Below are 116,882 nucleotides of genomic sequence, written 5' to 3'. Positions count from 1 at the left end.
TACGTGTATAAAAAAAAAAAAAGAAAAGATGCTGCATGAAGACGGTGAAAGCTGAGCAGAAGTGGAAGAGAAAACGGCCATTTATGCTTTTAAGGCTTGAAGGTTCGTTGATTTTCTTTTGAGAAAACAAAAAATACGAGGCTGATTGTTGTTTACAAGCACATTTTTCCAATTATATTTGTGAGTAAAACGTACAAGGCAGGACTGGAAGATCTGAAAGTGCCCCCCCCTTCCAACTCTCGCGAGATTGAACTTGCTGAACCCCTCTGTTCGTAGTGACAAAAATGTGCCAGGTTTGCAGCATCCCGTGGACGTCATGGCAACCTGTAGGGCGGGGGGGGGGGCGAGGGGGGGGGGTCCCGGCGCTCCTGATGCTTTCTGTAGTGCGTACCGGGGGCAGCAGCGGCGGCGGGCGGGGAGGATGTAGCGTCTGCGCTGCCGATTAGGCTGATCAGAGCCGGATCATCGATGCAGTGACAGCAAGACGCACGGCGCGCACTCTCTCTCTCACTCACTCACACACGCACACACGCACACACGCACACGCAGGGAGAGTCACACTCGGTTGCGCACCAGACATGATCCGCTCCGTCCCCGAGGATGGCACCGTCGGGCTCGCGTAGGGTGAAGAAGGGCTGTCGGAGAGTCCTGTACTGGATCCCGGTGCTCTTCATCGTCCTCCTCGTGGCGTGGTCCTACTACGCCTACGTCCTGCAGCTTTGCGTGGGTAAGATCCAGCCGTCTGCCTCAGAGAGCAGGCGCGTGCGCGTGCGAGAAGGGGGGGGGAAATGCTGCATGTGATTGTTGTCCGTGCCCTTTTTTTTTTTGTGCGTGGATATGGTGTCATAGTGTCAACAATTATGTTGTTGTTTTAGTGGGACATAAGAGTTATCTGAGGAGGAAGACCAGCCGACCAAAGCATGAACATGACTCCGCCCCCATTGCTCTGGTTATACACTAGTTATAATGTTGTGAATAGAAGCCCAGCCTTCAGCTCGCCTCCTATAATCATCAGAGCAAAGCTCCAAAAGATAAGATGTGTGCAAAAGAATCAACATTTCTGGGGGGGGGGGGGGGGGCAGAACTCTCATCGTTAGTCTAGAGGTAGATCAATAGATCTATGGACAGAGGACAAGTGTCCTCCATCGCTTTGCGGTTTGAAGACAGGACAAAGAGACGCACCGTAACGTTTAACAATAAAACAGGACGCAGCTCACCTTCATCCATTCATCCAACAGCCTGCGTGTTTACGAGTGGAGTCTGTCTAAGTCCTGATGGTGAACGATGGGGGGGCTTGACCTGGATAGTGACTGATGCTTTTTTTTGGGGGGGGGGGGGAGGGGGTCTCTGGTGGAGTCTCCCACAGCTTTCACACACTAGGAAATCATCTCCGTCCAAAAGGTCGAATGAAATGTAGGCACTGTGGTCGGATCAAACAGAAGGAGGCAGAGGAGGGAGGCTTTGATCACCTGGATGCTCCTTTTCAAGTGTGCTCCTCTTCACATTTAGCCAGATGTGCTGCCTCGTCCCAGTGCATTTTGTTCTTATCTAGTTCATGTAATAATCAACAATCAATAATTGTTTCTATTATTATATATTAGAAGAGTATAATAGTACGTTTTACTTTATATTTTTGAGATGCTTTTCCCCCCCAGTCCAAAGTTTTAATAGATTCAATAGAACGTCAGAAAGCATTCTCCCTCTGCATCCGGTACTCAACAGACACTGTGTGATGCGTTTAGGTGACATGGGGGGGGGGCAGACGGAGAGCAGCAGCGGGTCCGGTATTCAACGAGACACTGTGTGATGCGTTTAGGTGACATGGGGGGGGGACAGACGGAGAGCAGCAGCGGGACAGTCTCCGACCGACGGAGGCAGTGAACGCATCGTCAGCTGAGACCTCGCCGTCAGCTGCTCACTAATCCCATTGTCTGGCTTGCATAATTCACCCTAAGCAATCTGTGGTTGGCCCACTTTCTGTTAGAGCGGCGAGGACGGTCCATCCTGCTGGTCCTTACCCCCCCCCCCCAGGACCGGGGGGGAGGGGGGGCTTCTTATTTTTGTAAATAAAAATAGTTGTAGCAAGAATTCAAAGAGAAATGGAGCGTATGTAGCGACTATAATACCTTCATAGATACATGAATATGCATATCTCTGCCCTCAATCTCACACACGCACACGCACACACACACACACACATGCACACACACACACAAACACACACACACACACACACACACACACATGCACACACACACACAAACACACACACACACACACACACACACACACACACACACACACTTGCGCTTTACTGACAGACTCTTGGGCTTTTATGCTGGCAAAGCAGCATGCACAGGATTTCTGGCTGCACGCCTCAACCTGGCTCCGTGGCTGTGCTTTCCTCACTTCCTGCTGTGTGTATGCGTGCGTTTGTGTGTGTGTGTGTTTGTGTGTGTGTGTGTGTGTGTATGCGTGTATGCGTGTGTGTGTGTGTGTTTGCTGCTTCACAGGTTCATTGCTGCAGATGAATGATCTTGTATGTTCCACTAATCGCTGTTTATAATCCAGACAAATGTGACACAGTGTCAAACCCCACATCCAGCAGGTATCAAACGCTCTTTTAACGACCGAGGGGCCGTTGGGGAGGGAGTGTGTGTGTGTGTGGGGGGGGGGGGGGGGGGGGCATCGAGTGAGTGGGTGTCTGTCTTCAAGCAGCGGCTCTGGGGGCGCCCCTCACGCAGCAGCGTGTTTCACTGGGAGTGTGCTGCATGTTGATTCTGGGATTCAGAGTCGCCGTTTTACGGCGTCGTTAATATGAATTCAATGTCAGACGTCTGGAATAGTGTAGAGGAGGTTTAACTGTCCCTTTGTTGACCTCCAGATCTAGGGCGACCTCGGCTGCTCCAGAGCATGTTTGACCTTTTATATGTATTTATATATCTGACACAGACCTGACTCTGTCATCTTGCTCTTCACTTTTCAGAATCCATCGAGGACACAGGAGAAAAGGGTGAGTGTTGCACCGAGACGCCGGATTGGACGGATGGACATGAGATCCAGAAGAGCACGAATCCTGCTCATGTTTATGATGCACTGTTTTTACTCATAGGGATTTACATTTTACAACAATTACGGCTATTTTATTTCATCTCTGGACCACACCAGGTACCGGGCCTGCACTTTGGGAGCCCCCCCCCCTCCCCCCCGCTTTAGCGGTCCTTTGAGATTTCATTTGACGCCGACCATCAGAGTAGAAATTGTTAACAATTAACAATTCTTACATTGCTATGACTGAAGTCTTCTGCCGCTGGAACAAAAATAACTTCCCAGATCTGGGATAAAGTATTTCTATTCTATTCTATTCTATTCTATTCTATTCTATTCTGTTCTGTTCTATTCTATTCTATTCTATTCTATTCTATTCTATTCTATTCTATTCTATTCTGTTCTGTTCTGTTCTGTTCTGTTCTGTTCTGTTCTGTTCTGTTCTATTCTATTCTATTCTATTCTATTCTGTTCTGTTCTGTTCTGTTCTGTTCTGTTCTGTTCTGTTCTGTTCTATTCTATTCTGTTCTGTTCTGTTCTGTTCTGTTCTGTTCTATTCTATTCTATTCTATTCTATTCTATTCTATTCTATTCTGTTCTGTTCTGTTCTGTTCTGTTCTATTCTATTCTGTTCTGTTCTGTTCTGTTCTGTTCTGTTCTGTTCTGTTCTGTTCTGTTCTGTTCTGTTCTGTTCTATTCTATTCTATTCTATTCTATTCTATTCTATTCTATTCTGTTCTGTTCTGTTCTGTTCTGTTCTGTTCTATTCTATTCTATTCTATTCTGTTATGTTCTATTCTATTCTGTTCTATTCTATTAGGTTCTGTTCTATTCTATTCTATTCTATTCTATTCTATTCTGTTATGTTCTATTCTATTCTATTCTATTCTATTCTGTTATGTTCTATTCTATTCTATTCTATTCTATTCTTTTATGTTCTGTTCTATTCTATTCTATTCTGTTCTATTCTATTCTATTCTATTCTTTTATGTTCTATTCTTGTCCATAAACTTACAGCATTATTCAAATTAGCATTAGCTGGGTTACTCACTGGTTAGCCAATATTAGCATCCTAATCTGCTAAGCATGAGAAGCATTGTCACTCTGAGCAGGTTTGTGCTTTCGTCCAGTTTCTTTTCTAGTGTCTCTTTGAACCTCTTTTTTACGTTTCCTCTCGGACCCACTGCGCCTTATTAGAGTGAATAATTAAGATGGGGGGGGGGGGGGGGAACAGTTACATTATGCACCACTGCTGATAAGCGATGGTGCGTTTTCTATTCCTCTGCTTGCAGTCGTGTACTTGCTGGTGTACCATGTCGTCTTCATCATGTTCGTGTGGGCGTACTGGCAGACCATCTTCACCAAGCCCAGGAACCCACTGAAGGAGGTGAGCGTTTGACCTCTGACCTCTGATCGCTCGAGGCTTTGAGATTGTAATGAATACGACGTTGCTGTTTGTTGCCCTCCGAGATATTTGCTTTCAGTATCAGTGAATTGTGCGGGCGTCTGGAGCTAACACCGCCGCTCTGCCCAGACAGACAGACTGCCTACCGAGCTGCGGCTTCACAGTAACAGACTTCACAACACAGCCTGTAGCTTGTCAGACAAGATCATTAGATCCGTGAGGGCGTCGGTGTGATCCATCACAGAAGTGCGTGAACACCGGAGCTGCTGGATAAATCAAGGCATTGTTCGTCTCTGTGCTCTGCCCCCCCCCCCCCCCGCACAGTTTCACCTGCCTTGCACTGACAAGGAGCTGCTGGAGCGTGAAGACCGGGGAGAATCTCAGCAGGAGATCCTGAGGAGGAGAGCCAAGGGCCTGCCCATCTACACCCGCACCAACTCCGGAGGTACAGCACGCGGCCCTCACACCAGACCGGCTCACCTCTGAGTGTTCACAGCCGCCGCCGCCGCCAGCCGTGTGACCGATCTGAACGTGTCTCCTCAGCGATCCGTTTCTGCGACCGCTGCCAGCTGCTGAAGCCGGATCGATGTCACCACTGTTCCGTCTGCGATAAGTAAGGCCCGCCTTTTGCTCCCGCATTCCACGAGGGCCGCGCGACGTGCCTCTCGCATTCGGGGGGCAGTAAGATCTCCCCTTCACTCTGACACGAGACCCCCCCCCCCCGCTGTGTTGCAGGTGCGTCCTGAAGATGGACCACCACTGCCCGTGGTACGTAACGGCAGAGACGTGCACCTACTCACACACCGGCGTCGGCATCGTCTTGTTTGGGAGATTTCCTTTTCAGAATCAACAAAGGCCTTTAAACGCACGTAGCGTGGAGGCACAAAAGGGCTATTCTTTAATCCGATCAGAGTTCGGAGTAAAATTGTGATCGGATGCACAAAACATTGATCCAATTAGGACTTGCGTGTTCATGCATCACACTTTCGAACTGAATAAATAATTTTGACATGCGCAATTTATACCAAATATACCGGAAATGGTAGAAGAAGGAGACGTAGCGACTTCCGTTGTAAACAAAACATGGCTCCGCCCCTTTCTGCTAGCATTATTTCGTGCGTTTTCCCCGTTTGCGCTGTTACTCTCCTCCTTTAATGTCTCCTTTAACATGTTTGTCTCAGATATTGACCGGTTCTGTCTTTTGCTCGCTCTGCTTTAGCTAGCTAATAACAGAAGCGCGTTTAGCTGACGTCACAGACATGCGCAGTAAAGACGGCTTGTACCGAAACATCGGAGGAAGTGTTTTCATGCGCCCTGATCGGATCATCAATCGGTGTAAACCACCCCTCTCGATCGGGATAAAATCTTGGTCGGATTGATCTTGATCGGGTCAGACTAATCCGATTTGGGTGTGTCCATGAAGCATTTTTATTCCGATCAGTCTTTTAATCCGATTAAATGTGTCCGTGTAAACGCAGCTACTGTAACAAAAACACGTTTGATTTCATTGGATGAGCTTGTGTCGTCTGATTCTTGCTGCAGGGTGAACAACTGTGTGGGATTCTCAAACTACAAGTTCTTCATGCTGTTCTTGGCGTATTCTCTCCTCTACTGCCTTTTCATAACTGCCACAGATCTTCGGTACTTCGTTACATTTTGGACGGTGAGCTCCTTCCCGCCCATCGCCATGGGAACCATTGACCGTTATGGTGGCTTTGGCTTCTGAGCAGAACATCTCTGTTGGATGTGAACGTCAACGTGTGTCCCTTTGTTAAACGCATGACGTTTTGGTCTTTTTTCACAAGGCTGGAGGTAGAGCGCATTTCCGTCTGAAAGAATATCTGGTACGAGCCAATCGACTAGCGACGCCGTCGTAGAAAGAACAGTTATCGCCTCCTGTAGAATGATATGCAAATCTGAAAGCACCGAAGGCGTCATCATGTCCTTCCTGTTTTTGGGGCGGTTAGACTGATTGCTATTTTGCCCTCAGAATGGACTCCCAGACACCCAGGCCAAGTTCCACATCCTGTTCCTCTTCTTCTCGGCCTCCATGTTTTCCGTCAGCCTGGCTTCACTCTTCATCTATCACTGCTGGCTTGTCTGTAAGAACAGGTCGACTCTGGGTAGGTGTCTGCGTGCATTTGGTTCCGTTCAGCCGCTGCTGGACAGCAAGCACATCTTCTTTGTTGTCTCTTTGCGCTCACGTCCAAAGAGAGTTGCGTTTCCCCCCCACCGTCTAGTCATCGTCCTCACCTGTGAGCCCCCCCCCCAGGTGGTTTCCCCATTTTGTCTGTGTGTTGAGGAGATTATCCGGAGGCGTGTGTTTCAGTGCAGACACAAGGCTTAGTAACAGAAACGGCATGTGCAGGAGAAGTCACGCACGCTGGCGCCGTCTGTGGTCAGCATGTCATCGTCCACAAAGACGCATTCATTCAGATTCATGCCATTGGCTCGGTGACCCCCCCCCCCCCCCATCTTCACGTCAGACGACCTTTTTGTCTCGCTCTGTGTCTTCTCAGAGGCGGTGCGCTCACCAGTGTTTCGCCACGGCACCGATAAGAACGGGTTCAGTCTGGGCTTCAGTAAGAACTTCCATCAGGTCTTTGGCGATGAGCTAAAATATTGGCCTATTCCTGTGTTCTCCAGGTAAGGTCTTTTAAACACCCAAAAAATAAATAAAAAGGCGTCCAATGAATGTGTGGAGATCATACATTCATAACAATTAATGTCAAAGAAATCTAATATTCAGAAGAAGAACAAAGATCATTATTATGATGACTATACCGTGTTATACTAGACCAGGCATGGGCAAACTACGGCCCGGGGGCCATATGCGGCCCCTTCGGCTTTTTAATCCGGCCCGCCGAACTTGTCCAAATTATATAATTACATTTTATTATCATTAAACCTCATTCATTTTGCCTTTTAAGACGAGCTTTTTATTGTCGTTATGTTTTACACTTTTTACACTGCAAACACACAACGATATGTAATCAATAAATTCCATTTATTTCCCTGTAATGCTTCCTGGAAAAGGCCAAACCCTTTCATGTAATGACTTTTACATGCCATTTATATCAGTTCATGCAAACGCTCCATCCATCCGTTCCTGGCCCCGTCCCTCTGTCAAAGTTTAGAACCCATTGTGGCCCGCGAGTCAAAAGGTTTTCCCATCCCTGTTCTAGACAGTTTAAAACCTGATCACCAGTCGACAGTTCTCTACTTATTTAGTATCTATTACTCACTTTGATATTATTAGACAGACATACAATTCTCATAATGTGCATAATATTACACCCATTTAATAGCTTTATTACATTTGATTTTCTGCTGGCTTTGAAGTTTAGGGGACGGTTGCTCCTTCCCAACCTGCCTGGTGAACCTGGACCCCGAGCAGCCCTCGTCACCCACTGGGTCCAACCCCGTGGACGGCGGGTGAGTAAAAAGAAGATCAAAAGAAAAGTAAAAGCAAGTAGAGAACAGAAAGAAAGTGAGCTCGCGGGTTTTTAACCCACGAGATCAATGATGCCTCATGCTGCTCGTGTGTGTGTGTGTGTCTGTGTGTGTCTGTGTGTGTGTGTGTGTGTGTGTCTGTGTGTGTCTGTGTGTGTGTGTGTGTGTGTTTCCAGGGCAGCAGAGGGCTGCCACTTCCCATCCAACCCGCTGAGGGAGTCTCAGAGTCGGCTGCTCACCACCGCCCTCTCCTGGACAGAGAGTGACACTGCAGCAGACAAAGACAAGGGTTAGTTCACGCCTCTTGCTCCTTGAAGCGGTTTCCCCTGCCTGCACATAAGAGCAAAAACCCATCCATATATTTAATCCTGCAGATGAAGGAGGATTATAATCCCTGGTTGTGTGTTCAGGTGCCAGCAATGCAGGGATGACCACAGAGAATGAGGCGTAGGAGAAGGAGAAGGAAAGGAAAGGAGGGAACGCCTTCGACCCATGAAATGTATGTTTGTAAAGATAAATGAAAGCATCCAACAGCCGAGGCGTGAAACACGTCACGACCTTTTTGAGTCGCCCGACAGGCTCGTGCTGCCTCATCTCTGCGTTGGTGTCAGAACGTGGCATGATGGCGACGTCGACGGTATTCATTGTTTTCCCTGCTTCTGCAAAGGCTTCCAGGAAGTGGCATCACACACAATCTGGAGGATATGAATGACTGTTATCATCACTATTATTATTATTTGTTTTATTATTTTTTTTAAACAATTTTTGCTGCAGTGTGAAAGCATTGGACTTCAGAACAAGGGGACTGAAAGTAATATTACTTTCCCACTTTGACATTTTCTTTGGTTTGCGTATGAAGAAGCTTCAGCAGCAGCCAATCAGAAGCCTGGAGCCGCTTCTGATTTTTTTCCAGGATGTGCTAAGTTTACCGAATGTTTGCACATGGTAGTGTTGTTATTGTGATCTGATTGATATCCCTCTATTTCTGTTAAAGAGTTTTTTATATATATATACAGTATATACTTTGAGGAGGGGGGGGGGGATTTTTCAACGCACCATATTGAATGTAGTCAAAGTTCAAATGATGCATGCGCCCATCTCAGGATGTCAACACACACAAAAAAACGCCCTGTTGTCATGAACTGAACCACAAGATGTTCTCCTTCTTCTCTTTGCTGGGGGGGGTGATATGGGCTCTTGTCATAGCATGAGTCAGGATGCCGCTGTCTCTGAAACCCTGGAGTCCTCCTCTGCCAAATATCTGCTGTCTGGCTGCCTTCAGTCCAAGTCAAGTGTTACTCCAACCAGACAAGCATCCTCCGTGTAAAGGAAAAGAAACAATCCTTGCTCCAGCTGCAGCTACTTTCTCCCTCCAAGGATTCTGTTCTCACAACGGGCTGGAAACTACTAAAAATAAGATGGAAGACTGTACGCTTGTTTAATAAAATAAGAAAAGAAGCTCCTTGGTGAGTCAGTGTCAATCTATATTTTTCTATTTCTGTGTTTATGGTTAAAAATGTGGTACAGCTGTAACACCCTATCCTAATAAAATATGCTAAAACAAAGTACATGTATGTAAATGAGAATGTCCCTGGGGGGGGGGGGGACATAAAGAAGGTAGAGGACTTCAGGTACCTCGGGTCAACAGTGCAGAGTGATGGAGAGAATGTGGAAAGGAAGTGAAGAATCAGCGAGGATGAATGGAAAGGACTACAAGACAGTGGCGAGGCCAGCCATGATGGACGGTTTAGAGACAGCGGTGAGGACAGCCATGATGGACGGCTTAGAGACAGTGGTGAGGACAGCCACGATGGACGGTTTAGAGACAGTGGTGAGGACAGCCATGATGGACGGCTTAGAGACAGTGGTGAGGACAGCCACGATGGACGGCTTAGAGACAGCATCTCTGAGGAAAAGACAGGAGGCGGAGCTAGAAGTGGAGGAGATGAAGATGCTGAGGTTCTCCTTGGGAGTGACCAGGTTGGACAGGATTAGAAATGAGACAATAAGAGGGACAGTGAAGGTTAGACGTTTTGGAGACAAGGTCAGAGAGACCAGACTTTGATGGTTTGGACATGTCCAGAGGAGAGACGGGGACTATATCGGTAGAAGGATGCTGAGGATGGAACTGCCAGGGAACAGGGCTAGAGGTCGACCCAGGAGAAGATGCATGGACGTAGTGAGGGAGGACATGAGAGTGGCTGGTGGTGGGGAGGACGATGCAAAGGGCAGGGTGAAGTGTTGCCGTGGCAACTCCTCACGGAACAAGCAGCAGTAGTAGCATTTATATATCGTATTCATTCATCCAGTTGCATATTTAAAGGAATATTGAGTCACTGAAGAGATTTAACGGCCCAGAGGAATTTATAGTAGAAAAGTTTCAAACTTTTATTTACAATATAATCCAACAACAACCCTCTTGTGTATTGCATATTCTTCTTTTACTCCGTCACAGCGTGAAAGATGCTCAAAGGAGGAGGCGTCTCGGTTATCAGGGCTCGGAGGTTAGTAAGAGGTGAGGCTACATTCCAACACACACACACCTTATGGACATTCTAATCCACGACACGGCATTTATTCAAACGTTTTAATACATGCAGCCGTTCTACGCAGCATGAACGCACGGGAACCCCCCCCCCCCCCAAAAAAAGAATTCATTCAAGAGGCCAGAACTATAAATTAACTCCACTAGAACAGAAAGTGCTTGTTAAAAGGCAATACTATCTTTTTGTTTTTTGCAATGACTACGTTGTCTCATCTTTATTACAACTCTTTAAAAAAAAATATATAACTTTAAATTCAATAAAAATAAAAATAAACGTTACGTTCGACGGCGTAATGCAAGATGGCCTCAGCGTGTCCTGCAGTCGGGTCTCCAGCTGAATTTGGTTGAATTCAAATTGTGTTCATTTCCTCCATTCCTCCAACGAATCTGGTTCATACTGGATCTAACCGTGCGTTCAGATATAAAACCGTTCTAGCGTCCCAGCCACTTATAAACGACACCGGTTTGCTACTTCAAGGCGTCTCGTAGTGGGACTTGGACCTTATTTGGGGCCATTATTGACACCATCCTCGTGTGAACAGAAGGGAAAACCAACTCCAATGAGATGTTTGGTGCGGATGTAAACAAGACTCACTCAGTGCTTCCGTTCTCATGATTATACTTAAGATCCACTGACGGGGCGGAACGTAAGCAACGTCATGTAACCAGCACAATAATAAAAACAGAAGCTTTTAAAGTTATGCAGCTATCATTAAGGCTGGGGTTGTGGCGCGAGCAGCGGCTTACGTGTTCACAAAGTAAAACTGGAAGGCAAAAAGGCAACGATGATGAGAGGAGACAGCAGAAATACTTTCAGCTTTCCGTATAAAATCAGATTCGAGTTTTAAAGTGCAAAAACAGTTTCTACAGAACGTCTTAGGAAAACTAAAATCCCCATCTTTTCGAGCATGTCAAATGGAAACAATCCAACCAGGCCGCTTTTACACCGCTTTTGTAGCAATAAAAGCCTAAACTCACAAACCGGCAGCCGGCAGCAGGGGCCCGTGTGAGGACAGCTGTGGGGGTTTTAATGACCATCGCATTCTGTCGTCTCTACGGTGAGCAGAGCCTATGAGTAGCAGCTTGCTAAAATGATTTCCTCCGTTAGTCGCCATCCGGCTTTGTCAAAGCTTGGCTTTAGTGTTTGCACCGATTGTGCACGTCAAGCTGCAGGACGGGACAGCTCCGGTGTGACATCACGACTGCTGCTTGTTGGCCGCCTCCTCCTCGTAAGCGTTGCCCGTTCCGTTCTGGACGTAGGCCGAACCGGAGCCCAGCCCGTACAAGTGACCGCAGTACTTTGCATCATCGATGTGATCCTCAAAGAACATCTGTGGGACACAAAAAGAGTGCGAAGACCAAGGAGACATCCTAGAACCACTCACAAATACCGTAAATTCCGGAGTATAAGCCGCAACTTTTTTCCCATGCTATGAACCTTGCGCTTTATATACCGGCGCGGCTTATATATGAATTTTTCCCGTTTTCACTAAACCAATAAAATTGCCGAACGGGTCAAGTGAAACAACGTAACGTTTTAGTTTACCGTTCAGGTTAAATCGACTTAAACAACCAAAACAGTCAGACTGTAAGAGAGGGGCGATGCTCTCCAAGTTTAGCTTTTCTCGTGTCCTTAAATTTTTTGGCTTTATTCACTATGAATCGTACCCTTAGCAAGTTTTTTTTGGCACTTGATGTGATGTTAGTCAAACATTTTTTTTTTTTACTGTTTACCATTATTTTTTATTTTTGTCACAAGCCGTGTTTCGATAAAGCCTTTGTAAAGATCATTTATTCAATATACCGGTAAACACCTGCGGCTTATGTATGTATAAAATGGGTTTTCCTCTACAAATGTACTGGGTGCGGCTTATATTCAGGTGCGCTCTATAGTCCGGAATTTGCGGTACATGCTTATAACATCATCATGTGGTTTACGGGCATTGATGCATTTCAAGCTGTCAACTTAAGAATGAAGCAGCTTAAATTACATCCGTATGAACAAATCAGCTTAATGCAACGCTCAGGGCTTTGTGAGGATCTCCTCTCTCCAGCGTCAGAAGCCTACCTCTCTCATCTTAAAGAAAGCCATTCCTGTGAGTAAAGAGTCAGAGCCAGCCTGATGCTGCGGACCAATCCTCTCCAGCTCCAGCTGCTCAGCTACTTCCTGCAGGCCACCCTGAACACAGAACAGCCGCTCAGGAGCTACGCTTCTAGCCAGGGTAGCGCCTGCAGGCCTCGGCGAAGCGAGGCGGAGAATACCTTCAGGTTTTTACAGCTCTTCATGAGGTACTTGACATCGTAAATGACCGGAAAGTACAAGCGAAGAATCTCAAAGAAGTCCACCTCCTCCTCGGGCAGATTCGCATTGGACAGAATCTTGATCAGGTAGCCGAAGTCGTAGCCGCTGCAAAAACAGCAACACTTTGTGACTGGACCTCGATTTTAAAGCGCCCGCGGCGGGAGGCTTCTGTCGCTGCTACTCTGCTAAAACAAAACGAGGATCAAGGACAGGATCACGGCCTTTTCAAATGTTCGTACGCACCAGATTATTACATTTTTACAGTGAGGCGTTAATTCGGTGAATTATGGCTTTGATCATTAGATTAGGACAGTGGTTCTCAAATGGTGGGGCGTGCCCCCCTAGGGGGGCGCGGTGCGATGTCAGGGGGGGCGCCTGTGACCGCAGAGAAAATGTTTTTTTGCCTTACGAGAGTAAAGTGTAATTGCACATCCACTCCAGTAGTTGGCAGTGGTGCCCTGATTGTCAGAGTGCGCGCAGGGATTGTTAGCAGAAGAAGAGCGGTCGTAAACAATATACGGTGGGAGAAGAAGAAAGACCTGGCATCCTCACTTTCTGTTGCAGACTAAAAAAAATGGTAATAAAGTTATTCTTTGTTGTAAGTTGATCTATATTTCTTTCTTTTTCATATTTCTTTGTATGTTAATAAGGATACAAGAGTGTTTTTTTTGGGGGGGGGGGGGGGCGCGAAATGTTTTTTTCTTCCTAGGGGGGGCGCGACAGAAAATAATTGAGAAGCACTGGATTAGGATAAGGCTCGACTGTTGGGTCGGGGCAGAGGTTTGTGCTCTACTGAAAACCACGAGTTACCTAGAAACAAAATACCCAGAGGAGCGGAATACCTGTGAAAAGACAGCCACTTGACTCCGTCACAAAGAACCACGCCTGATGTCATCAGCAGCTCCGCAAAGTCCAGCGTGTCGATGCCTTCGTCCTCGTGCTTCTTGAACTGAATCCCCGACGTGGTCAGGAGCTCAATCGAGTCCTGCGCATACATGTCCTCCCTGAGGACAACACACGTCGCACCGTTAGCATTTCAGTCCAGCAGGAATGAGAGCCGTGTCTGAGCGGCAGGTCCGTAGCGAGGTTCTGGTTCTGGTTCTGGTTCTGGCTAAATGGCGAGCGGCAGAGTTCAGAACAAGTTCAGGTCTCTCAGTTGTTATTTTAGTCGGAGCGGTTTATTCAGTTTATATGAAGGCATCAGTCTTCATCGGTCTAATTGTTTGTTTTTGTGATTGATGTATTCTACCTACATTTCAAAAGTTGAATAAAAAACCTGTCATCAAGACAGAACCTTAGATTAAATCAAGGGCGTCAAGGTGGGCATCAAAGACGCCGTCGCCCGTTCGGGTGTCTGATCAATACAGTCAGAATCTCCTCTCCTCTTCCCGAAGTTTTAGGAGAGCAATAAGGTATAAAGTCAAAAGGAACTTTGAACTATGATGCATAACTATATCCACTTCATCAACTTTTCGAGATTTATGAGACATTTTGTTACAATAAACCTCCGAATTTATGAGCTACCTGCTACAAACATTTTAGGAGAAAACAGAGACAGTTGACAATAAAATGCTGACCAGTTCATCCCCCTTTCCAAATATCCTCCAGGCGATCCTGAGATAAAATGAGAAACGGGCGAAAGGATTTACACCCTGAGAATAATCTAATCTCTAATCTAATCTAATGACCCAGAAATAGGCAACATTTCACGAGCTGCTACATTCTACCCTCCAACAACATTTAAAGAAACACATTTAGTCCAGGATGAAATGCGTGAGGTGAAAATCATCTTACGTGAGATTAAACTTAAAATTGAACTGCCACGTCGACGTCCCCGGAGGATAGTCCCCTTGTTCGTCCATAAAGGTGAGGCCCAGCTGGATTATTTTGAGCAAGTCCACATTGCAGCGAAGTAACTGGTACTGATAGTCGGCGTTGCTCCTGAACTCTCCGATCGGTCTGGCGACGACGCCTGGAAACTCCGTGTCCTGTTCCAAGGCAGACAACGGCACATTGATCACAAAGGAAAAGCCGCCTGATCCGGGCGGCCCCTCTTTGAAGTGACGCTCACCATGGCGATGTAGTTGTATTTCCGGATGACATGTCGGATCCTCCTCAGCTCCTCCTCAAGGTTGTTGGCCCAAACCTCACATATTCTTTGATTGTGATCGACAGTGGCTGCGGGCATAGTGCCACTTCACCATGGGGGGGTGGGGGGGTGGGGGGGGGAATGAACCCTAAAAGTTACAAGTTACAAGTTACTGGCATGTAGCAGAGCATAGGAGGCGAGGAGGGAGGGCCATGGGAATATATAAAGCTGTAATACTAGCTGTGGGATGTGCTCGTGCACAATGGCTCCCAGACTCAGCTGCTTCTGAAATGGGATGTCTCACGTTCACTAACATGTACACACTTTGCAGGAATACGAGCAGACATGGCGGGACGAGCCTGGGGAAGGGGGGCTGTTAACATTAGCTCGCAGCAGCAGCGGCAGCTCCGACACTATGAGCTAGCTAGGGTGTCTGTTAGCCACGACAGCTAACGCGAGCCGGACAGTGGGGGGGCTCCGAGGTGAGAGGCTGTGTCGGCTAGCTCCGGCTAGCTCCGGCTAGCCCCGGCTAGCCCCGGCTAGCTCCAGCTCGCTGGACGAATGAGCGCGTGCACAAGACACGAGAGAGATGAAAGGCGAGGAGCGCTCTGACAGATACAAACACACTCGGCTCTGCTCGGCTCTCCTCGGCTCTCCTCGGCTCGGTTCGCTGTAGCCTCGTGAACTTACCGTTCTCCAAACCCGGTGACGCGCGTGTGCCGTGAACGTGTTCTCCGTTAATACGCCGGGGGTTCCGCTAACTTACAGTACTTATACATTGAGTAATGCTCGGATGTCAACCGACGGCTGCCATCACAGCGAAGCCCATAACAAACGTCATCGCGTAAAGCAGACGCGTCACGAACGTACGTAAGCACGCCGTGTGTCCTCCTGTCCCCGGTCCGTGCGTGATATTTTTCAAGAATGGGGAAGGGAAGTCGTTCCGAAGCTTCACAAAGACGCTCAAGACGTGCAGAAAAAAAAAAACACAACATTATTATGTTTTACAAATACACAACGTGAGTAACAAACCAGTGCATTCTGATTTGGAAATACAAAATGTGTTTATAAAATAGAGACAATATGTTTTACAAATGGATTCTAATAAAATAAATCTATCCTGCATGTACAAAAAAAAACAACCTTTGATAGTATAAGTAATATAAATGGCTTAATTTATGTATATATAGTATATGAATATATATATACTGTATATATACTGTAGTATATACTCTCTATATATAGAGTATATATATATACTGTATATATATATATAGTTGTATAAAATATGCGTGCACGTGCACGAGCACACACAAAAATTAAATAAATAGGCTTAATAAACACCTCCAGGATTTGTCGAGGTGTGAAATGTATAATACTTTCTAAATGAAAGAAAACAGGACCAGGAGACGAGAGAAGGCAACAGTTACCACGGTAACTGTTTCCACGGTAACTGTACACAGAAACGAACAAACCCTGTTTGTGTATGAGCGGCATTATTACAAGGTGGGCCTACCTTCATTCACATGTACTTTCTGTGACCTGCAGCTAATTTAAACACTGAGATTACGCAGCGCTGAACACCAGAGGTAACCTCACAGACGGCAGCGCCACAGCCTGGTAAACATTTGCAGTAATTATGTTTTACACATCTAAAACTTGATGAAGCCTTTGAATCACTAACAAGTTGTTTTCAGCAGAAGTAGCAGAGATAGGTGGCACTGCCGCCAAATCACCAGGTAGGTATCTAATTAAACAGAGATTAAATCTGTAGAAAAACATGATTTATTTATTTTTGGGTCAAGAACCTTTCCTTTATTACATTTTTGTAGATAGAAGGAAGAGGACGGCGACTCAACAGAAGGGCTTCAGAGAGGTTGGTGCGTCTATTTGAGCAGATGCGTCTACACGAGTTATTTTACATGCGCTGCAGGATACATTTGAGACACGCTGCTGTTTTTATTAATGCACAGGAGAGGCATAACTCTTTGGCTTTGCCCGCTGACCAGAAGACACTTTTTGCTGAAAGAATGATGGCCAAGCTGAAGGAAGAGTTTGCAGGGCATGTGAAAGAAGACGGCGGCGGGGGTGAGGAGAAGAAGACAACGAATGTAAAACACATGAAGAGTGGGACGGTCCTTCCTGAACAAAACCCCGGCAGACACGAGCTGAAGATGGCCCTGATGAAGCGAGGTGAGGAGAGAGAGCAGCTTTTCGTAGCTCCTTTATAGCCATATGTGCCGGCGTGCTCATCAAATTCTTAACTGTTGTCTATCCTCTGTCCCCAGAAAACTTGACAATGGACCGTAAACACGATTTAATCTTTATGGAACGACAGAAGGCAGTGTTAGAGGTACATTTATTCCAGAGGTTGTAATAACTTAGTGCAGCAGCAACCTGGATCTTTCTCATTTCCTCAGATTTAAAATGCTTTGTTGTGAGTTTTAAGCCCTGTCCAGGACTTAGAATGAGAAGATGAATATTGGCAATCGGAATTGATTCCTGATTTTAAAAGAATGACTGCTTAAATTCACTTGATGAGCTCATCGAAAAGAAAGAAGCGTTAATAAATGAGACGCGGTTGATTCGAGTCACTGTATCTTTATCTTTTTTCACTGCTGATATGTTTGGCTTCATTTGTTCTCATTCCTTCATCAGCTCTCACTGATGACAAAGAGGTCTGAGATTTTGAAGATGGACAAGGCCATTGCAAAAGAGGCGAGACGGCTGGAACAGCTCAGAGAGACCATTGAGAGAGAGAACCTCACATTTGAGGAGTTCCTTAGGGAGAATGAGAAGAAGTCTGTGGAGGCCAGAACATAGTAAGACACGTAAAACTATGGCGGTTCGGCTGACACACTATTTAAAAAAATAAAATAATAATTAGTGATCCTTGACATGTTTCACTCGACAGTAATTACTTATTACAAACATGCAGTTGCATTAATGGGCCTGTGTTATTGTCTCTCATTCACATTGCTTATGATCGCATCATCGGCGCTGTCAGTTTTGAGCAGGAAGTCAAGTCCAAACGGGAAAAAAATGCTGAGATCAAAAAACTAACTGCTGAAATAGGGTCACTAAAAAGGTAATCATTTGTGCTCCCCATGCTTAAGTAAATTACACAAGTTTTAACCATAACTAATGGAGACTAATTGTGATTGTGTTATGTCTTTGTCATAGTGAACTGGTGAAGTCTGAAGAGACACTGATAGACTACAGGAGGTACAAGGAGCTTCTGTTCAAGCTGTCTCCTCCAGAGTGGCAGGAGGCCCAGAAGATCCAAACTCTGAAAGCTGAAGTCCCGTCTGACAAAGAGGCTCCGGACAAAGCGAGCAGGGAGCACGAAGGGTCAGGCATAAGGAAAGGCAAGTACGGTACACGGTTCAGTTCAAAGCCAGTCGATTGATGGATTATGAAAAGAAGAGTAGCGTGGGTTAATGATGTAACCAGGCAAATTTTACATAAAATACATACACACGCACACACACACACACATTTACACATTCATTTTATGAAGCATGGATATTCTATGAGCTTCACTTTCAAATGCTGTAACATCCAGATTCCCAATTTGGGATCAACAAGGTAAAGATGTGATCTTAAATAAAAGGCAAACAAAAAAAACAACGCTTCTGTTTTCATTAATATGTTATATATATATACCGGTATATATATTATCATTATAACTTAACACTTATTTCAAGAAGAGACTAGAACATATGGTGACCCACAAGAGTGGAGGGAGGAGCACACAGGTAGACGACATCTTGTGTAGACGGAGAAGTTTAAAGGAGGCTGGTGGCTGTAAGGTCGTGGTAGGATAGAGTGTCCCCTGTCCGGCCCCACCTACCCCAAATTTTAATGCATCACATACATTTGTATATAGCACCTGGGTGTTCACACATTCACGGTGTTGGGAAAGTTCCCCAGTCTGGGATCTGGGGAACTATATAAACAGGGTATGGGGGGGTTCAAAAATGTATTTTATTTTGGCCTTGGCGGACTGGGCTTGGGGCGGAATGGTGGGCCAGCCTCTTGCTCCCTCCTCTCCATCTCAGGGAATAATACTCTCCCCCCAAATGGCTGTATAGGGTCGGATAGAGCTGAAGCTCCTGCGCTGTCTACTCCCGTTCCCCAGACGTCCTCTCATAATTTTCAAATTATTTTGTGGACTAAAGAATTTAGATTCTTTTTTTTTTTTTTTTGGGCCATGGGAGTGAGGAGATACAGACCTGTTGGGTGAAATCTTTGTATACATTTGGTCCAAGAAGCACCAAATGTTTGACTGGAGTAATGACATGTCCACAGGTTTAGAGGGCAAGGTTGAGAGACCAGGTAGAGAGCTGTCCTCCGTCACCGTGGCCAGTCTGTCCTCTACCCACAGTGAGACATCGTAAGGAGACTCTAAAACACAAATCCATTGCTGCATTCTGCTCACACGCTGACTCAAAATGATTGGCTCCACACTCTTTCAGAATGTCGAGCTGTAAGCAGGATAGTGACGGCTCAGAATGTGAGGTTGGTTTTGAAAAACTGAAAGTTGACCGCAACGGTCATCTCTTCTCCGTCTGGTAGTCACGGTGCTCTGATCTCATCTGCCTCTGCAGGCCGAGCCAGAGCTGTACTTCACTGATCCCCAGCAGCTACTGGATCTGGTCTCAGAGCTGACAGAGCAGATCTTGTCCCTCATTCACAACTCCACGAGAGAGGAAGAGAAGCTGAAGGAGCTCCAACAATCCATAGATACAAGCAGGAGGAAGATGTAAGCTTTAGGGGGGGGGGGGGGGGGGGGGGGATTTGACATCACTGATTTGATCAATCAATCTGACCTCACTACTTGTCATTTCAACTGAGTGTTTGTGCTAAAATAATCAAAGAATATGAACCTTCATTCCTGTGCTTAGACGGGTCCATTAGGTGCGCTCGTGTACTTTAATGGGAAGGTTTTTACTGATGATTGTTCCCGTGCATTATTTAAAATCGATACCCTCCTCTTCCCTACATCCGATGGAATAATACCTGAAGTGAAAAAGACGAGGAGCCACTAAAATTACAAATAAGTGACATGAACCACAGAATCAGCAAAGAAAAGACGAGAGTCGCCGAGCTCAAACAGAAGGTTCAGCTCCACGTCTCACTGAACACGGAAGACCAGGTGAGGCATCAGTGTTCCTCACCGCATTTTAATCCATGTGTGTGTGTGTGTGTGGCATCAGCAGCCCACAGGTCCTCGAAGGTGGCGCTGGTGGTTTTCAGCAGACAGACTCATCGGCAGTTTCTGTTTCCTCCCCAGGATGTCATGCTGGACGCTCTGGGCAAGAAGGTGGCGGAGGTCTATCGCTGTTGCGTGAATGATGCATTGACCAACCTCAGCACCCTGGAGATGCTGGCCGCCATTGAGAACCGCATGTCTTTGGTGCTGCAGAGCCTGGAAAGCATCCCTGAAGAGAGTTTGGAGATGATGAGGAAGATCAAGGACAAGGAGCGGAGGAGCAGGTGAGTCACAGTGGCAGGACTTTGCAAACTGCCTGATGAGGACAAACAAATATAAAGACATATAATATATAAAAGCTTTTATATATTTTTTTTAATATTTTTTTTTAAATTTATTTATTTATTTCGACCACGTAAACAACCAAGAATAAAATGATAAAACAATGCCAAATACATGCGCACACATATACATAAACATAAATACACATATATACTGTACACACATATGCAAAGACATATTCACACACACACGCAGCACATGTAATATTAATTAACAATAACTCAAACAATAAATAATAACCATAATGCACTAACTATGCAATTTACGTGAGCGAAAGGGAGTAGGAAGACGTAAATACTTATTTAACCCTACCCCTTCTAAACTCAAACATCATATTTCCTTATCAATTTACTAGCTAATGTACATAAAATTATTTTCCTTTTTATAATATACATTATTTGCTATTAAAGATAGCAATTCACACCATGTTTGGACTCACGAGTGATATTGTCAGGTATTGTCCCTGTATGTTTGCAAAATCATTTCTTTGTGCCTTCTTTTAAATAAAGTCAAACTCAACATATTTTTCATTTCATTACTCAGTCTATTCCACAGTCTTACTCCACAGACAGTAATACAAAAACCCTTCTTTGTTGTGCGTATTCTACGGACCTTTAGATTTGACATATTTCTGAAATTGTATCCCTGGTGTCTCTCATGAAACATTTTTTGTATATTGTGTGGTAATAAATAGAAATAAATATAAAGATATAAACTACCCCTTCCCATCCCACTTTGTTTTGCAGACAGCGTGAAGAAAAGCTGAGAGAGCAGAGAGAGAGACAGAAGGAAAGGATGAGAAGATACCTGGAGAGATCCCACACCGACTCCAGGAAGATTGTAAGTTCCATGCTAAGAAATTGCAACAGCCTTTTTTTTCTCCATTTAAATATATTTAAAGAAAATGTTATTAAAAATATTCCCAATATTGTGCATTTCCACAAAACACCCAGTATCTCCAAAAGGTTGTGGATTAATTTGGGTGAATTACACAGATTCACAATTTATGTTTGAATCCTAACAGGGATTTCAGTGAAATAAATTCTTACACATGAATTGTGACAGATGCTTGCAGTTTGATCCTGTTTCAGTTGCACAACGTTATGAAAAACTCACTTTTCCCATGTTTCTACACTATTATGGAGGGTTTGGGTCATTATCAACCCAAAAACAGCAAAATAAACCATCCAGTCAACCCTGCAGAGTTTGTGTAGTTAATGTCACATTGTTAGAACGTGCACAAAATGTGTGTACATGCATGCACATTTATTGTGTGCATGTAATGAACTTAGTTTTGATTTCGTTTTCAGAGGCTTTTCTGACAGAGCTGTTTGAGACAGAAAAGAGGGACGCTGTCCGTCCTGCAGCATCTGTTTGCTACTTTGACCAAAGACTGTCACAGATATTTCATATTAGTGTCTGAGAACTGTGTTAACTTCTGGAGAAAGAGTATAATATGGGATATTTAAAATGAATCTGTTTTGCAGACTCAGCATTAATTGTAATTATAAGAAAAATAAAATCATGTATGTTCTGGACGGTAAACTCTCTTGTTTCTGAGGAAACCCAAAAGGGATTAAAAACGTAAAGTTCTTCTTTAAACTCCTGACCATTTCCTTTCAGATGGGGAGGAAGCTAATGCCCAGATCCAAGCCTGTAGCCCGGAAGGTCACAGTGACCAATGTGGACAACACCCCTGATGAAGAGGAAATCCAGGACTACCTCTTCACCACTGAGGAACTGGAGTAAACAACAGAATATAATTTAATCAATAAACAAACATCAAGTGGTCCAAAACAATGATGTGTGTTAAAAGACTGGAAGATTAATGTGAATGTACAACAATAAAACCATCTGAATGCAGCAAATAATTGTGTTCGTGGTTGTTGGTTTCATCTACCGACACAGCTTTGTCAACCACTTTACTTTATTCTAGTAAACATTTCTCTGAAATTATACATAATTTGGGGTATTTTTTGAATGGGGCAAGCGGGCTTAAAAAAAATAAAGGAAAGAAAGTTTGCAGCCATGAAAAGCAAACTCTTAACATGGAATGAGAATGATGGCCACTGGTTTTACAAAATTGTCACAGTGATTAATGGTGCTGCTCAGGCAAAAAGGCAGTCTGAGAGAAGAGAAATAGTTGTGGCTGCTTCAAGAAGGGTTTGGGATAGTGTGAGAATTACTGGATAGGAAGTGCAGGCGCTTTTGAGGAAGACTTCCAAACCACATCAGAGCCTGAAATGATTAGGAGGTTCTGTGTATTGGAGGTTTCTTTAAAGAGATTAGATGAGACTTGAGTGTATTTCCAACACTGGCAGGTGGTAATGCAACATTTTGGGTGCAAGCTGCCTTTTAACACCAATGACGTAAAAGCAGTGCCTAGTGGTGTTGCACATTTCTCTGTGCTGAACTGGTACATGGGAACAATGGTCTCACTGAATCTGTTCTGCGTGTTCTTACTGGAGTGTGGCTGATGGGAGGTTAGCGGTAGTTCATAAGATAGAGTGGGGGTCCCCCTCTTGGAAGCTTTGTGGACGGTGGTCGATCCCCTGGTCCTGCCGGCTATGCGTCAAAGCATCCTTAAGCAAGATGCTGAAGCCCAATTTCACTGCATTGGACTATGTGTACAATTTGAAGGAAGCGTCTTCTTAAAAAAAGCTTGTCATAATGAGAAAGAAAACTGGCATCAGCAGTAAAGAAAGCTTTTTTTTCCTACTATTAGAAGAACCTTCTTGGAGATGGCTTATATGGGATATATAAACAATTGGACAATTTTAAGTAAAAACAAATTGAGAGAATCCATTTTTTTCCCTGATTTACTTTTACACGCTCCAGACCGATAGGTGGCGGTAATGCATCTTTAAACAGGTTTACCATCCGCCATTAAAACTAAAAGAAGACTTCTGTGTGCTGCTGTGCTGACGTCCAACCAGGAGGACGAGGAAGTTGGAGCGCGACAGACGGGAGATGTACCCACCGACACCGGAGCACCAGCGGCTGAGAGGCGGCGAGATAAGAGGAACATTGTGACAATGCGATGGGAAACTGTTGGGCCTACTGTGCCGGCCTCTTCCGGAGAGAAGCCAGCAGGATCCAGAGAGGAGGCGGGTGAGTCGAGGGCTAGCTAGGTGAGCTAGCTAGGTGAGCTAGCTAGCATGGCCTCACCGGTGTATCCAGTTAGCTAAAAGTGGGCTAGTAGCCAGTTTGGTCACAACACTGTGAGTGTTTTCCCACAGCGCTTTGTGTTTGTTGCTAGCGATGTAGCCGGGAGATGACATTCAGGCATTAAGCTTCTTGCTTCGAAATGGGCCGGTCTCTGTTGGGGGGGGGGGGGGCTGACCCGCTGCCGGTTCGGGTTACCGCTGTACGGAAACAAGACCCCACCCCGACGGTCAACAGTCTGATGTGTGTTTTAGCTCGTCATTCTCGTGATGACCGGAGAGTGAGACGAATACTTATACTTGTTGATCCACATATTTTGTCTCGATGGGTAGTTTTATATACTATTTGGTTACCATATGTTTATATTCAAGCTCATTCGTGTGATTGTAGTTATAATGTAGTTCCGTAAGAATGGCAAAGTGGAACTTTATTTTTAATGTAAATGTAACTATTTTATGTGAGATGTCTCTCATCCAAATTCTTGATGCAATTTCTATTTTGTGCACAGCATTTATTTTAAACGCATCTTAAAGGGACATTAATGGGCAACGTAGATAATAAATTATTTGTCATAGAAGATGCCTTGACTGTGGACAGTCTTGAGGTCACCAAAAATGATGGACACTTCCAATGATGGACGGCTTAGAGACAGTGTCTCTGAGGAAGAGACAGGAGGCGGAGCTAGAAGTGGAGGAGATGAAGATGCTGAGGTTCTCCTTGGGAGTGACCAGGTTGGACAGGATTAGAAATGAGACAATAAGAGGGACAGTGAAGGTTAGACGTTTTGGAGACAAGGTCAGGGAGACCAGACTTTTATGGTTTGGACATGTCCAGAGGAGAGACAGGGACTATATCGGTAGAAGGATGCTGAGGATGGAGCTGCCAGGGAACAGGACTAGAGGTCGACCCAGGAGAAGATACATGGACGTAGTGAGGGAGGACATGAGAGTGGCTGGTGGTGGGGAGGACGATGCAAAGGACAGGGTGAAGTGGAGAACGTTGACTTGCCGTAGCGACGCCTTACGGGACAAGCAGAAAGTCCAGTAGTCGTGGTTGCATCGTGTGAGCATAGTTAAGCAGCATTTCATCACACTGGTTAACATCTTAACATCATCTCAGCCGCATGTCTAACAACCTTTAACAGGCTTTAGATGATTGTTCTTGTTCTCTTTGTTCATTCAGGTCAAAATACTTCAGAAGCACGACCACCGGAGAACATTATACAATAGAGGTGGGACTCGTGCGTTTTGTGTGTGCCTGAATAGAGACCGCTCGGTGCATTCTTATACGTCTAACTGTGACTATTCCTTTTGCAGTTTGAGAATCTGGTCGAGAGTGATGAGGTGAGTATCCTTGTCCCCTGTTATGTATATGAAACAAGGAAATGAAAGGAAAATATTGTGAATGAGTTTTACCCTGTACCAATGACATTTTAATTCAATTCCAACGACGTCTCAAGAGACGTCAATTAGGTTTGAAATTGAATTCTGCCTCTCTTCAATGGCCTCTAACTCCAGAATGAAAAATTGTAGAAACGCCACCCCCCCCCCCCCATGATCTTTCATTTGGTAGGTTTGGTCGTCATAATACATCATATTCTGTGGGTCGTAAAAAATAGGGCAAAATGAGTGAATACTGCTGCCATTGAATGAGTAAATATACACACTCAGTCATTATTCGCTGTACTTTTTACGTCCATGTTTGTGTTCTCGCCATCCAGCACTGCTAGGAGTTGTACTGCATAACGGTCGGGGGCGTAGCGTAGCTCCAGAACGGAGCCGTTGACTTTCGCGGTGCAGCTCAGCACTGTTACCATGTTCTGTCTCTTCTTTCAGGCTGAGAGTCCACAGCCCTGCTCAAAGTAAGAGACCTGATGCGAATCTGAAACGCATCCAAACGGAGAAAATGCTTTTTTTGACGCGTGTATGTTACCGTCCTTTCATTAGGCCCATCAGCCAGGAGGAGATCCAGCACCTCAAAGAGCGCCACTACGCCGCCATCACCGACAAGCAGATGCTGATCGACCAGCGGCTACGAGCGGAGGTCAGACACAAGTGAACTGTTTTCCTTCCGCATGCTAACGGGCCAGGCAGTTTCATTTTATGTTAAAAAAAAAAAAAAAAAACGATTTTTCTTATTTTTAATTTGCTGCGTTGTTTTTTTTTTTTTCTTTCTGTTTTGTAATTTTCTGTTCTGTTTGTTTCATTTTGTTACGTCTGCTTCAGTTAGAGGCACAAGAGGAGAAGTTAAAGCTAGAAGAGGAGGCTAGAAACGCAGCCCAGCGTGAGGCCGCCAGGCTGGCACGTGAACACAAATTGAAAGAGGTGAGGCGGCACCGAGCGCTGCCCTCTGCCACTCTGACTGGGACGGTTTCTCTAACCTACTGGCTGTGAGCTTCCTAATAGGTCAAGCCCACAGCTTGTGTTGTCTTGAGTGGACATAGTGACGTTTCTTTTCCGACTCATAAACCTATCTTCATTATTCGATGAGGGATTATCGTTGCCTGAAGTTTATTTACCTGACAAACAACTCGTCAGTTCTTGATCAGCCTTTTTAAAAACTCACAGCTGCGACAGGACAGAGCGCTCTCAGTGTTTTCGGCACTTTATGGAAATCAAGTAAAAACGCATTGCATTTGGGTGCAAATACCAAAACCCAGAAAATTATGCATAATAGCGTAGAGCAGGGGTCCCCAAACTTTTTCCTGTGAGGGCCACATAACTCTTCCCTTCTCTGATGGAGGGCCGGGGAAAAGTGTGACGATGGCAGGGGGGCCTAAACATTTATTGTTTTTCAAACGGCCACCAAATAACCTTTTCTTCACAGAAGAAAAAAAGTCAGGAAATAAATAATAACACTATTAATAAAATAAATAATAACTAAATAAACCTTTCCGGGTTCGTCATGGAACATTACCTTTCTGGTCGTATGTGATCATCATTAAAATTGTCCCAAACGAAAGGAAGGATGCTTTTCTTCAGAATATTAATATATTCTCCACTATCAATATTATTTTTAGGAAACAAAAAATTGAATTAATGACCCCTCTTAAATGCACCGAATACCGTTATTGATCCCCCACCAGCTACTCGTGTTGTATGGAAAGGAAAATATATATATTTCTTTTTTTGGTCTGGTATTGTTCAGGGGGCCGGGCTGTAGTTTGGGGGCCCCTGGCGTAAAGACTAAAGCGCCAGTATACGTAGAGCAGGCGATGAGCAAGCAGTGAAATGAGGCAGAGCTGCAGCCCCTGTAATAAGTATATTGAATAAGTAATCTCATTACTTATACCTGGCATTTACACTCGCACTCATCAACCTGAGAGGTTGAGTCCGAAAGGCAAAGGTCTGTTGGAGAGAAACGATTATTCATTTAAACTGTTTGACATCCGGCTGCTTTCTCCTCTGGTGTTGCTTTCGCTTTATTGATTTGTTTCCTTGGCCAATACATAAACTCAAAGTTTTCTAAGTTCTTGCTTGTACTTTTGTTGCTGTAAAATATATATATATTTTTAATGTGGCTTTATTGTTAATAGCAGCCTGCCCAGAGGAGATGGCGCAAAGCAGATGGCCCCGGCAGTGAAACGCAGCAAAACCGGTGAGTGGCTGAGGGTCATTGGACGACAGCGTTGCTGTTTAGCACGGGAGAAGCTCCAACGGGGAGCTTTAGCACAGTTAGCCATGCAGGAGTGCTGCAGCCATTTAAAGAGATATTACCTATTTTCTCTTAGTGCAAGCTTTATGTTAATGATGTGAAAACACTATGATCTAGCAGTACGCAGGCTGCAGAGCAGATTTTATAGCACTACTATAGCACCGCTGCGCTAATTGCCAATTAGCTGCATGCACACAACGCTGCACTCATCAGCAGCTGGGTTTACCTGACGGAGCTTTGTTATGGGTGTGATTCAGGCCCCGTTGAGTTTCGTGTCCACGGCATGGATGAGTTTTCTCACAGCTCTGTGCTTGCGGTGATTCTTGTGTTCCAGACAAACCTCTGGAGAAGATTCTGATCTTTGCTTCCAAAACATAAAAGCCCAGCCTGAGGCTTTCAGGAGTAGCAGTAAGTAGAACACGCATAATACAGTAACACGTCGACATGCGAGCGTGTTCCGAGACACGAGCAAACCTGCGAGCAACACTTTGCTTTGAGACACGAGTAACTTCCGGGTTCTGCCGGGGGGGGGGGCGGTACGGTACGTAACACTTTACACAGTATTTGTACCTTTACACGTACCCTTACATGAACGTAGACATAATAGTTCTCGGCCATTAAGCGTCAGCGTCTGAAAGCGTGCTCACTCACTCGTATCTCAGATTTATACTCGCTTCTCGAAGCAAACTTTTGCTTGCATGTTTGACATACAGTAGTCCCTCTAGATGCGGTTCATCTTCCACGACCTCGCTGCTTCGCAGAGTTTTTTAATGCAATTTTTGCACTTGAACGCGCATTGAAGCGGCGCAAGGACGAAGAGGCGTGGTTGGAGGAACTGTGAAATACGCGCGAGTCGCTATTGATCATTTCTCATGTGTTCAACCTGGTAGGTTGATCATTAAAATTAAATTCGTTATTTCTAGAAGCTATCATGTTTATTTGTTAAGCGTTTGTTTTATAGCGCTCTTATTCTCTGTGTAAAAAGAGGCTTTTATTTTGTAGGAGCACAAACGTCACGTCCCTTTTGGGTTTTGTTTCTTCCTGTTTATACATGTAGCCGCTGCCGTTCCGCTGTGCTAAGCTATCCAATAAAGCAGCATGAGAGGCTAAAGACAGCACGAGTAGAATATTTGTTCTTCTGCACTCCAAGCGGCTCTTTCCTCGACCTGCAGGCCTTAACATTATTAACAGGAAAACGTTTAATGTACGTACTATATATTTTTATTTCTCAAACAAATGTTTAGTTCTGAAAAGGTTTTGATCTTTGGTTTCATTCTATAATACTGAAACAATCTATTTAGATTAATGCCTGACTGATAAATGTGTATAAAGTGTGTGGTGAGGGGTTTTACAGCCTTAAAACATTTATGTACATGTATAATAATTGTAAAAAAAAATAAAGATTACTACATTGCGGATTTCACTTATTGCGGGTTGTTTTTAGAACGTAACCCCCGCGGAAAATGAGGGACTACTGTGTATATATATATATAAACACACACATACACTCTTACAGGTGTTAATCAATTCAGACTGTCCTGGTGCAGGTTGTCAGAGATGGCTCTATTTTTCCAGGACTACCCTCTGATGCAAACGTGGTGACTCCCAACACAGAGTGTAGCTGGGACTTCACAACCAAGACCCGCTCCACCAATGACGACGGGACGTCCCTGGATCTCGAGTGGGAGGACGAGGAAGGTCAGAGTTGCGTTCTTGTTCGCTCTAGCAAGCCGCCAAACCTTCTCGTAACCGACTGATGGAACTTTGATCGCTGCCGCTTCCTCTGCCTCGGAACCACGGCCTCAGTTATTAATCTGTTATACGCAGTCTGTAGGAATAACAGCTATGAAGCGTGTCGCAGCGTCAGGATCGATGACACCGAGCAGTAGAATCACATTTCTATTTTTATGCACAGTCAGAACTTCAGTGCAGATTCTCAGGAGACCTTCTTTTAGCCCGACTGACTGAGAGGCAACTCTCCTAAAATGGGAGAAGAATTAAAAACAACTATTTGTCACATCTTGCCTCCTCCCCTTTCTGTAAATTGTGTTACTCTGACGGCGTTGCGTAACATGTGAGGTACGTACTCGCTCGCAGCTCCGCTCGTCGTAGCAGCGACTCCTTGTCGCTAAACGCACTTTTATTTTTCGGTTGCTCCGAATCGTCATTAAACAAGTACGCCTTTAAGTGAGGGCCGGCTGTATATTGAAATCTGGTGATCAAAGTAACCCTTATTTGATTTGAATGAATGAATATATTTATTAGATAGAATGTTAGAGTACAAGTACAGTCACACAGTAGCATGTATTACAGTACAAATAAAGTCAAACATCCTGTCTAAGAGGAGCATTTCAAAAAAGCCCTTGCGGTCTTGTTTCCGTTGAAAGTCCTTCGTACATAAATCATCCACAATTAACAATACAAATTTAACAATACAAATACAAATAAAACCAATATTCAATAACTCAATTGATGCAACGTAACATTAGAAAAATAAAAATAAAATGATTTTACACCGCCGATGCAAACTAACAATTAATCTAAAATAAATTACACCACTGATGCACAATGACAATGAATGACAATAGATTACATAAATTACAATAAATTACTAAGGCAATTAATATGTGCAACGTATTTACATTTAAATGTAAAGAGTGCAGGGGTAAACGTTGTGTTGCGCGTTGTTCATCGTTAGCGTCGTCTCGTTTCACTGACTAGCCGTTTCTCCACTTCGGCGGCGTCTGCTCTAGGAATCAAAGCTCATCTTCTTGTGTCGCAGGAATCAATCGCGCACTTCCGGCCTGGGAGAGGTCACGGACAGAGGAAGACATCCTGTGCGCGGCCCTGAGGCCCGGAGGCAAGCAGGCGAACAGCGGGCCGACCTCGGCATCTGAGGATTCCGGCGCTCTGGAGTGGGAGAATGACTTTGTGAGTACCCATCCAGAGGACGACTCAGAGGCAGCGGAATTTGATGGTTTTGTGAATCCCGTCTTGGACACGCCCCCTGGAGACGCCTCAGACACCAGCCTCAGGTTGGACAACCAGGACAGATAGTGTCCAGCGCCAAAGGAGACAATTGTTGAGTTCTCGTCGTGTCGAAGCTTTCCGCCTAATGAAATGGAACTGTACCGACGCACTCTTCATATTCTGTAAAATGAGGCTGATGCTGCAAGAATAATGTTGATCACCTCTGCGCGAGTGTGGAGATGTTCCTGTCTGACGCTCATCCTATCGGTGCCTTCATTTGCCAAAGTAGCCAACCGGCGTGTGCACAGTTTCCACTCGTGAGTGGATTAGTGAACGCTTATTTTCCAAGCACGTCGGTCAGAAGGTGACGAACTACTCTGAAACCTTTTGCAGCTCCTAAATAATAATTACGCCGCTCCTGGCGCTATCGATCTGCTTTAGACGCCGCGTCATTATCCTGACTGATGGAGATGGAAACGCTTCCCTGGTTGCAGGGCGGGTGTGTCATGGAGTGCAACATCAGTTAGTCCGTACCTGTCATTTCAAAGCACCTTCATTCATTTAAAAGCCGCAGTGCAGGTGTGACCAGCTGCAACTCTGTGGCCAGTGCCTTCATCAGCGGCAGGGCCGAGAACGTCTCGGCATGTTTGCGTGACATCACACGGAAGAATATTTTTAAAAAATGGCCCTCCGGCTCTCCTTTATTTAGCCTCTGCCCTGCAGCTGTGCTTTTAATTTATTGCATGGTGGTAAAAAGGAATATACAACAATATAACCGCTGGCTCCATGTTTGCGACTGGGATCAGGATGTGCGGGCGATGAAAGGGTTTTTACCATCACTTCATTATATTGTAATGGACAAACAGGTAAACCTGAGACAACGGGCATCAATTTAACCCTCGTCCAGGCTCAAAGCAGCTTTAGTGTCTGATTAAATGTTAAAACCGTCAGAAAAAGAAACAAGAAAACAATAATAAGGTATCTTACACCTGAAAACACTCCAAGTTTCCAAGTGTGCACATTCCCATGCGTGAACAACGTCTAAGATTAACACATTAGAAATAGAGTGAGTCGAGTTTTGACCTGTGAGGAAGACGGGGACAAACCAGCAGTCACTTTCTCTACGCCAGGATCATCATGACGGGCCTCATTCAGAGACCGTGGTGCTGATTATTCTGCATGGAGGTGCGTGTTGTGCGCAAAACCCAACCGATGGGGAGAAGGAAAATGATGAATCTGGTATCAATAATTGCTTTTGACATTCAGGACAACAGTTGTTGAATGTAGGAAGTATTTGGAACATCAGGTGATCGTGTTCACTAAAACACACCAAAAAATAATTGTACTCTTGAGTTTTAATTTAATTTGATGTGAAATGTACTCTGGATTAAAAAATATTCATTTGATTGTTGGTACTGAAAGCAATATTTAATGAGAGTAAAAAAGAAAAAGTCTGCGAACATGAGTCTGTGGCGTGTAATTTGTCGTGTTCCTACCAAATGCTGCTGTGCACATTTTTTTAGCTCCCGCGTGCTGCATTTTTATAAGCGTCACACAGTTGAGCACGAATCGAGGCGAAGGTGTTTTGTTATTGATTGTTGACTCGAGCAGATCAACTGCAAGTTCTCTGTTTGCTCCAGTCTGTGTTTGTAATGTGAGCATTAGCAGCCCGGGCTAACGGTCAAAACCTGAAAACAAGGTGTCGGTTGATGTGATAACATGATCTCTGAATAATCACTGTAGTTTTCTGTATAAACACTGCAATTTAACATTCCTTGTCACACTGAGCCTGAGAATGGAAAAAATAAAAAAAATACAGAAAATGCATTGGGATTGATGTGTGGACGTATCTTGATTGATCAGAAGACGATCTGTTGTATTTGTTGCTCAGACCTGATTGGAAATTAAAGATGTCTTGTCATATCTGCTGAAGCGAATATGAATGTGGTATATTTAAATACGTCCGGTACTACAAATTACTACTGCACACCAGGATGGCTTTTATTTTTGATCATTTAGCACAGGGAGACAGTTATGTTAGTTGCTAACGGGTTATTATATGTGAGTGGAATGTCCTGTGTCTGCTTGCCATCACTGTTCAATGTGAATATTTAATTAGGCTGATGTAAACGGAGCTGCATTGCAGCAAACCGCTCTGTTATAATAATAGCATCTATTCGCTTCCACTGGATTATAATGGAGTCAACGTTTCTGCGTTTATCAGAGGCTATTGACATTTTTTAGTTGGTAAGACACGGAAAGATATTCAGGAGATTTAAAAGACAAGGGACGTAAAAATGTACCTCCGTTAGCACAGGCACCAAATCTTGTGCTCTACTTGTATCACCAAGGAAACGACAAAAGCAGGGCGCGTTCAATCATTTGATTTTTGACGAGTACTTAAATGGATGGATTATAAATTGCTACGCAATGTTTCCTGACGACGCGTTTGCCTGAATGTGGCATTAAGGTTGTTCAATATCTTTTTTTTTTAGGGAACTGTGTGCAAAGAAACTTTTTTTAAACATATCAAATCTGCACATTGTCTTGACTTTTCTTCATTAGTCCCGTGTGAGCACTCTAAAGTTAATCAGTTAAAGGTAATATTTGCCCTCTTTTAACACTCCTTGTTAGAATATACGCCGTGGCGCACACGCAAAAGGCATTTTTGTCTGTGTGACGTTAATTTAATCTGTCGGACAAATTAACTTCCACTCGGCGTAGATCCTGACCTGGAGTCTCGTAAAGATACTTATCAACGGGCCGCTTCCCTTGCCAGTCAGAACACAGAATAAATACCATGGTCTACAAGGTCCACATTCAGAATTGCTAAAAGAAAACTAGAAACATGTCAGATTGAGAACTTATTGGTTAATTAACTAAAAAAATAGCAGCAATTTCATTTCAAACTTAGAGCATTCTGTGAAGCGTCCAGTTGTGGGATTATTGCACTGTACTTTACAATAGCACCCAGCATACTGACCCTTATGACATCACCATAGCAACACAACAGCAGTACAAATGGATTGAAATTAGAAAATCTAATTCCGACCCGTGGAATGGTTTGGTGTATTATTTGTAACGTAGTGATATTAATATACTATGTTCATTTGATTTCATTATAACCTCATTTTGAAGTGCTGCTTAACCACATTAAAGAAAATGTCATCTCAGTGTTCTTCAAACCTGCTGTATGTCAACCATGTAGAAGCAAAGCTTTAGAAAATCCTCTGAAGAGCCAAAATTAAAAACCTTTTTTTTTTTTCAATAAACAGTCATGGTTTGATCAGCTTTCACCCCACAGAGAATACATGGGTGCATACTCTAGTCTACACAGACTGTACTATAATGTGTTTTCTTAATACTTATTTATCATTGTCATTTTTTAAAACGGGAGTAGAGTAATCAATTTTTTTTTTGTGTCTATATGATTTTTATTTTGTTGTCTCCTAAAACAATGTGTAAATCAAACCTAGTTTAAATTGACAAGATGGCATGAAAGCGATTAATTAATAGATGTATATTTCACTGCATGGGCTATATGATGATTAAAGCAAATAAATCATAATAGGTTTCACTATTTTTATTTTAGTGAGGTGTTTAATATATAGAGCGATGATAGTCCGAGTTATTGTTTTAAATCAAATTAAGAGGACCTTTAATGCACAATTCCAGAATTTTCACGATGGCTTTGTGAATCTATAAAATGCAGCTATTTAAATTAAATCGAATTAATGAACTGTGCCAGAGAAGTGGGAGGTAAATCCATTCCTAATGCGGGTTCGGGTTGCCCTCGAGCGGATCAGCATCAGCTCAGCGGAGGGGTTCCCCACCAGGGCAGCGGCTCCGCGGCTGACGGAATGGCTGCGGAATAGTAATTAGTATGTTTAATTAAGTTCGACCGAATTAACGGCGCAGCGAGCGGCTCGCAAAGGACAACAATACACAAGCGACCGCAGAGCTGCCGTCCAGACTGAGCGGAGCCACCGACTTGTGAGACGTTTCGAAGCCGCAGCACGACCCACGGTAAGAATTCCAGCCTCATCCGCCGAAGCATCAAACAAACAAAAAAAAAAACGTCCTGCAAAGTTGTGTGTTAGTGTTGTTGCACGCGCAACCGTGGAACTATTTATCTCATGTTAAGGCGGTTGTAATCCAGCTCTTTAACCGTCAAGCTTTGAAAAGAAACTCAATGTTCAAAGCGAGCACTAGTTTGTTAGGAGTGCGGAGCGATACGCACTCCGCCTCGCTACTCTACTTCTGGTGCACGATCCGGAGGACATGGTGCGGGGGGACTGCGGCAGGAATGGTCTGAAAAAGAGGTAAAAGGGCTTCGAGAGCGGTCGAATAATCGCATGAACGTCGTAAGGAGACTCGCGGCCATTGTTGGAAGGTATGCGACGATTAAAGGCGGTAATTGTTTGAATAAGAAGTGAGCTACATCATTAGCGGGGGCTGCGGGCTCGCTGGTGCGCTTTCCCTTAGAGGGCTGGGCTAGCAGCTAGCATAGCTTTAGCCTCGGCTGCGAGAAGTTCAAAAACTTTCTGGAATGGAGGCAGGGAAGGAAGGGTGAAGTAAGTCTCGGATAATTACCGGGCGTAAAATTAATTCAAGTAAAAACAGATTATCGGGTATGTTATGTACTACTGATACATTTAAGTGATGTTTCATGAGGCGCTAGACTAAAAGTTTAAACTAAATATGTTGCGTTCTCACAACCTCGGCTAAGCTAGTTAGCGTGCTATCGAGGTTTCATACACTGTACTAGCTTGCTACTTAGCAGTTAGCTAATGCCACTGAAATGCTACGTTACTCTTTTCGCGAGTACTTTATAAGTACTTTATTTATTTCTCTACCGGGTGGTTATTTGGTGTTAGGTTAGTGGCGTCTTCATGAATGTCTGGGCGGGGGTGCGTAACGTTAAACTCGGGAAGTCCTGCTCTTGGAAATGTTAAACATTTTAGAGTACATTTTGTTTCGTTTGATCGTGGGAGTCTTTTGGTTTTTAGACGTTGGGAAAGAGAGAATAAATAAACTTGGGCACTAGTTCCACCGAAGTGCTTACAGACTCACTTTGTTGGCTACTTTCGCGTTGCATTTGAATTGCTCTATTTTTGGGGCCACATTTCTTTTTGACATTTACAATGACGGGCTGTGAGAGAGGAATTCTGAGTATCGTTGTCTTGGGTCAAATAGCCTTTTTTTTTAAAACTAGAAAAACGAGCAAATGCCACAAAGCAGCTCATTCCCATCCTAATTGGATTCACACTGTCCACATTGTGATCTGGATCAGCACCAAAAGGTTCTAAGTTGTTCTTGGTGTCTTTATACACCAATCTGGAAAAGTGCATTGCAGTGGATGTGTGTTTATAACTGACTGTTGAATCCCTAAATGGGGATTTTGGTGTTAATATGTAATATTTTTTCCTCATTCTGGATCAGATCCGGGAGATATTTTGCACGGTAGATGCCTTTATGACTGATTTGATTCTGGGACATATTATGAAAAAACTCACCTTTCCCATGTTTCTACACTGTTGTGGTGATTTTGGGTCCATAACCCCAAAACGGCTAAATAAACCATCCAGTCAATCCTTTTGTAGTTTGTGTAGGTCTGTAATCGCATCCGCTGTGACATCACGCGGGCAAAGGTGCACGAGATGTGCGTGCACGTGCGTGCGTCCCTGTGTCTGCGCTCTCTTAACCGTCATGGTGATGAGGAAGTTCTCTGTTTACCGGTCGATCTCCTACCCTCACCTGGGGTCGCGAGCTTTGGGTAGTGACCAGAAGAACAAGGTTGCACGTAAAAGTGGCTGACATGAGCTTCCTCAGTAGGGAGACAGCGGGACGCTCCCTCAGAGCGTGGACATCTCCGCTCCTCTTGGGCTGCTGGCCCCCCGACGCGACCCGACCCTGGATAAGCGGTTTGAAGATGGATGGATGGAGGATTCAAAGCATTTTTATTCCATCCTGAGTTTATTTGCCGATCATTGCGCCGTGTGTGGTTGTCTCCTGCATGAGTCGAAGAGCAGAGTGGATAAAGTTAATTTTTTGTGGTGATGTTCGGGTGAAAAATTGCCATTTCTTTGTATTGTGTGCTAAAAACTTGGCCTCCACGGGTTACCATGGTAGCGTTTGTGCGCTCGCTAGGAACATACTTTTGCTTCCGGGTTTAGAGCGTTTCTGTTTTGAGGCAGAAATGAGGGACGCTGTCCTGCAGCATCTGTTTGCTATTTTGACCAAAGACTGGCACAGATATTTCACACGAGTGCCTGGAAACTACTTTCACTTGTGGAAAAAGATTATATTATATCACCTTTTAATAAAAAAAGTGTGTATGTATATATATCAAGGTGAGATGGGTCTTGGTGTAACTTGGATCCCATCTTCAGATTTAAAAAATAAATCAAGATTCATCCAGCAGCTTTTCCGTAATCCTGCTAACAGGCAGAGCTAGGCTAACGTAGTCAAAAACATAACCTCCTTGATGAATATACTAATGTGTGAACTATTAACATTTAAATATACTTCTGAGTATCCTCTTTTTATCATCGGCATGCTTGAATAGCAAGGCTGTGGTCTTGTAATGTGACAGTCTGGAGACTTTGTTTAGGCTGAAATTTACACCACACAAATTACGTAGGTCATACTTATTGTTGCAAACTCACATGCTCATAAATGATGAGGAAACACTGCACATGTCTCTGTAAGAAGGAGCCCCCTCTAGTTATCGATGACGTGAAGCCTTATCCAAACTGTCATGACTGATTTGACTCAACCAGGAGGTCTCAGTTTGAACCGTTTGAAGTGCCTTCATCTGTGGGGTTGATATTTCAAATGTGAATCAACTGTTACAGTTGTGTATTTTACGTAGATGTAGTACATGTACATCATACAGTGTGTTACGACCTTCACAGTGTTGCTCATCTTCACCACTGAGCTGATTAGTCACTGGAAAAACACTTGGCTCCATTATATTTCTGACTGATTTGGTCCTGTGGAAGCAGCTGTGTGTGTGTGTGTGTGTGTGTGTGTGTGCGCGCTGGTGAATGACGATGTTTACAGGCTGTTTTTCAGTGGGTATGTTCTACTTTGAAAGCATTTTCTTCATGTTCATCTTCCTGTAGAACAATGAACCGTGTGCTGTTGGACAGCTGTGTGCTGGACGGGAGGGACGGTGGCAGAGACGGGACGAGGGAGGAAGCTGCTCTTTGTGGTCACATCCTTTTTAACCTGAACAGCTGCTGTTCCCGCTCTGGCTGTTTGCTTGGGCTGTACTATGTGGGCAGAGCCTGTACATGTATATCAATGAGATGGGCTGAAAAACACTATCATCGGGATGAGACGTTTGTAGATGGTCATCGAAGAGTTACTGATCCTACATACGTTTGGACGTTGATGAGTCAGTATTATGTGGTTTCTGGCTTACTGTATGGTAAACATTTTATATTATATCTGTATATAGATTTTTCTATAGGTATTATCTACAATGACATTGTAATTGCATTTAAAACCGTGTTTGAGCTAACACTGAGTTTGTCACTCGCTTCACAAAATACAGGTGGTCGGCAACTAGTGACCACAATTGGTTCCGAGGGATAGGTCGTGCACAGCCCATGTTAAACTACCGTAAGTGTATTAATCTGCGTCTTGATGCTCTAAATGAGGATTAGAAAGAAGACCGTTTCCTTTTGGCAGAAATCGTGGGTGAAACCGCAGAAACGGTCACACGCTTGATTCGCTCGCTTCCCGGCATGTTGTAAACTGACCGGTGCGGTCGTAGAGCCGAACTCTCTCGGGTTGACGACAGTCATAGAATCGTCGCGCTCAAGCTTGATGATCACATTTTGGTAACCTAGTTAGGCAAGTATTCACTCATTCACTGCCATTGATGTCAGCTGGAATCCAAATGTTCACTACGTCCATGTATCTTCTCCTGGGTCGTCCTCTAGCCCTGTTCCCTGGCAGTTCCATCCTCAGCATCCTTCTACCAATATAGTCCCCGTCTCTCCTCTGGACATGTCCAAACCATCAAAGTCTGGCCTCTCTGGCCTCATCTCCAAAACGTCTAAACTCTTTTTGCAGTATTTAAACGTGTTCACTTAAATACCAAGTGCTTTAGTTGTCCGTTATGTCTAATTGTACCCATCTATGAGTCAGCGCTGTGTGGGGCACACGCAAAGCTTCTGGCATGAAGCAGCAGCAGTTCGGTTTGATCTCTGTCCTCGTCCATCACGGCTCAGCTGTGCGACGTCCAGCCTGTAGGTAGATGGCGTCCGTTCCCAACTGCGATGAAGTCCCTCAAAAAACCATCCGCAGTGGATAGGAAAGCCTCCTTGGTGTCCCACGATTCGCTACGCAGTGAGAAATGTTCATGAATGGCGACAAAGCTTCAAGTTTTGATTGAAGACGTTTCACCTCATCTAAGAGGCCTCTTCAGTTCTGAGACCAGTAGAGCGGTAAGATGCTTCTATGCCTGTTGGAGCAGAACACAAAGAAGGCAATCGGGCTCCCCGGGAGCATCAGCATTTCCTTCATGAATGCTAATGCTCCCCGGCATTCGTGAGTTTTCACCTTTCGCCGTTTACGTAAAGCCAGAGAAACGAGTGTTTCTGATCCCTGCATGAATCTCCTGTTTTACAGACGGCTGGTGGAGATGAACGCCGATTGCGCCTGGCTGTGAAACGCTAGGAGTTGTCGTTGGGCAGGAGGGGCGTCCTTATTCCGGAGCTTGTGAACTTGCATCGGTGGAAGTCCTGAAGTCTCCCTCCATCGGTGCTGATGACCCAAGTCCGGACAGCTTGCTGCAGGGCCTTTCCTGAGCAGCAGCAGCTGCGTCCTGCTTGCTGACTCCCTCCCTCCCTCCCTCCCCTGCTTCCTGTCCTTGGTCAGGCGAGCTAAAGCCTCCCCTCCCCTGCCCCACCCCTCATCTCATGCGCTCTCACTCTAAAGTGGTCTCATTCAGACTGTTTTAGGGGTTGTCAGTGAGGGGCTTTTGGGTTCTACGCGGTTCCGCTGGAGTTGACGTGGACCGCCGCCGAAGTCCTCCTCCGTATTAAGGATGACCTCCATGTCAAGTCTCTTTTCCTTTACCAGCCCTGCAGTCAAGCGTTTGCTTGGCTGGAAGCAGGGAGACGAGGAGGAGAAATGGGCAGAAAAGGCAGTGGATGCGTTGGTGAAAAAGCTGAAAAAGAAGAAAGGTGCCATGGAAGATCTGGAAAAGGCTCTGAGCTGCCCCGGGCAGCCCAGCAAGTGTGTCACCATTCCGAGATCGCTGGACGGCCGGCTGCAGGTTTCCCACAGGAAAGGTCTGCCTCATGTAATCTACTGCAGAGTGTGGCGCTGGCCAGACCTCCAGTCCCACCATGAGCTCAAGCCCCTGGAGGTGTGCGAGTACCCGTTTGGTTCCAAGCAGAAGGAGGTCTGCATCAACCCGTATCACTACAAGCGGGTGGAGAGCCCCGGTAGGTACTCAGAGATGTGCTCGCCTTCAGGCGACTTGTTTGTCTTCAATACTGTTGTAATCAAATTACAGACTCGTATCCTCAGGTGTAGCTACTTTTCCAAACTTTTTTCATTTCCCCTGAAAAGGTAGACGAGGAAAGTAATTACTGAATATAAATTCTATCGCTTTAAACACGCAAAACGGCAGCAAATAGGAGACCGGTTTGTTCAGCGTGGAGCCAGGAGTCTCATCACGTTGGCCTGTTCCACCCTCCCCTCCGTGGCACAGAGGATCGATATCGGCAGCTCCTCCGGCCGTTTATTGGATTATAATGCGGAGGGCTCTCCAGAGGGGGTGTGGCATCAGAGAGCAGCTCCCTAAATGCATAAAGCACTCAGCGTTAAACTGCAGCGCACTCGGATCGCATGCACGTGCACACTCGGAGCACGTGCACGCTCACGGATGATCTTGAGGGACTGCCTTCCTGACACTAGATTTTTATTCTGTTATTCTCTCCTTTATGTAGAGTACGGATCGCGTGTCGGTGAGGAGATGCTGCATGTCTGACGCCTATCGTCATTCAGGAGATGAAGAGCAAGGCTCTAGGAACGCTCTCCTTATGACAAAGTTAAACATTTTGATAAACCTTTATGGTCATAAATTTACCAGGCTCTGAAAACACTTTTGAGCAAAGCAGAATTGTTTGGCGTTGAGCTCTGATATGAACCCCCCCCCCCCCCCCCCCCCCTTCAGCTGTGAGCATTTGTTATATACATTTAACACAATTTTTTCTTAAACTTCAGTCTTCAGTGAAATAAGACATTTGAAGATAGAAGCTCGTGATTGAATACTTTTCATCCATGACGGTGATGTTTTATAGGTCGGATGTTGACGGAAGAAATTGTTGACTGCATCAACGTTTGCAAGTGTACGAAACCTGCTGCTAGCTAGCAGCTAGGATGCTAATAGTCCCCTATGTAGAGTGTGTGATTTACACACTGGCTGGTCATTGGAATAGAAGCGTTGTCTAAACTGTGCGCGTCCACGCTCTCCTCTCCGTCTACGACTCATCCCAAGGGGAAACGCTAGCGGGGCTTCGTTTTCCGGCATTGGCTGCATTAATGGGAAGGATACATTAACAACGAAAAGCTTTTAAGCACCAAAAAAAAGGCCATCTTTAAAATACTTCTACCTTTCTTGCCCTGACAATGTCCCTTATTAATGTCCAGCCCGTTCTGTCCTCTGTCTGTGTCCCATGATGCAGTGCTTCCTCCTGTCCTGGTACCGCGACACAGCGAGTTCAACCCACAACATAGCCTACTGGTACAGTTCCGCAACCTCACTCACAACGAGCCACACATGCCCCTGAACGCCACCTTCCCAGAGTCCTTCCAGCAGCCGCACAGTGGGGGCGGCGGCAGCGGCGGAGGGGGCGGGGGCGGGGGCGGGTCCTTTCCCATCTCGCCGAACTCGCCGTATCCTCCTTCTCCAGCCAGCAGCGGTACCTATCCAAGCTCCCCCGCCAGCTCCGGGCCCTCCAGTCCATTCCAGCTTCCAGGTATGCCAGGTTTACTCGTGGACCCGACCCGACCCGGGGCCCGGCCCCAAACGATTGTGTTTCTGTCGATTGTCGCTGTCATGTAGCCGATGACGGGCCGTTATTAATAATCAACTTCTGGAGAGTTGAGCTTCCTGCACTCAAAGACCTCAGAAAAGTGATTTTTATTTTCAAGAAAGTAATTCTTCCCCCTCCCTCCCTTTCCATCGCTGCCTAAAATGTTCTCCCTTGAGATCCCTGACGAAGAAAGGGAGGTGGAGCTGAGCTGGTTGGCTCCCTGTGCTGCTACCTCGTTCCACCTTTTAGTAATTCTGACAGACGGTTGTATTTGCGGTGTTGCTTAAGGTCAAGCAACAGCAGATGTTAAAGAGAAAGTAACGACACGGAACAACGTTCTGTTTTGTACTTACAATATGCCACCAGTCGTGATGTGCTTCATCGCTGTGCAATGGAAATGTCGTTAATAAAACGTGTCCATAAATCGACCAGATGAGAGCGGAGGAGCTTCCGAACGGTGTCTGCTGGAGGCCGTCGGGCCGGTGAGCGCCCCAGACTCGGTGTCTCACTGGCACCGGCCTGACACAGAACAGATGCAGCACAAATGAAATAAAACTTCACCGAGACGCTGCTTTCTGCGTCGTCTACGCTGTCGTCCTACATCAAACGACATCAAAGGGATTGCTGTGACTGGATGATATTTGTGTTCCAGTTTGCTGTTCTGTGCATTTTAAAGATTTTGGTGCTCCGTCCTGCTGCGGTCCGGAGACGCCAAAGGATGCAAATTAAGAGTCGACTGTTTGTGCTGAAAAGTTCTGCTCAATAAGACGAGCATCAGGATTGTGTAGACGTTGTCTGTCTCGGAGCGTCTCGGCATTGTGTTTTCCTCTGCCGGCTCGGGGAGCTCATGTTGCCGCTCTGTAGGGAATGGTGTAGCGTGTGGCTTCATGAGTGTCATGTTTGTGAAATGCGACACCATTTCTGGGGTACGCGTCCTGTGATGTGTGTGTGTGTGTGTGTGTGTGAGAGACTACTTACCAGCAGTGACAACTGGTCTCGTCCCCGCTAACTGTCCTTAATGTTTCAGCGGACACCCCCCCCCCAGCCTACATGCCTCCTGATGAGCAGCTGGGCCAGGAGAGCCAGTCCATGGAAACCAGCAGCAGCCTGGTGGCTCCCAGCATGGCCAGAGGTGGTGAGGGGCACGCGGTCCGCGCAACGCCAATACGTTGTGTATTTTAATTTGTGTGTGTGTGTGTGTGTGTGTGTGTGTGTGTGTGTGTGTCCGCACCGAGGAGAAAGGTTTTAAAATTTAGCACAAATTTCTACAATTTGAAATTCCGAGTAGCTTTGATCTCAAAGACATTATTGGCTGTTGAATTCACGCGCAAGTGACGACGGCATTTCCACCCGTGGAGCTTTACACCCCGGAGGTCAGAAACGAGTATTTTGTTCCAGAAGTATGTCCCCTCATTGTTTAATTCTTGGCGCCCGTCATCCGATCCAATGGGAAGCTGCCACAGTGGCGTTAGAAATGTTTGCTTGTTGCATTGAGACGCTTGAGCAAGGTGCTAAAAACCATGAGCTAACACCGCTCATGCTACGGGTCACATTTCCTGACTGGGTTTTACACAACAGGGTTTCTGTGAAACATCTGGACCGGTTTCTTTGTGAGGTTACTGAAATGAATGACACTTGGCTGTTCCGTGTTCCAGATGTGCAGCCGGTGGAGTATGAAGAGCCGAGTCACTGGTGCTCCATCGTCTACTACGAACTCAACAACCGCGTGGGCGAGGCCTACCACGCCTCGTCGACCAGCGTGCTCGTCGACGGATTCACCGACCCGTCGAACAACAAGAATCGCTTCTGCCTCGGACTGCTGTCCAACGTCAACCGCAACTCCACCATCGAGAACACCCGCAGACACATCGGCAAAGGTAGCGCCGGCGAGGAGGAGGAGGAGGCGGAGGCGGGTCCCTCCGGAGGTCCTGACCAGCCGCTGTCTTTTGGCTTTTACAGGGGTCCACCTGTACTACGTGGGAGGGGAGGTTTACGCCGAGTGCCTCAGCGACACCAGCATTTTCGTCCAGAGTCGGAACTGTAATTACCACCACGGCTTCCACCCCACCACCGTCTGCAAGATCCCCAGCGGCTGCAGCCTGAAGATCTTCAACAACCAGGAGTTCGCGCAGCTCCTGGCCCAATCGGTGAACCACGGCTTTGAGGCGGTTTACGAGCTCACCAAGATGTGCACCATCAGGATGAGCTTCGTCAAGGTGAGGGGGCGGGGGGGCGGCGGCGGCGGGGGGGGCTTTGTTTCTACTCGTTTTAACCACACTGATTGTTGCTTGGCTTGCATCCGCAGGGCTGGGGAGCAGAGTACCACAGACAGGATGTCACCAGCACCCCCTGCTGGATCGAGGTTCACCTGCACGGACCCCTCCAGTGGCTGGACAAGGTGTTGACACAAATGGGGTCGCCCCTCAACCCAATCTCCTCGGTGTCCTAATCGTGGGGGAGCTTCGGAGAGATCCTTTCAACTTTTTTGTTTTCTTTCGTGTTGCTTTTTTTTTTTTGTCACTCCCTTTCAGCATTTTGTAATTTAAGGTGGTCTTAATGGCTGGACTGTTTACACTTACGTTTGGAGAAAGGTTGAAATCCAACAGCGTTTGTAATCAATAATTGAAACGGTAACACTACACCCAGTAAAAGGTGCCACCGAGGGCTCTATTATCGAGCTAGAATTTGTCAATGTTGACTTTTGCATTGATTTTGTAACTTTTTTTCATGTTTTTATTCTCTGTACGTGTAGTTTTTAACGACGCGGAGCCGTTGCGTTACTCTGCCTTATGTCCAACAAATTGGAATGTTATTGAACGTTTTTGTTACCTTGCTGTCTCCGTGTCAGACATTTACAAAGACATGTTTACCATTCGGCTCAGACATAACGGAGCGTTCTTCCTACGGTCTCCTCCTGCTAGAAATGAAATGAGCTACTGCCTTTAGGAGAAGGTCGTGTCCGCCGGACCTGACGTGGGAGATCGATCACTGAAGAGTTTATAACACGCCATAAGCTAACGCTATCGTGAATGTTACATCTGTTGCAATAGAAGTAGTGATTTATGATGTAACCAGAATACGAACGTTATCACTGCTGATTCTTTGTACGCTCCGGTTCTGTTAGGAGTGACTGCGTTTTCCTGTATTAACAATATTGTGGAGTCATATTTCAATTTGGAGCTGGTAGCAATGAATTATCACGTCAATAGATCGCTCAAATAAACAGGTTATTTGGTAACGTTGATTATTCTGTTTTTGGTTGTTCTTTTGGTGTCAAATAATACTGAACTATCATTCATTCATCTTCCTGAACCGCTTTGGACCGTTACCGGGTTGTGCTGGAGCCTGTCCCGGCATTCAACGGGCGAGAGTACACACCCTGGACAAGCCGCTAGTTTATCGCACGGCCACACACACACACACACACACACACTCGCAGCTGTGGACAACTTAGCATAACCGATTCACCTAATATGCATGTTTTTGGGGGCGGGAGGAAACCGGAGAGAACCCACGCAGACACGGGGAGAACATGCGAACATGCAAGTTGGATTCAAGCCCGTGACCTCCTTGCTGTGAGGCAACAGCGCTTACCACTGCGCCACCGTGTATGCTAAACTAATCTGAGGCACCTTCCTTCGGGATTTGGGTCTGGACTCTGAAGGGATCGGAGGGGACTTTGCTCATCAATACACCGAAGATCTGCGCGTGGAAACGGCGGCGGTCCTGATGCTGAGGTGAATGTAAACGTCCTTTAAGGATTCGGGAAATATAAATGTAATCATTAAAGAAACGAGTGCTTCTGATAGACGCTGGCCCGTCAGCCAAGTTTCCCAAATACTCTTCGGTACAAGCTTGCGCCGTCAACAAAAAGCTGTTTCTACAATGTACACATTACTAGATCACCTTCAACTGTTTGAAGGTGAACAGATGTGGGATTCCCCCATTAGTATCCTCGCCGTGACGGATGTTGACAGTAGTCACGCTGTGAGGGTTCTTTCATTCTATGTAGCATTTCTTTTAATTTTTCACCTTTCCAGATCAACTCGCAGCATCCGAAGCAACACCAAGGTCTGGTACTTTTTCTGTTGTATTTTTAAGGTACCGGTAATTCATAATTTTGATGGGGGGGGGGGGCAATTTACACACAGCATAAAGCTTAATATGGAGGACAAAGTGACAGTCTTTGCTGATGCAAATATAAGATGTACCTTTTTGGACACGTCATCTCCTTTATTCAACTATTCCACTTCCTCTAAGATGGAGTTCTCTCGTCGACTGAGATTTCTCAAGTCCACGAAGCAAAGGTGTGCCGAAATAGCTCAGTTGGGAGAGCGTTAGACTGAAGATCTAAAGGTCCCTGGTTCGATCCCGGGTTTCGGCAGTGAACCATGTTTTTTGTGTTCGTACTCACAAAGAGCAAAAGGAGAATCAACTGCACTTCTTCAGATCTAATATTTATTAAACGTACTTTTGGGGAGCGGAAAGTCGCAACATTGTGTTGCATTTATCATTGGTTGAAAGTTCTGCTGCTTTCACACCGTGGTTTCTCAAGGGAACCGAACTTTCTGAGCAGCGTCACGTGGGTTGAAAGGGGCGCTCGTCGATTGGACAGAGTAGAAGCGGAAGTCCCTCCCCCCTCGACCCCGTAGAAACGCCGGTCAGCAGCATGGAGCGTCATTGGAAGCTGGCTGCTTTGGGGATGTTATTTCACTCGTTTCAAACGCGCACGGCTCTGCAAGCGGTGCAACATGGCCGCCTGCTAATGCAGCGAGGAATGACGCTTCTAATGGCGTCACGATTCAAAGAGAGGCGGCGCCGGAGGAGGAGACTGAGGAGACTGTTTACGGACTACGGGTTGTTGTTGCTGCTCCACAAACGGCGGGCGAGGTACGTAACCTCTGTAAAAGGTACGTAACCTCATTAAAAGTTACGTAACCTCATTAAAAGTTACGTAGCCGCATTAAAAGTTATGTAAACGCTTCCTGTTCCGTCATCTTTTTAGTCCACCCCCTGAAGGCGGGGCTTCGCCCCGGCCAATCTTAGACCCCTGTTTGTCCGTGTAATGTGACGTCACTAATGAGACGTTCATTAAAATCAGTCATAGCAAGACGTAAATAAATGTGGCGCTTTCCTAGTGCAGCGTCGGCGTGTAATCGCGTTGTGGAATTCCATTTAGTATGGAAATTCCCTTAATTTGTGCTATGCTAGCTAGCATCTGCTAAAGCCAGCGGTCACGTGATGCCGTCGACGGTAACTTTCACGTAAATAGAGATGCAGAAACGAGCTTTTATTACAAATACAGATTATATACATTTTATTTTGGCACAGAAAACATGATTTTAGTAAACCAACAGAAAATAATTTGTTTAATTTGTTTAAATTATCCATTTAATGTATTTTAGTCTTTGGGTTCATTTGAATGAGAGCCTACCTTCTGATGTATTAGCATTTCTCATTCTTAACACTTTATTAGATAAGCCTATTTTAATGTCGAGTGGAATTCCGAGTTGATTGATTTGCGTTTCCCTCCAGTGTCATTCTTCCTTCCTTCCTTGACGCATGGACGGCAGGAGGGTTTATTAACATTTCACTTCTACTTCTGGTACAATATGTGTTTATCTAATGTGCTTTACCTCGACAGGAGCATCTGGGCCAATCCGCGTCCCCGTAGTTGGTGGCAGCACATCACTGAAAACTGGACCGACACAGACTGGCAGCTCAACTTCAGGATGAAAAGGGCGACCTTTCGGCGCCTCTGTAACGTCCTGCAGCCGAGTCTGTCACGCCAGAGTACGAGATACAGACACCCCGTCCCGGTAGACCTGCGGGTGGCGATATGTCTGTGGCGTTTGGCAACCAATCTGGAGTACAGATCCATCTCGCATTTGTTCGGCGTTGGGATGTCCACTGCTTGTAAAATTACTCAAGAGGTGGTGACGGCCGTAAACCGAGAAATGAAACGCCACTACATCAAGACCCCATCTGGCGTGGAGCTACGGGCGATTGTCCAGGGCCACCGGGATGAATGGAGGTTCCCACAGGTGGCGGGCGCGATAGCCGGGACCCACATCGGCATCCTGGCGCCGGCAGAGCACCCTGCAGATTATTACAACGGGAAAGGATTCTACTCGATCCTGTTGCAGGCTGTCGTCGACCACAACTTGAGATTTTGGGACGTCAGTGTGGGCTGGCCAGGTAAAGTCCACGGTGCCAGAGTTTTTGCAAACTCTGCTCTGTACCGCCGGGGTCAGAGCGGCACGTTGTTTCCGGAGTGGACAGAGCGGCTCGGCGGTGTGGATGTGCCCCTGGTTATCCTCGGCGACGCAGCTTACCCGCTCCTGCCTTGGCTGCTGACGCCGTTTCCGGAGGGGAGGGGCGTAACCCCGGCCGAGGCGCGGTTCAATCATCGGCTCGGTCAGGCAGGGACGGCTGTGGAGAGGGCCTTCGGTCGGCTGAAGGGCAGGTGGAGGTGTCTCCTCAAAAGGTGCGATGCACACATTACACTGGTCGGCCACATCGTCACCGCCTGCTGCGTTCTGCACAACTATTGTGAAATACACAACGAGCAATGGGAAGACGAGGACCCTGAAGGTGGACAGGCTGAGGATGTCCATCAGGCCCAAGATGAGGGACAGGCTGGTGAGGACGATGACCATCAGGCCCAAGATGAGGGACAGGCTGGTGAGGACGATGTCCATCAGGCCCAAGATGACGGACAGGCTGGTGAGGACGATGTCCATCAGGCCCAAGATGAGGGACAGGCTGGTGGGGACGATGTCCATCAGGCCCAACATGGTCTCCATATCAGAGACGCACTTTGTGCCTATTTTTCACCCTGACGAGCTTTTGTTGTTTTCTCCGGTTTAAATTCTTCTAAACTGGATGAAAGTTTCTGATAATTGCAATTGTTTTATTTACGGGTGTGTAAATGTTTTATTAACCATGTTTTATTCACTGGAGCAATTAAAGCAAGACTGTTGAGTCGGAGTTCATACATTTTTGATTTGTGCACACGTAATTGGAGGAGGTATCATTTACGTTGTATTTTGTGGAAGTGAAAATAAATCCGCGTTTTCAATTCCTGCTGTAGCACACGGGTGTGATTGTTGTGCTCCATTTGAACCCTTGTGACACTTTGTGTGCTAATAAACAAGCTAGCACAGTAGTTTGTTGTTATGCCCATTATTTTACCGTTTTAACTGTAATAAAAACAAAAGAATAACTGTAATTAGACAGTATGACAATTATTTTCATGTTTATTGTGACAAACATGGACATCAATACATAACAGATTCACAGGAACATCAGCGTTACATTTTTAAACCAAATTTAAATGTCTGTGGTGCACAAATACTCAAGAAAAGCGTTCAAGAACAAAAACAGACTCGAAAAATTACAACCATGAGAGGACGCTGGCGCTGAATGGGTGCCGCTTCTCCCTAATTTACCTGCTGGTGATGCATCTACCCGGGAAGCCCGCCTGCATACCCGGTGCGGTTAGGCCGTCCCTGCCTGGGACCGCTGTCCCTCCAGCCAGCAGCCAGACGTCCCGGACTGATGCGTCTTATTTTCCAAACCTCGCCACTTCGGGCTGAACTCGCACGCCAGGACTTCTCTCTATTTATTCATTTACTTAGACTTTTAACTGTTGCGTTGTTTTGTCACAGATGCGATACACAGTTACAGTACGAGAGTCAGCCACGAAAAACTAGCTAAAAACAGTTTTAGAAGAACATGTTGTCTTGGAAATTGCTTTTGAACATTCACTGTGCAGCCTTTGAAGGCGAAAGCTACTCTGCAATTTGTGCATTAATGATGTCATCCAAACGGTCAACCTGCAAAATCAATCAAACGAGAGTGGCAGTTTAGCCTGTGAGCGGTTTGCTAAATGTTCACGCAGCGCTATGAAACAGATTTCTTGCAGTTTTCTCGTAATAAGAATTCCAGAAGTTGGAAGAGAATCCGAATCTGGGCTTTGCGTTTCAGGGTCTCAGTGACGATGTCGTGCTTTAGAATATTTCAACCAGATCTAAAGCATAAAACTGATTCTGGAATATCACACCCATTCACAGTAATTGTTATTAGCATCCTGTGCGCTGCCGTAAATTAGCTTGTGTGCTCGTCGGTCATCCTCAATGCAAAGGAAAAAAAATGCACAAGAAATACATTCATTAACTCTTTCAGTGCCAGCCATTCTCAGCTCCGCTATATGCTGAATGCCCCAGTTTTTGCGCTTTTCTTCCGATTTTTCAAGCCCCACAGATTATTCTTTACTGTGACTATGCAAGCGCCGAACCTCAAACAAAAGATTAAAGTCTCTTCTTTCATCACCTACCATTTTTCGTTCCGGAGTGAAGAGAGGCAGATTTCAATGTCAGGGTTGGCAAGTGAATGTTTGGGTCTCAAAAAAAACATCTTCGGACGTGAGCGGCACTCAAAGAGTTAATAAAGCATACAGAATATAGAATAATATGCTACGTTTGTGAGCCTCAGTTTACCTGTTGCTCCCCCACGTTGAGATTCTCGAGCCGGTAGACAGTCACTATCCCATCGCTGTCCCCGACTAAGACGCAGTCTGTCCCTCCAACAAAAAGCAAGGACGTCATCTTCACACCCAGTGCAGCCGGACGCACTATGGCGGGGACCTTACTGCAGGGACGTGCATAGAAGACGAAGGACTGCGTCTAGCTCTCAGGTCAGATCAGAGATAGTACTCGGGACATAAATGCTTTTTTTTTTAGCCGACTCACACGCTTGACTTCAGGTCCCAGATCTCCAACTGTCGGTCATTAATGGCTGCAAATATCGTGGAACACTTTGGGAACCACCTGATGGCGCGCACGGCCGTCTGGGTCGATGTGAAGCTCATCACGGGCGTAGAGAGGTCCTGCTTCCACAGCCGGACGGTCTGGTCGGAGGAGCAGCTCAGGAACACGTCAGAACAGAACGGAGACCACTCGATGTGGTTCACGGTGTTCTGAGAGCAGGAAGTGCACGTGATGAGGACAAGAGACAAATAAAAGCTGAGCTGCCCGATCACAGTCATTTATTGCGTCTGTATTTTGCACGTTTCCATCCGTTTTCTTTTAGAAAAGCTTACAGTGTGTTTCCGGTAAGTGTGGATGAAATGCTGAGCGTTGAGGGAGCCCCGGTGGACGAGGCCGTCCCACGTCCCCAGCAGATAGACGCTGGAATCCTGCAGGATGACACCGAGATGAGAGTCCTTTCAGGGCAGAGGAATATACAACCTAAAAAGATCATTTTGAGATCAATGCGAAAACAAAGGGATCCCGACAGACTGCACGGTGAAACATTACATTTGTTCCTCGACTTACTGCTGGATGGAGGTCGACACAACAAAGCCGAGTCACTGCAGGCGGGGCATGTTGTTCCTCATCGTCTCCTGCGGCATCCTCCGTCTCCCGTTGGCTCCCATTTAGATCCAGCAGCTCTAAACGGTGTGATATTTTTAATAGTGATAAAGATATTGTGACTGTTTGCATTGGAGCTCTGCTGCAGTGTAAATCTGTAAAAAGATTTCTACGACAGCATCCATCCACCGCTTTGTCCCGTTACCGGGTCGTGCTGGAGCCGACCCCAGCAGTCTACAGGCGAGCGGCGGGGCACACCCTGGACAAGCCGCCAGCTCATCGCAGGGCCACACACACACACACACACACACACACACTCACACTCACACCTATTAGTGTCACCAACAAAACGGCACTCTCACAGTAAAGGTTTGACAGTATGTATGTTTAAACTAGATTTAGTCTTTCGAAGTGCCTTAATGACATTAAAAAAATAATTAACCAACAACGCCGTCGTTTTGCTCAGCTGAGAGTATTTTTGCGCTAAATTACCTCAGAAAATTTGAAATGCTTTTAATTTGTAATGACGATGAAAAAATATGAGCAAAAACGTTAGCCCCGAAACCACAGCCAGATTACAGCACCTATGCAATGGAGACCGTCACCGCTGAAGTGCCACTTAGCAATCGTTCCGTCCGCTGAGGCGGAAACGAAAAGCTCCACCCATTCGCTTTCAGCCGCTGGCGAGGAACTCTTCTGTGTGGTCCATTTGACCTGCCACACCGGACGCAGGTGCGTCTTCAGACACCTACTTCAAAGAGATGAAAGAAACGTGAATGAAAGTTTCTCTCGTAGCAGCTCTTTTGTGATCTGAGCATTATAGTCCACCCCCCCCCCCCCCCCCCCACCTGCTGCTGGGGAACCGCGCCTCTTCCTGCCTCCCGATGTCCCAGACGGCCACGGAGCCATCGTACATCCCTGCGGCCAGCAGGCCGGGGACGTTGGCGCAGAAGTCCAGGGAGGTCACACAACTATGACAGTGGAATACCGTCCTCGGCCGCTGCACAGGGGACACGAGAAGAACCGCCGTCACCCCCGAAAGGTTCACTCACGTGTGCAGCAACGACACTGATCTACCATGGCCTGACGTTATAGAAGAGAAAGGGGCCAGCCGGAGGCTGAAAGGACGTGAACATCAAAGGCATAAGTGTACCATTTGGTTTTTGAGGGACCAGCAGCAGATCAGAAATGGTGGACGGTTGAAGTCACCGTATCCGACTGCCAGGATGTCCTCAGAGAACAAAGAGGACGTCGCGTTAGGACATTTGATCTGTCCATAAAAAGACGCATCCATGCAACCTTTTAAGCAATTACTGGTAACCATTAAAAATGTTCATCCATTATGGCAACTCTAGCTTTATTTTTATTATCATTAAATCTCCAATACCTCCACAATAAGTACCAGATACGCTTAATACAGAAAAGTCAAATTGTCAAATGTCAAATTGATCAAACCATTTTAGAGAACCAGGCTACAAGGACTCAAATAAAAATAAAACATTTGTTAAGAACGGAATAAATCTGCCGCATTGATGCCGGTCGACTACTTTAGTTGTGTTTGTATCCATTAAATATGTTTTACGAGGATAACAATAATCACAATGTTAATACTCAGTGATCAGGGCGTGCAGAATGTGTCCCGGTTGTTCTTTGGTACCTACTGGGTCCTGCCGGTTCAAGGCCGCGCTGGTAACGCTGGATGTTCTGGTCAGCTTGGAGCTGAAAGCCCACAGACCCTCCAGAGTGGGAGACGAGGAGCTCTCCTCAGGCGTCCTGCCGGGGTCTTACACAATCAGCATTACTACGCTGCACTCAGGACCCCCCCCCCCCCAGCCCCCCCAGTGAGGAGAGTCTACCTCCCGCTGTGGGTCGGAGGTTGTTCAGGATGATGCTCCTCTCCATTATTATTACGTTCCGGGTGAAGGACTCTGACTTCATGAACAGCTGCGGCTCAGATGTTTCCATTTCCGTCAGTGAGGCTGAATGGAGAAATACAAAAACGAGAACGTGTGACGTGCCCGAGTGAAATCTGCACCGAATAAAGAAGCTTTATCGTTGAGGCTCAGACCCGTCCAGCCCAACAACAAGCCCCCCCCCCCTCATCTCCCAGCTACTGTTACCTGTGTCGGGCGTGTTGCTGCTGCTCTCTGTCTGCTGCTCGCTCGTCTTCGCCGGACTCTCCGAACGGTCAGCTTCCCGACGAGCAAGCGTTTCCTTTTGGTCACAGAAAGAGTCGTGGATGTCCCACGGAGTAGCGAGAGTGCCTACGCCACATGGGAGAGGACACGTTCTAGTAATTACAGCCATCATTAATGGAGTTTGATGCAACTTTCTGAGGTTTTCGTTTGAAAAGGACATTATCGGGGTCTTTTATTTAGCTGCAGCTCTAGAATTAGAATCTAGATTGACGGGGACTCCTCGTCTCTACTTCAGACTCAGTGAGCACTTCGGTTCAGAAAGCGTAAACACTGTCCTTTCTAATCAGTGCTAGCAGTACGGCAGCATTTCTAGCTTTATTTCCAGTTGCTCCTTATATTTTAAGTTCCCGTTTCCTTTAGTTGACATCCAGATGAAACGCTGATTTACAATGGAGCTGCAGCAAACTTCACGTCGGCATGGCGATGAGTAGATCAGTTTTAATGAGTGGATGAACTTCACATCGTAGTGTAACGGTGTAATATTTAAAGTGTACTATTGGCTGTTTTATGATAACACCCTGCATTCACCCACACACATTCATACAGAGGGGGGGGGGGCAGAACAGGAACATTAACCCTTCACAGAGTCGTTCACAAACCGCCGTTGGGACCATCTTGGGGCTGAGCGGCATAGACCCACCGGCCTTCTGATAAATGCACATCCACCGCTGCTGCAGGACACAGGCGGAATGGAAAATGGACATTTCAGCCTAACCTTCATCCACAACGTCGATCCTGTCACTCTGGATCGCTCCGTTTTTGGGTGCTTCGCTGGATGTCTGCGTTGAATTCCACGCACATTTCTTAGGGATTCCGCTCTTGCTCGTCTCAGCATGGCGATCGGCTGTCTCTCTGCGAGAACAAGGGGGGAAATGTCACCACCTTGCTGCATCTAACGTCAATTGGAGTATTTCAGAAGGTTCTTTTCTTACAGGCAGGCAGAGGATTCTACTCACCTCGTAGCGTCTGCATCGTCTGCATCCTCCGACACGAAGGCGTTTGGTACGTCCAGCAGCGTAACGGTATCCGTCTCACAGAGGTAGATCTGGACGAGCTCATCCGGCATCTTCCCTGAAACGCGCTTCATATCGTCTCTTTGTTTTTTTTTGTCAGAACCGCTGGCAGTGGAACTAAAATAACAAATATTAAACACGTGTGAACACGCGTGAGCAACATGCCATATTCCTCATGAAGCTTTGTGGATGCATTCCCCTCCCCTCACACAGAAAACACACTGTAGCTATCGTTCCATTTAATAAAATAACAATTGTGGCTCAGATTTTTCCATTTCTATCAATGAGGTAATACTGATGAATGGAGAAATACAACAATAAAAATAAAAAACATAAAAAATCAGACACGTCAACTTAATTACCTGTTTGGCTAGCCGCCGCTAGCAAACTGTTGCTAAACTGTGATAGCAAATATCTCAACAATAAATTAACTTACGATTTATTTTATTTTATTCCCAGAGCGATTTACTCTTTTGCGTTCTCTCTACGACGAAAATCTTTGTGTATTTAATTAACAATAGCCAATTAATTACTGTTTTATAACACTACGTCACCTGTCGAACCGCGGGGAAGCCGACTGCTGCGAGTTCCTGAGGCTGGAGAGGACCCTCGCGCCTCAAGTCAGGTGACGTCAATCGGAGGTGACGTCACCTGACGTCAAACTTGTCTTCAAACATTCCGTTGCTACCAATAACCACGCCCCTTCGTCTTTATATAATTTATTTTGGTGCTAATCCAAGATTATTTCACTAAATTAAGTGGCGGTGAATTAATGTACTTCTACAGTTCTAGCAAACGCTAATAACAAACATAATTAATACATGACAAAATAAAAACTAATTTTAGTATGGCCGTTTTACTACTTACTCTGGTGATGTTTCAGTAAAGTAAATGTGAATTTATGACCACACAGGGGCGCTCTAAAGCTTTCCTGTGCAGCTTTCCATTCAAAAAGAAACTAACACATTTGCAAATATTTATTGCTAAGACTCAACAGAGGAAAATCTTTGTGAATTTTAGTCCTATTTGACAAAAACATAAAACATTAATTAATTAAACTCAGATATTGTGAGAGCAAAATATTCCATTTAATTTGACAAAAGCAGACACATTATTTTAAGAAGTAGGTTCTCTTCAATATTTATGTAAAAAATGGACTTAACGTTTTTGGGTTTTGGTACTTTAAATGGCACATTTCATATTAATTGACTGAAAAAGATTTCTCAGAAACCCACTCCACTTCTTTCTGTTTTCTCAACGCCAGCTCCCTTAGGCACTTTTCAGATGTGATATTGATATAAACTCCCACAAAAATAAATACTACATGTATACTGTACATCTTGATCAATTTACTGGTTATGTGATATAAAGGAAAGCCTGACAGAAACAAATTCAATTATTTCAGACTTATTCATAAATATCTGGTTCATACTGTCTGTCATGGATATCTTGAGTGTGCTGTGCACTTGTTTGGGCACTGCTCTGATGCGTGTGTGTGGCTGGGCGACGGTAGCGCAGGTGGTTGGGCGGGTCGGCCTATGATCGAGGGGTTGGGGGTTCGATTCTCCAGCACAGTGTACACTGTTGTTGTGTCCTTAGGCAAGACATTTCACCCACGTTGCCTGTGTGAATGAGTGAGTGAGTGAATGTCGGTGGTGGTCAGGAGGGCTGATGGTGCAAACCGGCAGCCTCGCTCCTGTACCCCTCCAAGTGTGGAGCGGATGAATAATGCGCTACTAGTTTGAGTTTCTCATAGAAAAGTGCAATATAAGCATTCATCTGGTAAAACCTTTATTTCTGGCAATATTGTTGAAACATATATTTTATTTTGAAAAAGTATTAAAGTATAAGTATTAAAGTATTCCCATAACTTTTGTATTTATTATTTAGACATTTACATGAATCTTGTTTAATACCTTTTTGTTTCAGTTTTCTACTCAAAAAAAACCCCCCATCATGACAACTTTCTATTGGTCCACGTTTAATTTACCGTAAATATCATAAAATATGGGTCATATATAACAAATATAAGTACAATCCATACATTAATTGTTGTTCATTTTCTGCCTGTCTGTTTTAAATATCTTTTAGAAATCTCCTGTTGTAGCATCTCTTTACATCACGCTACTGACGGACTACAACTGCTGACGGACTACAACTGCGCGATCAAACCGGCGAAGCCCGGAATTGTTCGTGCGTCAGATTACCGCGGAGGCCGGATGTGAGGTGGCTCCCGAAGAGCAAGCCAAAGATAAACACGTAGCCGGACGAACAGGGGCGAGGATAATCAATAATTCAGAGAATATACCGAGAGACGGTGGAAATGAAGAACCAATTAAACATCTAGATATTCAGCGCGTAAGGAGACGTTCGTTAAATTAACCGAGGACTTGGTCTTCCGCAGACATCTCATTGGTGAGTGCTGACAGCTGCAACGTTACCGGGAGGCTAGCAAGCTAACGCTAGCTAACATTAGCCAACATTAGCCAACTTTAGCCAACATAATAAAACTTAAATAACAAATGTATCTTAGAGAGTTAGGTTGTCTCCGCAGTAAAGAACGCGCGTTCAGCTTTAGGAGTATTTAACTAGTATTATCTTTAATGGTGGAAAGCTTTGATAACGGTATCACGGATTTACGAGTCTTAATTCGAGGGATTTAATGTTAGCTTGATAAATTAGCCGAAAGAGCTGAATTCATTCCAGGAAGGAAAACACTGGTGTTGAATTTGTGTTTATGGTGTTTCTTCCGATGTGAGGAACGTAGACACGGGGGGGTGATCCGCGTCTATGCAGGTGAAAATAAAACCAGATTGAGCAGATTTTACCTTCAATATAAGCTGATATATTGTCTTAATAAGAAAACGCTTTCATAAAATTACTGTTCTTTAAAGTACACCAAGAAAACTACATTTATTTCCCCTTTATTACATTCTTCTGAATTGAGAAATGCAAGTTTAAATGCGTATTTCCGCCATCCAGCAGGCCAGGCCGTCTGCTGGTGAACCGCCCTCACCTTTTGCTCCTGCTCCTTCTTCACGCTGGCTGCAGGCGGCTCCAACATGGTGCGATCAGCCTTGGTGACTGCCACCAGTCTGGCCTTGACCGGTGCTGTGGTGACACACGCTTACATCCTCAAACACCAATTCTACCCGACCGTGGTCTACCTGACCAAGAGCAGCCCCAGCATGGCAGTAAGAACATTATCAAAGTGAAAGCAGATCTTCAGTGTTAATGTTTCAAATCTTAAATTTGACGATACCTCTTCAAAGATCACAACGCTGACATTGTGACGGAGAGTAAAATGTGTTTTCTGTTTCTGGTACCAGGTGTTGTACATTCAGGCCTTCGTGTTGGTGTTCCTGCTGGGAAAGTTCATGAGGAAAGTCTTTTTCGGACAGCTAAGGGCTGCAGAAATGGAGGTAGAGTTCTCTTGACTTATTTATAACATGCAATCAGTTTAAAGTATTATTTGTTCTTTCAAACGCCGTCTGATCACGCGCGTGTTTCTCGACCACCAGCATCTCATCGAGCGCTCCTGGTACGCGGTGACTGAGACGTGCCTGGCGTTCACTGTGTTCAGGGATGACTTCTCCCCCCGTTTCGTCGCCCTCTTCACCCTCCTGCTCTTCCTGAAGTGCTTCCACTGGCTGGCTGAAGACAGGGTGGACTTTGTGAGTGATGAAAGAGAAATGCGTTCCCTGTCGCGTGTGCCGTTTATTGTTAAAAGTTAGAAATCAAACATTGGGGCAGATTATTGGAGGCTTATCGGAGTTGCTCTTTATCTATGGCGTCGTTTTCCATGCCAAATATTTTACCAGGCTGCTCTTCCGTCCGTCCATCCCTCCCTCCCTCTACCACCGGGTCGCGGAGGCAACAGTTTGCCCAGACGTCCCTCTCCCCAGATACCTCCTATAGCTCTTTTGGGGCGTTCCCCTGTGTGAATGTGCACGTATGAGGTAAATATGTAAATAATGTGTATTTGTGTGCCTTTAATTCTCTCAGATGGAACGGAGCCCAAACATATCTTGCCTTTTTCACTTGAGAGTATTATGTAAGTATACCTTGCCTGCCACGTCGGAAGTCATTCTTCCTGTCCGCCTGTTTCAGCCAGCTCTGTTTTTCTGTCTTTTTCTTTGTGGTCGGTTCTTTGTGGTCGGTTGCTTCTCCTTACGAAACGAGTCAGAATGAAACTGTATGCAAATCATTACTGGATAGAGGCAGCACATCTTAACGGCGTTCCACTGCTGAACCCCTCCATGGTTGACGTGGACAGACTAGAACTCCATTTCTTAAGCATCGCTCCTAAACCCACTCCTCCTGTCAGTCTAGAGCAGTGCTTCTCAATTATTTTCTGTCACGCCCCCCCTAGGAAGAAAAAACATTTCGCGTCCCCTCCCCCGAAAAAAAACAAAACACTCTTGTATCCTTATTAACATACAAAGAAATATGAAAAAGAAAGAAATATAGATCAACTTACAACAAAGAATAACTTTATTACCATTTTTTTAGTCTGCATCAATTTGCCTGACATTTTAATCCCTAAACTACAATTTATACAATTATATCATAAATCAAATTAAATAACATCAATAAATAATAATAAATTAAAATTGATTGAACACAAAATATAAAACACTTGGAAAAAACCAAAATGGAAAAAGAATTGTGCTTTTAGCAAAATGAGGAAGTCAGCTCTTCCCTCGTCTACCGTAGATTGTTTGTTTACATCCGCTCTTCTGCTAATACTCCCTGCATGCACTCTGACAATCAGGGCGCCACTGCCAACTACTGGAGTGGATGTGCAATTACACTTTAATCTCGTAAGGCAAAAAAAGCATTTTCTCCCCGGTCACAGGCACCCCCCCCCTGACATGGGCGCGCCCCACCATTTGAGAACCTCTGGTCTAGAGACAAACATGAAGTTTGATTGTATCCAGTCTGAAGGATTTGACTGCTGATAATGATTTTTAATAATGCTACTTCAGGTACTTGGACAATCGCTGATCATCTATTCAGATTAGTTTACGTGTTCTTTAGAACAAAGCTGTCGTCTTCAGTATCTGATTCTTTTACATTCGGGTATTGCTGAAGTTATTCAGTGTGCGTCTTCGCTTCCTGCAGCTCTCATTGGACTGCTGGGCGTCCTGGACTTCCTGTTTGTCAACCATGCCTGTCATAGCATCATTAGCCGAGGGGCCTCAGTCCAGCTGGTTTTTGGATTTGAGGTTTGTGGCGTTGTGAATTTTATTTCTGTGTTTTAATAGTGAAAGGGCTAAAAGAAAACTCTTCAACCAGCTCTGTAACATGACAGTATAGATACATAATGGAATTGATCCTCTTTACCTTTCCCTCTGGTCATGTAGCCGTTGGTTTGATAGCAAGGCGAAGGTGTTGAAATGCTTCTTTAACCCCTCGTTGGCCGTTTCTACAGCTTTTAAATCTTCGTCTTGCTTTCCTGTGATAGTAAAGTTTTATGAATGAACTTGAGACATTTTTGATTGGTGTCATTTTGATGTACTACTTCATCTCTCCCTGAAGCTCTGATGAGAATTATTCGCAATGGTCACAGATATATTCAGAGGAAGACTTAAAATGAAGCGTAGTTCTGTATAACTTTAGGGGTCCATCGTGTAATCTACAGCCGATATCCCTGGTGCAGTGTCACAGTGCAGGTTTATAAAGTAAATGCAGCGTCTAAATGTCTGCCCCCCCCCTCTGTTTCCCCCTCAGTATGCCATCCTGCTGACCATGGTGCTGACGACCTTTATTAAATACCTTCTGCACACTGTTGACTTGCAGAGTGAGAATCCCTGGGACAACAAGGCCGTCTATATGCTCAACACCGAGCTGTTCACAGGTCGCTTGTTGAGCTTATTCCGGTTCGTGTTCAAGATGGAATGCCAGCAGTGCTCCAACATTCATTCTTATTCCAGGTTTCATTAAGGTGCTCCTGTACATTGCTTTCATGACCATCATGATAAAGGTCCACACCTTCCCCCTGTTTGCCATCCGTCCGATGTATCTGGCTATGAGGTGAGTGTCTGTGCGACGCTATGCTCACGTTGCCTCGCAGCGATTTTATAGACCAAGTCAAAACCGAAAGATCACCTCAATGACACCTGGAAGACATGAGGCTGCAAAGGTAAAGAGGGAATTGAGGAAATGCGACAATTAAATCCTGTTTTTGTCTTCTTGATGCCTAAAAACTGATGTTCCAGCAACAAGCTGCTGTTACCTTAGCAAATAGGGCGAGAATGTAACATCTGCGGGACCATTTGGTGAACTTTAAGAATGACTAACCGACAACACTTGCTTGTTGTAAATGAATTATGAATAATGGTTATGCCCTGGATCTGCTCACTCCGAAATGGGTCGCATGCAAAAAAAAAAAAAATGTGAGCAGTCAAGACAACAGGCAAAAAAACCAGTCAGTATTAAGTCCCTTTAAACACGGTGTGAACATGACCGTAATGTTGTTGTCACTTCGGCCGGTCCTTTCTTTCTTGCTCTAACTAGTCTTTAGATACATGGAGTGGACGTTTGAAGTGTTGTTCCTTTTTCCTCTTAGGCAGTTCAAGAAAGCCGTTACCGACGCCATAATGTCCCGGCGAGCCATCCGCAACATGAACACTTTGTGAGTGATGCTTCCGTGTCGCCGTGTTTGTAAATGACTGTTATTTCCTGGCGAGTCGGTCGTAACTGACGTGTTTCTTGGTTTGGTTGGATTTAAACTGACGTGTGGATGAATCCAGACTCTTATTTTAGAGCGGGACAGACACAGTAGTGCACAGTAACCATTAATATACTCACATAGTACGCTGTCTGGAAGACAATCAAATTGTTCTTCAGCTTTCGGACACACAGGACGAGCCGCTGACTCCTCATTCCTTTCTTTCCTCCTCTTGTTTTTTTTACTTAGATACCCTGATGCTACTCCTGAAGACCTGCAGGCCTCTGATAATGTCTGTATCATTTGTCGTGAGGAAATGGTCACCGGAGCCAAGAAACTGCCATGTAATCACATTTTCCACTCCAGGTAATGGGCAGATTAAATGACCTTGAAACACGAGGTGTCGGTGCGTCCTTGTGTTTAGCGGTTACGCTTTGTCTGCTCTGCTCGTGTAAATAAAGCTGGGCCGCCTTCTCCTCTCCTCAGCTGCCTGCGTTCTTGGTTCCAAAGACAACAGACGTGTCCTACGTGTCGCATGGACGTCCTCCGGGCTTCTAACAACAATCAGACTCCAGCCCAAGCCCAGCCCCCGCCCCCTGCCCCTGCTGCCCCAGCCAACGCCCCCGCGGGGCCCCCTGCGAATGGTACGGATCGCAACCCGTCCTTTTTTAACGCGTTCTTGCACCAGAACATAATACCGGTCCAGGTACGTAAGGGATCTATAAAAAAAAAAAAAGTTTGCTATTATTATTAATAGCGATGTTTGAGTAGCGGCACTCTGCCGGCACACAAACAACGCATTCACAGTCGTTTGAATATCGCTGCTATTTCATGAGCAAGACCTTCAAAGGTCTGTCTTGGATTTCAGTTCGTTCCAAACATCTGGAGACGCCAGGACGCTTTGAGGAAATGTCCAACTCGGTCAGGACTGGTTCAAAAACGCTCTTGAGGTGGTTCGTGGCCGATTTCGATTCAATCAGGTTTATCGCAGTGAAACGGGCCGTACGTCAAATTGACGCGACGTTAGCTGACCTGGTTACCTTTGCCTGTCCCGCGCCCAGTATTGATCTATATGCATGTCTGTCCTGCCCAGGACTGTTTGTATTGGTGTGTTTGAAGCCATTATCTGTTAAATGTTATCCACTATAATGTCCTTGGATTTACTTTGTAGAATAATTCCTCTTTTTGCCAGCGGTGGCTTTAACTTCAGAGAAACTACTCGAAACGTTCCGGTTCGGTTGCGCGTGGCGCGTAATGAAATGGACTCGCTGATCGTCTTGCTGGTCGTGTTGATCAGTTTGCAAATCTCTGAATGTTAAATGCGTGTTTGGATCCCTTCCTGTCAGGGTCTCTCTTTTTGTCTCCTCTCCAGGGGCTCCAGCCATGTTGCCTGGCTTTCCTCCTGGTATCTTCCCCTTCTGGGGTCCCTTTCCTGCAATGCCTCCTCCTCCTCCTCCTCCTTCTGCAGCTCCTGATGCGCCACAAAGCAGCACAGAAGCTACACAGGCAGCTGGTAAGTCAATGATCCACACCCCTCCGCTCAATAAACGACCCAGAGCATATAGAAGTGTTTGCTGCAGCGGCTCAAACTGCTGCGTGTTTGTTTTAACAGGATCCGGCCAGACTGCAGACGCTGCTGCTGGACCTCCAGGGTCCACCATCCCCGGCTTCCCCCTCTCCTTCCCCCCTCCTCCTTTCCCTGCTGCACCATGGCTCCCCATGCCCCCCCCTCCTCCCTTCAGTAAGCATTGACTGATGTTTTGAAGCTCCTTTCATAAGAGATGATATGAATAAAAATGGCTTTGTTATATAGAACAATGTAACAAAATTACAAAGGACCCTAATTCACTGGAACTAAATGCCGTCGGTTACAAAAAGCCGGATGATAAAGGTTTTAAGAAGACATTTAAAGGCGAATACCGAGCTTCCAGCGCCGATAGCAAACGTCCGCTCACCTTTATTGTCCAGCATGATTTTAAAAGGACATTTAACAGATGGGACATGGGAGTTAAAAGGCAATACTGGCTGCTGTCGCTGCTAACGTTGGAAACCAGAGATCCTCCTTGAAACAGTCTTCTCTAAAAATCTTTGACAAAAACGGCAGCAACGGGTCTAAAATTATTTAATACAGAAAAATCTAGATAAAGCGTCCCTAAAAAAGGGTGAAGACAGTGGCGTGTCTAAAACCAGGGGGGACTATTCCAGTGGATGAGGGTTGAAATGCTGCTTTTATGATCCGAGTGGGCGATGCAGTCTGATCTGAAGGTGTGACGGGACATTTCAGTGAAGGGAATTAATGTTGGCAGAAATTCAAGTCAGTGGAACATGAGTAGAAATACAAAAATGAAAGGGAAGAGAGAGCAACGGCCACCAGAACCGCACCGCTGGGCCTCCACAAGAATACAGGATCATTATTTCTGTGTAACTTTCGCTGACTCAAATTCCTATCAAAGTTTCATCACGTGGAAGAAAACACACGGCACTCTATCCGCGTAGCCTCTCAGTGACTTCCTGTTTCGTACGAATCGGGAAGTCATCCCGGCTATCGACGCTTTGATCTCAGGTTAAATAAGTAGATGCTCAGCTGGGACCGTTTGTACGATGCCCTCTCTCTCTCTCTCTCTCTCTCTCTCTCCTCTCCTCTCCTCTCCTTCAGTGTCATCGATGCCTCCTCCACCTCCTTCGCTGTCCAGACTGTCAGAGGAGGAGCTGAGGGAGCTGGAGGCTGAAGGCCGGCGGGGCCTCGAGGCCAGACTCCAATGCCTCCAGAACATCCACACCCTGCTGGACGCCGCCATGCTCAACATCCACCACTACCTCAGCACCGTCGCCACTCTCAGGTATCCCTCCGCCTTTATTGGAAGTATTCAACGTGTTCAGGTTGTTGTTTTAATTGTTTTTTCAACTCGGAACTAAACTGAGTAGTTAAAGCGATTGGATTTGTCTCTGAAACGTAATTTTGAGTGACGCTTCATCGCCGCTCTGCTGCCGCGTCTCCGCAGTCCTCCTCGGGCCGAGGGCAGCGCCGGAGGAGCCGGCGGGACGAGCCCACCTCCTTCACCTCCTTCACCTCCTGCAGCCGGCGGCAGCACGGACAGTCACAGCCGGGAGGAGGAGAGCTCTGACAGCTGTGAGTAAACTGACCGAGACAACGGCGATGATTCGAGCGTTGAGCCCCGGCGGAGACTCACGCTCTTCCGTTTCTAGCCGGGCGGGTGGATGGAGCGGCGGTCTCCTCTCAGCTGGCCGACTCTACCTCCGCCGCCTCGGACGCAGACAGGCAAGGAGCGGTGGACGAAGGAGAACCCAACGCCGCCGAGCTGAGGCGCCGCCGCCTTCGCAAGTTAGAGACGGAGTCTTCGTCGCCCCCTCCAAACAACGGATCCACGCCTTCTGACTAAGATTTATTGTTCTGGACCATCAGGAACTCTGAGCTGCTCGATGGACGCTTTGGGCTCTCTTCCTCGCGGCTGCGTCTCCCCTCCACAGGCTCAGGTTTCTAACTGTGTTGAGCTGGACTCAGGCTAAGAGGAGGCGCCGTCATCTTTACCGTTTTTCTGGGCTGTCTCTGCATCGGAAGCCGATGGTGCGGCTCTTTGTTTGGTTGTTTTCACCGCGTTTCCTCCCGAAGAACGACGACCGCAATAAGAGCGCTGCGGGTGTTTCTCCGTTTTAAATCCTGCGGTCTGGTCAGTGTGATAAGAGACGGTGTTTGGTCGTTTATCTGTCAACAACAACTACTTCGCCTGCTCTTTGATGTTTGTTTAACTCAACTCTCCTCGGTATGAAAGTGACTCTTGTTGCACAGAACAGGCATCATTTCCCAATCGAGTGAATTCAAATCGAGAGTTAACCGGCCGCTTGAGCCGATTCTGTTTTCTTTCGCAGCCATTACTCTTCTTTTGCCACTGCAGATGCTGTAATATACGGATTTATTTGAACGTGTACATACTGTATAAAGAATTTTAATAGGAAGATCTGTACAGAAAGTCAAATAAATTGTTCAACTGAAACTGCAGCGGCAAAACAAGTCTATTGGTTTGTACGGTCACCGAGTGAAGAGTTGGGTGTCGGGATCGGGAGCCTCCCAAACGGTCCCACCGGGAATCTGGTGGGAACCACCGAGAGCTGTGAGCATTCCAGCAGCCACAGAGCAGCCGTAAACCGCTGCTGCAACAGTAAAGATGTCATTTATTCATGTTGAGACCTGTTTTTAAATATGACTTATTTAAACATTACTGTTTAAGATTAGTTAATCACCTTAATTTCAAATTTAACAGGTCAGAAGCCGCTTAAAGATAATAAAGAGGGCTACACAATAAACGCTGTTTTGATAATGCATCAAATGTTTGACTGTCTCGCACACATTACTCGCTCTATGCAGGCAATGCACAGTCAGGTCTAGAAAAGTGCTATAAAAATAAGATATATTATTACAGGCTGCACAGAGAACAAAGCGATGAGAGGCCATGTTTTTGGCTGGGACTGGTTTGTTAGATTCCGGTAAATGCATTCTGAGAGGTGGGACAATCCTTTTGCTCCTCATCCTCAGGTGAAGGAGGGTCACTAGATGAACAGCAAGCTTGATGATTCTTGTGCATTCGCCTTCTCCATCATATCCAGATCTAGGGCCAGCTAGCTCATCATATAGGACTATAGTTTTCCCAGGATGGTTTCTGTGTTGAATTATGAGATCTATTCTTATAAATAAAATATTTATTGATGTACCAATGAAGGGTTTCCCCATGTAAGTAGTCTGGGAAACTCCCTTGGGAATTAGCGGTACTGTTAGAAAATGATGCATAAAGCATTGATATATAAAGCAAATTACCTTCTTTGCAAATGAATGACTAAACAGATCTTTTAAAACTGCTAATTGTAATTTGAAAACATAAAACAAGAGTCAAGTAGACACGATGGTCACCAACAGATGCACCATTTACAACTTTAAACTATCCCTACCTGCTTTAACCGTCAGTGCTAAATCTATTATTCCTGCTTTGTGCTGCGGTGAAAAGGTTGACAAGTAAAACACGAGAATTTAGGTTCGATGTATTTATTGCATTGATATTTACAGTGTAAATAAAAGGCATTTGGTAAATCTAGTCACAGGTGACAGAGGAAACCTCATTCCAGTAAATATAAGAGAAAATCAATCAAAGTTAGATAAATTATTTACCAAATAAGTTAAATCACATTAAAACAATGATGGAAGAAAATATTTGTTATAATTAAAAATGTCCAAAACTCTCAAAATGCGCATATATATATAAAATAAGTCTGACAGGAAACCTAGAAAACAAACAGAATCAGGATTATCAGAGGAATGACAACGAAGCTAAAGGTGCCATTTTAAGGGATTTCAGCAGCCTGCTGTCCTTGTTCCATCAAGGATGTGACAAACTCCAGCATGAAGCTTTTTGATGGTGATCAATGATGAGCTCTCGCCCCAGACTACCAGGGATTTCCCAACTAAGTGTGTTCCCTTTGAGAGAGGAACATTTTAGAGCTAAAACAGTCATTTCAAAAGGTTTACGGTGCACAAATCACGATTTGTTAAATATTTTCCTGAGGTTTACGGTGCAAAATCTGCTTTTAGCCAGAGTTGGGGTGTACGGTGTACGGTGGGCCGTTGAGGATAGTGGTCCGTATTCAGGGTCAGTTCTGGGGGGTGGAGTAGAAGGAGTGGTGCTGGTGGTTCTGGCCTGGAGGATGGCTGGCAAAAAGGAGAGGAGCGGTCTCTGACCCGTACCAGCTGGAGCGGAACAAAGAAGGAAGAGCTGTAGTGCGGCTTCAACAGCAGAACACGACGCGCTAATCAGAACATGGACCCGCAGAGCTACCAGCGCTCATAGTCGGAAGAAACGTTCTTCATCTGCTCTAAACCTAAAATCAGGTTTCATTCAACCGGCAGCACAAAATCACCGTGAAACTGATTCGTACAAATTAATCAGCCTTTTCAGATTTTTAAGAAGCAAAAAAGGAACAAAATATTCTCGTCCAAGCTCTTCACACGCGAATAGTTGCCGTTTAAATAAATAAATAAACAATGTTGGCTTTCTCTAGACTCTAACCGCGACAGACATTTAAAATAAAACCACCTGAGGAATGTCGAATCTCTCTCACAAGCCGACTTGTGGTTTTAATGATCGTACCTTTTGTGCGAATGTGAGCTGCGTGTCCACGGAAACGCTCCATCTTCACCGTTGCCTTGAGGGTCATCAAAGAAACACGGACGAGGCCGGACTCTGTTGTTGACGGCAACGCTGCTGGCCTGAGAACCAAGAACGCACTCGCTCATGACTTTACATGCAGCGTTTGTTTGTTTGTTTTATATATAATTCCAGTGAACTTTGGTTTGTGTCAGACGTCGTAAACTACCTCTTGAGCCGGCCGGCGAACCCTGAAGACGAGCAACAGTAAACTGGTCGGGAGCAGCTCCCAGACAAAGAGGATGGCGCCGAAGGCCAAGTAGCCCCTGTCGCCAAGTTCACTCCGCAGGTCAGCCTGCAAACACACAAAAGCTTATCTGGCATTCCGGATGGCGTGAACGGAACGCTTCAGCCGTACCTGGTCGGAGACGTTGTACCAGTCGAAGTCGAACGCCTCCACCTGGTGGTTCTGGGACAGAACGAGGACGGTCATTGTAGCAGGCTCGGCTGGCGAACAGCAAGATCACGGCTGCTCCCAGCACGGCCGTGCGGCACACCGTGGTCCCCTGGTCGGGTCAAACAGGACCCGTTAGACCAATCCCTGCGCTCCGTCGCGCCTCTAAATGCGCCGCTTCCCTGTCAAAGCTCTGATACAATTACCGGGAGATGAGCTGTAATTTGCTCAGACTTGCTAAAGCTACAGGACTAATCGGGGGGGTGGGGGGGGGGGGGATAAGGTCGCACCTTGCTGATGAGGTAGGGGCCGGTGAAGCGCGAGTGTCTGGTGAGGAGCAGCAGCAAAGCGGCGAGCAGCACCGCATCCAGGATGAAGAGCGAGTCGTTGACTAGGACTCGAATCAGGACTAGGTTCCAGGTCCGGTCCCCCGACCTCGCTCCGGCGCCTCTGTCTCCGAACGCGGCGCAGGCCAGGTTGATGCAGAGGAACGTGACATTCAACGCCCCGTACACGCCTCGCGCCGCCCACCTGAGAAAGACAGAGAGTCACCGGCGTCACGCGGTCTCTCAGCGATTCAATCACTCTAATCAAGGAAAAACCCGTTTCCAGGACTCGGCATTCAAACAGTCGAACACCGAGGAGGCAAACTTACAGCCGTCTGTCCACGCCCGCGCTGGAAGACGCCCTCGCTTTGAGAAGAACCTGCGGCACGAGAAGGAAACGAGCAGCAGGGGAAATGAAACGTTCAGGGACTGAGAATTAAACGGATGGAACAACGTGCGTCTTTAACGGCGGTCTCGTTTGTCACGCGGCTATTAGAAGACGCGCCCCCCCCCCCCAGTCTCACCTGAGTAAAATACAGATTAATGAGGCTGAAAGTGAAGAACTGCAGGCAGACAGGGAAGCAGTAGAGCAGCCAGTATACTGCCACGGGCAGGTGGTTGGCCTCCCGGGCGTTGAGGAAGTAAAAGGAGAACAGGGCGCTTCGGAGCGCCGCCCAGAGCAGGCAGAGGAACAGAAAGGCGCTCTGGTAGCTCCACCGCTTGTGTTTGTAGCGGTACAGGAGCCAGAGCTGGACGTAGACCACCAGGAACAGCGCGGCGTAGAGCGCCGTGTAGAGCGCCGTGAAGCAAAGCTGGACCGAGGGGGCGACAGCCGGGCGCAGAGGGACCGGCGGGGGCAGGGCGGAGGCGGCCGGAGGGTCCATCGTCGGAATGATGGGATTAAGTATCCATCACTGTAGAGCAGCTGCCCAAAGCGTCTCCCCTCTCGGCCTTCTGGGTTCACACGGGAGGCCTGGAGGGAGAAGCAAAAGCACGGGAGGTCACGAGGGGTCACGAGAGGTCACGAGGAGTCAGCAGACAGCGGCGAATATGAAATTATATCCTGGTGTATCATAAACAGACTCAGCACTGACGCTTCAGAAACACAAAGGTCGGCGGCAATCGGGTCACATGCAAATCAATAAAAATAAAAATAAACTTCCGTTCTAAAAACACCAAAGATAACAACAGAAACGTGCTTAGGAATGTAAGACTATTGGTTATCGGCTTTCAAACTCCAACACGGACCCTCTGAAACGTAAACAATCGATCGCGGCTCAACAACAGCTAAGCTAACCAACACGAACTCTGGGGTTTAATCAATGCCACCAATCGATAAAGGCATTAGATCGGATTGATCACAACGTAAGCCAGTGTTCAGGCAGTCATCGATGTTTCAATAATAACGCACCTTTCGCTTTGTGAGGACGGAAGCTCAGGAGTCCAGCAGTCATCGGCGCTAGCGCTCTGTCGATCATTTCACTTCCTGCTCCACCGGTCTACGTCACGATGGGCGGAGCCTCTGATTTGATTCCAAGCGCCAATCAACGAAGGCAGGAAATCGCGGTTTCTTCAAATTGATTGTTTACTCATTCAGTCAATAATTAATTTGAAATGTGAATTAATATCGGATTAAAATCTTTTATCTTTCTTTTATATATCGCTAACTGCTAGCTTAGTTTATTCAACATTGGGAATCGTGAATAACGTGACGGCGCTTCTCTCCGCGGCCCGGCCGCTAAACTTCGCTGTTTTTACTTAAATGCTATAAAAAGATGCCCGTGGTCCTACGCTCCAGAAAAGCCCTCCGCTCCAGCCCCAAAAGCCGGCGCGCAATGCCGAGAAGGTCGACCCGCCTGCACGGGAGGAGTAAGACGAACGACGAGGTGCGCATTTCTGTTGCTCTCTTTTTCCGCCTCCTCTTCCTCTGCTGAAAACGAGCCCGCCACGTAGCTCGACGCTAGCGGCTAGCGGCTAGCTAGAAGCCAGCCTGCCCTCGACCGCTGCGCGTTTACTGTGCGTTGTAAGCTATTAGCTGGTTAGCTACGAGGCTACGAGCTAACCGTGTGCGCCCGGACTTGACTCGCTTCTCCAGGGTGAGTTTATCCTGCTGACTCTATGCCCGTGTCAGATAGTTACCCTCGCCGAGGGGGGTATTTTTACACAAGCAAGGTTCTGTCCGAGGCTCGGTCCTCCCCGAGAATGGAGTTGATCCGGATCTGGATCCAGATTCTAGAATTATTTTAAAGGATTCTTTAACATTGCGAGATAGGGCACTTTTTGACATTTTTCTTAATTTCTTCAAAACGCATGGCGGTATGGATCTGAAAAAAATCACACATAAGTACTCCTTAAAGGTTTATGACCATGACTAATGTCGGCCGGATCCGGATCACAATCCGGATCTGAGAGCTAATTTTCATTCTAAAATCTGCATTTTTCAGGAGTCCATCCTGACCTCAATTCTGGAGCTAGAGACTTCAGATTTGGTGTGAACACTCAGAGTTCATTCCAGTTTCATATATGTTACAGGTGTAGTTGTATCTGTTTCCGTTCCGGAGCAGCAAGCTAGCGCAGGTTTGGCCCCTCTGATCCGGAAGCCCTGTTTACTGTCTCACAAGATCCAATAGTCTATTGGAGGCGAGGGTCTGCAATCTCTGATTGTCTCTTGTTAGGCATGAGGTTTTATTAATTTCACTTTTTATTTGGTTAATATAAGCAATGCACAGAGATTCAAAATGTACGAACAGGCCGTGTCGCTGTGCAACCCTAACCCTAACCCTAACCTCATCCTCGTTTGACCCCGTTTTATCCCGTCAGGATTCAGACGAGTCGGAGTCCGAGTCTGTCCAGAGCCGAGTGATGGAGACGCAGCCGAGTGATCAGGAGGAACCCGCTGATGCTCTGGTAATCAATCACTCTGAACTCCAAACACACACACACACACACACACACACACCTCTGGCTCCTAGGGAGAGTCTGATCCAATTTGTACATATTCTTGAGGAAACTGGAGACAGCTTGAGTAGAGAGAGTTCCAAAGAAGATCCTCCAGAGATCTTCTATTCCACATTCTCATCCGACTAAATGGATTTGTGACTGCTACTGTTTTTTTTAATACAAAATTTGATACTGGTGTTATTCTAATTTGCCACATTGGAAAGAACACAATTTTCAATTTTTTTGGCAATTCGAGTATTTGAATAAAATAAAATAAAATGCATTTTGTGTTTAATATATTTATTATTAATTTCCACACAGAAAATAACATACAGAAACACAAAAAATAAAGAAAACGACACAAAAAAAAGACAAGAAATTATATATATATATTAAAAAAAAAATGAAACAAAAAGAAGACCCACCCAAACAAAGCAACACGCTGCTCACTGTCGGCCGAGCAGCACAGTACATTTTGCATCAATGCAAAATAAAACCTATCGTAACTCGGTCAGCACAAATATACTGGATCAAAAAAAAAGTTGCTCCTGGACCGGCGTAGGTCCAAAAATATGAAGGAAGGCTTCCTTACGTTGTAAAATTCCTTTTCAGAACCCCTCAAAACAAATCTGATCTCTAGTTTAAGATGAAATAACACATCTTTTATCCATTGTGGGCGGAGCTAGTCGTTCTGAAGAGTAAGGATGAGAAATACACACCGAAATAAAATATTGATCACGAAGCAAAAATTCAAAAACACCAAAGACGATTGTCGTAGATGAGTCGGGGGGGGGGGGGGGGGGGGGAATTGCATTACTGAGCGTAGTAAAAGTACCTCGGTGGGTTGTCGCCCTGATTATAAACAAATATTTGCGTCCATGACGACGTGCTGAACGGCCTCGGGCGAGTCAGGCAGCAGCGCTTGGGTGTGGCTGTTCTAGCCGTTGGGCTGCAGAAGCCTCTGGAGGTAAGGCCTCGCGTCGTCAGACATTACGGAGGCGGGGCAAACCATCAAAGACGTCCGATCGTTCACAACGACGCTCTGCCGTCCTCAGGCGCTGAAGGGCTGCAGCATTGTTCTGGATCGCATCGGGGTCGACGGAGAGTCCGAGGAGAAGGAAGACATGAGCCGCAAGAGCGGGAAGCCCGCCTCCCGGATTCCTACTTTCCATAAACGACCAGCCAACGTGAGTCCCGGCACGGAGCCGAGCGCTCCCAAAAGAGATGCGCCTCAGTCCGGTGAGAACGCTGGAGGGGGAGGCTTAGAGGCCGCAAGATCCAAGCCGCCCGACTTCAGAGTGCTCCCCCAACCGTCAGGCCACGCCCCAAAGAGCGGCTCCGAAGCCTCCTCCGCCCTCGCCGCCCCGGGGCACGCGTCCTGCATGACGTCTCTCAGGAGCCGGGGCGCGTCTGAATTTGAGCAGAGCCCCTTTACGAGCGTCAGCCTCCGGCCCCCCATCAGAGCAGGGTGGGGATCAGACGCCCCGGAGGAGGATGAGAGGAAGATGTTTGGGGTGGAAGCCGAACCCACGCCGGGCTCTCTGGTGTCCCACCTGCGGTGCGAGGGCTCCGTCAGCCAGGAGGCCCCGGAGCCCCGCGACGTTTCGGGGAGCATCTCGCCCCGCGGAGACGCTGAAACGCTCGAGTCTGCAGAGATCCTAGCGACTGCCGAGTTTAGCCAGGAGGAGGCCATTCTGGACGAAGAGCCACCGTGGGAGACGGGGCGGAACAACGCGCCGGAATCCAAGGGCAGCAGCTCTTTGTCGGAAGTTGAAAGTGAGGATGACTCCGTGTGTGACGAGTCGGACCGTCGGGATTCGGGGGAGGTGAAGCGGCACCGTCAACCTGCTGGAAGCCTGTCGGACTCTGCAGAGGAGGGAGAGGGCGTCGCCGACTCGCCCGCTAATGCTGCGCCAGAGAAGCCGACTGAAGCGGGCTGGAGCAGATCAAACAGGGTGAGCGGGGCGGCTACGGGGGGGCCGGGGGGCGGGGCGGCTACGGGGGAGCAGGGCGGCTACGGCAGGGGTGGGCGAACTTTTTGACTTGCGGGCCACAATGGGTTCTAAAATTTGATAGAACCCTGCCAGAACAGATGGATGGAGTGTTTGTGTGAACTAATATAAATGACATGTGAAAGTCATCACATGAAAGGATTTGGCCTTTTCTAGGAAGCATTACAGGGTAAAAAAAAAAGGTAAAATGAATGAGGTTTATAATAACATTTTATTTAATGATATTATTTGGACAAGTTCAGCGGGCCGTATTATAAAGCCAAACGGGCCGTATATGGCCCCCGGGCCTTAGTTTGCCCATGTCTGGGCTACGGGGGGCGGATCGGCTGCAGCTCCACCGGCGCCGGTCTCGCTGTCCTGCAGCCTCCAGAAACTCGTCGTCTGTCTTGTCTCCGTAGCGCTGCGGATGCTCCGGCTTCACGCTGGGCTGCGTCGTGCCCGTCGCCCTGCTGCTGCTCGGGGGCGTCGGCCATCACGTTTGGCGCTACGGGCTGCCCACGTCTGCGACTCAGCTCACGGCGCAGCTGCAGCTGCACATGCTCGACGGCCTCGGCTTTCTGTCGGAGCCTTGCAGCGCCGACTGTCGGTAAGAAGCCGTCGAGAGGACTGTGGATCACTTCGAGCTGTGCTGTTTGACCCTTTAACCTCCGTCTCCTCTCCGTTGGTCAGAGTGCACCTGCTGGAGAGCGTCCCCCCCGGCCTGTACCCGTCCTCTCCCCCGTCCCGGAGGAGCATCGCAGACGGCTGGCTGCGTCTGCTGGACCGGGCTAACAGTTCGGTCCGCATCGCGGCGTTCTACTTTGCGCTCTACGATCGTGGGACGACGCGCTCCGACTCTTCCGACTCTCAGGTGGGTCTGGTTCCGTGCCCTCCTGGCTTCGTAATGCGGAGCGGTAAATGGTTCGAGGGGAATCGGGTGAGCCCGTGGTCTGCAGGATGTCCCTTTTCTGATGTTTTGCAGGGGAGAAGGGTCTTTGAGCGACTTAAACGGCTGGAGAGCGACGGTGTGGAACTCCAGATCGCCGTTAACGGCCCCCAGATCTCAGCTCCCGATACGACGGAATTAGCTGCGGCAGGTAGGCCTGACGGCGCCGCTCTGTTGTGTGTGTGTGGGGGGGGGGGGGGTCAGGTTGTCTTTGTGCCGCCGATCTGCCATCGTGGGCTCTTCCTCCTTTCAGGCGCAGAGGTCAGAGAGGTTAAACTCAAGGCTTTGACCGGCGGCATCGTCCACACCAAGCTGTGGGTGGTGGATCAACAGCACATGTACCTGGGCAGCGCCAACATGGACTGGCGATCGCTGACTCAGGTAATACGGGGGGGGGGGGGGGGTCGAGGTTCACTGACGGGTGCGCCGACTTGCCCGAGCCTGTGGCTCCGCCCCCTGCTGCATTGAAAGTGACGGCTCAGCTTGGCTGGACATGCAGATTATTTCTTGTTATTACCCGTCGGCTGATGACGATGTTACACGTGCTGCACTGTTTCTCGTAGAATGGTTGACTTGTAGGACGCCAGAACTCAGGACGCCTCATTGGTGGTTCAGGTTGTTTTATGAACCGCCTCAAACCGTGTCCATTTCCTTTCATCTGTAAAAGCACTTTATTTCTGGTGAGAGGCTAAAAACGCGTCTGCAGGGTCGCCTGTTGCACATCTTTTGTTTGCGTTCAATAAGATTGGAACATTGACGGTGTGTACGATCATTAATTTAAAAAGATCTGTATCGGCAGGTCAGGATTATTTATTTTTTTAATTGGTGCCCCCCCCCCCCCCCCCGAGTGTCAACACAGTCAAACATGAAATATATTGAGGTCCGTTATAACCGTTTGTCCTGTGGGCCCTGATCCGTGTACTTGTACTTGTACATGATACAAATATCCGCTGATCCAAGGTGAAGGAGGTCGGCCTGTCGGTGGAGGACTGCGGCTGCTTGGCTCAGGACGCCGGCCGGATCTTTGGGGTTTATTGGAGCCTCGGCGGCGCCGAAAAGGCCTCCCTGCCTCCGTACTGGCCCGCTCGGCTCTCTGCCCTGTCCAGCTCCCAGAATCCCCTGCAGCTGAACTTCAATGGCGTACCTGCTCAGGTGTACCTGTCGGTAAGTTCCCAGCAAGAGGAGTTTGTTAGAACATGCTTTCAGCAGGTCTTTCTGGGGTTTGGGCTCGGTTCCTGTGAAGGCGGCTTTATTTAGAGCATTCCGTTTCTGCCACATCGTCCGCATATTGATCGGAAATACTAAATATGTCCACTGATTCTAATAGTCGTCCACCATGGATACAGTTAATTTAGTATGAAACAAAATATCGACGACGTTTCTAAGAGGCTCATCGATGATGTGAGAATGAACTATAGTAACAATATTGAGAATTGGGGGGGGGCGGGGGGGGGGCAAAGTGAGCCCTCCTTTCCCTGCGTCTTTACAGAGCTTATTGATTAGAGGGTGATGATCTGGATCCCCGAACATCAAACACAAAATAAAGAAAAATCATGAAATAAATGTGGCGCTCATCAGAGTAGTCATGGAAACGACTCAGGAGGGCGTTTTGTTTTCCAAAGTCTCTGATAATCTCAGCTGTTTGTAAATGTGCTTCATCGATCGGTCTGCCTCTCCCTGATCTATCGATATAAACATCCGCTGCGTGTCTGCTAGCGGAGCCTCACTTCCCTCTGTGCCCCCCCAGAGCGCCCCCCCACAGCTATCGGCCCGCGGCCGCTCGGACGACCTCGCCGCCATCCTGTCGGTCATCGGCGACGCCCAGAAGTTCATCCACGTCTCCGTCATGGACTTCCTCCCCCTGTCCGGTTTCACGAAGCCACTCAGGTGACGAGCCGCTCGACGCCGAGGCCCTCTAGTGGTCGCTGTCGCTCTGAAATCAGCTGATCGTACATTCTCACCCTGCCGTTATTGACCCCCCCCTGCTGGTGAGTTGAATGTGTGTCGGTGTCCCGTCAGGTTCTGGCCCCCCCTCGACTCTGCGTTGCGTGCTGCCGCCTGCACCAGGGCGGTCCAGGTGAGGCTGCTGGTGAGCTGCTGGGCGCACTCGCCGGCCAAAATGTTCAACTTCCTGCAGTCGCTGCAGGTTCTCAGCCGGCCGCCGCTGAGCTGCGGCATCGACGTGGTAAATGTCACTTCCTGCACCCAAGGATCGCGGCGCTGCTGCTCCTGTCGGGATGGCGAGGGATTCTCAGCGCCTTGCGTTGTGTTTCCGTGCAGAAAGTGTTCACCGTGCCTTCGACGGCGGAGCAGAGGAAGATTCCCTTCGCGCGGGTCAATCACGCCAAGTACATGGTGACGGACAGAGCGGTTTACATCGGTACGCCGTGATCGCCTTCTGATTAGAACGGTTCTGAGTGCGGCCAGCTGGAGCTAAGACACTTTGAGATGAGGCTTCTTCCTCATTTTATGTTTGTTGAGAAAATTATTTAAGTGAGACAACTGCAGTGACGACAATTATTTCACCCAAAACTTCAAAATTAGCTTCTAAAGTGTGAAACTTTGTTCAGGTGCCCCCCTCCCTCGGTGAAAATGAGTCCGTACAAATATGCTTTAAAAGTTCCTTTCAAGTCAGGTATATTTTTTCCTTCTAAAAAAAATACATTTTTAAAAAATCCTCCTCACATATTTTAAATGAACGAAGCTTTGAGTGTTTGAGTGTAATGTAAAGACGGATGTTTCCTTGTAACACAAACGGGAGGTTTGTGGATCAGACCCCCCCCCCCCCCCCCATCGCTGTTAGAGTGCGTCAGTTCTTTACTCTAATTATTATTGTTTTATTTTCACTTAACTTTTCCTCAAAGTTTTCATAATTCTATGACTTCAAAAACAAGGAATATTAATATTATCAATATTCAAGTCATAATTTTTTCCCATATTTTGCTCTTTCATTTATTAAACTACTACTGTACTTCTGGCTTGTCCCGTGAGGAGTCGCCACGGCAACACTTCACCCTGTCCTTTGCATCGTCCTCCCCAACACCAGCCACTCTCATGTCCTCCCTCACTACGTCCATGTATCTTCTCCTGGGTCGTCCTCTAGTCCTGTTCCCTGGCAGTTCCATCCTCAGCATCCTTCTACCGATATAGTCCCTGTCTCTCCGCTGGACATGTCCAACCCATCAAAGTCTGGTCTCTCTGACCTTGTCTCCAAAACGTCTAACCTTCACTGTCCCTCTTATTGTCTCATTTCTAATCCTGTCCAACCTGGTCCCTACCAAGGAGAACCTCAGCATCTTCATCTCCTCCACTTCTAGCTCCGCCTCCTGTCTTTTCCTCAGAGACACTGTCTCTAAGCCGTCCATCATGGCTGTCCTCACCGCTGTCTCTAAGCCGTCCATCATGGCTGTCCTCACCACTGTCTTCTAGTCCTTTCCCTTCATCCTCTCCTATCACAGAGCACACCTGATACTTTCCTCCCCCCGTCCCAGCCTGCCTGCACACGATTCTCCACCTCCTTTCCACATTCTCTCCATCACTCTTTTCTTTATTTCCTGTTATTCTCTTCCCTAAACTCTACATCCTACCAATCTGTAATGGTATAATTATGACCTTCAGCACAGAGCTTGTCCTCCATTGCTCCTCAGCGCTAACACGATGAACTTTTAATCGACAGTTTCTTGACTTGAAACCAGGTTTTTTTCGGAGTAAAAACGTTCACAGAGATGAATCTGAAATGATTGTTTGCCTTCGAAGGAACGTCCAACTGGTCTGAGAGCTACTTCACGAGTACAGCCGGCGTGGGCTTGGTGGTGAACCAGACCGGCTCTGAGGTCCACGAAGGCCAGGAGACGCTGCAGGCGCAGGCGGAGGAGCTCTTTCTCCGGGACTGGACGTCCCAATACGCCAGCACGCTCCCTACTGAAGACGTGGACGTCTGTCCTCGTGACTAAGCTGAAGGTTTGCTGCTCGGCCAACGCCTGGTTGGTAGATGGATGCCGCGCTTCCTCCTGCTACTTGAAGATGGAATCGGCTTGCTGGACTGCGTGGATGACTGTTTACCGTACTGCTGCTTCCTGACTTGCTGCCAGTTGTACATAATTCATTTTCTAGAATTGCTCAAAGGGTGTTTTTTGTTTATGCTTTTTCTGAAAGTGCATGATAACGTGAAATTTATTTCGCATAATTAATTTCATGCCTGGGGTCAAGTTTCAACAGTCTTACGCAAGCAATAACGCATTAGCCACATCTACTCTGCCGAATGTTGTGCATATCTTGAGTTCGGTGGGTCCTTTAAGTCTTTAAGAAATCAAACAGTTTTCTTACTCCCATGATGTGAGTTTAAGGTCGTTTGTTTGATAGTCCAGTGGTGAATGGAGTTTTATTGGCACTTAAAATGCTAATGTATTTGAATGTGTTTACCATGTTCCCCATCCTGGTTCGGCAGGTTAGCAAACACCTTAACAGTACCAGGCTGATGGGGGGGGGTCCAGACCGTCTTGAAAGGATCTAATCATAAACCAAAGAAAGGGACACATTTGAGACCGACGGGCCTGTTCAGAAACAACCAAAAATAAAAATGCTCTGCCTTCACTTTGTTTGGAATGTTTTATTTTATTTAAAACCATTAATTACATCTTAAACTCATATCAATTTCAGTCTTAATGACAAATTAAATATGAACACAAACGTTCATGTTTCTCCATTGAAGTTTAAGCGTTGGACGTAAGACGTCTCACGCTGAACCAAAGATAAACTTTCCAGAGTGTAGGATGTGGAGAACTTTAAAAAGGACTCCAGAGGAGACGACGCACCGATGGAAAGATATTCCGCCCTTCATTCCTCCACACTGGAGCTTTGTTAGCACACGGGAGAAAGGTACACGAGGACTGGCTAGCTGCTAGCCGAACAAGGCAGATGAACTCCAAATTAACTTTTTCTAATTACTTTGCATTTCATTAATTCAACTCAATAGCTCAGCTCTGATGCGCTAACATAATTCAGCTTAGCATGCCTTTTCACAACTTTACTACCAGCGGACAAAAAAAACTATTAAAAAGCAAGTAAAAATGAATCTAAACCAGAACCTCTCATATTTAAAAGGATCCTGTCCTAAGCGCAACAAATACTTTAAGGACATTTTCTAATATCTTGCACCATTTTGAAGGATATCATTGGCATCAGTCCTGTAAGATCCCTCGAACCTCTTTGCTCCCGCATCTCCGTCCGTCAGCCACACTTACTCCACATGGAGGAGACACAAGTGCGGATGAGGACTACTCATTTGAGGAGCCAAACAGAAACAGCCAGGACAGGAGCAGCGGCTCTCAAGCGATCGCTGACCGCAGCAGTCGCCCGAGTCGTGTCCTGTCCGGGAGAACAAGCGTTCGGTCCGACAAAAGGGAATCCAGTCCTTCCTGCTCATTCCATGGAGAGCTGCACACTTTCTGTCTGGTTCTGCTGCAGATCATATTTTCTAGCTTCAAGACAAGACAGAAAAAGAAATGCAATTACATCAAGAAAACAAACTTCGACACTAAACGCAGGTTCAGATGCAGATCTGAGATTGAAAGTCTCCTCCCGCCTGAGAGTTTCTACGCAATCACACATTCTAGACCCGGACTGGTCTCTGTAATGTATGTGAATTGTACTCACACAGAGAGTACATCTCCAGCTGCTGCCGCAGGCGGACCTTCTGCAGGCTGTCGTAAAAGTTGGGCTCCGGGCTGCTGCCGGCATTCGGAGGCAGGGCGAAGATGCGCATGATCTTCCTCTTGTTCCTAAATTAAACACAGAGGGGTATTCAAACTGGGTATAAAGAGAAAGTACAAGTACACGCATAATAAGTAAAGCAGTGGAATGGCGGGCTGATTGAAGGCGTCCTTACTTTCGTGCGTACATCAGCAACCCGAAGCTCACCAGGATAACCAGAAGGTAGACGTTTGTGGCCTCGTTCCAGGCTTCGTGCACCGAGTAGTCAATAGACTCGGGCTCGTTGCCCAAAACCCCATGAGCCCCCATTAAGATGCAGCAAATTAATCCAAATGTTCCGATGAAATCATTCAATTTAGTGATTAACAACGTCGAAACCGACTCCTGCAAGCTAGCTAGCTGGGACACAGTTAGCGTTAGCCAAGAATATAAATAAACACAATATACACTGACGTCACATCCGTCCTCCTCTTCCTCTTCGTCTAATTCTGTTTCCGAGCTGGGCGTGCTGCTGCCTCCTACCGTTCTAAATCTAGATACTTCTCAGGACGGCCTTTTGTTTCCTTTTAAAACTTTATGTTTCTGTCATTCACAGATTGAAGAGCGCTCTTTGTTCTAAATCCTGACATTATAACCGGGTTCAACCGCTAAAGCAAAAATTAAAGGGGACAGAGGACAGCCCTGCCCTTATATAAACGCCCTAGAGGGAAATAAGATGCATTTATATTATTAGTTTGAACAGATGCGTGTGGCCGAACATACAATTTGATTAAAAAGGTAGAAAATTGGGGTCAAATACAAAATTGGACAAGGATGAGAAGAAGAGTCTGTCAAAGGCTTTCTGCACACCCGGGAGAGAAGCAACTCTTGACTCTATTTCAAACGCATTTTAAGTTGAAGTTTTTTTTTAACAATGCCTCAGTATCTTCATTTTGGCCTGATATAACAAAAGCCTGCATCGGCCCGTCCATCACAAATACATTACGATGCAACAACTTATGTTTGTGATATTTACAACCAGGAACAGGCATTAGGTAGTCGACACAGTCCAGCCCAAGCTGCAACACATCATTTATAACGACTGCTGGCAACTCGGCTCCATAGTGGCTTTCAAGAAATACATGAGAACAGCCTTAGTGCAGATTTAAACAGGAAAGAAAACCTCAGAAATGACACGAACCTTAAACCTTTACATATTTATTTTCAATATCCATTTTTTAATTACATGGCATACACACACATACCATCGTTGCACCACTTTAATTAACTTATTCAAAATAGAGTTTGATTAATGCGTAACTACAGAATACATGAAGCTGCAGTTAAGTAAACTGTTGAAATTAAAGGGTCAAAGGTCAGTACACGGGTCATGAGGAGGACAGCAGGTTTCTAAGCCAATACTGTGGTGGTTCATCAAGTTACAGCAGAGAAGCTGTGGAAAGGCGTATAATATGTACTCCAAACGAAACGCACACAGAAAGGCTTCGGCCTCAAACAGGAACACAGCAGGGTCTCTACAACCTCACGGAAAGCTGTTTGAGGCCTCGGGGCTCCACCAATCCAGAGATCATACATGTTTAAGAGCTAAACCGTCACTTCTGACCGCCAAGCGAGCGGAAACTAGCTCGCGTTAAGCGCCACAGTCAGACCAGCCGTAGGCGACACGACACGCACAACCTGAAAAACCTCAAGACCCCCCCCAACACTGGAATACTGCCAAGTTATTGTAGTGAACGACACGATGGAGTCCGTTGGAGAGCTGGCAAAGAAACAAAGAGCTCTTAATAAAGTTCAAAAGAGAGCTTAAACAGCTTAACGCCTCAAAGACTCGTAGCGAAGAACCAGAAGTGGCCGACAGCATTGGGAGTTCACGACCCAGGAATGTACTGCATATTATGCACAAAGGAAGAAATACCAGATCTGTAACAAGGAAAGCCTGAAAGCAAGCAGTAAATATGCTGTTTATTTACAACACATACGCTACTTGTAAACAGATGGACGTAAATAACGATGCAGTTATTATTTACCGATTACACAGCAACTCGGTGTACGACAGTTTGATCATGCACTGCGTCGGCGCCCCCTCTGATAGAAAGAGAGACCCCCCCCCCCCCCCCCCCGCCCCGGTGTCCACACGATCAGCAAAGCTTGCAGGGCTCGGATGCTTTGGTGACATTTAGGGGTTAATTTTCAGGGCTATGATTTTTCATCAGCATCAGACACTAAATTAGAAATTGTTCGTTGCGTGGTTTCATTCTAAAGTTCTTCTAGTGGTTGAGACAGTTCCCGTGAAAACCGACGACAAACTAGAGCTGTTAGAGCAGCGCGCTGTAAGGATATACACACACGCATATATATATATATATATATATATATATACATGCATATTTATACACACACACATATATATATATTTATATATATGTATATTTACACACACACGATGATAGGGTTTGTATGGATAGAATTTGCAACCCAATTACATAGAATACCAACGCGACTCTCGTTTCTGTAACTTTTGAGGAAATCTTCGTCTGCATCTGCAGAATGTGGTCGAACTCATCTTCTCTTGCTCGCTCTGTCTGGCTAGCGGTGGCTAGCGGTGGCTAGCGGTGGATGGATAAATGCCAGAGCCGCACCGAGCAGCAGTAACTGATTGTTATTGCGCATGTATGCATATCTGAAAGCCTCTTAGGCCGTTGGCACCGAGTACGAACGGGCCAGACTAAACAAAGCAACAGAAACATAAACGGTGTCGCTAGCGTAGCAGCGATTGCGGTTTTAGCACTAGCTTTACTACACCAGTATTAGCAAACAATAGAAGAAGCTATGACGGAGGCTACCGAGCAGCTCACCCCTACCCGAAGCTAATTCATGCAGTGATCCGGATCAGAGCGGTCTAGAAGCTCTGCGGGAGCCGACCGGTGAGAGAGCACGCGCCGAGGGAGCGCCGATCCGAGTCACCGGCGTCACATCAGTACGTCCAGGTCGCCGCCGTGGTCGTCGTCCTCCGTCCCCCGAAGCGACAGCACCTCCTCGTTCACAAACAGTCCACTCAGGCGCTCCTTGCGGGCCTGGCGCTGCTCTTTCAGCTGCCGCTTCCGGAGGGCTTTCTGCTGAAGCTTGCGCTGCTTCGAGCGTTTCTGAGAGAGAGAGAGAGAGAGAGAGAGAGAGAGAGAGAGAGAGAGCTGACACCTGCAGGAAGCGCTCGGCTCTGGAATAGGTGTTCACGTTCGTAGAAGAACGCAATTCGGTGCCAAAGCAGCAAAACATTTAATAAATACAACCGTGTGTATATTATATACGAGCCGGCAGAAGGTTTAGATTTACTCCCCGTGTGCTCCTCCCACCTATTATGGGAGCGTTCTCCGAGCACAAACAGGAAACGCTCTTACTTTGGAGTCTCGTATACGTTCCGCCGCACTGGACAGGTTGCCGTCGCTGTGAGCTCTGCTAATGTTGGCGACGCTGCTTCCACTCCCAGCTGATGCTGTTCCACCTGGAAGACGAGGAAATGGCGCCGTTACGGAAACATTTTAAACGACCCGTCACCGATCAGGCGGGCACGGCCCCCGCCCGGCCCGCTGCTCGCTCCTCACTACCTGCTATGGAGTTGGATGCCGTGGAGCCAGTGGAGGAGCTAGCGGAGCTCACCATGCTGGCGTTGCTGCTGCTGACCCCGCTGACCCCGCCGGTGCTGGCGCTGCTGTGGCTGCTCCTCTTCCAGCCCTCTCTGGCGCCGCTGGCCCGCTGCCTGGGGCCGTGCTCTCTGATGTAGTTACGCACCTGACGACACGCGCACACGTAAAACGCGTGCACAAATGCGCACTAGCGTCCGTCTTTATCTGGTTTGCAAATGACAACTTCTCACTCATCAAAAGGAAATGATCGTCGTTATTATTTGATCGCCGAGCTGCAGCTGAACCGACAAAGACTTGAGCCTCCACCGAGTCGTTACCGGACATCGTCGCCTCGGTAACGAGCGGAGAGGCCGGTAAGTACGAGCCGAGCTGCGTTTAACTTCCCTTCCGACCCACCTGCTTGAGCTTCTCGTCAGTCAGGCAGTTGAGCTCGATGATGAACTCGCTGTCGGTGGGAGAGATCTGGGCGCAGGGATCGATGATCTTGATGATGTCCAGCTGCTCCCTCAGGCCCATCTCCGTACTGACCTTCCGGCTCAGGTACTCGATGTACTCCACCTGGGGGGGGGGGGGGGGGCACACAGTCATTACTTCTGTCTACCGAAGCATCTCCAACTCCAATTCAGACCAACGGTGGATGAGAAGTATTTAGTCCTGTAGCGTAATGATATCCTGATTTAGTCCTGTAGCGTAATGACATCCTGATTTAGTCCTGTAGCGTAATGATATCCTGATTTAGTCCTGTAGCGTAATGATATCCTGATTTAGTCCTGTAGCGTAATGATATCCTGATTTAGTCCTGTAGTGTAATGATATCCTGATTTAGTCCTGTAGCGTAATGATATCCTGATTTAGTCCTGTAGTGTAATGATATCCTGATTTAGTCCTGTAGCGTAATGATATCCTGATTTAGTCCTGTAGCGTAATGATATCCTGATTTAGTCCTGTAGCGTAATGATATCCTGATTTAGTCCTGTAGCGTAATGATATCCTGATTTAGTCCTGTAGCGTAATGATATCCTGATTTAGTCCTGTAGCGTAATGATATCCTGATTTAGTCCTGTAGCGTAATGATATCCTGATTTAGTCCTGTAGTGTAATGACATCCTGATTTAGTCCTGTAGCGTAATGATATCCTGATTTAGTCCTGTAGCGTAATGATATCCTGATTTAGTCCTGTAGCGTAATGATATCCTGATTTAGTCCTGTAGTGTGATGATATCCTGATTTAGTCCTGTAGCGTAATGATATCCTGATTTAGTCCTGTAGTGTGATGATATCCTGATTTAGTCCTGTAGCGTAATGATATCCTGATTTAGTCCTGTAGTGTGATGATATCCTGATTTAGTCCTGTAGCGTAATGATATCCTGATTTAGTCCTGTAGTGTAATGATATCCTGATTTAGTCCTGTAGCGTAATGATATCCTGATTTAGTCCTGTAGCGTAATGATATCCTGATTTAGTCCTGTAGCGTAATGATATCCTGATTTAGTCCTGTAGTGTAATGATATCCTGATTTAGTCCTGTAGCGTAATGATATCCTGATTTAGTCCTGTGGCGTAATGATATCCTGATTTAGTCCTGATCGCTGATATTGATCCAGTTCTTGGATCCTTTCCAGGCGACTGAACGAAACATCCCGAGTGCAGCTGGGCCTCACTTAACGACGGAGTTATGTCCCGACGCCAAACGAAAGCCCGTTAGCCGACATTTCGTGTGGTCAACAAAGGTTTATATTTGCTTACGTACAGCGGGCGACACAGCGGCGCAGTGGTTAGCGCTGTTCGTTTGGAATCCCATCTGTGTGGTTTGTTTGTTCTGCCCGTGTCTGCGTGGGTTCTCTCAGGGTTCCTCCCACCTCAATTTATGCCAGTCGAGTACTTCAAGTTGTCCCTAGTGTGTGCGTGAACGGTCGTCTGTCTCTGTGTGGCCCGTGATGCACTGGCGACGCATTCGGGGTGTACCCCACCTCGCTAGCTGGGTCCTCCCCGCTTTTCCCGATACCCGAAAAAATGTAATAAAAATGAATATTTCTTTTTCCTGTCGATCCCAGCGTGGACGACGCTGAACACCTAACACGGGATTGTTGATTTCTGAGAGGGGAGAGAGGTTTTTTTGGGGGGGGGGGGGGACCCGACTGCGTGACCACCGGACCATCGTAGAACACAACCCAGCCGAGCAGGCGAAGCGTCACCGACAGCCCGGAGCGGCTTGGAGTGAGAGACGACGGGGACTGTCCTCACCGCACCGTACCGGGACTCGCCCACGATTCAGAGCATTCCACTTCCTTTTTGCTAAACCCGCAGTGGAACTTTGGTCCTTGAACATAATTCGTTCCGTAATAATGTTTGAAAACCAAAACTATATTTCCTATAAGAAATAATGGAAACTAGATGAATCCGTTCCAGATAAATGCCCATTTACACGCCCGCAGTTATATTAACATGTAACTACGTGCATCTAAACAATAGATAACACATACAAATGTAAATAGCACAAAAAACAAATGTGTATCATTTACATACAGATTTGGCTGCGGTGTCGGGCGGGACAGAAGGAAGGGGGGAGGTTATTCCTTTGAACGGGAGTCCTCCTCCATTAAATGACCGAGTAAACGTCCATCTGGACTGTTTTCCTTCTCTTTAGCTCAGTTTTTGTAATATCAACTAGTTTAAACACCCTTAAACTAGCAGCCTCGGCAGGCTCGTCTATTTCACGGGGGGCATTTCCAACGCCGAGCAATGTTTACTAGTAGAAAGCACAGGAATACAGAAAAGCACATCGTCTCTGTTTACTTGCTCATCGTTGGTCATGGCACTCCACGGTAACTCATCCAGGTTGCGGTGGGGGTGGGGCTTTAGCTTCCGTTTGGAAAAGAGACAGGGCGAACTCGGCACGCTCGGGATGATGTCCGAAAGGACATCACTCCCACTAGCGACGTCACTTCCTGGCAACTGGGAGAGCAGCAGCAAGACAAACAATAAGAAAAGGAGACGGATTATTAGGAATGAAGAACGAGTCTGATTACGAATTAAACATCTGATACAAGTAAATGACACAAACAGGTTCTAATGCTTTCCAACCTGCCACTCAAACTCGCTGTCAGACCAGTCCCAGTAGGTGCTGATGGAAGAGGAGACATCGCTGCACACGCTGCCCTCCGGAAACAGGTCCAGAGAGGTCAGTTCCTGCTCATCCAGAAGGGAGTAACAGTCATCCTGATCCCCCACAGACACAGAGGAGAACAGCTCCTCGCTGCACTCGGAGCTGGCGACGCTGGTGCCGCGAGACGTGAGGTTCCACCTGGAGCGAACAAAGCGTGAGACTGAGAGCACGTCTCAGAAGAGCGTCTTCAGAAACAACATTCTCCCCCAAAACACGTCAAACACAAACGTCACAAGTTCATCTTAAAAGTCCACGTACAAAAAGATTGACGCAAGAGCCAACGCGGTCGATTTTAGACCCGGGTTCCCCACTTAACCCACTTTAACAATTTTATACTGTTAATGCAGTTTTGAAAAAAGCAATTTTCAGCACCGAGATAATTATGATGCTCCAATTATCTCCACAATGTAATTGATTATGATGAAGAATATGATGAATATATTTGATAGAATGTTAGCGTACAAGTACAGTCACACAGTAGAATGTATTACAGTACAAGTACAGTCAAACAGTAGTATGTATTACAGTACGAATAAAGTCAAACATCCTGTCTAAGAGGAGCATTTCTAAAAAGCCCTTGCGGTCTTGTTTCCGTTGAAAGTCCTTCGTACATCGACATCGACATTTAACTATACAAATTTAACAATACAAATAAAAATAAAACCAATATTAAATTGCTCAATTGATGCAAAGTAACATTAGAAAAAAATAAAAATAATTTTACACCACAGATGTATTCTCCCCCAAAACACGTCAAACACAAACGTCACAAGTTCACCTTAAAAATCCACGTACAAAAAGATTGACGCAAGAGCCAACGCGGTCGATTTTAGACCCGGGTTCCTCACTTAACCCACTTTAACAATTTTATACCGTTAATGCAGTTTTGAAAATAGCAATTTTCCGCACCGAGATAATTATGATGCTCCAATTATCTCCACAATGAAATGAACCTTTACTGTTGCCACAAACCACAGGCGGGCGGGCACAGCTTTTAGTGTTAGTCTTCAAAACGCTTCATGTTAGCAACAATCACAGAAAATGCATCAAAGATCGTCTCTCGCTGCTTGCCTGTTACTGTGGAAGCGATGTAGAGGATCTGTTCTGTGACACGATGAGAGTTGGCAGCCGAAGTCGCTGACATCCAGCGTTCCCACGTCACTGAGGTTGGCTCTCTGGGAAAGGCGAGGGAAAGGCTCCTCCGGTGCCAAAAACTTCTCATACAGAGATTCAGACATGGCCGGATGTTCCTGATCGAGAAGAAGCAGACAGACATTAAATTACTTTGATGTTTTCCCGCTAGTTGAACTAGCTTTGGGTTCTTTCTAAAACTCCTGACGGGCACCGGTGACACGAGAGAACATCGACGTTTAGCATCCGAAACCCACCCGGGCGGTGTTTACGTTACAGCAGACCGTCACGCTTCACTGCGGGACACATTCAGGGAAGCCCACGCGAGGACGTATCGCCACGAACGGGAGCTGAAAATGTTTGGCTTCACCTGTCGCGCCATCGTTAACTGGTTAAACCAGTGTCATGAACGTAACACAAGCTAGCACCACAAGCTAGCACCACAAGCTAGCACCACAAGCTAGCACCACAAGCTAGCACCACAAGCTAGCACCACAAGCTAGCACCACAAGCTAGCACCACAAGCTAGAACCACAAGCTAGAACCACAAGCTAGAACCACAAGCTAGCACCACAAGCTAGCACCACAAGCTAGAGTTCGACACGTCCACGCACCGTTTCCATAGCCACTGAACGTCACTCAAGTTACATTCTTCCCACGACAATAAGCCCGAGCGGTTTTATTAACCTCATTGGTTTGCAATTAAAATGCGCCCTGTTGTGAAACACCGACCTTTTGTTTTTCAGGCAAATAGCATTTCTGCCTCCATTTGCAAATCGTTCCTTCCTTCAGAGCAGACGATGATCCCTGGGTAATCCGTTATCGCGAGACTAAAGAAAGGGCGCGAGAGTCTTGTGACATAAAGGCGGAAGTAAATAGAAATAAAGGCGGAAGTTGTCATAAAAACAAGAAACGGGCTTAAAACACGGCGGAGTCATCATATACTATCGTTCATATGCACTTGGAGCGCGTTCATGTGTGGTGAGCGATGTCTTCAAGCCATGCAAATGACTCCAGCTTTTTGGGAGGAAGGATACCGCCAGAAATCGAGACAATGGCGAAAAACCTGAAGGATGTGGACCAAGAGGTATTTAGAAAGTTATTGAAAGGTAAACAAAAGAAAAAAAGGGTTACATTAGCTATCGCTGGCGAGATGTAAAACGTATTGATTCACTAATTGTAGGCATGATCAGATATGTGTAACATTGACCATATATCAAAATGCATGCTAGCAGCCGCTGACATTAACATGAACTATTAGCCGATTACTCAATAACGACAATATCTTGTGTCAAACATTATTGACTGAGATTCTGATAGATAGTGTGAGTGAATATCAATATCCCAGCACATGATGCTTGTTTCAAATGTGCATGCTTTTGTCAAAACCTTTATGTATGAAATGATAAGAGTAAAATGAAAATGTCAATGTTTTTAATTTAAGCAAGGAGCACACATAGAAAAAAGAATCATAATCATATGTTTTTATGACGGAGGAGCCACGATCACTGAAATTACATTTTTGTGCAATCTGTGTCTTGAAACTTAACTTTAGGACAGATTGAACCTTTGGCAGTGGATTTATAGCCAAAAGAAGAAATAGGCTAGACTGCTGTTGTCACACATTTAAAATTATGAGGAAAGTGTTTCTAACTTTTCATTATCAATTTGACTACAGTGATTACATTTATAGTCAATCCAGGTAAATCTGTAGTTGAAGCTTATTTAGCAAAAAAAAAGAATGAAAAATATAAATTCAAAGCGCCAAACTTGCTGTTAGATTTAGGTCTTTTTTCTAGATCTAGACATGATGCACAAGTTTATTGAATTTTGTAATTCTAGGTGAAATTGTAGCGGGGCAGATTCTTAAAAGATTACCATGGGATCAATCTTGCTTCATCCAATCCTGAAGACACGAATCTTATCGAAATGCGATTTTGAGAGAACACCAATTTTCTTTCTTCTATCTTTAATGCTTTTTGGGGACAACTTTTCAAGTTTGCAGCATTCTGTGACAATTTAAAATGGCACTGAATCTATAAAGCGTCTTTGAGTTTTCAGAAAAGCGCTATATAAATAAAATGTATTATTATTATTATACTAACAACTTTTTGAAAATGATTCTGAGAATCCTTGTCCGAGCCAACTAGAGTGTGACGGACTCTCGATTCTGATTCTCATTAAATGAGCGGGGGGGGGATGCTTGTAATGTGTGAAGCTATTTAAAAACAATGCCTGTTCTGTCTCCAGCTGTGGTCAGTGCTCTGGAGGGGAAGGACTGCAGAGACGTCTTGAAGTCGATCGCAGACGGCAGTCCCATCCCTCAGGAGAGGCTCAGTCACATCATCGCCGGGATGCACAGAGTTCTATCTGAGGCCATCCGCATCCCCGCATCCTCACTTAAACAGGAGGTACGTTGAAACACGCTGAGCAGGAGAGAACTCTGTGTTGAATACAATCCAGTACAGTCCCGGGAGGCTGGTGAGGAGTTCCCGATAGATAGATGAAGACGCCTCTGAAGGGAGGCAAAACGTCGTCGAGCTCTTCCTCCAGGTCCAGCTGAGATCTCCCGTGACCTGGATGACTGAGAATCTTCATAGACCAACTGGCCTGAACACAGTATCAGTCTCTGTCGGTGACTGGAAAGCAGACGTGGCTCCAGCTTACAGGAAAAACACGAGTGTAACTAATAACACCCAGAACGCAGTAGAGCATGGAGTCTGTGGATCTGAAACACCCTCAGGTGACATGAGCTTTCAAGTTGCAGCTTGCAGGGTCTGCTGAAGCTGACACGTTTGATCGTCACTTACCAGGACTCTAAAAGTTCACGCCTGATTCGCTGTATAATGCTTCTTCCGTGCTATTTGATGCATTGTCGATGTGGAATATACCTGTGTGTGTAATTTGAAACTAATCCAAACGTGTTCTTCACAAGCCTGAAAGTCTAGATTCTAGGATGTAAAATGTGTTTCTTCATGTCCTTGTTTAGGTCTTCAAAGAAGATCTTCGGGCGCTGAGGTGAGATCGGCGGTTCGGGCGCTTCCTACAGCTTCATTACGTCGATGCATCCTTGCTTCCGCTCACGCACACCCTTCTCTTGAACCACATGTCGGGCTGAGATTGATGCTTGGGTTCCATTTTGTCCCTTCAGGGTACCTGAAGATTTCATCTCAGATTTCTCCAGTGTGATTTTTGGTAATCGGTATGTTCAGGGCTTTATTTGCCTGTCATGTCTGTTTCTTTCTTTATTGTCTCTGTGTCCCACCCATCTTTTGTATTTCCAGGCGTGCAGCTCTGGAAGCAGCGTCCTCCCAGAAGGACCCTCGCCTCCCCGCAGTAGAAGACTTGAAATGGAGAGTGGATGTTGTTATTTCTACAAGGTCAGACATCTACATGTTTGTGTTTATCATCATTGAAGCCTTTCTGCTCTCTGTTTGGTCAGATAATTCTTTCCTAGAACTGATCTTTCTCTCTCAGAATGACAGGTGGTTATGCTCCTTCTTCCCTTTTTATTAATAAACACAAAGAGATCGGGCACGTTCCTCGAATAAATGTCATTTTCCACTTGATATGACGGAATCCGTGCTCTTCTCATTCTGCTGTCTCCACAGCTCTTTAGCCAGGGCCCTGCAGCCTTCCGTTCTGATGCAGATGAAGCTGTCGGATGGAACCTTTCACCGCTTTGAGGTAACGGATGTCATGTTTCTAATGCTCCAGGCAGTTTTACACGCTTTATAAAATAGCATTATCAGTATGCCCACTGGTTCGTATTTGCACGGGTAAGAAACAAGTAGTTTATGAACCAAGGAGCTGAAGCAGGCCGCTTTCTGTTCCTGCATAACAGGAAAACGATTGAATAGCAGAAGTAAAATTTAACATGTAATTTAGACCTGTAGAAAGTGTCAGTGTTTGTCTTTATACAGAATCTGCATGCTTCTATCTATTACACATATTTATTTCAAAGCCAGAAATATTGGCTTGCAGAATATAATATAATGGAAACCATCAAATGATAGTAGAAGTTAGAATTCTAAAAGTCATTGCTCATTCTAGATGCAAAACAGGCGAGGTGATTTAGTGTGAAAACGGCCATTAGTCAGGAAAACGGCAAAAATAATGAACTCAACAAGTTGACGTCGTGAACTTGTGAGATGCTTGACGGCACCAGCAGGGGGAGCTATAGTCCATAAATCACAGGAAATGTGCCGCTTTCATTCGTCGTCTTAGCAGCTTTGTCCGTTACGGGGTCGTGCTGGAGCCTATCCCAGCAGTCAACGGGCGAGAGGCGGGGCACACCCCGGACAAGCCGCCAGTTCATCAGAGCCACACACACACACACACACACAGACAGTCATTCACACTTTTGCTCTTTGCGATTTATCTCGACCTACATGACTGAACCCGCACAGACAGACTGCGTGAGCGATGCGCGTCCAGCGATGCAGGTTTACGGCAAGCAGGAGAGAAAACCACAGGAATGTTCGGCTGTGTCTGGAGAATATCAAATCCTGGAGTCATGGCTAGAAAGAAAGTTACAAAGATGAAGTTGTCTGCAAGTCGGCGCCATAATAAGTTTTTCTCTCTAACTATTAATCTGTCTTTTCTTGCTCTCTCTGTCTCGCTCTCTTTCTCCCACTCTTTATGATTTTTGTTCATGACCCACTGTAAGAACTGCTGGTTCCCATTATGTAACTTCCCGGTGCTGCAGTAGTGATTTAATCTGGATCCTTGTCTCAAAATATCCTATTTTTGGTCACTAGGCTCTCTGGAAGCTAGAAAATAAAAAGGGGGTTTTGACATGATATTTAAGAGGGCGAGGGTCTCATTGTTGTTTCCTTGTTTAGGTGCCTGCGTCTAAATTCCAGGAGCTCCGGTACAACGTGGCTCTGATCCTCAAAGAGATGAACGATCTGGAGAAGAGGAGCATTCTCCAGATCCAGGATTGATTTACCCCACGGGGGGGGGCGCTATCATCCAAGTTATCCCACCGCCGTGATAAGTTTTTTGTCAATTGGACCAAATGCAACTGTTCCAAATCTTATGTCACAAATAAAAGTGATCTGACTGCACCCAATCCGCTCTACTGGCCTGTTAGTGAGCTGCTCGGCTGCACCACGGGACCGTACTGAAGACAGAGACATCATGTAAAAGGTTAGATGTAAAGCTAAAAGCACGGAGCGAGCGCAGACGGGCTCCTGCTACTTTAACTGGTGACGTGTGACCTGGTGAGTCCGAAACCAAAACCAGACCAATTATATGATTCATCTTCATCCCATTAACACGAGGGGATTTGGTCAGTCAACTTTCATCATCAGTCGAGCTGACGGCCATTTATTTCTGGACCTCAAATTCAGCTTGTAATAGTTTTCTTCTCGAATGCTGCAGCATCCATCCATGAATTCAGACAGCAGTAAAACGCAGCTGTGTGCCTTGATCTGCATTAAATTATAACACTTCATTTTCTCCACAAATCAAGATTAAATTAAGATTGGCAACAATATGCATCCGTGAAAGATGAATAAAGCAATTAGCTTAGCATCAAGCTTTGAAGCAGGGAGAACAACACCCATCCTTCTGCTTTATCCATGAGTTTTATTGACAAGAAGACTTTCTGAAATATTGCATTGCTTTTGTGGCCATTAAAGGGTTAACACCAGTTTAAATGTCCGAGCTCCCGCGGTTCCCGTCTGAACGGCAAACTAAGGCTACGACATGGTAGCAAGGCTTCCTTCAAATGCAGTATAATGAAGAATACTCACTTCAACTAACAAATAAATGACTTCCCATAAATGTTGATCTCTTCTTTTAACTGGCAAATATAAAATACAAATTCTACCCAGACACAAGTAATGATCCGATTTACACAGACAAGAACCGATGTGAGGAGGCCCAACCGTGAATACACCCCGAGGTCGTGCCAAGTAGCATGAAGTCAATCCGGTAGGAGCCGCTGCACACGTAAGGGTGTTCAAACCAACTCCTTTAGGGGGTGGCATGTCGTCATAGAAACCGCAGCTACTTTTTTTATCCGCCGACTCATGCAGAAACCAGATCCGACTGCAAATGAGCTCCTAACAAGAGACATTAGAACTGAGCCCAAAATATTAATGGTGAAAGCCCACAGTAGCCCCCCCCCCCCCCCCCATTATCTGTGACGTTTTTCCATCCATCCATCTTCCCTTTGTAGTTTTCTCCGTCCATCTTATTTTCGTCATCACGTCTTCCTCCCTGCTGTGAGGTAGAGAAGCTGCAGCTTTAATCTCGTCTGCAGAGACACAGTCTGGAAAACAACCGCAGAGCCACAAATGAAGCAAACAAGCAGGTACATCGATGCGTGGCAGCATTAGGGGGGGGGGGGGCATCGGTAGAATGACTCACGGGAGGCAGACCGGCCATTTTCCTGACGATCATACTGTAATCTGAGCGATTATAGATGTTGTTGTCCTGACCTGGGTCGCTGGCTACCAGGTACAACTCACCGGCGTGGACATCGGTTACGTTCGGCTAGGTAGACGGACGGTGACAGACAGATATGATCCGTCACCGTCACGGCAAACATTTCAAAACATTACGCGGGAGAAAACGGATCGATTTAACCCACAGGAACACGCCAGATGGATAGATTGAACACAGGAGGATAAAGAGGCAGATGCACCAACCTGAAATGTGTCGGGGTTGAATCCCAGCCAGAGAGTGTATCTGTAGTCCCAAGTGCGGAGAGAGTAGCCCATGATCTTTATGTCTTTAAGGTCAGGGACGTCAGAGTTCACCTGCAAACAAGGAGAGACAAACAAAAGGCATCTTAAAACCGTCTGAAGCTTCTCCAGCGTGGTTAAAGCTGCAGCTGCCAACCTCCTGAGAGGTGAGCCGACAAAGCTCATGTCAGGCTCCCAACGCGTGCAGCAAGGTGAGCAACTCACCTGGGCATCAGTCAAAGGGTTAGCATTTGTAGCTGGCATTAGCAGCACAAGCAAGAACACAATGCAGAAGGAGCGAAGGGTGCGCCAGTAAGGGGCAGCTGAACGGACACCACAATAACCGCGTTTTAAAAAGCAAATTCCAAATCTGTTAAAAGTATTGATTTAGGCTTTGGAGAGCTTTTCTTAGTACCTGTGGCGTATCAGAAGGTCGAGGGTACTGGCTGAAAGATACGGCTTTCTCGTCCTCCCCCACTTCTTGGTGTTGGAAGGTGTCGGCCAGGTTGTTTCCCTCTGTACACAACTCCTCCTGAGAGGAAGGACACGGAGCGAGGGGGAGCGTCAGCGCTTTAACCACATTCCTATGGGAAAGCCACCAGTATTTAATCAATGAGATACGTTTCATAGGCCTTTTGTGAGCAAATAATAACTTCCACACCTGGTCCCACTCTTACAGTTCATCGAGCTGTTGAGATGGGCTGGCGGTGCCCCCCCCCCCCGACCCTCAACGACATGGATCTCAACTCATCCAGCACAGGAAGCGATGCTGCCGCAGTGGCCAACGGCCAACACACAATGGTTGAAGTTTAGAAACCGTTTTTTAAATCATTTTTTCCAATATCGCTTCGTCAAAGCTAGCATTTGATGACGACTGTGTTGTCCTCGCATTAGTTGAGGAAGAAACAAGCATTTCTCATCATTATTATTGTTTATTTTTTTACATTGACACTGCAGCAATCGATCTTATTCGTACTGCAGCCCAGAACCCGTTCACATTTCATGACCACCGGAAGAGGATGAAGTGAAGAGCGTTTACTTGGTTGCAGTTTGCCTCCCCACCACTAGATGCCACTAAATCCTGCACTCTGAACCTCAAGGCAATCCTACCTTCTACCACTACCTAAGCGGTACTTTCACCTAATAACAGACAGGCGAGTATATATGAAATGAAACGCTAATGTCTTTACATTCAGGTGTAAAGTCTACCTTGTTCATCATTATGGTGTCGCATGCTAGCATGCTAAAACCTGCGGTTGGTAGAAAATGTCAAACATTAATTTTCTTTCGCTTTACGGGTCACAGGGGTTGCTGGAGCCTATCCCAGCTGGCTAAGGGGCAAGAGGCAGGGTACACCCCGAATGAGGTGCCAGCGCGGCGCCACACAGACAGACAACCACTGACGGACACACCCATACACCACGGACAAGAAACCCCACGCGGACACGAGGAGAACACGCAAACGCCCCACAGATAGGATTCGAACCGGCACCTTCCTGCTGTGAGGCGACGGCGCTTGTTAGGATCATTAATTTATATTGTCATTGATATTGTATGAAAACATCTAAGACACGCCCCTTCCGACTGAGTCAATAAAGTTGGCGCGCCTACTGGAGTCTCGGAGAGAACGTGGTTTGGCGGCGGCCATCGTGGGGCTTCACCCGGCCGCAAAAGTTAACCGGAGCCTGCCTGATTCATTGTGTGTGTTTGAATATTTTACACAGGATGTCAAGAGGGTGTAACTCTGACAGCACTAACCACTACGCCACCGTGCTGCCAACTCAAGCACAGCAGAGTCTAATGGGAACGTCAGATCCTTGTCAGTAGGAGCATGACGGCGTGAAATAAGTAAATGGCCGCTAAAGACGTTAGCCCAACTTCAGTGTCACCGGGTGCTAAAAACATCTGAACTATAAAGGAAGTCGTCTGATTGCAACTGAGCAGAAGACTGACTGGTTGTTAATTTAAAACAAACATTTTCCAAGAGTAAAACTATATCTAAAGAAAGATGCAAGACAGATCCAAGAAATGTTTAAAAAAAAAATAATAATAATGATAACTTCACACCTGTAAAGAAATATCAGGACATGGTTTAGGTGCTCCGAGACCAGCCAGGGCAGAAAGGGTAGGAAAAACATCCACCAGCTCCACCATGTTTCTTATTTCCTTGTAATCTACAAGAGAGAAGGGTCAGACACGATATCCACTAAAATATCCAAGACATGCTGCTTTTTAATTTCATCATTACTACATCATTTGTACTGAAGCAAAATCTGCTTGAGGATAAATATCAAAGTGTAACAAATGCTTCTGAGCGCTCCAAGTGAATCAAAGAGCTCATTAAAGTCGAGCTGACATGATGATATAAGTTTCAGCAAGGTTTAGTTGAGCAATTTGCACCAAATGTGATGGGATATAAATGTTAGTTCATGTTCATGTCAATCAACAGTCTTCAATTTTCAGTGCAGTGGACTTACTCTTAAAACAGAATTCAGATTTTTCGAGGACATCAATAAAGGGAAAGGTGGATTTTCCAGAAGAATGGGAATGTGTGGTGACACCAGGAACGTGGAAGATCAGAGGGACACGTGTTGCCACATCAAAATTAGAATATTTAGCCCAATCTCCATGTTCTCCTAAAGACCAGCCTGGAACAAGAGGAAGAAACAGGCTGTAAAAGACGGTGGGTATAAAACAGAGGTATTAAAGGCATGTTATGGATTCACATCACAAAAATAAAGTTTTACATAAAAAGGTTTTAGGCAAACATTTACTTTTTCCTGATTTTTTTTTAGTGGACACATTACAGTGAACTTCAATGAAAGAGACATTAAAAGAAACTTGGTTCCAAGTCAGAAGGTTCTTTAAAAAGGGAGGCAGTGCAAAAGTATAGAGGGTGGTCAGAGCCCAATAATCGTTACAACACTGCCACCTAATGGTGAAAGCAGTAGAACCACCACACACACGCCAGACATCAATGTTTTTATTAGACATTCCAAAGAACCAGTGTTTCAGGCATTCCCAGTTCATCCCCGGCTCGTGTCTACTAACCATGATCCGCCAGGAACACCACCTGAGTGTTGCCGGCCAGCCCCAGCTCATCCAGAGCGCTGAGCAGCCGCCCAACCTGACAGTCCATGTAAGACACGGCAGCAAAGTAGTGCTGACGGATACCCAGCTGGAAAGCACCGAGCAGCCCAGAGTTACAGCACGATGCAGTCTGGAAACACACGATTCATGGTGCTGCTGTAGAGCAGCCGGGTCATACCTGGAAGTCTTTAGGAATGGGTCCATAGGGGAAGCTAACGTTGAGTTTACCGAGGTCTTCCCTCCTCCTCAGGTCTGACCAGGGGGCGTAGGCCACCGGCGGAAGGCGTTTGGGGACATCGGGGTCAGGGGCCAGCCTCATTTGCTCTATGGGATACAGGCTCAGATACTCCTGCAGTAAAACAAGGTGCAACATTCTGACACTATAATAGCATTTTTAAGAACTGAAATCAGGAACCTTTTACTGACTTTTGAGGTCCGTCTCTGGCTCACAGCACACTCGACACGTAGCTGAACAGACCTCGTACAAAATACCCTGAAGTACTGCCGACGTCCTCCGAGGCTTTCAGCTTCATTTACTGTCAGCGCTGCAGAAACGCCATTTTCTGCTGAGATCTCTGCGTGTCGAGTAAATTACTTGAAGCACAGACGTCACATTCCAAAGGAAAGAATCGTTTGACCTTTTCCTCTTTCCTCTCCCAGTTTACTTTTAATCCAGCGTGGAGATGTTAGTCTCTTCTCTCATCCAGCTTCCCCTTCATCATGCCCTCCTCCATGTCGGATTGCCATCTGGCCGAGTTTGTTAGGCAACGTAAACCCTGACAATCCAGAGTCAGAGACGTAGTCCTACACCCATCTCTGAGCGTCCTCTAGATCAGTCACCCACCCAGAACCCCGTAGAGATGGTGTCTGTTAGATTGTTAAATTATACAGGAGAGGTGTTACTCCTGAAAACCTTGTAAAAATAAAAACTACCGCCACAGAAATCAATAATAGTAAAACCATTAAATGTGGCCTTTTAAATATTCGCTCTTTGGCGTCGAAGGCAGTTCGAATAAATTCTTATCTCTGATCAGCATGTAGATATTTTCTGTTTGACAGAAACCTGGCTGGTCCTGAAGATTATTTCAGTTTAAATGAAGCCACGCCTCCCAGTTATGTTAACTCTCACATTTCTCGAGACGCCGGCCGAGGAGGTGGAGGTGGAGCCATCTATAACTCGGAACTCCGAATTAACCCTAAACTAATTAGGAGATTTTAGCATTCATGTAGAGGCCTTGCTACTGCCTTCATCTCATCATTAGACTCAATTGGCGCCTCCCAGAGCGTGAACGAACCCGCCCACAACTTTAATCACACCTTGGATCCGGTCCTCACGTATGGTACTGATCAATTAATTGTATTTCCGCTGAACCCTTTTGTATCAGACCACAAATTCATCACTTTTACGTTTGTATTATTGGACTACGCGCCATAAAACAGACCTGCCTTGACTCGATGTCCACCTGATGGTGCTATTGCTAAATTCAAAGACGTAATCCCATCAGCATTAAACTCTTTATCGAGCCTGAACATTACAGAGGAGTCGTGTGGTAACTTCAGCCGCTCCCAAATAGATCATCTTGTAGGTCAGGGGCGTCAAACCCGTCCAGTGGAGGGCCGAGACACTCCAGGTTTTCCTTCCTTCCAGCCGGCCAATAAAGCAGGTGATTGTAATTATCAACACCTCTGATTTGAGAGAAAGAACTCATTAGTGAGATCAGCTGCTGGAGAGATGGTTGGAAAGAAAACCTGGAGTGTCTCGGCCCTCCACTGGACAGGTTTGACACATGTGTTGTAGGTGGTGTTGGGGACTTGATGCGCACAACGCTCGACTCCATCGCCCCCCTGAGGATTAAAAAACTAAGACCAAAAAGGAAAGCTCTGTGGTTCAATTCTGAAATTAGATTGTTAAAGCAAACAGCCCAAAGACTGGAGAGAATATGGCGCTCAACTAATTTGAAGGAGTCTTGTTTAGACTGGAAAAACAGCCTCAAAATTTGCAGGACGACAATGTGCAAGGCAAGAGGAGCATATTACTCATCTCTAGTAGAAGAGAACAAATCTAGTCCAGGGTTTCTCTTTGACACCGTAGCTAGGCTAACACAAAGCGCCAGCTCTGTTGACCCTTCTGTTCAGACAGGTCTCAGCAGTGAAGATTTCATGAACTTCTTCAGCACCAAAATCGAATGTATTCGGGACGTCATTCATCAGCGTCTGCCTTCGTGTGGCATTGAACCCTCCCTGGGCGATGGAAGTAGAGATACGGCTGTTACTCTTGATAGTTACTTGGATAGCTTCACCCCCATTAACTTGCAGCAACTAAGTGTGGCTGTTGCCTCATCTAAACCGTGCACTTGTCTCTTAACCCGGTCCCAACTAGGCTACTTAAAGAAGTCTTCCCCTCAATTTGAATTGCTTTGCTAAATACGATTAATCTATCCTTACTCACAGGCTATGTACCCAAGTCTTTTAAAACAGCAATCATTAAACCGCTTCTCAAAAAACCAACATTGGATCCTGATGTCTCGGCTAACTATCGGCCAATTTCAAACCTTCCATTCCCGTCAAAGCTTTTAGAGAAAGCAGTTGCCAGTCAGCTGCGTGAATTCTTACAAGACAACAAGTTATTTGAGGTTTCTCAGTCAGGTTTCAGAGCTCATCATAGCACAAAGACAGCATTAGTTAAAGTCACCGATGACCTTTTAATAGCATCTGATAATGGACTTGCCTCCGTGCTTATTTTATTAGATCTCAGTGCAGCCTTTGACACAATAGATCATCAGATTCTGTTACAGAGGCTGGAACAATCAGTTGGCGTTAGATAAATATGATCTAAACCAGTTCAATGCAGATCCTCTGATAGATTTCAGTTTGTACGTGTTCACGATAAGTCTTCTACGTACACAGAAGTTAAATAAGGTGTTCCACAGGGTTCAGCGCTTGGACTTATTTTATTCACGCTGTACATGCTTCCCTTAGGTAACGTTATTAAGAAACGTTGAATAAATTTCCACTGCTATGCAGACGACACACAATTATACCTGTCAGTTCAGCCAGACGAAGTCGATCAGTTGGTTAGACTTCAGACGTGCCTTAAGGACATCAACTCCTGGATGACCGAGAACGTCCTGTTATTAAATCTAAATAAAACTGAGGTACTGGTTCTTGGGCCAAAGCATCTCAGAAACATTTGTTCTAGTGTTGTAGTTGAACTCGATGGCATCTCAGTGTCCACCAGCACCACTGCCAAGAATCTGGGGGTAATATTTGATCAGGATCTGTCCTTTCAGTCCCAGGTAAAGCACATTTCAAGGACTGCGTTCTTTCCTCTTCGCAATATTTCGAAAATCAGGCACCTATTAACCCGAAAAGATGCAGAAAAAATTGTCCATGCTTTTGTAACTTCCAGACTGAATTACTGCAATTCCTTACTGTCCGGCTGCCCCAACAGTTCTATTAAACATCTTCAGCTGATCCAGAACGCAGCAGCTCGTGTTCTGACAGGAATCAGACTGAGAGAACACATTTCCCCCGTTCTGGCGTCTCCGCATTGGCTTCCTGTTAGCGCATGAATTGAATATAAAATCCTTCTACTCACTTTTAAAGCCCTCAACAGCCAGGCCCCCTCCTTACCTTACAGAGCTGATTATGCCATATTGCCCCATGAGAACCCTGCGGTCCCAAAATGCTGGCCTGCTCTCGGTTCCAAAGATTTCCAAGAGCAGACAGGGGGGCGGAGCTTCCAGTTATCAAGCTCCTTTATTGTGGAATCAGCTCCCTGTTTCGGTTTGTAAGACAGACACCATCTCCATGTTCAAGAATAGACTAAAGACTCTCCTTTTTAACAAATCTCATAGTTAATCAATACAGTAATCAATATGCTGTCATAGGCCAGCACTGGTGGCTTAACCTCCTATGACACACTGATCTCCTCTCTCTCTGACATCAGTAATTGCATGTTTCTGGAGGTGGGATGAAGCCGGAAAACCTAGAGAGAACCCATGCAGACGCAGGGAGAGAACACAAACCCCCTCACAGAAAAGCCCCGGGTGAGGCAACAGCGCTAACCATGCGCCACCGTGCTGCCCCGAAGTTTTACTGCTGGATTTGTTAAATATAAGCAAAGTGACTTCATGCATTCACCACAATTACATTAACAAAAGATATTTCAGAAGAAACTTTAGTGAGACACTTTCCAGTATCCTAAACACAGAATGTATTTTTTTTTTTTTAATGTAATTTTAAAAATGTATTTCTCGACGTGCTTGTCTTAGTTCACGCATGGATGTTAAAGTTTAATACTCCAAAGCTTCATGCAGCCACTTGTATGATGGATCAGTACTTCACATTAACCGATTAACGTATCAAACCACCGGCCCCCTCAGGGGTTGATATCTTGGTGTGTACCTGAGGTATCCTGAAGGGTATGTGTGGTTTGTGGAAGCCCACAGCCAGGAAGAAAGGAGCGCTACTGTTGGCTCGACTCCTCAGCAACCTCACTGCCTCGTCTGCGCTCTCGATGTCGGGGAGGGTCCCCCCAGGCTGCTCCGTCACGTTCACGGCACACAGCAGATTGGCGTGGAGCTGTTGATCCTCCCCTTTACACACCTGGAAAAAGGTCAATAAAAAATACCAAAAAGGTCACATTCACACCCAGTTCCTTTTAAGATCACTTCGGTGTTTCCGTTTGCCGATTTGGTGAACAGACGCCACGTGGAAGCTCACGCCGAGATTAACCAGCCTCTGCCCAAACCTGCAGAATGACCGACTGAATTTTAGACTTAGCTCCACGTGGCTATCTACAGTTATCATTTATTCTTGCAGGACAGTAATGAGTACGTTTTAAACAGGAGGATGAGTGACAGTTTGAACGGGATGGGAGTTTGAAGCGGAACACAGCAGAACCCCAAAGACAGAGTTCAGGATTCCCCGAGTGTTTCTATGTGCACCACGTCAGCCACAGCCGCCTTAATGCCACTTTATCATAGTCACACCTTTTTATTCTCATATTTGAAGGAAGGTGGGTGGTAGGCAGGGATGGACCAGCTGTAGGGGTAGTCATCCGTGAAGTTAGAGGGAAGACCTAAAAACGAGAAAGTTACCAACTTACATAGACAGAAAAATATTCAGATGTGTACTCAACAATCTCTAGCTAGCGGTGGAGTTACTGCTGCTGCACACCCTGCTGAAGAAAAGGGTCTTGAACCATCAGCAATAATGTCACACTGTAGATTACTCATCTTACCCGGGTGAAATACTTTGCCCACAGACATGGTGAAGTAGCCTTTGGATTTAAAGTACTGTGGCATGGTCGTGTAGTTCCCAGCATGAACTCTCCAGTAAGACTTGAAGTCATAGAGCCTGGTCGTGTCTGGCCGGCGACTCGTCAACATGGACGTCCGGCTGGGCGCGCACACGGCTTGCTGCGAGAGGAGAAGACACCTTTAAACATTTCAAAGAACTGGCTAAACGGCTTTAGCAAGTTCAACCACAACAAACACAGCGGCGATGCCAGCGTACCTGGGCGTACGCGTTGAGAAAGACTTGGCTTCTGGATGCCAGCTGGTCGATGTTTGGAGATTTCACCACCGAGTCCCAGTAGCAGCCCAGGACCGGCCGCAAATCATCAGACATGATGAAAAGGACATTCGGGCTCGCTGTAAGCAAACAAGCAGTTAAATTAGCATGCTGGGTAACAATCTCAGGCGTGAGTGCAACATTGAAGCCACATAGCCAGAGAGAAATCCTTTGTGTTCGCTAATGTTGGACAAGTGCAGTGTCCTCTGGAGTCGAGCCAACCATCTGACCTGGGTACACCCCGGATGAGACGCCGGGTCATCTCACAGGACCACACAGACAAACATTCACACTCACGGACAACTCAGCATGTCCAATTCAGCCAAGCTGTGTGTTTTTGGAGGTGGGTGGAGCCAGAGAAAAGGCACAAGGACGCATGAAGAACATACAAACTCCACACAGAAGTGCCTCGGGTAGAAGCACTACCCACTGCGCCACCACGCTGCCCACCGCACTTGTACAAAGCAGGTTCATCATCCGATTAGAATGTCTCCCAACCACAGAATAAATCAGAAGATGAACGTGCATGATGAAAGTCCCATGCAGCATTTATCAGGCCACTTCCTCATGCTGCCGAGCCCAGGTCTGGTTTTTCCCGTCTTCACATGTAAACATTCTTTAATAAATGTGTTTGGCTGAGATCAACTCCCATCTGAAATCCGTTTTACCCTCGGAGCCGTCAATCCAGAGAACCGAAGCGGGCGTGGGAGACGGGTTTCACCCGGTCTTTAACTCTACAGAACTCTGAAATAGGCTCAATATGTATACAAACCTGAAAACTGTCATTAGTCTCCGTCACTGTGAAAGCGTGATGCGTTTGGACAAACACTTGTGAAGTAAGACACTAAAAACAACAATAATGCAACAACATCCACGTGTTCTATGTGAATGTACATGCATTTACATTAAGGTTGTAAGGCAGTGGTGGCTCAATGATAGAACTAAATAAAGAGAAATAACGACAAATTATCAGCTGAAACGACACCTTTTCATCGTGTCAATAAAGAAAGGCAGACAACAACTTAATGAAGAGGTGGACTTCTTTCAATATTCAACACACACATGATGAGTTTGAACAGATTTACTGAATAAAAATAAATAAATAAAGTATATAAAAAAAATAAGGATGCAAGGATGAGAAAACCGATGAATTTCAGAAGTGCATTTGCAAAAGAAGATCAGTCCTCACCAGCAGACTTCACTTTAACTCAACACAAAGTCAACACAGACGAACAAGAAAGACTTGCAGTGTGGTATTTAACGAGTAAATTAAATCAGAAGCAGCCCACTCAAGCGACAGCCATTAAATTAGACGCCAATTAGCTGCTAAACGACATTATTTTAGTGTCAGCTCGACCCCAACCTACCAAATAAATGTCAAAGTACAGAACAAAAACATCAACGAGTCACTGCTTCACACGCACATACTGTACCTCCACTCGCTGCAGCCAGGCAGAGAGCGTGGAGAGCCAGACCGAGAAGCAGCACCCGGACACGGGCAGACATTTCTGTTCAGAGTGGGGGGGGGTCAGCTCAGCGTGGACCAACTCCGAGAACCACCTGGAGATACATCCGGGGCCTCATTTAAATAAAGTCCTGGTTTCCGCGTCGTGTGGGTGAAACATTTCCATTGGTCCACTCGCGGGTGGCACCGCCCCAAAACGCTAATCACATTAGTTCAACTATACGTCAATCATTTCAACCAGCGAACGCTATGGAATGATATCACGTGACCTGCACGCGGCGTGGGCGTGGCTCAGCGTCAGACTGCAGCCCACGTCGCAGCGTGAACTCCAGTCCATGGAGTTCAGTTTACCGCTCCCAGAGGCAGCGAAACAAATGACAACAGAAGAGGGACCAATCTGACCATCAAAACTATTTTAATCAGTGATAATATGGGAAAACAAAGCACAATAAAGGTAATGAAAAGGTTCCTATGCATGCAAGCTCTAGGTGTTAACTACGACTACTATCAGTCATTGTAGAATATATTTCAACTACAGACCCCCCTCACCTTAGCTGCCGGCCCTTTGCCGTTCCCAGGAGGCCTGTTTGGGCTGTCGGTCAGGAAGGTAGATGTTCTGCAGCTCACATGAAGGGAATTTCACACCTTGATGGCTGCACGTGCTTATTATGGTCGATAGCACTGCTGATGGACTCCACGACCCCCCCCCCCCCCCCCCCCCCCAGCACCTGGTCATGGCGCCGGGGTAGCGACGACCTCCAAGTGCTTTCAGGCAGCTGCTGAGGATGTGCTCCAGATTCCCTCGACCTTGACACAAAGGACATGCTGGAGTTTCGACCTTGCCCCAACAGAAGAGGTTCGATGGGCTGGACAGGAAGTCACCGACCGCCTGGATGAGGAATTTGATCTGGTAAGGTTCCACAACTCAGATCATGTGATCTTCCTTCCATGCGCCCTGCCGTCTCATTCCCACTGTTTGGCTTTCACGCTGCTCCTCGATCCCGGCCTTCACTTTGCGTTGGACCAGACCCTGCCCCCCCTTGCCCTCAAGTTTGTTGCAACGGGTAGACGGAACGCTTCCCAGACCGGCCCTGCACGGCCGATGGCCACGGATCCCACCAGCTGTCTGCGATGAAGCCGTGATGCTGCCAGGTCCACAGTCTCCTGTGCCCGCCACTTTCTGCCAGTTCTCACCTCGGTGCCAGCCTGGGATTCTATCGGATCCGCAGTACTTCCCTCGCTCTAGCAACCATGAACGTGTCATCTTGTTCTCGTTGCCCTAGAGGGCGGTGATTACAGCATCAGATTAGTTGATTTTATTATTTACAGGCATTACCTAATAATGAACTGTCTTTTGATTTCTGTAAGCATTGATGTTGGGTCATTAAGCAAAATAAAACTGAACCAAAGAAAACTCTTCCTTCTAAGAGTCTTTACTTACTACATATATTACACAATATCAATTAAAAAAGTGAAAGTGTAAAGTACTGTGAATCTGGTTGTGGACAATGTATGCCTATCCCGCTGAACCATGCACATTAGGTATCGATATTTTTATCACTAGTATTTTTTCCCAATACCAGAATTTATTGTAAATATAATTTGAATGTGGGCTACACTGTCTACACAATAGCAGTACACCAGATGTACAAATACAACATGTACATTGTACATGACACATGATTGTTATGATGGTATCCATTTTAATGTATTAACTCTTACTGTTTATTATGCTGTTTTCTCTCCGTAATACTGGAAATGTATACTTCCAGCTAATATTATCCACAATCTCATATAGAAATCGTTTATTCTGGTCATGTTCCTATTTGGCTCAGAAATAAGTGTTTCATGGACACTTTTGTGTGTGATGTTAGCCATGCGTGCTGTTGTTTACTTTCATCACTCCAACACTTAGTAATGGCGCCATGGTGAGCACGAAGTTTGTGAAGGTTTTAGCGGAAGCTCTTCGGTTTGTTTCGTCTAACTTGACGTCGCTGTAGGTGAAAGATTGTATCGAAAAGGAGTACTCACTCTTGCAAAGGTTTTTACGTTTAAAATTGTAACAGAATACTTTGGTACAAAGAATTTTCATGCCAAGGTCCACCAAATAGCACTCTGTTGGAGCCGTCTTTGTGTAAGATTAAGATAAAAAAGATATAATAGAATAGTAATCAGTGCTAATAAATGAAAACCATTGAACGGAGACAGGGCAGAAAGTGTCTCTTTGGAATGTCTCTGATAAGACACAGCGTAATGCATTACACAGATAAGGGAATGATGAAGATGGGACACAGTTGAAATAAAGACATATTGTAGTGGAATTACCATTGGAAACAGAACGGTAATTCAAAACATTTGGACTGCTCCTCAATTTTTTTATATGTCAGAGAAATAAAATATCCGTAGCGTGAGTCTGTTGTGGAAGGTTAATGCAAAGCACTCTGAACAAATGTAAAGAAACAAATCAAGGCACTGGTAAGGTTAAATTTTATATATTTAAAATATAGCAGACATACAAATCTGATTGGGTGCGGAGCTCAAGCAGCTCAAGCAGTGTCCAATCATGACCCAGTTTAAAAAGCGGTACAAACAAATGGTTTTCATGAGATACAGAGGGGGAAAAGGGTTTTAACAATCGGGTGTTTTCATAGATGATTTATGAATGAGCTTATTTACTATTTTTATTTTCTATTTTTTTGTAAATATATGCTTGTTGACTTTGATTTCTATTTTGTAGATATATGTGGCAAATTTTCTAATTATTTTCGATAAAAAAAATAAATGTTTCTTTACTCTATTTATTTTCTATTTTTGTAGATATGTATTAAATGTATGTTGGGGATATGGTTTATTGAGTAGTGGTGAAGGGGCAGGTTTAAATAAGCACATGCTTCACCCTCCTCCTTTTCGGACATGTTGCGTTCATATTATTATTATTATTGTTTTGACTTTGTTATTGTTATCTTGACTTGTCATTGTTTTTGGTTTGTTTGTTTTTCTATTTGACTTTGTTCATAGCATGTTCAAAATAAAGCATTCAAATTACGAGCAGTCAGAAGGAATATATCTGAGAGATTACTTTGTTTTACTAACTTTTATATTGGTTGACTTGCTAACTTGAATTATTGTACACACCGCCGTCGATATCCGGTTGTTGTTGGTGTTTTTTGGACATTCGAATAACAGGTCCCGAGAGTCATCTTCTCAAACATAGACGATCTTTGGGCGCGAGAGCAGCGCTAGAAAACATGGCAGCGATCTGTGATAAGCGTAAATTCGTTGCGGTTGAAAACGAGGAAATATTACCGAACGCCAAAAGAGTGAAGGCAGATATCGATCAAAACCAAGAGACGGCGGAGGGGGACTTCGAACCCGAGTCTGTTCTGTGTGGGTTCCAAACACGCGAGGTTCTGAAACATTCCGCTCGGGAGAAGAACATCTTCATCCACGGACAGGTAAATGCTGTAAACCTAATAATTCTGTGCAGAGACGGCTTTTGTTTTAAGCCTCCGCCTCCACAACTCTCGCACCGGCATTTGTTCGCCCGATTGCAGAAGTACAGGAAAACTCGCTCACGCGTTTTCCGGAAACTTGTTTGGAGGATTGGTCACGTGACGCGGAAACCCTAATGACGTTTTGGAGCTGCGCTGAGAAGATGGTTTCTTTCTTCACTTTCTTTGACGTCACAAGTCGAGCTGGGCTGAATTTATAAACCCGACTATGGCTGCGGCATGACCCGTTTCTCTCTACCTCTGATTGGCTAACCGCAATTTTCTGACCAATCACAGATGTCGACACTCAATCGAACAACAAAAACTACTAGCCAATCAGAAGCAGAATAGAATGGACGTCCCGCGACCATATTTTGATTCTAAACGTAGCCCATACCTGTCGACCTCCGTACCTTCCTTACAAAATACAAAATAATCTTACACCATATATTTTTTTTCAAATGCGTTTATTTATGTACATATTTGGACATTATTAATTATGATACGGTTTAACATTTGATATTTTACACTTGTTTCGTTATATTCTTCTATAGACACGAAGTACATGCTTAATAAATTATGTAAACAACATATAGGTTTTCGAGACGTCTACGTTTTTGGCGTGGCTCTTTGTATCAAAATGTGTCTTTAATTCATAGAAACCGGAGGCAGCTATTTTCACGTCTTTTTTCCAAGCGACACAATCGGAATATTCCACGCCTTTCTTCGAAGCTTGTATCGATCCCTCGTATCGTCCTGACATTTGCTCCCACTCTTTGTGATGTTTGCTTCTTCCATTTAACTTACGGCTTTTTAATTCAGGTTCGGACGTCGCGACTTGATGATTGTATCCAAAAAAAGTTTAAAACTACGTTGTACTGTGCTTTCGCTCTGTTCACACGTGATCGGAATGATGCAATATGAAATACGGAGGTGGCACACGCATGCGCACAGTACGGAATGGAGGCTACCGCGGCGAACCCGTTTGATTTGCCGTTTCGTGATATTTGGTGCATACCGGACGGTACCCGTAATTTTCAAATTTGCGTTTTTCCGTACAGATTTCCTTCTACGCCGTACACGTCTTAAAATTCATAAAAACCGTACTTTGTACGGCAAAAACGTACTGGTTGACAGGTATGGTAGCCGCACATGCGAGTTTCACGCGTGCTGAGTTCCGGTTGCATAGCAACGAGGGATCCGTCTCATCTTCCATTTCCCTCTATTACACATAAAGTAAAATGTCCTCTACTGAGCAGCCATCTACAGTAAAAAAAAAAAAAAAAAGTTTTATTGAAATCACACCAAGACACGCCCACAACGCGTTGTCAGCAGGAAACTGATGAACGTGTCTTCACCAGATTGACGGCCAGGATGCTGTGGTCATCCTGGAGACCAATCCCATCCAGGAGAACTCGCTGGGGGAGCTCTTTAGCGGCTCCACGCTGAAGCTGGAGATGAAGAACGACATCTACAGCACGTATCAGCTGCAGGCTCCTCCTCATCTCAATGGTACGTTCAGAGAAACGGAAGCCCCTGAATGGAGATGCGATGAAAGCCAACGGCTGCTTTGGCCAGCCAGAGTAAACGGAGGCCTGTTTCGGTTTTTCAGAGATCAAGACTACGCTGGTCTGGCCAGCTACAAAGAAACATGTAAATAAATTCAAGCATCAGGAGAGCTTCCTAGTGGAAGAGACAAAAGAAGACTATTCCACCATTACTCTGCCCTACATCCTGCTGAAGAGGGGATTAAATGTGCAGGTGAGCGCGAGCGTGGCTATAGCATAGCACATACCTGTGTACAGCATTTATTTATATGGCTTTCACTCCCAGTGGGTCTACAACATCCTGGAGAAGAAGGAAGAGGTCGACAGGATAGTCTATGAAGATCCAGACCCAAATCTTGGCTTCGTCCTCCTTCCGGATATGAAATGGGACCAGAAAAATGTGAGACGAATAGCTGATGTGTGACTGAAGTGAAGGGAGTTTGGGAGCAATTCTTTTAGAATCTTAGGCCACTTCCGCCGTTTCCTATCGCTTTGCCATCGTTTTTCAGGTTGATACTTTGTACCTGATCGCCATAGTACATCAGAGAGACCTCAAGAGTCTCCGAGACCTGACGTCGGAGCATATACCGCTGCTTCTGAACATCTTCAATAAAGGACAGGTGAGGTGACAAGGCCATCTCGAAAGTCTTTTATTTATGATTATCATATCTTAAGATTGAGCCTGTTTCGTAGGTGGCCATCCTGGACCGCTACAAGCTCCCAGCCAATAAGCTGAGAGTCTACTTACATTACCAGCCGTCCTACTACCACCTCCATGTTCACTTTACTAAGCTGGACTATGATCCGCCAGGCTGTTCCGTGGAGCGGGCCCACCTCCTCGCAAACGTCATCCAGAACCTCCATAATGACCCAGAGTACTACAAAACCTGGACAATGTACTTCCCCCTGCGGGAAAGCGATGAGCTACTGGGCAAGTTCAAGAAGGCAGGGAGACTGTAAGCACCAGCAGCTTGAGAGCGTCGGCTGCACCGAGTGCAGGTTTTATATTCAGTAGTGCCTGCGGCGCCTGCTCCCAGATCTGGTTGACTGTATTCCACAGAAGCAGATTATTAAAGTATTTCAGGCTTCAGCAGGTAGTTTCTACCTATTTTATACATATTTAGATACATGATTTTTACCTCAAGAAGAGCAAAGAAAAAATAAAAGCAGAACGTTTTTGTTTGTCAGGGTTGATCCACAACAAAGTAACGTGTACACACTATTACCTCGAAACAAATCCCACACATGCATAGGGGCCCTGTGTGGAGAGGGCATAGGGTGAAGGTGGGTTGGCGGTGCCTTGCTCGAGAGCACCTCAGCAGTGCTGTAGGGGTAGACTGGCACCTCTCCAGCAACCAGTCTCTGTATACTCTCTGCATTTTTGTCTGGCCTGGGCCTTTGCCATAAGATTACTTATTAGCTAAATCAATAAATCATATAAGATTTTTTTTTTTTACGCAGGACGGTTGTTGTTCTATGACTTTTCTTCAGTTCTGATTGACTGGTAGAGAGTCCAGGCACTCATGTTGGAGAGGATACGGATGGATTCATTAGTCAGGTTTCAATTACTCCCGGGGAGCATTAGCATTCATAAAGGAAAATCTCTAGAATAGAATAGAATAGCACTTTATTGTCATTTCACACAGTGATGCAATGAAATTAAGTGACTCTAATGACTCCTGGAGAGTCTGATTGCCTTGATGGTTTCTGTCCTTTCTTTGTTTTCTGCTCCAACAGGAATAAGAGTATCTGCCCCCCCCCCCCCCCCGACCAGTCATTTAGAACTGAAGACGCCTCTTGGATGAGAGAAGCGTCTTCAACACACAGCCAACTTAAATCCAGTGTTATTTTTTTGTTGCTCTTCTTGATTTACCTCGATCTTGACAAGTGAGAACCTACACAGACATAATTTGACCTTTTTTAATGTGTGACTATTCATAATTCAGTTTTATAATCACAATCTGGTTATTCTTTTGAGAAAAGTGGAGAGCGAGCCATCGCTCATTCTCCGTTTTAAAGTTTTTGTACGTTTGCTTGACGCACTGACTGAATTAAATACGTGTTTTTGCAATTAACTCATTGACGCTGTCATTTGTTTATAATGTTTTCAACCCTTTTTTTTTTTTTATCTCAACACTTTCTCAACACACGTTGTATCGCAGCTTGAGACACTGAGCAGAGCAAACGCCAGTCGTAATCTTTTTTACACAGGCGCTGATGTTATAACCAACTACAACACTAGATGGCAGCATTAATCCTAAAAGAATCAAAAGTATTTTTTCTTCCATGCAACTTTTCACAATGCAAGAACTCTATGCTTGAGTTTCTATTTGTCTCACTGTTGATTAGAGCCAATGGAATGTTATAAGATGTAGTTTTCCAGGTCGTGTAAACGCAAGATTCTCTGCAGATGCAGACTATTGGATTATAATCTGGTTTTATAGGGTTTAAAGGGTTCAGTATGAGTGTGTCTGTGTTCTCTTCTTCCGACGTTCAGACGTAATCCATGGTGAGATTACTAATGTGAACGTTACTCTGATCAGACACCCTTATCTCGAATCAAGTCGTTTGGGCGGTGCTCTGCTTCGCACATGAAGTCGCCTTCGGGGTTCCTCGTAAAAGTCTTAAACGATTGCGAGGCGGTCAATCGTACAACGATGAGTTAGTGACTGACTGACCTTTAAATCTACAGATGAGCTCAAATGTAACGACTCCACGCACATTACTGAATCAAATAATTAGAAAATAGTTTTCTGTTAGTAAGAACTATTAATTCTTAGTAATTCTAAGCAGAAGAAACCCTCAGTTAAGAAATGCGATGCAGTTTTCCAAACATTGTACATTTAGCTTCTGTAGTTTCTTTGACATTTCTGCATTTCGCACACTTTTGGTATGAAAGGGGGAAACCAAGCGTTAATGTTTATTCTGGTATTTAAAGACGTCTCTAAAGCCCACTTCAACAAACGACCTGGCAGCGTCTAGCATCGATCATAACAGCCGACGGACATATGAAGAACACATGGACATATTATGTAAGTAAAAAAAACCTCCACGTTAAATGTCATTTCCCCACAAATAGTTATTTTGGAATAGAGCGAGTTCTTCAATTTGTTACTCTTTTTGGAACATTCCGAGCCGCTCTTGAACGCAGCACCGCAGAGGGTAACCGGACTGAGACCAGTAATCCAATTATTAGTCCACCAGCAGCGTCCCGGTTCGAGTCCCCGGAGGATGACTGCGCTCTGAGGCCGTTTGGGCACCAGTACTCCCAGTAAGTGTTCAAGACTTGAACTGGACTTTGACCTGGGCAGCCGCGGCTCTGCTGCGAGTCGAGATCCGGAGCCGATGGGGATTGATCTGGTGATCGATAGGACGAGGTGCGGCGTTTGTTGCCCTGCTGGGCTGCGCCTCGGTTTCAATGGTTGAGCCCGTTTTGTTTGTTTGTTTGTTTGTCTGGGACGTGATTTATTTATTGACATTTATTTTATTATAATTAAACCTCATTCGTTTTACCTTTTTAAGATTAGCTTTTTATTGTCATTATATGTTTTACACTTTCTACACTGCAAACACAACGAAATTCCTTTCCCCTGTAATGTTACCTGTAAAAGGTCAAATCCTTTCATGTAATGACGTTTACATGTCATTTATATTAGAACCCATTGCAGCCCGCGCGTCAAAAAGTTTTTCCACCCCTGGTCTAAACTCTGATCTGTCACCAGGACCGGTCGCTGCTGCTGTTTCTACTGTAGTAAATCATTGTTGTTTTCTACTGTAGTAGATCATTGTTGGTTTCTACTGTAGTAGATCATTGTTGGTTTCTACTGTAGTAGATCATTGTTGGTTTCTACTGTAGTAGATCACTGCTGCTGTTTCTATTGTAGTAAATCATTGTTGTTTTCTACTGTAGTAGATTGCTGCTGTTGTTTCTACTGTAGTAGATTGCTGCTGTTGTTTCTACTGTAGTAGATTGCTGCTGCTGTTTCTATTGTAGTAAATCATTGTTGTTTTCTACTGTAGTAGATTGCTGCTGTTGTTTCTACTGTAGTAGATTGCTGCTGCTGTTTCTATTGTAGTAAATCATTGTTGTTTTCTATTGTAGTAGATCGCTGTTGTTTTCTACTCTAATAGATCACTGCTGTTGTTTCTATTGTAGTAGATCGCTGCTGCTGTTTCTATTGTAGTAGATCGCTGCTGTTGTTTTTACTGTAGTAGATCATTGTTGGTTTCTACTGTAGTAGATCACTGCTGCTGTTTCTATTGTAGTAAATCATTGTTGTTTTCTACTGTAGTAGATTGCTGCTGTTGTTTCTACTGTAGTAGATTGCTGCTGTTGTTTCTACTGTAGTAGATTGCTGCTGCTGTTTCTATTGTAGTAAATCATTGTTGTTTTCTACTGTAGTAGATTGCTGCTGTTGTTTCTACTGTAGTAGATTGCTGCTGCTGTTTCTATTGTAGTAAATCATTGTTGTTTTCTATTGTAGTAGATCGCTGTTGTTCTCTACTCTAATAGATCACTGCTGTTGTTTCTACTGTAGTAGATTGCTGCTGCTGTTTCTATTGTAGTAAATCATTGTTGTTTTCTACTGTAGTAGATTGCTGCTGTTTTCTACTCTAATAGATTGCTGCTGCTGTTTGGCAGAGGCAGGTCAAGGACGGTCCAGATTACACTGTTGGCATTCACTGTGTAAAACTCACAGACTGAATCCTGAGTCATTCCCAATAGAATTGTGTTGTCTGTGACTGTGAGAGGATCAAAGGCTTCATTGATCTCCGCTCATCTAATCGTCCTATGGACTTACCCAGACATTTGATTCCAGTCTGTCTTGTGCTTCATGATAACTTGAAATCAGCCCTGATGCTAGATGACTACGGAGGATACATGAGCATCAGGGTAGGGGGAACCTGGATAAATAAATATGCATGCGGCTGTCAGCGGTCACGGCCTTCCGGAATAGGGAGCCATTGAAGAAACCCGTTGAGGTGTTGCAGATCCGTCCTGTTTACTGTTCCTCTCTGAGAGGAGACGCCATCACAAGTCACTGATCTGTAATTGGACATGTGGCTGTGTCCTGTTCGCCGTCTCTGTGGGCTCTACTTCATGTTTGTATTTTGTGCCTTGCAGTCAGTGTGTGTTGCCTCAGTGAAAGAGAACATGAATCCTTTACTATGTCCTGTTTCATTAAAGCAGGGGTCCCCAAACTACGGCCCGCCTCCACATTTGGCCCGGCCCCCTGAACAATCCCAGATAAAAAATATATATATATATATTTTTTTAAAGTTATTATTTTCCTTTCCACACAACACGAGTAGCCGGTGGAGGATCAATAATGGTATGGGGTGCATTTAAGAGGAGTCATTAATTTGATATTTTGTTTCCTAAAAATAATATTGATAGTGGAGAATATATTAATATTCTGAAGAAAAGCATTCTTCCTTTCGTTTGGGACAATTTTAATGATGATCACATACGACCAGAAAGTTAATGTTCCATGACGAACCCAGAAAGGTTTATTTAGTTATTATTTATTTTATTAATAGTGTTATTATTTATTTCCTGACTTTTTAGAAAGGGTTATTTGGTGGCCATCTGGAAAACAGTAAATGTTTAGGCCCCCTTGCCATCGTCACACTTTTCCTGTACAAACTGACCCCGGCCCTCCACCAGAGAAGGGAAGAGTTATGTGACCCTCACATGAAAATGTTTGGGGAGCCCTGCATTAAAGGGTACCGTTCTGAATTTCCATGCAGTATGTCAATGAACTTGTCGTGGCTAGTACTTGGCAACCAAGGACAAAAGTGCAAAGTCTTGATTGGCTTTTTGAGTTGGAGGACAGGCCGATCAATTGTTCACATGGATTAATTGGATAGGATGTTATGCAAACACATAAAGAATTCGTGTTGGACGTTGGCCGATGGCTTGAAAGCCTCCACCAGTCGACTTCTGGACAGAAATGACCGACTGAACCCAAATACTTTTTGCAGGGGTAAAGTTGGGGGGTGGGGGATGGTTCCGACTGATTGACTGGCTATCTGTGTTATGCTGATCGACCTTAGCAGGCACAGTGTTGGTTGGTTCGTTGGTTGGATGGATGGATGGATGGATGGATAGAGTTACAATACGGCAACGTTTTTCTGGACCTTGATGTTTTTCCCATGGACTAAAAGCAGGATATCTCTGCCTCTTCTCAGCATGTCTTTTAAGTCATATATTTACTCGTCCCTTGTGAGCTCCCATCATTATGGAAGTTTTTGGACCTGGTCGTAGTTCTGGTCACATTCGTCCTCAGTCAGTGAGGACGCGATGTAGCAATCATGACCTGAGTAATCACTGAACTGTACCTTTCAGTAAGCACCAGTACACTTTGTATCCTGCTGGAGTGATATAAAGACAGAGGTTGAACCAATAACTCTCTCAGGCCTGAGTTTAGATGAGGAAAAGCTTTAACGTGTCACTTCCTGTGTGGGAGAAGAGCCGCCACCGAAATTCATGTTTCTCTCTCGTTGCCTCAGTGGAAGATTTAGGCAGAATAAGCCTTTTCACTGAGAAAACATTTTTAGTGTTGTAATATTTCTACCATCTACAGGAAAAGAACTGGAACGAGAATAGTCAGCAGTGGCCCGTTTATTGACAGGGACATACTGTAATAAGCGAGCCTTCGTTGCCCGGAGACGTCACCCGGTGTGGACTTATTTGTTCGGTGATGGATCGTTGTGGAGGAGGGGAGAGAAGATTCTGTTTGTCTTCATTGTGTCCCTCTACAGGACACATACCCCAAATACCGTACCTTGAATTAGTCCACCGTTTGTTGGCAAAACATTGATGTGAGGAGAGAAAAAAGAGCAACACACGAATTCTGATCTGGATTCCATGTGGTTTGCGTTGCCCCCCCCGTACAGAAAATCAGAAATGTGTCTCTTTTGACTGTAGTAAGGACTCGTGTTTTTTTGAATATGCCTAGTAAAACTTGAAATAAAACTAGCATCTGCAGGTAGACAAGACATCTGGTCATCGGCCTGTTGTCAGCCTGCTATTCTTTATTACGCTAAGCCCCGCTGACTGGCCGCAGCTTAAGTACGTCTGTGTGTTTATGTTCTGTAAAATCTGAATTTTTTGGTTATTAGGTCGTCGTCAGTCAGTTAAAGCCTTTGAATTAGCGGCTCATGTCCCTCCTGTTGCTTCGACACACACTGAATAGTTGTGCTTGTGTGTGAGAGAAGTTTGAGATTGCTGTTTTTTTGTTTTTTTACCAACCCATAAATCTCAGCGGGGAGAAAGAAGAATATATTCTCTCTCTCTCTCTCTCTGCAGGCTTATACAGGAGTATGATTACAGCAATATTTACATTGCAACACAGAGAGCAGGGAGTGAGCAAGAGAGAAAGGAGAGGGAAGATGGTTTCCAGATGTGAGGAGGAATTCACAGAGCGACTCCCCTCCTCCTCTGTATAGCGAGATCTAGATTTGCCTGTTCATGTTGGATTGGAGCGAATGGGAGACGGAGAGAAACCACAGAGCAGAGGAGGGGAAGAGGCGGGACACTTTAAGGGTGAGTTAGGGAACTCCAGCCAGCAGAGGGGAAAGAAGTGATGAGGAAGAGGATGGAAATAATCAATCAATCAATAATCAAAAAAATGGTATTGAGACACACACACACACACACACAGAGTGTGTGTTTTCACCCAGTCCAGCCAGGAAATACCAATATCCACATTTTTTTTTTCTTTGACAGGAAACAGAGCAGTGCTCGTCTTGGCGTGACTGATACTTGCACCCACATGTATTCTACCCCCGGGTGCTGGGTCGGTGTGAAGTCGCTCCAGTTGACTTTACTGTGAGGATCCAGGTGTTCCTCATTCTGTAATGGAGGTTGTGAATCTCCCTCCACAGGGGTGGGTGCATTTAAGCTCCTTTGCTAAACACAGTCTGGGTCGTTTCCCCACCCAGCGCAGCGTACCCAGACTGGGTGTGCTATAACTGATACCAAATGACCACGACCAATGCAAAAGGCGTGTTGGTTGGAGCGCTTCAGAATGACACACAGCCTCATCG

At 45.8% G+C, this 116,882-nt stretch overlaps 14 protein-coding genes, 1 long non-coding RNA gene and 1 other non-coding gene across 19 annotated transcripts; 10 read left to right on the top strand and 6 right to left on the bottom strand.

Moving 5' to 3' along the window:
• Positions 1-600: 600 nt before the first annotated feature.
• On the top strand, positions 601-8,357 carry zdhhc2 (zinc finger DHHC-type palmitoyltransferase 2). The gene is made up of 13 exons (XM_068740171.1): positions 601-727; positions 2,987-3,013; positions 4,341-4,435; positions 4,778-4,898; positions 4,997-5,066; positions 5,189-5,221; positions 5,996-6,116; positions 6,259-6,297; positions 6,444-6,576; positions 6,973-7,099; positions 7,796-7,888; positions 8,083-8,195; positions 8,317-8,357. The coding sequence occupies exons 1-13, from the start codon at positions 601-603 to the stop codon at positions 8,355-8,357; spliced, it is 1,140 nt and encodes a 379-aa protein (XP_068596272.1).
• Positions 8,358-10,263: 1,906 nt separating this feature from the next.
• On the bottom strand, positions 10,264-14,964 carry cnot7 (CCR4-NOT transcription complex, subunit 7). The gene is made up of 6 exons (XM_068740259.1): positions 14,825-14,964; positions 14,548-14,741; positions 13,596-13,757; positions 12,714-12,858; positions 12,520-12,630; positions 10,264-11,782 (listed from the first exon to the last, which is right to left on the bottom strand). Exons 1-6 carry the CDS (start codon positions 14,939-14,941, stop codon positions 11,648-11,650), a joined length of 864 nt encoding a protein of 287 aa, XP_068596360.1. The 5' UTR covers positions 14,942-14,964; the 3' UTR covers positions 10,264-11,647.
• A 1,776-nt stretch (positions 14,965-16,740) lies between these two features.
• cfap100 (cilia and flagella associated protein 100) lies at positions 16,741-22,148 on the top strand. The gene is made up of 11 exons (XM_068740101.1): positions 16,741-17,035; positions 17,131-17,195; positions 17,501-17,664; positions 17,850-17,930; positions 18,026-18,219; positions 19,321-19,358; positions 19,453-19,607; positions 19,871-20,000; positions 20,139-20,341; positions 21,146-21,239; positions 22,023-22,148. Exons 1-11 carry the CDS (start codon positions 16,741-16,743, stop codon positions 22,146-22,148), a joined length of 1,545 nt encoding a protein of 514 aa, XP_068596202.1.
• A 1,244-nt stretch (positions 22,149-23,392) lies between these two features.
• On the top strand, positions 23,393-32,015 carry ap1ar (adaptor related protein complex 1 associated regulatory protein). Its single transcript, XM_068740290.1, has 10 exons — positions 23,393-23,510; positions 24,747-24,795; positions 24,881-24,907; positions 25,400-25,425; positions 25,511-25,607; positions 25,790-25,888; positions 27,100-27,161; positions 27,553-27,626; positions 28,794-28,916; positions 30,001-32,015. Exons 1-10 carry the CDS (start codon positions 23,440-23,442, stop codon positions 30,273-30,275), a joined length of 903 nt encoding a protein of 300 aa, XP_068596391.1. The 5' UTR covers positions 23,393-23,439; the 3' UTR covers positions 30,276-32,015.
• Positions 32,016-39,172: 7,157 nt separating this feature from the next.
• On the top strand, positions 39,173-44,492 carry smad5 (SMAD family member 5). Of its 4 annotated transcripts, none has more exons than XM_068740826.1 (6): positions 39,173-39,652; positions 40,898-41,191; positions 42,276-42,373; positions 42,864-43,125; positions 43,208-43,464; positions 43,554-44,492. In XM_068740826.1, exons 1-6 carry the CDS (start codon positions 39,250-39,252, stop codon positions 43,695-43,697), a joined length of 1,458 nt encoding a protein of 485 aa, XP_068596927.1. In that variant the 5' UTR covers positions 39,173-39,249; the 3' UTR covers positions 43,698-44,492. The 4 variants fall into 4 exon arrangements, with proteins under 4 accessions (XP_068596927.1, XP_068596929.1, XP_068596928.1 ...); XM_068740828.1 differs by having other exon boundaries at positions 42,276-42,380; positions 42,904-43,125; XM_068740827.1 differs by having other exon boundaries at positions 39,174-39,652; positions 42,276-42,383; positions 42,904-43,125.
• A 1,067-nt stretch (positions 44,493-45,559) lies between these two features.
• trnaf-gaa (transfer RNA phenylalanine (anticodon GAA)) lies at positions 45,560-45,632 on the top strand. Its single transcript has one exon. It is a non-coding gene; the product is annotated as a tRNA-Phe (tRNA).
• A 4,108-nt stretch (positions 45,633-49,740) lies between these two features.
• Positions 49,741-53,886, bottom strand: LOC137894649 (dynein axonemal intermediate chain 4-like). The gene is made up of 12 exons (XM_068740100.1): positions 53,777-53,886; positions 53,536-53,672; positions 53,420-53,491; positions 52,743-52,886; positions 52,479-52,601; positions 52,284-52,405; positions 51,776-51,853; positions 51,471-51,622; positions 51,202-51,370; positions 50,352-50,447; positions 50,002-50,228; positions 49,741-49,900 (listed from the first exon to the last, which is right to left on the bottom strand). The coding sequence occupies exons 1-12, from the start codon at positions 53,884-53,886 to the stop codon at positions 49,741-49,743; spliced, it is 1,590 nt and encodes a 529-aa protein (XP_068596201.1).
• Positions 53,887-56,830: 2,944 nt separating this feature from the next.
• On the top strand, positions 56,831-64,840 carry syvn1 (synovial apoptosis inhibitor 1, synoviolin). The gene is made up of 15 exons (XM_068740135.1): positions 56,831-57,027; positions 57,163-57,255; positions 57,355-57,507; positions 57,839-57,887; positions 58,958-59,061; positions 59,567-59,693; positions 59,770-59,869; positions 60,405-60,470; positions 60,756-60,872; positions 60,993-61,150; positions 61,879-62,019; positions 62,119-62,247; positions 63,163-63,346; positions 63,509-63,636; positions 63,714-64,840. Exons 1-15 carry the CDS (start codon positions 56,896-56,898, stop codon positions 63,905-63,907), a joined length of 1,875 nt encoding a protein of 624 aa, XP_068596236.1. The 5' UTR covers positions 56,831-56,895; the 3' UTR covers positions 63,908-64,840.
• A 717-nt stretch (positions 64,841-65,557) lies between these two features.
• On the bottom strand, positions 65,558-68,322 carry gpr137 (G protein-coupled receptor 137). The gene is given in 8 exon segments (XM_068740136.1): positions 65,558-66,261; positions 66,662-66,780; positions 66,888-67,013; positions 67,077-67,149; positions 67,151-67,224; positions 67,403-67,643; positions 67,768-67,817; positions 67,963-68,322. Coding segments are annotated over 8 exon segments (1,140 nt in total). The 3' UTR covers positions 65,558-66,164.
• An 891-nt stretch (positions 68,323-69,213) lies between these two features.
• On the top strand, positions 69,214-77,268 carry pld7 (phospholipase D family, member 7). The gene is made up of 12 exons (XM_068740099.1): positions 69,214-69,324; positions 70,259-70,345; positions 71,434-72,333; positions 72,789-72,976; positions 73,060-73,240; positions 73,352-73,466; positions 73,569-73,696; positions 74,276-74,479; positions 75,063-75,202; positions 75,335-75,500; positions 75,596-75,695; positions 77,072-77,268. Exons 1-12 carry the CDS (start codon positions 69,214-69,216, stop codon positions 77,266-77,268), a joined length of 2,517 nt encoding a protein of 838 aa, XP_068596200.1.
• Positions 77,269-77,914: 646 nt separating this feature from the next.
• smim19 (small integral membrane protein 19) lies at positions 77,915-79,423 on the bottom strand. Its single transcript, XM_068740511.1, has 3 exons — positions 79,203-79,423; positions 78,971-79,095; positions 77,915-78,795 (listed from the first exon to the last, which is right to left on the bottom strand). The coding sequence occupies exons 1-3, from the start codon at positions 79,334-79,336 to the stop codon at positions 78,737-78,739; spliced, it is 318 nt and encodes a 105-aa protein (XP_068596612.1). The 5' UTR covers positions 79,337-79,423; the 3' UTR covers positions 77,915-78,736.
• Positions 79,424-81,152: 1,729 nt separating this feature from the next.
• On the bottom strand, positions 81,153-87,762 carry fam199x (family with sequence similarity 199, X-linked). Its single transcript, XM_068740096.1, has 8 exons — positions 87,698-87,762; positions 86,906-87,084; positions 85,753-85,972; positions 85,465-85,623; positions 83,065-83,226; positions 82,630-82,813; positions 82,423-82,526; positions 81,153-82,170 (listed from the first exon to the last, which is right to left on the bottom strand). Exons 2-8 carry the CDS (start codon positions 87,070-87,072, stop codon positions 81,997-81,999), a joined length of 1,170 nt encoding a protein of 389 aa, XP_068596197.1. The 5' UTR covers positions 87,073-87,084; positions 87,698-87,762; the 3' UTR covers positions 81,153-81,996.
• A 108-nt stretch (positions 87,763-87,870) lies between these two features.
• Positions 87,871-92,033, top strand: commd5 (COMM domain containing 5). Its single transcript, XM_068740456.1, has 7 exons — positions 87,871-88,074; positions 89,216-89,376; positions 89,955-89,983; positions 90,117-90,167; positions 90,250-90,345; positions 90,577-90,652; positions 91,810-92,033. The coding sequence occupies exons 1-7, from the start codon at positions 87,954-87,956 to the stop codon at positions 91,909-91,911; spliced, it is 636 nt and encodes a 211-aa protein (XP_068596557.1). The 5' UTR covers positions 87,871-87,953; the 3' UTR covers positions 91,912-92,033.
• A 1,085-nt stretch (positions 92,034-93,118) lies between these two features.
• LOC137894647 (iduronate 2-sulfatase-like) lies at positions 93,119-102,396 on the bottom strand. The gene is made up of 12 exons (XM_068740097.1): positions 102,271-102,396; positions 101,996-102,173; positions 101,745-101,833; positions 101,158-101,358; positions 96,929-97,099; positions 96,712-96,838; positions 96,138-96,308; positions 95,728-95,834; positions 94,076-94,192; positions 93,625-93,735; positions 93,344-93,469; positions 93,119-93,245 (listed from the first exon to the last, which is right to left on the bottom strand). The coding sequence occupies exons 1-12, from the start codon at positions 102,382-102,384 to the stop codon at positions 93,180-93,182; spliced, it is 1,578 nt and encodes a 525-aa protein (XP_068596198.1). The 5' UTR covers positions 102,385-102,396; the 3' UTR covers positions 93,119-93,179.
• A 1,748-nt stretch (positions 102,397-104,144) lies between these two features.
• Positions 104,145-105,176, top strand: LOC137895376 (uncharacterized). The gene is made up of 3 exons (XR_011105542.1): positions 104,145-104,246; positions 104,518-104,702; positions 104,820-105,176. It is a non-coding gene; the product is annotated as an uncharacterized lncRNA (long non-coding RNA).
• Positions 105,177-107,040: 1,864 nt separating this feature from the next.
• On the top strand, positions 107,041-110,895 carry dcps (decapping enzyme, scavenger). Its single transcript, XM_068740443.1, has 6 exons — positions 107,041-107,247; positions 108,645-108,795; positions 108,896-109,044; positions 109,117-109,230; positions 109,340-109,450; positions 109,524-110,895. The coding sequence occupies exons 1-6, from the start codon at positions 107,041-107,043 to the stop codon at positions 109,788-109,790; spliced, it is 999 nt and encodes a 332-aa protein (XP_068596544.1). The 3' UTR covers positions 109,791-110,895.
• The last annotated feature ends 5,987 nt before the right edge of the window (positions 110,896-116,882 follow it).

This window comes from Brachionichthys hirsutus, chromosome 6 (assembly GCF_040956055.1).
Source record: "Brachionichthys hirsutus isolate HB-005 chromosome 6, CSIRO-AGI_Bhir_v1, whole genome shotgun sequence".
In the NCBI taxonomy this organism is placed as follows: domain Eukaryota; kingdom Metazoa; phylum Chordata; class Actinopteri; order Lophiiformes; family Brachionichthyidae; genus Brachionichthys; species Brachionichthys hirsutus.
The sequence above is the reverse complement of the archived record's forward strand: the minus strand, read 5'-3'. Positions and strand labels throughout refer to the sequence as shown.

Coding starts and splice junctions, on each gene's coding strand:
- pld7 (XM_068740099.1), top strand. CDS start 69,214: ATGCCCGTGGTCCTACGCTCCAGAAAAGCCCTCCGCTCCAGCCCCAAA. Junction 73,467..73,568: donor GACGGAATTAGCTGCGGCAG/GTAGGCCTGACG, acceptor TCCTCCTTTCAG/GCGCAGAGGTCAGAGAGGTT. Junction 75,501..75,595: donor TGAGCTGCGGCATCGACGTG/GTAAATGTCACT, acceptor GTTTCCGTGCAG/AAAGTGTTCACCGTGCCTTC.
- LOC137894647 (XM_068740097.1), bottom strand. CDS start 102,384: ATGTCTGATGATTTGCGGCCGGTCCTGGGCTGCTACTGGGACTCGGTG. Junction 97,100..101,157: donor TACCCTTCAGGATACCTCAG/GTACACACCAAG, acceptor GTTTTACTGCAG/GAGTATCTGAGCCTGTATCC. Junction 94,193..95,727: donor GTCCTGATATTTCTTTACAG/GTGTGAAGTTAT, acceptor CCTTCCTCTCAG/GAGGAGTTGTGTACAGAGGG.
- dcps (XM_068740443.1), top strand. CDS start 107,041: ATGGCAGCGATCTGTGATAAGCGTAAATTCGTTGCGGTTGAAAACGAG. Junction 108,796..108,895: donor GGCTCCTCCTCATCTCAATG/GTACGTTCAGAG, acceptor TCGGTTTTTCAG/AGATCAAGACTACGCTGGTC. Junction 109,231..109,339: donor TGAAATGGGACCAGAAAAAT/GTGAGACGAATA, acceptor ATCGTTTTTCAG/GTTGATACTTTGTACCTGAT.
- syvn1 (XM_068740135.1), top strand. CDS start 56,896: ATGGTGCGATCAGCCTTGGTGACTGCCACCAGTCTGGCCTTGACCGGT. Junction 59,694..59,769: donor CAACACCGAGCTGTTCACAG/GTCGCTTGTTGA, acceptor TTCTTATTCCAG/GTTTCATTAAGGTGCTCCTG. Junction 60,471..60,755: donor ATCCGCAACATGAACACTTT/GTGAGTGATGCT, acceptor TTTTTTACTTAG/ATACCCTGATGCTACTCCTG.
- smad5 (XM_068740826.1), top strand. CDS start 39,250: ATGACCTCCATGTCAAGTCTCTTTTCCTTTACCAGCCCTGCAGTCAAG. Junction 41,192..42,275: donor CAGTCCATTCCAGCTTCCAG/GTATGCCAGGTT, acceptor TTAATGTTTCAG/CGGACACCCCCCCCCCAGCC. Junction 42,374..42,863: donor GCCTGGTGGCTCCCAGCATG/GCCAGAGGTGGT, acceptor TTTCTTTGTGAG/GTTACTGAAATGAATGACAC.
- LOC137894649 (XM_068740100.1), bottom strand. CDS start 53,886: ATGCCGGATGAGCTCGTCCAGATCTACCTCTGTGAGACGGATACCGTT. Junction 52,887..53,419: donor CCAAGATGGTCCCAACGGCG/GTTTGTGAACGA, acceptor CATGTGGCGTAG/GCACTCTCGCTACTCCGTGG. Junction 50,448..51,201: donor GTCTCCATTGCATAGGTGCT/GTAATCTGGCTG, acceptor GTCATCCTGCAG/GATTCCAGCGTCTATCTGCT.
- smim19 (XM_068740511.1), bottom strand. CDS start 79,336: ATGGGGGCTCATGGGGTTTTGGGCAACGAGCCCGAGTCTATTGACTAC. Junction 79,096..79,202: donor TTGCTGATGTACGCACGAAA/GTAAGGACGCCT, acceptor TGTTTAATTTAG/GAACAAGAGGAAGATCATGC. Junction 78,796..78,970: donor GCTGGAGATGTACTCTCTGT/GTGAGTACAATT, acceptor CTTGTCTTGAAG/CTAGAAAATATGATCTGCAG.
- fam199x (XM_068740096.1), bottom strand. CDS start 87,072: ATGTCTGAATCTCTGTATGAGAAGTTTTTGGCACCGGAGGAGCCTTTC. Junction 83,227..85,464: donor CCATGACCAACGATGAGCAA/GTAAACAGAGAC, acceptor CCCCCCCCCCAG/GTGGAGTACATCGAGTACCT. Junction 82,527..82,629: donor GGCATCCAACTCCATAGCAG/GTAGTGAGGAGC, acceptor CTCGTCTTCCAG/GTGGAACAGCATCAGCTGGG.
- commd5 (XM_068740456.1), top strand. CDS start 87,954: ATGTCTTCAAGCCATGCAAATGACTCCAGCTTTTTGGGAGGAAGGATA. Junction 89,377..89,954: donor CATCCTCACTTAAACAGGAG/GTACGTTGAAAC, acceptor GTCCTTGTTTAG/GTCTTCAAAGAAGATCTTCG. Junction 90,346..90,576: donor GATGTTGTTATTTCTACAAG/GTCAGACATCTA, acceptor CTGTCTCCACAG/CTCTTTAGCCAGGGCCCTGC.
- cnot7 (XM_068740259.1), bottom strand. CDS start 14,941: ATGCCCGCAGCCACTGTCGATCACAATCAAAGAATATGTGAGGTTTGG. Junction 12,859..13,595: donor AAGTGGCTGTCTTTTCACAG/GTATTCCGCTCC, acceptor CTGTTTTTGCAG/CGGCTACGACTTCGGCTACC. Junction 11,783..12,519: donor CTTTCTTTAAGATGAGAGAG/GTAGGCTTCTGA, acceptor TGTGTCCCACAG/ATGTTCTTTGAGGATCACAT.
- zdhhc2 (XM_068740171.1), top strand. CDS start 601: ATGGCACCGTCGGGCTCGCGTAGGGTGAAGAAGGGCTGTCGGAGAGTC. Junction 5,222..5,995: donor ATGGACCACCACTGCCCGTG/GTACGTAACGGC, acceptor TTCTTGCTGCAG/GGTGAACAACTGTGTGGGAT. Junction 7,889..8,082: donor TCCAACCCCGTGGACGGCGG/GTGAGTAAAAAG, acceptor GTGTGTTTCCAG/GGCAGCAGAGGGCTGCCACT.
- cfap100 (XM_068740101.1), top strand. CDS start 16,741: ATGCGTCTACACGAGTTATTTTACATGCGCTGCAGGATACATTTGAGA. Junction 20,001..20,138: donor CACTGAACACGGAAGACCAG/GTGAGGCATCAG, acceptor TTTCCTCCCCAG/GATGTCATGCTGGACGCTCT. Junction 20,342..21,145: donor GACAAGGAGCGGAGGAGCAG/GTGAGTCACAGT, acceptor TTTGTTTTGCAG/ACAGCGTGAAGAAAAGCTGA.
- ap1ar (XM_068740290.1), top strand. CDS start 23,440: ATGGGAAACTGTTGGGCCTACTGTGCCGGCCTCTTCCGGAGAGAAGCC. Junction 23,511..24,746: donor AGGATCCAGAGAGGAGGCGG/GTGAGTCGAGGG, acceptor TTGTTCATTCAG/GTCAAAATACTTCAGAAGCA. Junction 25,608..25,789: donor ACCAGCGGCTACGAGCGGAG/GTCAGACACAAG, acceptor CGTCTGCTTCAG/TTAGAGGCACAAGAGGAGAA.